General features: G+C 37.5%; 1 long non-coding RNA gene across 1 annotated transcript; it reads left to right on the top strand.

Moving 5' to 3' along the window:
• Nucleotides 1-17251: 17251 nt before the first annotated feature.
• On the top strand, nucleotides 17252-69662 carry LOC140511134 (uncharacterized). The gene is made up of 6 exons (XR_011969443.1): nucleotides 17252-17745; nucleotides 25183-25274; nucleotides 25891-25940; nucleotides 50334-50536; nucleotides 60524-60654; nucleotides 69483-69662. It is a non-coding gene; the product is annotated as an uncharacterized lncRNA (long non-coding RNA).
• Nucleotides 69663-125946: the final 56284 nt, after the last annotated feature.

The following is a 125946-nucleotide window of genomic DNA, read 5'->3' as shown; positions in this document are numbered from 1 at the left end:
ATCATTGTTATCATTAGCCCCTATAAAATGTAAAAGTTGTGCCCTTGCCCATAGTCACAGTGAGTCAGTCACAGTTGGAGTGAATGCTTATGACCTGCCTAAATTTTCATTTCTCTAGGCTAAACATCCTCTGTTCTTTTAATTAGTCCTTGTGTGGCTCTATCTAGTCCTTTCAATAGCCTGGTCCCCCTCCTTTGGATACTGTCCAGTTTGGCAGAGTCTTATAAAAGATGTAGCACTCAGTACTGAATCAATCCTCTGACCCAGGCATGGGTAGATGTGTTAGTGTAAATTTTCTTTATTCACAGATGAGCTAGAAGTGTTGATGAAGGTGATGCTTCCAGCGCAGATACGAGGCAAATAGGAGAAAGTGGTTCAATTTATTAAAATGTTTATTGAGTGTCTGCTCTATGGAATGAGAAGCAGGGTGGTATAATGGTTACAGAACTAGCCTCAGTGCCAGGAAGACCTGGTTTCAAGTCCTGCTTTTAATATATATGAGCCATGTGACCTTTGGCAAGTCACTTAATCTCTCAATGCTTGAGGCAGCTCTTTGAGAATAAATGAGAGGCAGAGAGTTTCCTATGCCAGGGAAATCATAAGTCCAGTCCCTATCATCTGTCCTTTTGTAAGAAATGGAGGAAATTTTGTTAAGGGCTATTTCCTTCTAATAAAATGTGAAGTTTGTGATTGTAACTAATTTTCTTCATTGAAGGAATGAAATCTGGAAATTTTAATATCTTATCTCCCAAATGAGGCTCCCCTTCCACAAATCCACTGAATGTCCATGGGAACAGTGAACTTGAACTTAGAGTACTATGGCAGTGATACATGAATGAAGGATTTTATGTGTGGAGAAGGCAGCTCATAACTCCTGCTCCTGCAGAGCCTGGGAGGCCTTCCTGCCTTCATAGAGTCAGTCTGTCCTCAGTCTGGGTTCCTGTGGTCTACTCCTCCCCATAATCTGACTTCCAGTTGTGAAAGGCCATAGGTCATGCACCTGAAAGCTACTTTCCACCTTGAGTGACTGTAACTTGTGACTATTTGAAGTCTGTGTCTCTGCTCCTCACTGGTCCCTTGCTAATCCCAGGAAGCTGGTCCTAGTAGCTCTGATGAGGGATGGTGGGAGGGGGAGGGGAAGAGACAGACCTCCCCTAACCCTCTCTTGTCCTTTAGTATAGGTAGAAAGGGTCTCCTCCACAGGTGACTCCAACTCTCCAGATTAAATTACCATATGACTTGGTTTTATTTTTTTACATAATAATAATAATAGCTGGCATTTACAGAGCACTCTAAGGTTTACAGAGGATTTCATGTGTATTATCTCATTTGATCTTCACAGTAACCTTGTGAGGTGGGTGCTACTTCTATCCTCATTTTACAAATGAACAAACTGAGGCAGAGAGAAGTTAAATGACTTGCCTTAGAGTCCCACAGTAAGAAAACATCTGAAGCAGAATTTGAACTCAGATTTTCCTGACTCTGAGATCAACACTATCCACTATTTCATATATAGCTATTGGCCTAAGAGATAGGGCGTGTGTGTGTGTGTGTGTGTGTGTGTGTGTGTGTACTATGTATAGTACACATATGTGTGTATATGTATACACACACACATATATAAACTTTTTTCTCAATTACATGTAAAAATTTTTAACATTTGATTTTTTAAAGATTTTTCATTCCAAATTCCCTCCCTTCTTCCTTTCCTCCCTCTTTGAGAAGGCAAACACTTTGATATAGATTATACATGTGCAGTCAAGCAAAACCTGCACCCCTATTAGCCATGTCACAAGAAAGAACATAGATCAAAATGAAAACAAGAACTGAGCAAAATAATAAAGTAAAACAAAAGTGTGCTTCAAGCTGCATTCAGACTTCGTTGGTTTTTTTCTCTGAAGATGGGTAGCATTTTTTATCATGTCCTTTGGAACTGGTGTGACTGATATCTTCAGCCAGTCAGTATTTCCAGTGTGGTCTTCTGTGCTTTTATCCAGTGGCCACGGGCTTATAATCAGCTCGTGCTGTATGAGGGACCTCTTCAAACATTGTTGTGAAGTTGTAGGAAACCTCCTGACATCTTCTTTATACTCCTTCATACCTTGGCATTTGTTTTTAAGCTTTCTGTGACCCTGGTAGTGAAGATACCTTCACCCCACTCTTTGACACAGAGTTATCACAATTAGATAAGCAAAGGAAATAGAGGGAAGGTGGATATATAGTGTACAGTATGGTAGAGTAGAAGAGAGCACGAGATTTGGAGATTCAACCATGGATCCAACATTGACTAATGGTGTGATAGAAGGGCAGCTATGTGTAGCAGTGGCTAAAATGCTGGGCCTGGAGTCAGGAGGACTTATCTTCTGAGTTCGAAATCCGGCCTCAGACACTTCCTAGCTGTATGACCACGGACAAGTCAATTAATCCTGTTTGCCTTATTTTAACCATCTGTAAAATGAACTGCAGAAGGAAATGGCAAACCACTTCAGTATCTTTGTCAAGAAAACCCCAAATAGGGTCACAAAGAATCAGACATGAATGAAAAATGACTGGCCAACAACAAAAAATGAGATTGGGCAAATAGGTTCTCCACTCTGAGCCTCAATTGCCCTCTCTATGAAATTAAGATCAAGACCTATTTTCTAACAGGATTATTGTAAGGAAAGCACTTTCTAACCCTTAAAGTTCTATAGACACATGGCTTTTCATAACTATTTCAGATGTTTTTTGGGATCTGAGCATGATCACTGTGTCTCTAGAGAAGCTCGATGGAGGTATAACTCAACCAAGATACAAGACATGGGCTTAAGCAACAACAAGAGGTATTTAGGTTAGACATAAGGAGTGGCTTCTTGGCAATAATAAAACCAGGAAATCTTTCTATAGAACTTGGAGATTTCCAAAGTGATTTTTCATAGCAGTCCTGTAAAGGAATTAGTTTAATATTGAGGCAGGTAGGTAGATCAGGTCTGGTATCAGGAAGATTCAAATCTGGTCTCAAACACTTACTAGCTGTGGGGCCCTGGACCAGTCATTTAATCTCTGTTTCCTCATCTGTAAAATGGGTATAATAATAGTGTCTATCTCTCAGGGTTGTTTTGAGGATAAAATAAGATAATACTTGTAAAGTCCTCAGTGCTGTGTCCAACACATAATATGTGCTATGTAAATGGTATCTATTATTAATATCAGCCTTTATTTAATAGAAAGGATGTGACCTTGACCGTGGTCTTATAGTGAATTAGTGACACTATAGAACTTGAACCTATGTGTCTGGACTCCAGGTGTAAGTTTCATTCTGCTAAGTTACTTCCGCCTCACTTTACCCATTGTGATTAGAAGCTAGGAAATATTTGAGAATCTAAATATCCAAGAAACCATTAAATTGCTTTAACTCATGTATGAGCCATTTTTTGTCCCTCAGGGATTTTGAAAGAGACTGACAATTTGGATACCCCTTGGTACATTGCGGAAAAGGAAAGGTATTAAAATGTATTCTAAATTAGATTGATAGGTCAGTCAGCCATATTGAAAAAGGAGAGATGATTCTGTTTTTTAGAGCAAGCATGTTATGTTTAGTTTAAAAGGGGGCAGGGTATTCTCAAAATCTTGACGTAGATGAAAAAGGTTCTCAGCAAGCAGCAGCTATGTGAGTGACCTGATGTTCCTCTGATGTTTCTGGAGCCAGAATGATTCTTGGACAAAATGGCTACTCAGCACTGATGCTTCTTCTAGCATGGCTACCACTCATCCAGAAAGATAAGAGGCTGGCTCCTTCATTATTCTGTTTATGTAATTTTTAGTTTCTACTTTCCCAAGGCCTAATTTTCCTCCTGGCTTTTTAGGAGACCACAGCTCAGTCCAGACTGAACTCTAAACTTTGTGCCAGTTCACTCCCACCTTGAGATTCCCTGAGGTTTTTGCATTTGATTATCTAAAAGCTTCTCATTCAGTCTTTCCATTATAGCAATTTCTACCCGTTCCCTTTCAGGGACATTCACTCCTGGGTGAACCAATAAGAGGGAAAGCGTGGGCTTCTGCACAGGCTCTCTCCTGACATTTACTGAAAATTGAATTCTAAGAATTGTTGCATTCAGCCCTTCTGTAGAGTATTTTCTTCAATTTCCCTATCGAAGCCCACAGCGGGGTTTAGAAAAAGAGGCATTTAGAAAACCTGCCACTGTGGTCAGTCCATTTGTAGCCTCCAGCTTAAAAGGAAAAATGAATTTAGGATCATCCAGCATCAGCCCCAACTTAGTTCTCACCTCCTCTGGGAAGCCTTTTCTGACTACAAGATGACAGCTTTTAGAACTGGAAAGGAGGAAGTAAGGATCTCAAACATCATTTAGTCTAATCACCTCATTTTTCATATGAGGAAACTGAGGTGCAGGGATGGGAAATGGCCAGGCCAAAGTCACCAAATATCTTAGTGTCAGGGTCACATTTTGAACCCAGGTCTCTTCTCTCTAAAGCTACAGCTCTGCCTTATTGTATATAGTACTACCCAGTTTTGCATTTAAGCATTGTTTTCTTTTTCTCATTTCACTGGAGTCCTCTTCTTATACTTCACTATGGCCTACAGATGACCTTGGATTACCGAACACCATGGTGGAGGGGCACAAGATCTGAATGGTTCTACCATGATGAAAAGGCCTAAACCACTCACTATGTGCCAGACCTTATACTAAATGCTAGAGATAAAAAGAAAAATCAAACAGTCCCTTCTCTCCAAGAGCTTACTTTCCACTGAGGAAAGAATGCTTATACAAAGTGTACATTTATACTATTATATGGTTATATATTTATACTTATACTTTCGTACTTATATTTTTATTATGCATATATAACATATATTTATATACATTATGTGTACATATGCATTGATACCATATATTTTTATATATAAGTATAAGTAAAGTAAATGTAAGGTTATTCTTGAAAGGAGGTACTAGCAGCTGTAGGCATCAACAAAGACCCCATATAGGAAATACCCCTCAAATTGAGCTTTAAAGAAAGCTAGGGATTCTAAGCAGTAGAGATGAGGAGGAAGTACATTCCTGGAATGGGGAACAGCCTCTATAATGTCAAAGAGTACCTGGAAATAAAGTGTCCTGCATGAAGAATAAAAAGGAGCTAATTATTGACTGAGCTGGAAAATGTGTGGAAGAGATTAGTGTATAATAAGCCTGCAAGGCAGGGTGGAGCCAGATGAGCAGAGCTTTTAAATGCCGAAAAGCTTGCAATTGATTGTATAGGTGCTTGGGTGCCACGGGAGCTTACTGAGCAGAGAATTGATGTAGATAGACTTATGCCTTGTTATCCCTATGAAGGATAGCTTCCAGAACTACTTGGAAAGATTTTGTCCCTTTGATTCACATTTGGGGACTAAAATTTAGCTTGAAGTCATGGCAGAGCCTGGCCGAAACCTGGTATCCAGACCTGGTTACTAAAATCCCCAAAGATGAAGTGATTTTATATTGGAAGGAATCTGATACATTGATGCTTGATAAAGTTTTAATGACATCCGTTATTCCCACTAAATGTTCTGTTACCCTTGCTGGGGAAATTTTGGAGAATGAATCCTGGTTCAGCTACTTACTAATTGTGTGATCCCAGGCAAGTCACCTAAGCTCTCCTGGCCTCAGTTTCCTGATCTCTAAAATGAGGGGATTGAACTTAGTGACTTCTGAAGTGCTTTCCAGTTTTAAATTTCTCTCTTATGAACTCAGATCTGATGAATCAATGTGTGTGTGTGTGTGTGTGTGTGTGTGTGTGTGTGTGTGTGTGTGTGTGAAGGGGGAGGAGGTTAACAAAGAGCCCTGGGGTCAGGTGGGGCTGGGAGTCAAAGACCTGTATTTTAGTCCCATTTCTGTCTCTTATTAGCAACAAAGTCTGAATCCATCCTAAGACACTATCTGCCAAAAAAAAAATAACAAAGAAGTTTCTGAATGAAAAATAAATCCATTCCTTCATCTGCATGGAGATGATTTCTATGAGAGGCAGGTTGGGGTTAGAGGAAAGGAGACTGAATTGAAAGTCAGAAGTCCTGGGTATAATTCCCATCTCTCTTAATTGTAAGTTCTGTGAGCATAGACACATCTCTTCTTTAAGCATCAGCTTACTCATTTGTAAATTGTGGGTAATAATACTCGTGTTCAGAATTCAGAAAAACCTGGAAAAACTTATATGAACTGATGCAAAGTGAAATGAGCAGAACCAGGAGAACATTGTACACAGTAGCAGCAACATTGTGAAATGATCAGCGATAACTGACTTTGATCTTCTTAGCAATGTAATGATCTTAGACAATTCCAAAAAACTCATGATGGAAAATGCTATCCACATCCAAAGACAGAACTGATGGAGGCTGAATGGGAATCAAAGCATACTATTTTCACTTTATTTTTTTCCTGATTTGTTTTCATTTTGCAAATTGTAATTGTTTTACAAACTGTTTCTTCTTTCATTACATGACTAATATGGAAATAGACTTTACATGATTGCATATCTAACCAGTATTAAATTGCATACTGTAGGGGGGAGGGGAGAATGGAGAAAAAAAATTCAAAATTGAAAATTTTATAAAAACAAATGTTAAAAATTGTCTTTATATGTAATTTGAGAAAATAAAATACTATTAAAAATAATACTTAATTTCCCTATCTCACAAGGCTACTGTCAGGATCAAATAGTACACTAGCAAACATTTGTTAAATGCTTACTCTGTGGTAAGTGTCCAGCTATGTGCTGAGCATATAAGTTCCACTCAGGAATTTACTTTCTTGTGAGGCAGTTAACATTAAAATGCATAACTGTATACAGAACATTTTTATGTGAAAGATATGAGGAAACACTAGAGTGAGGGGAGAAATACTGTCAACTTGGAAAAGGAAATAGCTAATGTGAGACTGGAGAGGAGTCAGTCAACAAACACTTACTACGTACCTACTATGTGCCAGGCATTATAAAAAAAAAAGAAACAAAAAAGAAAAGTTCCTGCTCTCAAGAGCTCACAGTCTAATGGGGGAGACACATGCAAACAGCTATGTACAAACAAGATATAGAGAGGATGTTGTTGCTCAGTTGTATCAGTCATATCCAACTCTTTATAACCCCTTTTGGGATTTTCTTGGTGGTTTGTCATTTCCTTTTCCAGGGTTAATGACTTGCCTAGGGTCACATGGCTAGTAGGTGTCTGAGGCCAGATTTGAGCTCAGGTCTTCCTGACTTCAGGTCTGGCTCTCTATGCATTGCACCACCTAACTGCCTGGGTTAAATTGTATAAGTTGAAGATAATCAGCAGTTGCTGGTATTACAGAAGATCAGGAAACAGTTCTTGTACCCAGTGGGATTTCAGCTGGAACTTGAAGGAAGCCAGGGAATTGAGGAGTCTCAAAGGAATCCAGGGTTTCCAAAAAGGGCATATCAGAAAGGAGGGAATTACAGGCATGGGGCACAAGCAAGGTGAAAGCAGAGAGATGGAAGATGGTGTATTAGACATTAGAAACAGCAAGGATATCAGAAAGGAGGGAATTACAGGCATGGGGCACAAGCAAGGTGAAAGCAGAGAGATGGAAGATAGCGTATTAGACATTAGAAACAGCAAGGAAGCCAAGTTTGGTTCAGTCATAAAGTGTGTGGACAAGAGTTACCTGCAATACAGCTTTAGATGCAGCATATCGTCAGGTTGTGAGGAACTTTCAGTGACAGACCCAGGAGTTATGCTTGAATCTGGGGGAAATAGGAACTATTAAAGATTATTGAATAAGCCTACGTGGTGATGAGAGTGAAAATAATTTGTAAAGTTAACTACACAGCAATAAAAAAATGTTACAGTGATCCAAATTGCTCATATTTTTAAAGTGCTTTATGGTTTGTAAAACATCTCCCTTGATGCAAGATGTTAACTATGCTGACTCGATCCATTTACGTTATCAAACACTAACTGGGACTTCAATGGAACAAGACGATACTTTTACTCCTTTTTTATTGATTCTTTATCTCGCTTACCTCCACTATTATAGTATTTGATCCTCACAACAGTCCCATGAGGCATATGAAAGCAAATGTTATGATGCCCATTTGAATGAGAAACCTAAGACCCAGAGAGGGAGAGGCAGAGCCAATTGGGCCCTTGGGACAGCTTTACAAACCAAGACTTCAAGTGAATTTTTAATGATAAATTTATTTAGTTGGAAGAAAGGAGAGATATAGAATACAAACCCCCATGGGTGCTCCTTCCAGGAGTAGGGGAGAAAAGGAAAGGGCAGGATGGAATTCATGTGGTGTGCAACTTCCAGGTGGGAGCTGTTATTTTTATTTGTCCTTTGTTTTCAAAGAGGACCAATGACATCATGAGTGATGTGAACTGGATTTAAGTGAGGCAAAGTTGACCAAACTCTTCTAGAGTCATCTGAGTCCTGTGGTGAGATGAAAATCAAGACAATGGCAACGATTCGGGCTGCAGTGGATGACCTCAGTGTCTTCGATGCCTGACCAAGCTCTGAGTGCTCCACAGCACCTGCTTCAGCCTCCATGACCACTGCAGCAAACTCTGCACTGTTCAGGAGCATGCTGCAGTGTGAGCATTTACACTTCAGAAATCAGCAGATGTTACAAATCAGAGATTGATTTAGTGTTTTGTTGGTTGTCTAGACTCAAACATGTGATAGAGAAAATGTCAGTAATGTAAATTAAACTTAAAAGTTTATTCTAAATATATTTCTCCCTCCCCCTTCACCCTGAAGAGAGTTCGTTGTTAAATATTTACTAGTATGGGACTGGTAGCTGCTTATGTTGACAAGTCACTTTTGGTATCTCGGAGCCAAGTTCAGTTGTTTCTATGGTAGCAAAGCAGAGTTAGTAGTGTTACTGTCCCCCACACCCCCTTCACCTGAGTTTTAGTGCCTTGGAGAAAAACCTTGCTGATTGTCCTGGTTACAGCTCTTATACAACTTATATGAAAATTCTTAGAAAGTCAGAGTCAGCAGGAGATCTGTTATTGGAACCCAGGAGTTTGGGCTCCTCATCCTAAAACACTTTGTTCACCAATGAAAGGCACAGCCTATGGTTTATATTACCAAATGGAAAGCTTTTAAAATAATCTATGAGAGCCTCCTTCAAATCTTACACCCTTGTCTTGAGCCTCTTCCACATTCCATCTGCTCTCCTTCACTCTTGGTTCCTTAAGCCTTGATAAGTGTTTATTTCTTGGTAAATGCTTTGTAATGTCTTGCTGAGAGGTAAAAATGCTCAATTTTGGGAAGACTTGGACATTATTCTCCACAGGGAGTTATCGAGGTACAATATCTGTGCCATCTGAGACAGGCTTGGCTGCACACATTTAGAGGATGCAGTGTTTTTCCCCAATGTAATCTACCACCTCCACTCTGAAAACCTCCTGGTGGTCTTATTTGTCCTTGAAATAAGCTGATCCTTCCCACCCCATAGAAATCATAGCTGTCTTTCACATTTCTGTAATGCCTTAAAATTTCCAAAGTACTTTCAAACCATTATCTCATTTGATTCCCTTGAATAATTTTGAGGTAGGTTGGGCAAGGATGAATCTGATACTTTGATGACTCTGCAGTCCCAGTAGTTTAGATACTTCTTCCAACAAGCATGAGTCATAACCCATACATGTATACCTTCACCTCTTTGTGAGACTCTTGTTTAACCATGTGGTCTCACAAATCCACCACAGGAGGTTCACCCAACTTGCTGTGGGATGGTCCATTCTTTAGATTTCTTGACATGCCATGTATCCCAATTGAATTGTCCATCACTTATCCCTCAATGAGCTAAAAGACTGGTCTACCTTCCTTTCCAGATATGCAGCTCTCTAATGAGGTCCTTGGATCCTTAACATTACCACCTACTACAATATTTTTTGTTGGTGATAGATCTCAATCTACTCTCATCAACTGTATACCTTTCTATTGCCCTTTGGACGGTCATCAGTGTTAATTCTTCAGAGACCAAGGTATTTTATTTCTTGTGACCATTCCACATTGCAGAAGTAGATTTTGGGGGGTATGAAACAAGGCACAAAATGGAGATGCCTAATCACCAGAGTGTATTCCACTACAATGGAAGAAGTCCACCACAGAGTTGAAATCAATGAGATATTCCTTAAAGTATCCCTAGGATACTTCAGAACCTCTTAAATCCATAATCCTCAAACATGTTTGGCTATATCTGTGCAGGAAAAGCCAAGTGAAAGAAGAATGTTTATTTGCCCAGATGATATGATATGCAGCTCTTAGAGCTGCTTCTTTAGTATAAATCTTGGACAGATGCTGCAGATGGATAATGAGCTGAGTTCAGAATTGAACAGAAGGAGGGAAACAGGCTAAACTGCATGTGAGAAATTGCAATGAACATGAGGGTCTCCCTAAAATAAAGATCTATCTTCTATTTTTATATATTTTTTAAAAATTTAGATTTCTTTTATTGTATCAAATTGTAATAGTTGTGCATATGGTGTATATTCATATATCACATACAAGAGCCAATGACCACTATTTAAGAGAGTACATTAAAAAGAAAGTTTATTCTTGGCTTTGTCAGTCTGATAACTGGATAAAGCCAATGACTTGTTTTTTTTATGAGGGAGTCTTTTGAACACTTATAAATGTACAGATTCTTCTTTAACAATATGTCTTAATAAAGTACTTTGTTCCAGCAACCACTTGAGTTTTAAATTCCAGCCTTGAAGATGAGAAACTTCTATTTTCTTTCCCTTCAATCTAATTCTTTATATTACCCATGATCTTCAGCTGTTGCCAGATTTGCTATCAGAGCTCTCCCACGTATCATCCTTGAAAATTCTCGGGTAGAAAGTGAGGAAGAACACTTAAAAAAAAACAAATGTTTTCTGGCCAATGATTTTTAGTCCTATTTTAGAGACAAAGAGGCCATGGAAGGGTGAAGTGCTTTATGCAAGTCTACGTAGCTAATCAATGTCAAAGTCAGGACAGGAACCCAAACCAATTGGCGTCCAAGTCTGAGGTCCTTAATGCTACACTATTTCCCCTTGAACAGTCAGATATAAACAGAAACATAAATTCAGCTGAAAGATGAAAATTCAAACTCTTTGATTTCCTTCCTTACCCTTTCCCATTACATTTCTATGATGTCAGTTGGAACTTAAAAACTGGGGTTTCCCTTTCTTTCAAAAGTATAATACTAACTTTGATATTATCATATTTCCCAAAGCTTTTTTTTTTTTTTTACAGTTCAAACCAGTAAATATTAATTAAATTCCTACTGTGTATGTGTGAGGTTCTTAGAGTGACAACTTGAACTAGAATCCAGCTTGCTTGCCTTATATCATACATTTCATGGGGCTGTCAAGGTAATTCTGGGAAACAGATAAGTCAACTATTATTTTCTCCAATATGATGGAATCATTTGTTCGTCCATCCATCCATCCATCCATCCATCCATCCATCCGTCTGTCCGTCTGTCTATCCATCCATCTATCCATCCATCCATTCAAATGATCAAATGAGATATTTATAAAGTGCTTAGCACAATGCCTGACACATAGTAGGTACTTCTACAAGTCCCTATCCATACAAAGATTAGTAATGAGATTTAAAGGGAGGATGAGAGTAACATAGAAGATCTGAACACAAGGTGGAATGTAAAGTGGGAATATGAGATGGACAGAGTATTATACATGATTGGAGGAGGGACAGATCACTTCTGACTGGAAAGGCAGAACCATTTAATAGACAGTTAAAACCATAAGTGTCCTTAAAACACAGAACAGAAAATGCTATAGTCAGGTGGGACTTGTAATAGTTGGATGGGGCTGGATCTATTTTCATTTTTGCCTTTGTATCACTATTGCCTTGCAAATAATATAGAAAGCACGTAATAAAAGTTTTTTGAATTTAAAAAAATAAATTAAAAATCAAATATTTGAATTTAAACATTTAAGTTTAAATTTAACTATTTAAATTTTTTAAAAAATTTAGAAAGCACTTAATAAATGTTTTTTGAATTAAATGAAATAAATATTAGAAGGACCTTACAACAAGGAAATATAACGTCCCAATCTCAGAGGTCGTCTAATCTCATTTCATAGATGAGGAAACTGAGATCCAGGGAAAGAAAGGTAATTAATTGCCCAACATGACACAGCTAGTAAGGAATTTGCACGTAGAACTCAGGACTTCTGACTCCAAGCTAGTGGCTTTTTCAGGAAACCCTGGCTACCATGTGTATCATGGGAATGAAATTAGAAAAAAGTGATTGAAACTCTCTGACAGAACATGTAAAGTGAACATAAACTTTTACTGTGTTAACTTCCTCTTTCTTGAACTCTGAACTTCCAATATCTAAAACAAATTAGTTTTTATTGATGTTTCTTGGATGGCTCTGGAGTAACACTTGTTATTTACAGATTTCAAATTATATCCATTACCATTGAGAGTGCTCAGTAAGTACGTGGTTGGAACTACTTATGGAAAGATGAATTTTTATTATCTGAATTTAACATTGACTAACATTTCCCTCTTTTGGCCACGGAAGATGTTGTTATGAGCTCTCTAGTGCAGAGATGAATGCTTTGCAAATGTGCACAGTGATATACATGTATCTCCTCTTCAGCCCGATTTATGCTGCACGTAGAGTCTTTCCTTCCATCTAGAAGCTTCACTAGTAATTTGAGTAGCCTAACTCAGCTACTTTGGGGTAGTCAGGGGCAGGGAGACAATTAGGAAAGAACTAAAGTATTAACATGGGTGGAAAGTGTGTCTCCTTAAGACTAGGGGAGACAGGCAAGCATTAGCTATTCAGTCTCCCATAAGCCTATATAGGATTGGAGACATGGACTCATTTGCATGATGCAAGAAGGAGGTGTTTCCATTCCTATTCGCTCTATCGTGGAGAAGCTTACCATAGGAGATTTTAGGCCATGGTGATAGAAAACGAAAGATTTAAGAATAACAGATATTTTTCTTTTTTTTTAATTTATGGAATGAAACAAGCATTTCCATAACAGAGAACAATAAAAAGATGAATTTACATGAAACTGCAAAACTTGGTATTTTCAAATATACAACAAAATTATCTTGTCATTTTTTTTTCATTTTTTTCCTTCCCTCCACCCCCTCCATGGCTACCATTAGACATATACATATATATATAAAATATACGTAAAATTATTTTATATATTTATATATATTTGTATATATTTATATATACATATATTCTATATTACTTCTATTTATCATTTCCTTCTTTGAATGTAGGTAGCATCTTTCTTCATACGTCCTTTATAGTCAATATGGATATTTATAACAGACAAAATTTAAAAGGTGTAAAACACACTTCTAACGATTTGTTCCCATAAAGGCTAGGTTAGAGAACTGGTTTCCTGAGAAATAGATAGCTGAATATTACAGTGCATAGAGCTTTGGGCCTAGAATCAGGAAGACCTGAGTTCAAATCTCCCCTCAGACACTCACTAACTGTCGAACCCTGCCCAAATCACTTGACCTCTGCCTCCTTCAGTTTCCCCAACTGTAAAGTGGGAATAATAATAGCACCTGCCTTGCAGGGTTGCTGTGACCATCAAATGTGAGAATATTGGTAAAAGACTTAGCACATAGTAGGTGCTTAATCAAGGCTTGTTCCCTTCCCCTGGAAAGGGAAAGAGTGCCACCTGATGATGCAGAGCCAAACGTTGTTTGAGAAGAGGAAAGTTACAGAAAAAAGAAGCTCGTGCCAAAGGAGGAAAGTAAAATTGGCAAATGATGGAGGACAGATGCCAGAACCAAGATCAAAGACAATTGACTGAAATGGCCCCAGTGGTGAGATTAGTGCCATGTCCTGGGAGCTACAAGCTAGAGTGGGGTGGTGGATTGGGGCATTGACCAGTGAGAACTGCTGAGCATGGTAGGAAATGAGGGCTGCTGGAGGCACAATGTAGAGGGGAGCCCCAAGGCAAGGGAAGGAGCCTGGTTCAGAGCAGTACTGTAAGTCAAAAGTACTATACAGGTTTCTGGGGGAAGGTAGTTCTCTGAGAGGTAGCTTTATTTTCTATGGACCCAAACGCAGATAGGTCCTAGCTATTTCATTTACATTATCTTTTTTGCTTTATTTTAAAAATACATTTCATTTCCATGTCTTTTGTTTTTATATCACAGTCATTTCTAGAGATATATTGATCCTCCCCAACCTCCAATGACTCCCCCCTCCTAACAAAGAAAAACCGTTAAACAAAACCAGACAATCCAATGAAGGCATCTGTCAGAATCACACAATCACAGAAATACAGACGGATGGGACCTCGGTGGCCATCTAGTGAGGCAGTCAGTCAATAAATATTTATGAAGCTCCTACTATGTGCTAGACACTGTGCCAAGTGCTGGCATCCAGGACATCCTCAAGAAGCTTACAATCTGATGGGGGGAGTCGTACTTAGTCCACCCCTTATACAAGAGCAATGCCTATGATACTGACAAGTGATTACTCAGTCTTCTTTTGAAGACCTCCAAGGTGGGGGAACCATTATTTCTTAAGGCAAGTCATTTCACTTTTGGATGGCCCTAATTGTTAAGATGCTGCCTCCTTCCTCTCCCAATATCAAGCCTAAATTTGCTTCTTTTGAAACTTCTACATCTTGTGACCCCATTTGGGGTTTCCTTGGCAAAGATACTGGAGTAGTTTGCCATTTCCTTCTCCAGCTCATTTTACAGATGAGGAAACTGAAGCAAACAGAGTTAAATGACTTACCCAGGCTCACATCACTAGTAAGCATCTGAGATGAGATTTGAACTCAGGAAGATTCATCTTCCTGACTTCGGGCCTGGCCCTCTATCCACTGTGCCACCTAGCTCCTTCATGGTAGACCTTCATGTACTGGAAGAAAGCTATGATGTTATCTCTGGATCTTCTTTTGTTCTGACTAAATATGCTTACTTCCTTCAAATGATTCTTATGTGGTAGGGACGTAAGACTTCTCCATATCGATTGCCTTCTTCTTGGTGTTCTCCAGGTTATCAATATTCTTCCTAAACTGTAGTGCCCACACTAAACACCATATTCTAGATGAGATCTGATGAGGGCACAATACAGTGAGATTATCACCTTCTTATTCCTGGAAACTAGAAAGCCCAAGATATCTTTATGTTTTTTTGCCTCATTATTCTACCGACTCTGAGTTTATAGTCCCCTAAAACTTTTAGATTTCTTTCAGGACATCTACTATCTATCCTTCCCCACCCTTCATCTTGTACTTGTGAAATTGTATTTTTTTTTATTCAAGTATAAGCCTTTACAATTATCTTCACTGAATTTCATCTTATTAAATTCATGCCAATTCTCTAGCCTGTCAAGATCCTTTTACAGTCTGACTCCTCATTCACTATGTAATCTATCCTTCTCAGCTTTGTGTCATCTGCAAAATCGATGAACATGCCATCTATGCTTTTATCCAAATCACTGATAAAAAAAATATTAGACAACATAGGCCAGACACAGATCCTTGGGGTGCTCTATTGGAGACCTCCTGCCACATTGACAATGAATCATTAGTAACTATTCTTAGTCCAACCATCCAACTGCTTCTGAAAACAATTACATTGTTGTCTATTTTCCATTTCTCCATCTTATCTGCAAGCATAATATGAGATACTTTATCTAAAGCTTTGCTAAAATTAAGACAAACTATCTACTCTGCTCTTCCTATCTATTAGTTTAATAATCCTGGTCAAAAAAAAAAAGAAAAAAGAAATGAATTGAATCTGATATGACCTGTTTTCTTTTTAATTTTTATGAAGCTGTACTGGTTCTTTGTAATCATCATTTGCCTTCCTGCCAACCACTTCTGTAATGATTCATTCTAGAATTTTTCCAGGAATTGAAGTCAAAGTCACTGGCCTATAGTCTGTGGGCTCTTCCCTTTTTTCTAAAATCAAGACATTTATCCTTCTCCAACCTTGTGGTACCTCTCTCATTTTCAATGATCTTTTAAAAATTCCTGACAGTGGCTCAGCAATCACATCTGCTATTTCTTTTAGTACTTGAAGATTTAATTCATTCATATCAAGAGAATTGAATTTACCAAGAGCAGGCAGGCATTCTCTTGCTATCTTTTTACTTATCTTGGGCATCACTTCCTTCTTGAACATTTTTCTTCTGCCATTTCTGGGGCAAAGGACATTCTCCTTAGTGAGAAAGCATAGTCTCCCACATCTCTGCTGAAAGGAGGAAGATGTTTACATATCTATCTATCTATCTCTATATCTATAAATCTTTTTTCTGCAGGCTCCAGACTTGTCCTTATAATTACTTAACATTCAGCTTCTTTCTTCCTTTCTTTCTTTCTTTCTTTCTTTCTTTCTTTCTTTCTTTCTTTCTTTCTTTCTTTCTTTCCTTCCTTCCTTCCTTCCTTCCTTCCTTCCTTCCTTCCTTCCTTCCTTCCTTCCATCCTTCCTTCCTACCTTCCTTTTTGTTCTTTTCATTGTAGTCATATATATTTTTCTCTTGACTCTTGCACTTGACACTGCATTAATACATACATGTCTTTCCAAGTTTCTCCAAATTCTTCATTTCTTTTTTTTAAAAAAAAATCTTATTTTCAATTCAGGGAACAAAATAAGCATTTCCATTTTTATCATTTCTTACAACATAATCCAGTTCCATTATATTTATACCATAAATTAGTCAACCATCCACCAATTAATAGGCACCAACTTGGCTTTTCAGTTTTTTTACTACTACAAAAACTGGTGTGAAAGCTACCATATTGCTATGAATATTTTAGCATACATAGGACCTTTATTTTTGTCTTTGACTTTCTTGGGGTACGTGCTCAGTAATGTGGGTGAAAAGGTAAAAGAAGTTTAGTGACTTTTCTTACTTAATTCTAAATTATTTTCCAGAAATCGTGGAGTCAATGCAGAGCTCTATCAACAGCGTATTAATGTACTTGTTTTTCCCAAAGTCCTTCCAACATTGACTACTTATGTCTTTTGTCATCATTGCCAATCACCTGGATATTTATTTGAAAACTGTTTATTTGCATTTTGAGCACATGAATTGAGAAGTGACTTGGTCATACATATTTATGTTAATTCTCTGATATTTCTTGCCTATTAAGATACAGAGTTTGAGCCATGAACCTGAAAACTTTTTCTTATATATTAAGAGAGGGCAAGAGGCAATCCTAGTGCTGGAGAGATAGTTGATGCAAAAATTATTTTTAAAATTCTATTCTCTTGTAAATTAAACTATACATGCTCTGAGCCTGGTAAGCCTATGTATGTGCTTATAAGGAGAGCTGGTGACATTGGATGGAATATTAGGTACTGACTTTCTTTGGGTAAGGACAATAAATAAATCAGAGAAGTAAGAGGTTCTCAAATTGTCAGGAGAAGCTTTTGATACCAGGATTACAGGGGTTTGAAGTATGCTAAAAGTATTCTCCTTTCAGTTGCAAGTATTGGAAATTATTTTCGAGGAGGGGAGAGGTAGAGAGAGAAGGAAAATAAGGACATAGATCCTGTAAGTCGCATTGCTCCATATGTAATGACTAAGCAGTCAGAATAAATATGATGCCAGTTCCTAGTGTGAAGTGGTACAAGTCTTCTCAACTCCCTGTGCTTCAGGTTACTCAGATGTGCCCTCAAAGTTTCTTTCTTCTATCTTTCATTAAAGGAAAAAGAATTAGCATCTGTAAAATCAGGGGAATTGGACTGATGCTCTCTACGGTGTCTTCCAGCTCTAAAGGTAGGTGATGCTATGATTCTACCTATGGGTTAGGGAGTTTATAATTTGACCAGCTTTGGAGATAGGTTCAGCAACAGAACAGTTTGTCTCCCAGTTTGGTATTTGATTGTTTATTATACTTCTTCCTGAGGTTCGTTTAAAAGTTTCTAATACAATTTTTAACCCCATGAGGGATAGACAGTGTGGCTTCGTGGTTTAGAATCAGTTAGAATGGTTAGTGGTTAGAAACCAGTCCTGTGTCCTTCATTAACTTGCCATCTGTCCCTACACAAGTCTCTTCAGTTTTCTTTGCCTTAGTTTCCCAGTTTATAAAATGTCGATGACAATAATCAAACTGTTTACCTCACAGTCTTGTTATGAAAAATGCTTAAAATAATTCCCAAAACAACAAAGATGACAACCACCATGGAATCACAGAATTTGAGAAGTACCACAACAGAAACACTACCCTTAGTTTTCCTTGATAGGTGGACCTTTTTGCCGTATGAGGCTGGGAACTGGGCCATCACACCATTTTCTGCAGTCTCATTACCATGGTCACCTCTCTCTCTTCCACCCTTCATTCCCCTTTCTGGGTATAATACACACACACACACACACACACACACACACACACATACACATGTATCTATGTATGTGTATGTATAGGTATTTGTATGTATATATGTGTATATGTGTATATACATATACATATGTGTGTATATGTATGTATGTTTATGTATATTGTCTCTCCCCACTAGAATATAAGCTTCCTGAGAGCAGTAGCCATCTTGTTTGCTTTTATATGTATTCCCAGAACTTAGAACAGTACCTGACACATAGAAAGCATTTGATAAATGCTCTGATTGTCTGCCTATCTGTCTCTCTGTCCTATAAATTCTCCAAAAGGGATTCTACTCCATATGCAGAGGAATTTCCTCTAAATTTCCTAATTTTGATTGATGGCAACAAACCAAAACTGAGACTGAAATAGAACAGATGAATGTAGTTGAAAAATATTGAAAAAAGGAAAGGGGAAGAATCATCTCCTCTTAGAGAGAAACTCTAGTCCCAAATGAACTTTCAGAAAATGTGAAACTCTCCCAGTAGGGATTAGGAACATGAGGCTGACTGAAAAATCACCCCTCTCACCTTTAGGTGAGAAATTGTACTGGCCTGGGTGAAAATTCTTCTGCATGTCCCTCTGATCCATAGGATAACTGCAACCCAGATGGAAGTCCTGACTAAATCTTTCTAGGTGTCAGAAGGTATATCAAACAAAGGTATTAATCCTCAGGATAATAGGACAAGAAGCATTAGCTCAAAATAAAGGAAAAAAACAAGATGAGCCCTGAACACAAGTGAGGAACCCAGAAAGGGACCCCAAGTACTTGGGGTTGATTGAATCATCCCCTTAAATTCCAAAGTCCCCAAGTGTAACAGTAGACCAGCATTGCAACAGGGAGTCATTTAAGTTTCTCAGTAGGTTATCTGACATGGGCAAAACAATATGACAGAATCTTTTTTTTTTCATTAAACATATGCTGGATGGATTAGAAAAGAGAAAAGAATGGCTAATTATTATCTTATTATATGTGAAGTGCCAGTTGAATGTTACCAGTGGTAAATTCTATAGGAACTCAAAGAAAGGAGAGATTGCTAAAGGCTGGAATGGGAGGGAAGGCTTTATGAATTAAATGTGGACCTTGAAGGAATTTAGAAAGAGAAGAATGGAGCGGACAGTCAAAAGTGATAGAATAGTAAAAACAAAGGTGAAGATGTGGATGTACGTGGTTGTCCAGAAACTTAGTAGATCACCCCGACCAGGACCATCATTATCAACATCACCACCACCACCATCATCACTGTGACCATCATCAGTATTTTTTCCATCAACCATCATCATAATTGTCACCATCACCATTCATCATTGTACCCTTTTATATCATGAACATTCCACTACTACCATTTTCCTCTCCACCACCATCAATATTGTTACCACCCCTCTCCCCACACCATCACTGTTATTTCCACCATCATCATAACTCTCACAATAATACAAAATGAGATTATTATCCTTATTTTACAGATGAGGAAACTGAAATCCAGTGGGGGAAGTAGAAGTGAACTGCCTAAGGTTACACAGAGAGCAGATATAGAACTAAAACCCAAGTCTTCAGGACTCTGTAGTTGGCCGCCTTTAGAGAAAGATGGTATCGATCAGGTTTTCGTTTGGAAGCTGGTTCAAGAGACTGTTAAATATCCTGTGCTGAATAAATAAACCTTTCTTTCTGTGAAAAGCAACAGTATTGACCCTTGTCTTCCCTCTTCCCACTGATGTCTTTGACAACCCCCTAAAGAGACAATCCCAAGGTTGGTCAGGTAATGGGAGATTGATGGGACTGAACTCACTCTAAGCAATAAAACACAGTAGGATGCCTAATGGACAAATTATGCCCCTGAGCCTTTGCACCACAGATTCAAGGAAACCCTGCAAAGAGAGCTTTGTTTTTCTTCAGATTAATGTCTCACCTGCTTGGATAATGGGTTTGATCATAGGGATTCTTCACTTGCTGAGTTTGCTCAGCCAAGATGGGTATAAAACAGCTTATTTTACCTTAGGAAGCTTTGGAAGTATGTGAGCACAAGTTCCCAGTATGAATCTATTCTGGGCCACTATCAGATGAAGATGATAATGATGAAGATGATGATGATGATGATGGTAATGGTGATGGTGATGGTGATAGAAAGTTCCCAACCCAAGAGAGATGTAACTTCTTTCATTGTTGATTTCTGACAAGCAGCTCACTGGACAAGAAAGAACACTAGTCAACTGATTTAGGCTCAAATCTTGACAATTTAACTTAACTGGCTGTGTGACTTTGGTTGATTCATGTCCCCTTGTTGAGTTTCAGTTTTCTCATCTGATAAATTAGTCACAATAATATCCCCATTATGATTAAAAGCCAATCATTCATTCATGTCAGGCGCCTCTTTGAAATCCACCTGCTGAACCTTCAATTCAATTCAATACACATTGGTTAAGTGTTTACTGTATGCCAGGCACTGGGCTGGGCACCTAGGGATACTGAGACAACAATGAAACCATCCCTACCCTCAAGAAGCTTACATTCTAAAAGCTTACATTCTAAAAAAAATCCAACATGGATTCAGATAGGTAAATACAAGATGTATAAAAATAAATACAAAGTAATTTCAGGGTGGGAGAATCCTGGAGAGAGATCAGCAAAGAACTCTTCCATAGGAGGTAACTCTTGAGCTGAACTCAAAAAGGATCTAGGGATTTCAAGAAGTAGAGGTGAGGAAGGAGAGTATTCCAGCAACAAGGGTACAGACCATGCAGAGCCTCCAAGGTAAGAAATGAAATATTGTTCATGAGGAGTAGCATGTAGACAGTTTGCTTAATACTGAATTTGTTAACTGGAGAACACAGCAGAGAGATTGTTAGAGCTGGGAGGGACCTTATTTTCCAGGTAAGAAAACCAAGGTAGACAGGCTTCATAGTTTGTTTGTAAAATAGTGTGGAAATGTTATACTTCTTTGGAAATCTCCAGCAAACATAGAAAATAGTAAGGATTGTTTCCTCTTTTCCTCAACCATTCTTTCTTATTTTTCTGTTGACCAGTTTGTTTCATGGAGTCTCCTACCTAGGCTGTCACATATTTCAGGAGACTGAGGGAATCTATGGACACAGTAGAATCAGAAAATGTCCTTAGATTAGTTTTCAGGTTGAAATCTCTTGGGCACTTTTCAAAAGCTCCTCAGCTCTCTCCCACAAACTATGGGGGCAGAAGTATTCCTAAGAAAAAGACTGAAACTTAGATGGCTGTATGTGTGTGTGTGTGTGTGTGTGTGTGTGTGTGTTTGTATACATATATGCCTAACAATAGGTGTATAATAAATGTTTGTTGACTAAGACTGACTGATCATAAGTGAACTGGATTGCCTTTCAGTAAGAGTAGGTTGCTTCTCACTAGAATATTTAAGCAAAGGTATTCGATACTTTTGGGAATGTGGTAGTAAGGATTCCTTTGGGGGAATGGATTGGACTAGGTGGATGCTGAGGTCCCTTATGACTCTGAAATTCTCTAAGTTTCCCACTCTATGAGAAAAATAACAACAGTTCCTGTTGAAATACCTCATAGAAGTTTACATAGCTCTTTCCCCTCAATGCAATGCGAACTTGAGAGAGGAAAAGGGGAAGGAAGATGACCTCCATGAAGAGGAGGGAGAGGGGAAAAAAGGAGGAAGAGGAAAAAGAAAAGGAGACAGGACTCCTTGTTAGTCAATAAACATTTATTAAGTACTTACTATGTGCCAGGCATTATATATGAGCTGGGAATCAAAGAAAGACAGTAGATAGTTCAGGCTCTCAAGAAGATTACAGTCTAATGGAGGAGATATCATGGAAACAACAATGTTCAAATAAGCTCTCTATGTCCAAAACTGGAGACAATCAGCACAGGGAAGGCAGGGGTACAATTCTGCTTCCAGTGACCGTTGATTTACAACTGAGGTTTTGGAGGGCTTAAGTCACTTGAGCAAGGTCATACATTCTGTTAGTATGCATCTGAAGGGGAACTTGAACCCGGGTGGCCCTCCAAGTCCAGTGACCTCTCCACTCTACCACATCCTTTACTATCCTGTGTGTCCTGGGTCAGATTCCTTTAAAATGGGCATAATAATTACAATACTTCACTCACAGGGTTATTATGAGGGAAATGCTTTTGTGAAATGTGAGCTATTGTTATTTCTAGCAGTCTCATGATTAATCTCCCTGCTTCTGTTTTTTGCCTTTTATAACACATCCCAGACACAGTTGCCAAAATCTTTCTAAGGCCTAGATTTGGCCATGTGATACCCCAACACTAAACCTTTGTTTGTCTTTTTGTCATTGTTCTTAATAGAAACATTTGGTAGTCAATTTTATATGTATATACATATATATACATATACACACACGTATAATATCCTATTATATACATATATATATATATAATGCCCTGGAATTTATATATGTCTGTTTACACATATAAATATCTCCTGTGTATGTGTTTGTCAGTTGCTGAAGATCATGCCATCAGAGAAATAATGACATGATTTGTACTTGACTTTGTTTTGAGTGAGGGAGGGCTACATATCTCGTAGTTCTTAGAGAAAAGCATAATCTTATTACTTTTCTCAAATGAAGTTGCTTTTCTCAAAGTGAAATTTACTATTCCATTAAATTTAAAACTTACATAAAATTCAAGACTTAAACTTTTGCATCTTTATTAATCACATCATATTTTTCTTTATCATATCACATCTTCATCCTTTCAATCCTTTGAGGATACACACATATATGTATACATGTGTGTATATATGTATATATATATATATATATATAATGTTTGTTATGTATACACAGACCTGATGTTACACATGAATACATAACCATTAGCAAGAGGATGAATGACAAGTGTAAGAACTCATTTCTGGTCGCTTAGGTTAGGAAGTTGAAACCAAGTGGCCACAAAATCAAATAGTAAAATTTAAAAGAATAAAGTTTCTCATATTTTCATCCCATTATAGCAACTCAGAGGTGTTTGCAACAACATGATTCATTATTAAAAGAAAAAAACTTTACAATTCACTTGCCATGCTTATAGAAATTTGCTATTAAAGGCAAAAGGAAAGCTATGGTTGGAACAAGATCAAGACTGTATCTTTAAGAGCACAGAATGACCTGAGGTAATAACAGCATAAAGCTTCTTGAGTGCTGTTTGATTCCAAGTAAGAGCTATAGTTAACATCTGGAACAGCCACTCATACTGAGAAGGTCCACATTATTCACAGGGTTTATTATTCATAGCCAGGTTCAGGATTAATCAGGTGGGAAATTTTCCTGTTTCTGTCACAAGAGCAATGCCCAGGCCTCCACTCTTTGTTGGCTCCACAGGAAGAGTATGCAGGATCAGTGTAGACCATAGTTATTTCTTTTCTTTCTCTCCATGGATTTCTGCATCTTAACTACAAGGCTTCCTGGCAGAAGCAAGTGATTTCCAAGATCAAATGTCTTGGAAACTTAGAGAACTCTAGGAAATGCTTGAGCACTAGTGTTCCTGCCCCCATCAAACCACTATGGCAGCATCCTTCAGGGGAACAAGTTAACATTGCTTATACGGGTCCTTCTAGTTTTTCTATTATATCATTCCTTTAGAGTTATTTGATTTCCAGAATGACCATTTTTTTGTCTTACATCTAAAGCTGGCTATGCCTTGAGTATTGTAGGTGGTCAGTCAATTTTTAGCAGAAGTCTTTGTGTATGATGTCCTACATCAGTCTGTCTTTATCTGTTGGTATGTTTATTTTTTAAAAGGAGTATCTGCAACTAAATGTAATCATTTAGTCCTATAACATCAGATCAACACTCAAAATGTATATTTTTTATATAATTATATAATTACCAATCATTTACTATCCACATTAGTGAGGTGGTAATATAGCTTTGAACACAATGACTCTTCTTTTTGATACCCAATCCTCATATCAAACCCCTAGGCTCTCTCCTAATGAGCTTTACCTGCAAAGTGGAAATTTTCCACTAGTTTCAAGAAAAGTCTTATGCCCCAGTGGATCACTTTCTGGTTTATTTAAATTTTTGCTTTCAATATGGTGCTATGGAAAGAGTACTGAGTCTGGAATCTGGGGGTAATTGTGGCTATAATCCTGTGTCTTCCACTTGCTACCGAAACTTTGAGCAAGTCATTCAACTTCTCTGGGCCTCAGTTTCCTCATTTTCAAAATAAGGGGATTGGGCTAGATAATCTTCCAACTAACTCATTCTCATAATGAGTTATATAATTCTAATAATTCATTTTCATATCTTTATTCCACAACATTATCTTGTTGTGTTACCATGGACAATTAGACTAGTTGATCTCTAAGCTCTCTTTCCAGTTAACACTCTATGTTCTATATTTCAAGTATATCTTCCAACTCTTAATATTCTATTAATCTTTGATCCTATGTTCTTCGTAGAGATAAAGTGGATAGAACCTTAGTTTCCACATCCATAAAAACAGATAATTGCATTTGTACCACCTACTAACAAGATTGTTGTGAGGAAAGTGTTCTACAATCTTTAATGAACTCAGTAAATGTCACTGACAATTCTGCTACTGCCAGCTCCGGCATTCTATACTCCATGTTCCTCAGCATTTGAGAGCAGCCACCCACCTCTCTGTAGGGAAGTCAACGTTTTATATAAAAATAAAGTATTTAGTAAAAGAACAAAGCACGCCAATTAATTCATCTCTAACTCATTAATTACAAAGGAATAATTTACAATTTTTATAGTTAGTTCTCAAAAATATAATTTGTTCTCAAAATTTTTTTATCTGCTATCTATTGCTATTTCATTTAACCCTGGTTCTGTTTCCTTGGTCTCTACAGATACCTACTTTTGGATCACCTTGAATTACCTTGAGTCAAGTGTCTCAGGATATGAGACCGAGAAGTTTAGCATTGAAAGCTACTGAGTAATTGTAAGGCAAATTTATCAAGTGCAGGAACTGTTTAATTAATTTAATTAATCCCCAACTTAACCCAGCGACTTGCCCACAGGAGGTGTTTAATATGGGTTTGTTCAATTAATTTGAACTCAGAGCTGCTGTATCACTTTATCAGTGCCCTTTCCATCACAACATACTAACATCTGTTCCAGTTTCTCAAGGAGAATTTAATCGCTAGTAATCAGACATATGAATAAAAAGTCCTGAAAGATTAAGGTACTTGCAAAACAAAAGTCTAGACCTTAAAGGTTTGAGAAACCTCAATTTGTGATGAAAGTAGCAATCAGTGACATGAACCAAGAAATGCCCTTAGTGAGAATGTGTTTTGAGACAGAAGCAGAGATTGTAAATAGCTGACATTTCTACAATCTTTGGCAAAAATGTTGTTCATGCATTATCTTCCTTGATTCATACAACAGCCCTTTTTAGTAAGGCAATACAGATTTTCTCCCCACCATTTTACAAATGAGGTTCACAGAGAGGAAGTTGTTGATCTATAGTCACAACTATTCACTTAAAAATTATTTTGTTTGGTTGTTTTTCAGTCATTTACAACTCTTTGTGATCTGATTTGGGTTTTTCTTTGCAGATTTACTGAACTGGTTTGCCGTTTCCTTTACCAGCTCGTTTATGGATGAGGTAAATAGGGTTATGTGACTTTTCCAGGGTCACACAGGTAGTAAGTATCTGAGGTCAGATTTGAACACAGAAATGTGAACCTTCCAGATTCCAAGCCTGGTACTCTATCTACTGTGCCCCCTGGTTGCCCTGATGAGTTATAGAACCAAGACTCAAACAGTGGTTTTCTAATCTCCAATCCAGTTCTATTATGTCATCTTGTGTCCTCCACTAGATCCCTTTAGGCATCTGTGTACCTGATGTGATTTGGAAGGCCTCCTTTGCCCTACATTCTTCTCGCATTAGCCTGTTAGAGGACCTAAAATTTCCTCCATTAGAACTGTATAATTACTGTGATGGCAGAGATTTTATCTTAGCTAAACTTTGTATCTTAATATAGGCCTTCAGACAGAGGTATTTAATTTTTTCTGTATGTTATTTCCATTTTATGGATAATGAAACTGGAGAGAGTGTTTGAATGACTTACCAATGCTTACAAGTGACAGCTAGAGGTGCCTTACATCAATTTTCTTTGGGCTTTCAGAAGGGCCCTGCCTTCAGATCTTTTCTAATACCACTTTTTATGCCCCAAACGTTTCCCTTCACTGCAAGTGTTGAATTCCCACCTACTTTTTTTTAAAGAAAACTTTTTGATGCCTTTTATCAAGGTCTCTCCTGCATCATTCATTTCTCACACCTCTGCTATTAGGGAAAAAGTATGTTTCCATGGGGTATCATTTAAAAATTATTATTATTATAAAATTATTATTCAATTTAACTTCCTTTTAATGACCTTTTCATTTACATTGTTGCAATCACTGAGTATATTGTGCTCTTGGTTCTAGTTATTCTACTCTGCATCAGTTCACATAGATCTTACCAAATTTCTCTGAATTCTTAAGTTATTTATTACACTATAATGAAGTTCTGTTGTGTTTGTCCATCACTGTTTTGTGAGCTGCTTCTCCTCCTCCTCCTCCTTCTTCTTCTTCTCCTTCTTCTTTGTCTTCTCCTTCTTCTTCTTCTTCTCCTTCTTCTTCTTCTTCTCCTCCTCCTTCTTCTTCTTCTCCTTCTTCTTCTCCTTCTTCTTCTTCTTCTTCTTCTTCTTCTTCTTCTCCTCCTTCTCCTTCTTCTTTGTCTTCTCCTTCTTCTTCTTCTCCTTCTTCTTCTTCTTCTTCTCCTCCTCCTTCTTCTTCTTCTCCTTCTTCTTCTTCTCCTTCTTCTTCTTCTTCTTCTTCTTCTTCTCCTCCTTCTCCTTCTTCTTTGTCTTCTCCTTCTTCTTCTTCTCCTTCTTCTTCTTCTTCTCCTCCTCCTTCTTCTTCTTCTCCTTCTTCTTCTTCTTCTTCTTCTTCTTCTCCTCCTTCTCCTTCTTCTTTGTCTTCTCCTTCTTCTTCTTCTCCTTCTTCTTCTTCTTCTCCTTCTCTTTCTTCTTCATCTTCTTCTTCTTCTCCTCCTTCATCTATTCAATTGATGGGCACCTGCCTGTTATGTTTCTCATTCTTTCTTTCTGCAAAGAGTGCTATTAGAAGTATTTTGGGAAAAGTTAGACCTTTCTAATTTCAAAGGGTCTGGTCTGTTTAGTCACATTCTTGGGGGTATAATTTGTATTGAAATCCAAAGCAGGTGAACCATTTCACAGCTCCATCAACAAGGCATCATTGTGCCCACCTTTCTGCATCCCCTCTGGCATTGATTATTCACATCTTCTGGCATTTTGGACATTTTTCATGGAGTGTGGCAATAACTCCTCATTGCTCTAATTTACATTACTCTTATATTTTCATGTTGTCATTTATTGTTGGCAAATCTTCTTTTGAAAACCACTCATCTCCTTTGACTGTTTTTCTCTTTGGGACAAATCTTCTCAGTTTTATATTTATTTGTGCCAATGGCTTACTTATTTTAGATATCAGATAGTTTTCAATACCTTTCAATTTTTTTCTGCCTCCCACTGTTAAAAGCTCAATTCATATGCCACCTGTAATCTCCTCTAGGAAATTCCCAGTTCATAATGACCTGCCTCCTTTTGACCTAACATTCCTTTGCTTGTGCCTGCCAAGTTTTGGTGTATTATTTTGTATTGTACTTCAGTGGTTTCTCTACTAGGTGGAGTTGCTTGAAAGCAAGAACTATGTCCTATTTAATATCCCTGCCTCTTCTATCACCTAGCACAATAGGTAGTCGCTGAATACATGCTTGTTGAATCAAATAGAATGATTCTTTCCACTCATGTTTTTGGGCCTTTCTGTTCTTTGTCTACCTAGAATGCTCCTTTTTTCCAGATATTCCCCTGTTGAAATCTCTTCCTTCAGGCACAGTTCAAATAGCACTTGCAACATAGTATAATGGAAAGACCACTGGATAGAGAGTCGGCAGATCTGAGTTTGAATTCTGGCTCTGCCATTTAATACTTCTGTGACTTTGGCCAACTCATAATCTCTCTGGGTCTCAATTTTTGATTGGTAAAACTGAGATATTGGATCACATCAGGTTTTAATCTTTTGTGCCATAAACCCCTTTGACAGTATGGTGAAACTTATAGACCCCTTCTCAGAATGTTTTTAAATGCATAAAATTACAAAGGAAATTAATTATATTGAAAATACTTATCAAAATTTAAAACAAAGAAGTTCCCGTGCTTCAGGTTAAGAATCTCTGCACCACATGATGTCCAAATTTCCTTCCTACCTTATATCTATGCTCCTTTGATCTTCCATGAAGCCATCCCTTATTTCCCACAACTAAAAGTGATTGTTCCTCACTGAAATCTCTCAGAGTGAGTGTTACAATGTCTTCTTTTGTATATGTCATGTTCATTTGTGTCCAGCCCTTGTCCCCCTTCTAGATTATAATCTCCAAAAAGACATGTCTCATCCAAATTTTGTATTTTGCTCAGTACCTAGCACACTGTGCTCTGAACATACTGGGTGAATGTTTAACCTGAGCTACTGGAAATGATGCTCTTTTCAAACATCTGCTGAATGGTTAGGCTAAAATGTAATATTTACCATTCTTGGTGGCCCACTTAAATAGAACCCAGCTTTCTGGGTTGCTCCCCAGAGGGGGGCATATGACTGAGTGTCAGAATGATGAATGTCACCCTGTTCTGCTATATGGCTTCAATTAGTCCCATCTTTCTCATGTAGAAAATTAGGAGCAAGGTAATTCTTTCCCAACGGGGACATTGAGAGAATCAAATAATTTTAAAAGGATGAAAGACTTCCTCATAGCTACATTGATACCTATGACTATTTTGTAAAAAACTATTTTAGAAATAATCTTTTTTTTTATTATATTAAGTGATTTTTTTTGCTTTTGTGAATTATTTTTAAACAGCATGACAACTTTTAAGATGATTAGAAACATCCCAAAGCACTAAAAAAGGGTAATTATGAATCACTATATTAAATCATCAACATGCCAAAGGATATACTGATTACAAAGCTTTTAACATATCTCCCTTTTCTTTTTTTTCTTTTCAACATTCACTTTTATAAGATTTTGTGTTCCAAATTTTTTTTCCTACCTCCCTTCCCCTCCTGGCTCCCTTCCCCACACCACACCACCAATCTGATATAGGATATAGATGTTCAATTATATTAAATATACTAGAAATAATTTTATTAATGTAGAACACTGATCCTGCATATTTTCCTTGCTCAAAAACCTTTAATAGTTCCTTTTCACCTGCCATCAAAGAAGGGAAACCCTTCAGTCTGGCATTCATTAGATGGGTACTGTGATGTGTTCTCATCCTATTGATGCGACCCGAGGTAAATCACTCAACTTCCTTCTATACTTTGGCCTGTAACATAGGAATAAAATAACTACACCCCCTGTCTCACAGCATTGTTGTGGGGTAAATGCTTTGAGGAAACATAACACATAGAGATGGGAACTCTTTACTCAAGACCCTATGAAGTTTGACTCCAAAGTATCTTTGCTATGCTAAGGATGGTTCCCCCTCTGACAGTCTATGTTCTATGTTCTTAGGTTCTTTCTGCCTCCGGTTTAATGTTCTATATTCTAGTGTTCCTCCCCTCTCTGTCATTCTGCATTCAGAGAGTACTTTCAGCTCTAATATTCTATTATTAAATTCTGGATTTTGTGAAAGCAAGAACTTGGTAAGTGTGTATTGAACTGAGCAAAGTGGAACCCATTTCCTCTTCCAAGGAGGTTCTCAAACGTTGAATGTGTGTGTGTACGTGTGTGCGTGTGTATGTGTGCGCGTGCATGTGTGCGTTTGTGTGTGTACGTGTGTGCGTTGTGTATGTGTGTGCGTGTGTGTGTATATACGTGCATGCATGCATGTGTATGATGGACTCCTTTGACAGTTTGTTGTACTACTAGAACTTTTGCAGCAATAGACCCCTTTCTCAGAACAATGTTTTGTTGCCTAAATTCATAATTGAAGGAAGGATTTCAGTTGTTAGAAGTTAGTTAGAAGTTAAAGTTAGAAGCTGTTAGAAGATAAAAAAATTCTTTTCCACCCAAGTTCATGGACTCCCTGAAATGTATCAATGGACCCCTAAGGACCACTGCTCTGAGGGAGAGTAGAGGCAACCAGGTTTTTCTAAAGTAGGTACAGTCTCCCCCTCAATCCCATTGAGCATTGGTTGAATATTACCCACACATATACCAGAAAAATAGGACTCTGGAATTGGGATGAGAGTGAGTACCTTTGTGGAAGGTTTGACCAGAGACCATGTGGAGCAACCTTATTCATCTGGGGATCAGGAGAGGCCCCAGCAAGGGAATAAAGGTCATTTCACAGTCTGGGGCAAGATCTTCAAAGATGGATTAAGAAACACCTGAGGCAAACACCAATAAGAAGTCAGAGTGAATTGTGTGGAGGTAGGTCAATTAGAAAATTGGAAGGAAATGAATTAGGGGGCTAAGAAACTGAGGAGGCCAAGAACTCAAATTTTCTTTGTTGTCAGGAAAATGAAAATTTTCACTGGCTTCTGAGATATAACTGTTTCTGTCACCTTAAAAATTCACAAAGTCACCCTTGTTTCTTTATGTCCCCAGATGGACCTCTTCCTAATTTCTTCATCCTTTTTCTTGCAACAGTCTTTGTCCCGGTTTTTAAAGATTGGAAGCTAATGAGTTCTCCATCCCTTTTTCATCTTGAGCTCTCATGCCCCTCCAAATCCCAAAGCCTGGTCACTTTTCCCTTTAAGATTTTCCCCAGCCCTCTCTTCTTCTCTATTTCTTCAGCTACCTTTACCACGCCTCCAACTTCATTCCAGAGCCTTAGCCATTCTCTCATGGATGATTACAGCCTAAACTTCTGGAAATGTTACTTTCATTGGATTACTCAGCTGTTTATGAATCAGTGAAGAAGGTTGCATGATGCAAGGAGAAGAAAAAGATGACTTGGGCTCCACTGCCAAGTTTATCCCTAACTTGACCTGTGAGGTTGGGAAAATATCACATTTCATATCTCTATAAAAAGAGAAGATTGGATAGATGATCTCCATTATTCCAACTCTAACATTTTCTATTCTATGTTCAAAGATCTCTTCTTTGGAACATTTTATCTTCCATATTCTAGGATCTCCTCTGCTCTTCTGGAGCTAAAATTCTACTTTTCAATATACTTTCTAGCTCTATGATCTTTATTTCATTAGATCAGGGAAATGAGGGAAACCCCTTCTAATTGGGTTCAGAAGACCTAGGTTCGAGTCCCGCCACTGCCACTTAGGCCACAGTTACATGTTAACCTCACATGAAAAGGGAGTTGATTGTACCACATGGTCTCTAAGATTCCTGTAGGTACAACATTTTATTAATTCAAAATTCTTCATTTTGGCATTCAAGGGCTTTTTTCTTATCTATTCAAGCTATGCTTTAGGAATATAATTTTGGCTTCTGTATAGAGGATGGCTAGGTGAAGGGAGAGACTTGAGACAGAAAGAACAGTTAGAAGGCTATTGCCATAGTCTAGGTGAGAGGTGACAGGGATCTAGGGCTATGACTGTGTGTGTAGAGAGAATGGGATGACCATGAAGGATTGTGGAAATAAAATGACCAGAATTGGCAATAGATTGGATACTGGGATGAGGCACACTGAGATTGTAAACCTGAGTGACTAGAAAGATGGCAGCACCATTGGCAGAAATAGGAACACTAGGATAAGGTTTAAGGGCTTAATTAATACTTGTTGATTGGATTTCTGGACCATAGTCAGTGAAGTTGAGCCAGGGGAAATGGAGCCAAGGAAGAGGGGACATATGAATAATCTCTGAAATAAAAGTGATTTGAATGGACTTTGTGGATCGACTAAAGCAGGTAAGCACATTTTGTATTTGCTAATGGAAGCAGGTATTAAATGGCCCTGGGGACCTTAGCAAAAATTTAAAAAAATGGGAACAAACATGATCTCTCACCCAGCAGCAGACTAAAATTACTTAGAGGACTGTGAGGTCTAGGTTACGCCATTTGATAATTAGTTTTGAATCTATAGTAATGATTTTTGTGTGTGTCCATAGCCTTCCTCCTCTTTTTTTCCATTCTCTCTTCCACCCCCAGGCCTTTTCTTTGCTGGCAGATTCAGAAGACAGGAAGCCAAGGCTCCTAGGGAAATCTGATTATGGCAGTATTATTGGACTAGCTGGACCTTAACTGTGAGAAGTGGTCAGTTAACTTTTCAGCGCCTGGAGGGTCACAAGAATGATGAATTCTATAGAAACATAGAGTCAGAGCATGTTAGCATTTGTCAAAATATAGAATGTTAGGGCTGGAAAGGACTTTAGAGCAAAGAATGTTTGAGCTTAAAGAGACCTTAGGATATACTGGAAGGGACCTTAGAGCATAGAATGTTACAGCTGCAAGGAACCTTGATTCATTTTAATTCAATTTAACAAACATTTATTAAGTACCTACTTTCTATGGAACAGCCATGCTCCATTTGGGGAAGGGGTGCAGGAAGGATAATAGAGAATTGAGATGACACAAAGTTCTTGTCCTAATGGAAATTATAGTTGGCTAGGGAGATGAGGCATATAAACAGATAACAGTAATACTCAACATGATAATGCATCAGAGAGGTGCAAAAACAAATTAAGTGAGGTTCATGGGAGAAGGTCATTACTGACTGATGGACCAGGGAAAGTTTAATGGAGGAGGTTCTGTTTGTTTGGAGCTTTGAAAGATGGCTAGATATTTCACAAATGAAGAGGAGGCTATTTGAGGCAAAGACAACAGTACAGAAGCAAGAGGGCATGTTTGGAGATAGATAGCATAGTCCCTTTGGCTATAGCACAGACCATGTGGGTGGAACAACAGGACGTAAGTCCGGAAGGGTAAAAGGGAATCCTACCCAAGCAGGTCAGGGGAGTTAGAATTTTATTCGTGTAGAGGCAGATGGCAGAGAGTGCAGGTTTTTGAGTGCAGGAGTGACCTGTTCTAAGTCTATCCATATAAAAAGTATTCTGACAGTGGTATAAAGAATGGATAAGAGAGAGAGACGGTGAAGGCTGGAAAGACCTACCACAACATCAATTGAGTAGCTCAGGCTGGTGATAATAACTACCTGTGAGGATAGAAAGGATGGAAAGAGTACGAGAAATGTTTTGGAGGGTTGACAGTATCTACCAATTAATTATATATGAAAGATGAGGGAGATGGGAGAGTCAGGATTGCCCCTCAGGCTTTGAGCATGGGTGATAGGAGGAATGTGTGTGTGTTCATCCTTCCTTGCTGAAGAAGACCATGCCATCAAGAGAAATAAAGACATGACTTGTACTTGACCATGTTTTGAATGAGGGAGGGCTGTGCAGGTGACCAGCCTCACTTCTCCTCCAGAGCCATCTGAATCTAGTGACTGGATAGTCATCAGGATGACTGGAGATGACCCAGGGTGAGGCAATTGGGGTTAAGTGACTTGCCCAAGGTCACATAGCTAGTGAGTGTCAAAGGTGAGATTTGAACTCAGGTCCTTCTGACTCCTGCACTGGTGCTCTATCCACTGCACCACCTTGCTGCCCCAATAGGAGAAATAGTAATGCCACAGACAGAAGTAGTGAAATGAGAACAGGAGCAGGTTTGGAGGAAAGGTGGATTGGGCCAGACCTGGCTCAGGCTGGGTTAGTAGCTCAGGTCTCATGTTAGAGTGAAAGGAGACATTCAAAGTTCATCTAACAATGAATAAGTCCTCCCTCACTCAAAAGTCAAGTGCAAGTCGTGTCATTATTTCTCTGATGGCATGGTCTTCTTTGCCAAAGAAGGACGAACACACACAGTGAACAAAAGGAGATTTACATAGCTACAGGAGGAAAAGGAGGTTGAGAGAAAAGAAATGATGATCTTCATCAAGGATGAGGCATTAATTCTGTGGAGCCATAATCAGGAGGGTGTAGGATACTATTCTCCCCTTCAGGCCTCAGCATTTAAATCACTCTCTGGACCCTGGACTCCTTTGACCTTTGTCTCTATATCCACCTGGAACGTAGTGAACTCTAATATTTGTGACCAGGAGAGAGGGCAACCCTTCCAGGTGGTCAAGATAACTTCAGCTCCACTTAAATGCAGCCTATGGCTCAGGTCAAAATTCCTCTTATTTTTACCTAGCTAGATGAGTCTGACAGGCAGATGATCTCAAGAAAACTCTACAAAGCTGCAACATGTGAAAAAGAGGAAAAGATACATATTTACAAAAGACCAATAACACAAATCTTTTGATTTGCTTCTAGGAAAAATATCAACTCCTTAGTCTGGCATTTGAACTGTACAGCACCTGGCTTCCTCCAACCTTTCCAGGCTTTCTTCATGTTATTCCACCCCACCTTGCACATTCTGTTGTCAAATTGGACTGCTGGATTTGCCTTCTGTCAGATAGCTCATCTCCCCCCCCTCTGTCTCTATACAAATTGACTCCACGTTGGACTGTACGCCCTCCTTACCTCTGCCTTGTAGAATACCTGTTTTCTTTCAAAGCACTGCTCAGGTACCACCCCAGTTACTGGTTGGTTGGTTGGTTGGTTGGTGGGTTGTTGTCCTTCATTCTCAAAGGAAACCAAAATGTCATTGCTATGTGGGGTTACAGTGCATCTGACTGTGGCTGAGCAGTTCATTATGAACTCAGAAAGTTCTACCACTGGTTGGGCACAAAGATGATTTAACTTGTACATAAATTAGATTTACAGGATCATAGATCATAAGAAAGGACATGAGGCCCTTACATTCAACTTGCTCATTTTGCCAGTGAGGAAACTGATTCATGAAGAAGTGAAGCGATTTGCCTAGGGTCATAAATTGTCTAAGACAGGATTTGAGCTCATCTTTCTGACTCCATGACCAGCAGTCTATACACTGTATTACCAGGTCTTTTGTTTCTTTTTTTTAAGAAAACATTTATTTCATTAAATACTTTCCAATTACATGTTAAAAATATTTAACAATCATTTTCTAAAATTTTGAGTTCTAAATTCTCTTCCTCTTCCTACCCATCCCCTTCTTTGAGAAGGCAAGCAATTTGGTATTGATTATGCATGTGATGTCATGCAAAACGTTATTTCCTGGTTAGATATTTTGCAGAAGAAAACACACACACACACACACACACACACACACACAAGAAAAATAAAGTTTAAAAAAAGTCAGCTTCAATATACACTCAGAATTCATCTGTTCACTCTCTCTCTGGAGGTGAATAGCATTTTTCATCATGGATCCTTTGGTGCTGTCTTGGATCTTTGTCTTGAATAGAGTAGCTAAGTCTTTCACAGCTGACTATCATTACAATATTGTTATTACTGTATATGATGTTCTCCTGGTTCTGCTTGCTTCAATTTCCATGAGTTCATACAAGTCTCCCCAGGTTTTTCTGAAAGCATCCTGCTTATCATTTCTTATAGAACAATAATATTTCATCACAATCATATACCACAACTTGTTCAGCCATTCCCCTGTGGATGGGCATCACCTCAGTTTCCAATTCTTTGTCACCACAAAAAGAGATACTAGAAATATTTTTGTGCAAATAGATCTTTTTCCTTTTCTTTGATCTCTTTGGGATACAGACCTCATAATGGTATTTCTTGGGGGAAAGGATGTGCAGAGTTTTATGGCCCTTTGTCCATAGTTCCAAATTGTTCTCCAGAATGGCTGGACAAGTTCACAACTCCACCAACAATGCATTAACATCCTTATTATTCCATATCCCCTCCAACATTTGTAATTTTTCTTTGCTGTCATATTAGCCAATCTGTTTACTGTGAGATGGTAAATCAGAGTTGTTTTAATTTGCATTTCTCCAATCATTAGTCATTTAGAGCATTTTTTGAAATGTGGCTATTGATAGCTTTGCTTTCTTCTTCTGGAAACATCGTACCTTTTATCGACTGAAGAATAACTTATTTTTATAAATTTGACTCAGTTCTCTATATATTTATGAAATAAGGCCTTTCATCAAAGAAACTTGCTATAAATGTTTTTCCAGTTTCTTGTTTTCCTTTTGGCTGCATTAGTTTTATTTGTGCAAAAACTTTTTAATTTCATGTAATTAAAGTGATCTATTTTACTTTCCATAATTCTATCTCTTATTTGGTCATGAATGTTTCCCTTATCCATAGATCTAACAGGCACATCTTTCCATTGTTCCTTAATTTACTTACTTAGATCTATTCCACTGATCCATCACCTTATTTCTTAGCTAGTACCAGATTATTTTGATTATGAGAGCTTTGTAATAGACTTTTAAATCTGAAACTTCTAGGCTGCCTTCTTTCACATTTCTTTTTTCATAGATTTCCTTGATATTGAATCTTCTGTTCTTCCAGATGAATTTTATTATTATTATTAATAATAATTTTATTATTATTTTCTAACTCTATAAAATAATTTTTGGTAGTTTTGGTTGGTATGGCACTAAGTAAATTAACTTAGGTAGAACTGTCATTTTTATTTTACTGGTTTGGCCTACATGTGAGCAATTAATTTTCTAATTGTTTAAATCTGTATTTATTTGTGTAAAAAGTGTTTTGTAATTATGTTCATATAATCCCTGACTTTGTCTTGGCAAGTAGACTCCCAAGTATGTTATATTGTCTGATGTTATTTTAAATGGAATTTCTCTTTCTATCTTTTCCTGCAGGGTTTTTTGGTAGTATACAGAAATGCTGATGATATGTATGAGTTTATTTTATATTCTGCAACTTTGCTAAAGTTGTTAATTATTTCAACTAGTTTTTTAATTCATTCTCTAGGGCTGTGTTTCACCTGCAAAGAGAGATAAATTTGATGACTCATTGGCTATTTTCATTCCTTCAATTTCATTTTCTTGTCTTACTGCTATAGCTAGCATTTCTAGTACAATATTGAGTAATAGTGGTGATACTAGACATCCTTGCTTCACTACTGAATTTATTGGAAAAAACTTCAAGTTTATCCCCACTACAGATAGTTTGTTTTTGGTTTTAGTGATACTATTTATCATTTTAATAAACTTTCATTGACTCCTGTATTTTCTAGTGTTTGTAATAGGAATGAGTATTGTATTTTGCCAGATTTTTTTCTGCATCTATTGATATAATCATAAGATTTTTGTTGTTTGGTAACTGATGTGGGAAATCATGCTGATAGTTTTCCTCATATTGAACAAGCACTGCCTTCCTGGTACAAATTTCACCTGGTTATAGTATACAATTTTTGTGATATATCACTGTAATCTCCTTTCTAATATTTATTTAAAAATTTTGTATCAATATTTATTAAGGAGATTGTCCTTTAGTTTTCTTTTTCTGTTTTCTTTTCCCTGGCTTAGGTATAAAAACCTTATTTGTTTCATAAAAATAATTTGTTAGAACTCCTTCTTTACCTATTTTAAAAAATAGTTTGTATGTTATTGAGATTAATTGTGGGGATATTTTTCTTAGGGGGTTCATTGATGGCTTGTTCAATTTCTTTTTTTCTGTTAGATTTAAATATTTGATTTCATTTTCTGTTAATCTGGGCAGTTTATATTTTTATAAATACTTATCCATTTCACTTAGATTGTCAGTTTTACTGATATATAATTAGGCAAAATAACTTCCAATAATTGCTTTAATTTCATCTTCATTGGTGGTTGATTCATGCTTTTCATTTTTGATACTAGAAATTTGTTTTTCTTCTTTTAAAAATCAAGTTAACCAATGGTTTATCTATTTTATTTTTCCCTTAAAACTAGCTCCTAGTTTTATTTATTAGTTTAATTTTTAAACTTATTAATCTTTCCATTAATTTTCAGGATTTCCATTTTAGTGTTTAATTGGGGATTTTTAATTTTTTCTAGTTTTTTTTTTTAAATTGCGTGCCTTTTTCTCAGTTGCATGCATCAATGCATTGATTTGATTTTTCTCTCTTTTATTGATGTACACCTCTAGTGTTATAAATTTCCCCTAAGTACTGCTTTGGCTGCATCTCACAAATTTTGGAATGTTGTCTCATTGTCATTCTCTTCAGTGAAATTATTGTTTCTATGATTTGCTCTTTGTCCCACTCATTCTTTAGGGTCAGATTATTTAGTTTCCAGTTAACTTTTAATCTATGCTTCCATGGCCCTTTATTAAATGTAATTTTTATTGCATTATGGTCTAAAAAGAGTGCATTTAATATTTTTGCTTTTCTGCATTTTTGTGAGATTTTTATGCCCTAATGCATGGTCACTTTTCATGAAGTTGCCATATACATCTGAGAAAAAGTTACATACTTTTCTATTGCCATTCACTTTCCCCCAGAGGTCTATCATATATAACTTTTCTAGGCTTCAATTCATCTTCTTAACTTCTTTCTTATTTATTTTATGGTTATATTTATCTAACTCTGAGATGAGAAAGTTGAGTTTCCCCCTACTAGCATAGTTTTACTCTCTGTCTCCTTCAGTAATTGATTTAACTTCTCCTTTAGGAATTTTGGTCCTATTCCATTTGGTACATATATGTTTAGTATTGATGCTACTTCATGGTCTAAGATACATTGTAGCAAGACATAGTTTCCCTGCTTATCTCTTTTAATTAGGCTTATTTTTGCATTTGCTTTGTCTGAGATCTTGATTGCTGCCCCTGCCTTTTTTACTTCAGCTGAAGAATGATGGATTTTACTCCAACCCTTTAACTCTCCCTGTGTCACTTTGTTTCAAAAGCATTCCTTGTAAACAACATATTATTGGATTCCAGTGTGTAATGCATTGTGCTATCAGCTCCTGTTTTATGACTGAGTTCATTCCATTCATATTCACCGTTTTGATTACTTACTATTTTTTGCCTCCATCTTACTTCTTTTTGTTCTTCTGTTTTCCCCTTTTAACTTGTCCCTCTTCTAAAGTTTGTTTTCCTTCAGACCACTGCCTTCTTTTGTCTGCTCTCCCTTTTTTCACATCTTCCTTTTCTCTTATCCCCTTCCCCTCCTACTTCCTCTTAGGTAATATAGATTTCTATTATAAATTGAGTATATACATATATATGTATACATATACATACATATTATAATATGTATGTATATGTATACATACATATTATAATATGTATGTATATGTATACACACACTTATATATTCTCTATTTGAACCAATTTAGATTTGAGTAAAATTCAAACATTGCTCACCCACCCCCCAACATTTCCCCTTCCACTGTAAAAGGTTTTCCCTATGTGTCTCTTTTATGTGAACTAATTTTCCCCATTCTTCTTTTCCTTCCTCCTTTTCCCAGGGCATCCCTTTTTCTCCCCTCTCCATTTTTAAAATATCATCTCAATATAATCAACTTACTCCCACATCCTCTTTCTATGTAGAATCCTTCTAATTGCCATAATAATGATGAAATTCTTAGAAAATATATGTATCATCTTCCTACATAGAAAAATAAACAGTTTAGCCTTATTGAGTCCCTTATGATTTCCTGAAATTACCTTTTTATGCTTCTCTTGAGTCTTGTATTTGAAAGTCAAATTTTTGGTTCAGCCTTGGTGTTTTCATCAGGAAGGCTTAAAAGCCCTAGGTTGCATTATAGGTACTTAAGAAGTACAAATGTAAAATCTTACGCTTGGGTTCAAAAGTTCAACTTCAGGTATAAAATGAGAGAGGTGTGGCTAGATGCCATTTCATCTGTGGAAAAAATGGGCAGTTTTAGTGGAGAGCAAGTACAATATGATTCAGTAGTGTGCTAGAGCAATCAAAAACATTCCTAATGCAATCTTAGATTGAATTAAGAGATTCAATGTCCAGTACTACTTTCTGACCTAATCAGACCATATTTGCAGATTGTAAATTCTAATTCTGAATACAAGGCATGCAGAGCAAGCAATAGGGATGAGGAGGTATCTAGACAACATACCATATAAGGATTGGTTGAGGAAATTGGGGGTGCATAGCCTCAAGAAAGGAAGACTTAGGGGGCATGTAAATTACATTTAAATTGGAAGGGTTGTCTATGGAAAAGATTTTAGATTTGTTCTGATTAGCCCCAGAAGGCAAAACTAGGAATGAGTTGAAGTTGAAGAGTGGTAGATCTAGACTCAATATAAACAAAAGTTATGAGAAGATTTTTAATTTGGGGAGAAAGAGGAGCATCCATCTTTAAATACCTACTATGTGCCAGGCACTGTGTTAAGTGCTTTTCAAATATCATCTCATTTGATCCTCTTTGTTTCCCTCATCAATAGTAGAATGGGATTCTTTGGAAGGTAATGAATTCACTATCATTGAAAAATCTTCAAATGCAGTCTCTATAAGACTCAAAACTGATGTTTTTATAGGACTTTTTGATTTGTAAAAGTGCCTTACAATCATTATCTCATCTGTTCTTTTAAAATTAAATTCTGTAACAAGGATGCTACACTTATCCCCATTTTTTAGATAAGGAAGTAGGCTCAGAGAGGCTATATCTATTATACGTCCACAATCATGCAGCTAATAAATTAATTCTATTCCAAGTTTCTATCACTTCTATCACACTACGTCAAATGTTTTATCCACTATGATGTTGCTTTTCAATGACCACTTGTTGAGAATATTGTAAACTGGTTTTTTGTTCAGATACAGACTTCTTTAGATAGTCTTTACAATCCAGCTCTGAGATACTAACGTAGAGATAAAGAGAAAGGAGAAAAGGAAAAGTAGGAAAAAAAGGATAAAGAAAGGAAGGGAAAGGAAAAGAAGAGAAAACAAATAAACAAAGAAGAATTCTTCTGGGTTTCAGCACAAGGTCTCTGACAAGGAAAGATCTGACAAAGGAGTGGCACCATCCTTTTAATACCAAGTCTCAGTTTTCTTATCTGTGAATGAAAAGGTTGGATGAGGTCTCTTCCAACTCTAAAATTTTGTCTTTTTAGATATGTTCCAACTCTTACATTTTATATTCAATATTCTAAGGTTTCTACTAGCTCTGTAAATCTCTGGGTTTATGAATAGAAAAGATCTGACTTCCTGGAATTCTTTTTACATTCTTCAGTTCCCTCAGAAATGTCTTTCTAATACATTAATTTTGGCTACCAGCCTTTATTGTAGGAATCAATGCCCCAGACATTACAGCTAGAAGTTGCTTTGTGTCTATGTCTCTTCTCAAGTCAGAAGAACTTTTGTAGTGAGTCAAACAAATCCATCAATTAGATTTCCTGGAACATCTCCTAGGCCATGTGACATGGACTACGGTTCAGTAAGTCCCAGTCCTACTACCTGAAATTCTCCCCATTAGGGAGTCTTTGGGTTTAATATGTATCCTTTTATAAAATCAAACACCTCTGGAAGAGTTGGGGCTATGAAAAATTTACCACTTTCTTCCTAACATCAAATGGGAACAGTGGTGACAGTATTCAGCTAAATATTATTAAACACCTACTGCATGCAGAACACTGTGCTCTATTCTAAGGGAAGCACAAATTTTAGATGAGACCCAGACCCTGCCCTCATGGAGGTCATGGTCTAGTAAGGGGATAAGACATCAGAACAGATAAGAAGAATACATAAACTAAACCTTACAGAAGCATGTGGAGTGGGGGAGAGGTTATTACCTATGGATAGGAGGGAACATTTGAACTGAGTTTTAAAAAGATAGATAGGAATCCAGTACAGAAGGACATTCTAGACAGAAGAAATAGAGAAAAGAAAATTATGAAGGTATGAGAATATATGACATATTTAAGGGCATAATCAATCAGCAAATATTTTTTTAATACCAATTCTATGTAAGGCATTATGCTAGGCTCTAGGGGGAAAAGGACAAAAAGGAAAATAATCCTCTACTCTCAAGGTGTTGATATTCCGTTGAGGAGATGGCATATCAAAGTCAAGAGGGAAGCCTCAGGAAAGCCTTCATATAGAATATGATGAGTCTTGAAGGAAGTTAGAAATTCTATGAGGTCATGGGGAGGAGGCTATACAGGATGGTCTATGCAAAGACTTCGAGATGGGATATAATATGCCATGTATGGGGAAGAGGGAAAAGCCCCGTTTGACTGCACCAAAGGGGAAGTCATGTAGAATGGAGCTGAGAAGATAGGTTGAGGAGAACAGGATTGTATTAAAAGAGGAATTGGATGGAGAGCAAGTGGGATCTGGAAATATGATCTAAAAGTTCAGGGGTAAGTGAGTTCCCCTTCATTGGAAGAATTTCAGGAGAGGCTGGATGACACTTTTCAGGGCTATTGTAGATAGGACTTCTGTTCAGGGAGAGATTAGGCTCAATATCCTTTGAGATCCATTCCATCTTTGAGATATGTGATGCTAGGCTGTCATCTCACCTTCATAGGATTTGCCAAGTCTCATGTTCACTCAGCAAGCCTGAGGAATGTCTGAGTGTCAATCAGTCAGGCCTGGGCTTTCCAGAGCATTGCCATGGAAACTAGAGTTTTCCCCAGAATACTGTCATAGGCCTCCTTTACCAATGGCATTCTGTCTGGGGTCCCCCCCCCAGCATAATAATATAACACCTACTATGTATGGAACACCGTGATAGATACTGAGGAAGGCACAGATTTAAAATAAGATGCAATATAGTTAGAAGATAAGACACATACTCAGATCATTTTAATTTATAGCATTATATGTATCAGAGAGGCACAAAGCAAAGTATTATGTGAGATCTGATGGCAGTAGTGATTATGAACTAGGTCCACTCCCTCTAATTTCAGAGAGACCATGTCTTTACTCAACTTTTAATTTCCTCCAGTGTCTAACAAAATACCATGTACACAACAAATGCCTTATAAATGTTTGCTGTTACTAATATTGATACTAATGATCCCCAAGTCTTTCAGCTACTATGTATGAATTAAATGGATTGAATTAAATGGAATGAATCAAAAGATTTATTAAATTCTTACAATGTCATGAGCTGTGCTAAGTGCTAGGATACAGACATCAAAGTTAAACCTAGTTCCTGCCCTAAAGGAACTCACATTTTCATAGTTCAGGGCTTCTTAACTTGGACTCTGTGAACTTATTTTTGTAACATTTTGATAATTGAATTTCAATTTAGTTGATTTCATTTGTATTGCTATGTGTTTTATTGTATGCATTCACAAATATTTTTTAGGAAAGAGTACTACCCTTTGACTTATCCTTTGTTTAATTTTCCCATTAGCCAATTTTGTGGTGTCCTTTCTAGTCCAAATATCATGTGCCTTAACGGAAAAAAGGGGGAAGTAAAATAGAAGTTGAGTGATTCTGCCCTCCTTCTATCACTCGTTACCAGTATACCTTCTGCTCTAAGAGACTGCAAACTCTTAGGCAAGCTAGCCAGGGAGTCAGAAAGACCCAAGTTCAAGTCTTCTCTCTGACTCACACTGTGTAACACTAAATCTGCTCATCTCTTAGTTCTCCAAGGCTACACCCAACTTAAGGGGTTCTTGACCTCTTGATACATCATGGACCCCTTTGGCATTCTAGTGCAGCCAACAGATGCCTTCTCAGAATCATGGTTTGTGGCCTACATTCATAATCGAAGAAAATACTAATTTTCAGTTAATGAAAAAAAAGAAATATATGCATATATATGTGCATAGATTTTTTTCTCATTCACATTTGCAAACCCCATGAAATCATCCATCCTTAAGTTAAGAACCCCTGCCTTAGACCAGTGGTGGGAAACCTGTGGCCCCAAGACCACATGTGGCCATCTGGATCCTTGGGTGCAATTTTTTGACTGAGTCCAAATTTTAGAGAACAAATCCTTTTATTAAGGGGATTTGTTCTGTGAAGCTTAGAGTCAGTCAAAGGGCCATACTTGAGGACCTAGAGGGTCAAATGTGGCCTCGAGGCCGCAGGCTCACCACCTGTGCCTTAAACTATAAATTGCCAAGTATATGCTGATATCCTTTGGTAGAGGAAGTCCTTTCTTGGAATCTCCTCTATGAATCGAATCCAAGCTCTGGTTTCAATGAACCAACAAATAAAAAATTCTGTAATAAGGCATCCCTCCTATCTTTAATCTTTCTCTTTTCCCTAAAATATACAGTGTCCTTAATATTTCTCACTAGCCTCATCTCATTTGGATGTCTTGCTATTCATACTATTCTACAAGTTTATGCTATTCATACTATTCATTACATACTATTCATACAAGTCTATGCCAAGATTTCTATTCATCTTCTGTCCCAGTCCTTGCATCTATTTTCCATGAGAGTTTATTGCATAGGTAGATTGGTCTATTTAGACAACACTCCCCTTTCTTATTTATTAGAATTGTTACTCTATGTCTTCAGAATTTTATTCTGGAGGGCTTTCTATTCTACTAAGCTGAGGCCTCCTGTGGAATTTTAGACCAGGAGATTTTATCTACAGTTTATTTGAACTCTTTAAAAGTCTGTCCTTTTAAATTTTATGATACATGTAAGACTTTGCCTAGCTTTCTTTTTCCTTCTCTGTGACAAATCCTTAAAAGACTGGTCATTTCTCATCAGTTCCACTGATGATGTACTTCCCACTTGTTGCTAAGAATTATATCCTGAATAAATATTTCCTTTGCTTTTTCCTCCACTTTTTGAAGGATGAAACAATCATTGCAGAAACTATTAACTGTTCTGCTCTTTGCAGAGAAGTGTGGGAGGTGCTGGATAATTGAAACCTCTTATCACTAATGTCTGGATTGTGATTTGTTTGGGGGAATTTTTCATCTTTTTCTTCTTTCTGTCTAGGTGATCAGTAGTACATTCATTCTGATGACCACCTTTTTTCTTAGTTCCTTTGACTTCTGGAATATCATATTCCACACCCTTCAATCCCTTAATGTAGAAGCTGCTAGATCTTGTGTTATCCTGATTGTATTTCCACAATACTCATATTGTTTCTAGTTGCTTGCAATATTTTCTCCTTGACCTGGGAACTCTGGAATTTGGCTACAATATTCCTAGGAGTTTCTCTTTTAGAATCTCTTTCAGGAGGTGATCTGTGGATTCTTTCAATATTTATTTTGCCCTCTGGTTCTAGGATATCAGGGCAGTTTTCCTTGATAATTTCATGAAAGATGATGTCTAGGCTCTTTTTTTGATCATGGCTTTCAGGTAGTCACATAATTTTTAAATAGTCTCTCCTGGACCTATTTTCCAGGTCAGTTGTTTTTCCAATGAGATATTTCACATTATCTTCCATTTTTTTATTCTTTTGTCTTTGTTTGGTAATTTCTTGGTTTCTCATAAAGTCATTAGCTTCCATCTTCTCCATTCTAATTTTTAAAGAACTCTTTTCTTCAGTAAACTTTTGAACCTCCTTTTCTATTAGGATAGTTCTGCCTTTTAAAGCATCCATCTCCTCATTGGCATTTTGGACCTCTTTTGCTAATTGAGTTAGCCTATTTTTAAAGGTTTTATTTTTCTTTAGCATGCTTTTGGGTCTCCTTTAGCAAGCTGTTGACTTGCTTTTCATGATTTTCTTGCATTTCTCTCATTTCTGTTCCCAATTTTTCCTCTACCTCTCTTACTGCATTTTTAAAATCGTTTTTCAGCTTTGCTATGACCTGGGATCATTGCATATTTATTTTGGAGGTTTTGGATGCAGAAGCCTTGACTTTTATGTCTTCCCCTAATGGTAAACATTGTTCTTCCTCATCCAAAAGGATGGGAAAGAATACCTGTTCACTAATAAAGTAACCTTCTATAGTCTTATTTTTTTTCCCCTTTTTTGGGCATTTTCCCAACCAGTTAGTTGACTTTTGGGTCCCTTGTCAAAAGTAGGATATACTCTGGGGACCTGTAAAATCTCAGTTTCTCCAAGGTGGCACAATCAAGAGAGAGGAGTTTACTCCCTGGCTGAGCCACTACCACTGCTTGGGGCCGGAGATAGAGGAGGACCCTGCTCCCTTGTCACAGAGGTGAAAAAGCCCTCTCACTGACTTTTGGCACCTATGAGTTGAGGGATCTTTGAACCTCCACTGCTGGAGATTCTGCCCTGCTACAGTCCTGCTCCTCCCAGTACCATGCTGGACTGAGCTGCACTCTGCATCCAGTGTGATAGACCTTTCCCATTGGCCTTCCAGGTCACCCTGGGCTGGAAATCTCCTCTACTCCCTTGTTCTGTGGCTTCTGCTGCTCTAGAATTTGTTGAGAGTCTTTCTTTACAGATATTTTATGGGCTATGGAGGAAGAGCTAGAGTATGTGCATCTTTCTACTCCACCATCCTGACTCTACCTCCATTTATCCTTTTTCACTTTTGAATAAGCCATACCCTTCCAGAGCTCAATTCTAGTCATGGGCCTCATCTCACCAAATATTAATGCTATCTGTTGACTTCAAATTGTTGAGTTTGTGTGCAGACTACTGAGGCCATGGATTTTGTGGCTAGCTCCTTTCTTGGATTTTGAAATTCTCTGACTTTCTGGGCCATCATACACTACAGCTACTCTCTATCATGTTTAACTTGGTGGAGATACTCAGGAACTTTTTTCCTCCTTCATTTCTTTTCCACTTAAAGCTGTTTTGATTATATTTGTATGACGCCTTACCAATACAGTCATTTTACCTTTAAATTTGTTTTTTTTACAATTCCAAAACAATTTGTTTTTGTTTTTCATTTTTATATAATCTTGATTACTGAATATATTCTTCTCCACTCCTTCAAGCAGAGCACCATCCTTTGTAAGAAAAAGTTTTTGAAAAAGAAAAAAAAAGCTTAATGTACAGGAAAATAAAAGGGGAAGAGGATAAGAGAAGGGGGGGTGATAGAAGGAGGGCACATTGGGGGAAGGGATCATCAAAATGCATGTTGTCATGGGGTGAGGGGAGGGGAGAGATGGGGAGAAAATTTGGAACTCAAAATCTTGTTCAAGCCAATGCTAAAAACTAAAATAAATAAATTGAATTATGAAAAAAATTTAAAAATTCCCCCCCAAAAAAGAAAAACAATAAAATAAAAAAGTAAAAATGGAATAAAAGCAATTTGGTAAATCTAACCAACAAACTGGTGGAATCTGAGAGTACGTACAATGTTACCCATCAATAGTTTCTCACTTCTGCAGGAGGGAAACAGAGGAGTTTTTTCATCTCTTCTCCTGGGCCACATTGGATCTTTAGTCTTTGTTTTTGCTGTTTCAGCTTACATGATTTTAGTCATCGGGTATGTTGCTTTCCTGGCTCTCTTTACTCTGAATTGGTTCATAGGTTTTCTTATGCTTCTTTGAAGTCCTCATATTCATATTTTCTTATCATTCAGTATTATTCCACTATGTCCATATACCACAATTTGTTTAGTCATTCCATGATTAATGGGCATCTGTTTTCATTTATTTTCTACCACCAAAAAGTATTGTCATGCATATTTTGGTACAGATTCTCTTTCAGTCTTTGATGTCCTTGAGATATATTCCTAGCAGTGGAATCACTGGGATCTAATGGTATGGACATCATAGCAACTTTTTAGCCTAATTCCAAATTGCTTTTCAGAATGGTTGTACCATCTTGAAGCTTTCCCGGCAGTAGTGTGTTAGTATCCTTGCTCTTCCCAGAGCCTGTAATATTGATTAGCAAATATATTCTTACCCAAGCTTTTTAGGTACATTCTTCCAAGTCTAGGACCTTGTGATTCCTATGTTTTTAAACTATGGTCTAAAATTCATAGTTTTAGCAGTTGTTTTCTTCTCAGCTCTGCTTTTCTTATGTGAAGGCTTTGATTTCCAACAACAGCAGTAGCGAATACACTATTTCTCTAAGGTCTTTAATGTTTTCCACAAGACTTCATAATTGTTAGTGAAAATTTCTAGATGTCTTCAAGCAGTGTCATTTTTACCCATGTAAATCGCAAGAAGTAAGTAATAGACATCTGGTTATTGGCACTACCAGAAGTGACTAGTAGTCATCAGATAGGTAACATAAGAATTAAAATTCTGACTTTACAGATGAGAAAAGCAGGACAGAGTATAAATGACTTCGCCAAGGTCACTCCACTTTTATGGGACAGAGCCAGGATTAAACCAAGAGATTTCTGGCTTCAAAATCCAATGTGCTCTTAATTTTGTCATCTTCTCACCAATAAATGGTGGATACCTTCTGGTTTTGGATGTTAATGAATTAGGTGTGCTTCATTGCCTTTACTAGTTAGGGTTTGTATACAAAAAAAGCCATGGAATTTTAAAAAATCAACTACTGATAAAGACTGTTTTATATTTGGTATAGTGGTAAAATCCCTAAATTTAGAATCAGAAGACTTGGGTTACAATTCTAGGTATATATCAGTTCTGTAGTTGGGGAATGTACCTTAACATTCCTGAACATCAGTTTTCCTTGTCTGTAAATTGGGAATAGTGATCTTTGCCTCACCTCCAAGGACTAGTGGAATGATGAAATGAAATCATGTATGTGAAAGTACCTGTGAAGCCTAAAGCACTTTATGAATGAATATGTGCTAATAATTTCGTGGAAAAAGAGCATTAATTATTCCAAGTAGAAATTCTATAGAATTATTATTATTGTTGCTAATAATAATATTCATATTTCACTTTTTAACATTGTTTTGTCATTTACAGAATGCTTTCCTTCCAATACTTGTAGCAGATAGACAGTATAGCTGCTGTTATCCCCATTGTATAGATCAGAAAACTGAGCCTCAGTTATATTGTCCAGGGGGAAATAGTAAATGGAAGATCTGGGGATTATTTCAGTTCCAAGGTATTTTTGCTATATCCTTAACCAAATGTTTTTTATCTGAGTAGAGAAAAGAAGCTAGCTAGTTAATATTCTAGAGTTAAAAAAGCAAATGTTCCAGATATTAAAGGCTTTAAAATAATATTGTCAAAAATAAAGTAATGACTAAATGACTAAACTTTATCACCTATGACTCAATCAGGGAAAAAGAACCACAAACAAGATTTAGATTAGATTCTTCATGCTGTTGCTTCAACAAAAACCTTCAAAGTGTTTTGGATGGTTATTGAAAATATGGGGGGAAAGGCTGATGTGAATTGTGTTGTTGTGTTATTGTGAATTGTGTCTTAATGCTGTGATTGAAAGTAATACCTTGTCTTTCAAAATGTATAAAGCAATACTTTGTAGCTACGTGAGGGTACCCTAATTAGAAGACTTTATTATATATAATATATATATATTCAATTCATGTATATGAATTGCAGTGTAATACCCTACATAATAACATTGCCTTTACCAACATCATTTTCATTATAATGCTTTCAACAGGTTCTAAACAAATGCAATCATAACCATGAAATCCAGCTTTAACATCCCAACCATTCAGCCAAATGCAAATCAGATGATCTAACTACAGAACTAAGTGAGCTGTATCATGTGGTTTCAACAGATGCCATGTGTTCAAAAAATCAATTAATGACTTTGGGTGGGGCACGTCTATTTAGAATGATAGGATCATAGAATGTTAGGCATAGAAGAGACTAGAATATTGTGTTATAGCTGAAAGAGTCCTTACTATAGATATTAGAACCAGAAGTTATCTTACAAGATTGAGTTTTATGGTTATAAATGCCTTTAGAACATAAAATGGTAGAGTCAGAAATAAATTGAAAACATGGCCCTATATGAGTCACACTGATGAATTCTGGTTTCTACTTCTGGTCAGGACTTCTTGATCATGGAATTCTTAGAGTCTAGAGAAATCCAACCATGGGAATCATATCACCTATGTCTCTAGAGGTCCCAAAGTCTTGAATTGAACCTTAGATGGAGGAAGGAGATTAATTGCTTCCATTTCTATACTGCTTTATATCCACCATCTTTGCTGATCCTTACAGGTGGGGAGGGAAGAGGGTGAAGGGGTATCACCCCTATTTTACAAAGAAGTTAAGTGAGCTTTAGAAGTCAGTCCTACTTCTGAATCTTTCATTCCAGAATAAGGAGAAGTCTTTCTTCAGCAAATCTCAGGGGTCCCTGGACATGTCTCAATGATCCCTAGATCTTTTGTCACATGTTCAGATTCTTGCCTGTTTAGCAAAACTTTAGATGAATTAATTTCTAACACTCGTTTCATTTGCTTTGAAGGTGCCATGCTGCTGACTCCCACTGGACAAAAGCAGTGCCATCCAGCAGCACAACATTACTCAACATTCTCAATCAATTCATTTACTTAATGTTTGCAAAAATGCTTAGGAAAGGAATTTTACTGTAACCTATACATCCAAAGCTCTTCTGAAGGCCTGATCAACGGGAACAATTTTCACCTCCGCCAAGGTTCAACAGAGCAGGTTAAGTCACAAATTGTATTGTATTTAGTCTCCACATATTGCAAGTTTGGCAGAGAATGATTGTATACTTCCATCCTTTATAACATGTACATTCACTAAATATTTGTTAATGAAAATCCAGGTGGTAGAATGGAATCAATCTTGGAATAAAAAGACATGAATTTATTACTAGGTTGTGTGATGTTGAACAAATCCATGAGCTTCAGCTGTCTTGACTGCAAAATGGGTCTAATAATACCTGTGCAATACCTACAGACCCTCCCCTTAATGTTGGGGGCCACCAGAAATGCTACTCTGGGTCTTCATCCACTCAAAATCACATCTCATAAATATCGATAATCATTTAATATCATTTGAACCTCAGTAAGGGCCAGAGCCAGAATTGATCAACCAAAAGAAAAGCCTGGACCTAAACTCAGAGAATACCTCTTCCAATGTCCACAAGGCCAGATGGGACTGATTTAAGAGCATTTTTTTTTCTATTTATGGCCATTAAGGATGAGACTCTTAACCCAAGATAGTATCTCAAATAATGGGAGTTTTTCTTATCTTAATACTTTTTGGACATATACTATGTTTTGGTATGTTAATGATAAAAAAAAAAAACCCACAGACATTCTGGGTCATCATTTCAATTGACCCTTTGTCAAGTCTCTTATCTTGTTGTATTTACCACCGAGTCAATGAAGAAAATTCCTTTCTCATAATATGGTTAAACATACATGGAAATCATAAATTTGAGTGAGACCCTGAGTTGGGATTGTTCTTAAACATACTTAAGGCTGATCATTCTTTTATCAGTCAGAATTCACATTTTGGCTCCTTGTAGATACGTGTTCACTAGCTTTGGCTAGCTTTAAGGCAATAAACAATATGAACTTATATGCTACCTAGGCTGCTTGTCTCCTTTAACCAAACTTTCAGGTCTACAGTTACTACCAATATATTTACTTTTACCATTCAGTAAGAGTATGTAACTAATTGAAAGCAAAGAATTTGATAAAAAGAGTATAGCAATTGAAATGAATAGACTAGAAGAATAGATAGAACCTTCCCCTCCATAATCTGGAATATGTTGTTTTTCATCTGTTTCAGTCATGTCTGACTCTTTGTGATTCCATTTGGGGTTTTCTTAGCAAAGACACTAGAATGGTTTGTAACATCATTCTCCAGCTCACTTTACAGATGAGGAAGCAGAGAAATAAGTTTAAGTGACTTGCCCAGGGTCACACAGGTTGTCAATGGCAGAGGCTCGATTTGAGCTCAGGTCTTTCTGATCCAGACCCCGATCCACTGTACCACCTAGCTGCCCTCTCTGGGGTATAGTCTCCCACAAATATATATACTCCCAATGGGAAGAGTACACATAGGCAAGGATCACATGTAAGAATTGTGTGGACCATAGGGCTTATGTGGAGAGACACATATGTAAAACACACATGTGGAAGGGGTGACTCCTGCCTTTGAAGCTGCAGGTTTGCTAAGGTCTTCAGTACATATTTCCCTTTCTCTGGGCCTGTTCCCCACTAGGCCCTATATCAGCACAATCCCCTGTGGATCTAATGGCGCCCAGCTTCTCTGAGCTACACCTTTCTCTATACCTTCTGGTCACTCCTGTCTGCAAAGGCACAGTGACCAGAAAGCTTCTCCCCGATGAAAGTGGGAGGACAGATTTTAGTCAAAGTAGAAATTCCACCTTCTACGAGAAGCCTTTCCACAAACCTTGAATACTAGAGACTTCCTTCTGTTAATTATCTCCAATTTGTCCTCTGTCTACTTGTTTGTATTTAGTTGTTTTTCTATTTTCTCCCCGTTAGATTGTGAGAATTCCTTGGGAGGATATACAAGTATCCTGTTTTGTTTTGTTTTTTGCTAGTGTTTAGCAAAGTGTCAGGCATATAGTAGGTGCATATAGTAGGTTGACTGAAAGATAGGAGCTACCATGTGCTTGGAGACAAACAACAGCCAGATTGTGTTCCCTGTATGTTCTTTTAGCTCACTTCTTACTTTCATCAGGATCAATTCTCTGTACCAGACCTTTGTCTAAGGGTTAGAAAATCCACTTTAACTCCAGCCATTTCTTAATTGCCAGCCTTCATTCCTCTTCAGGTCATTTCAGGGGCTTCCTTTCAACAAACACTAAAGGGCTCAGGAACAGGCAGATTCACTCAGCCCCCAAGATGCTCTGGGCTTTGCCATGCAAATGAACCTGAGAAAGCATAAAGGCTAATCGGAGAGGAGGAGGTCAGTACCTTCCTCCTGGCCCATATTCCTTCCTTTGTAATAAGTGTGTCACCATCATCAAATTTCATAGGCTTTTAGTAGTCCTATATCTGTAGTGCCTCTGCTTCTTAAGAGGGTCTCTGTGAAGAAAATGCTTCACAGACTATGAGACACAATAGAAGCTTGCATGAATTATCATGACTTCTAAATGCCTATTATATGCAAAGCCCTGAGCTAAGGGCTCTGGAAATAATAATAATATTATTATATGTTATGTTATAATAATTATGATATATTACATTAAAATAATTATAAATATTATTGTGTAATATATTACATATTAAACACATATTATACATTTTATTATTATATATTATATTATAATGTAATATTATAATTATAATGTAATAATAATAAAAAAATAATAAAATGTTAAACGAAAAAGGGTCTTTGCTAGACTTAGAGATGAAGGAGAAGTAATTACCAGCTAAGAGAATTGGGGAGGCTTCGCAGGGAAGGTGGCCTTCAAGAGAAACTTTGAAAGATAAGTAGGACCTTAAAGGCAGATAGGGAGGTGAGGGACCATTTCAGGTGTGTAGAGATTGACCTAAGGTAAGAGATGTGCAGCCTTGGAACTTGGGCCCTGCTGATCTCAACTGCCTTTCAGGGGTACACAGTCTTTCTTGAAATTGATCAAAGAGACCTTAACTTTGGTCCTGGGACTTTCTCCTTTATTAATTGCTAAAAAGATGAGGCAGAGAAGCTCTTTGACCTTCCTGGTCTTGAGCCTGCTTGGGTCACTGGTTTCAGGGGGTTTGTCATACTTGATCCCTAATTAACTTTCCCCCTTCTCCTGCTTTTGTAACTATATCTAGGTGTCTCATTTTCCTTAGCATATCTGAGCAAACTTGGTTTTAAGAAAGGTATTTCTTTATAATAAGGGGAAACATAATTTTCCACATCTGTGGAGCCATGCTTTCACTAATGAGGCACTCTACCAGTGCAGATCATAAACCACCCATACTTCTCATTTTTGTGATTCTTGCCAATCCATCAACAACCAACCAATATTTGTTAAGCACCCACTTTTTTTCCACGCACTGTGTCAGGCATTAGGGATACAAATAAAATAAGTGAAATAATCTTAATTGTCAAGCAGTGGGGGAGACAAGTGTGTCCTTTTCACATATTGAGGACTTAATAAATTATTATTCATTGATATAAGCATAAAGAAAATAATTATAAAGTGAATAAATGCAAATTTTTATGCAAAGTAGTTTGGGAGGAAGGGCACTCATAATTGGGGGAGCAGGAAAGACTTAATGTAGGTGATGCTTAAACTTCATTTTTAAGGAATAGAGGGATCTGCAAAATTCAGTGCCAGACCTGAAGTCAGGAAGACTCATTTTCCTAAGTTCAAATATGGCCTTACATACTTACTGGCTGTGTACCTGGGCAAGTCACTTGATCTTGTTTGTCTCAGTTTCTTCATCTGTAAAATGAGCTGGAAAAGAAAATAAAAAAATACACCAGTATCTCTGCCAAGAAAACCCCAAAGAGGTGACAGAGAGTTGAACATGACTAAACAAACAACAACAAAATGAAATTCATTGCATTTCAGCCATGGAGAATGCTCATTGCAAAGGCATGGATATGGGAGCAGTACGAATAGAGAGAAGGGGTAGAATATGAGAGATGCGCAGGGAGAAATGGCAAGCAAGAAGTGGCAACAGATGGGTTATGTGAGGTCAAAGTGTGTGGTGAGCAAAGGATAATACTCAGGCTGTGAATGGGGGAGACTGAAAGAATGGTGATGCCTTAGACATTTTGAAGAGTGGTGAATTTGGTGGTGAGTGATGGTGGTGGGGACATTGGTTCAATTTTGGATATGTTATGTTTGAGATGTCTTCAGGAAATCTGTTTTAAATATCCAATAAGGGATAGGTGATAGGGAAAATCTTTCCATAAATTCTCCATAAAGTATCTGTCAAACATGGTGAATGGATTCCTCTAGGTCTTTAAATATTTCTAGGATCCCAGGGCAACTTTGAATCTCTCTTCTGAATGATGTGTCTGTACTTAAGGTTTTATTGATAGAGTGAACTTACAGATAAGGAAACTTTCTATGATGTAGATTGTGTCCTTCTCCACAATTTAGTCTTAGAAAGCTGCCCAGGACCACTGAAAAATGAAGTGTCTTTCCTGGGGATGTAGTCAATAAGTTGCAAGACTTGAACCCAAGTCTTCCCAACTCCAAGACCATTTCTGTATCCACTAGGGCACTCTGCCTTTCACATTTCTGAATACAAATTCTTAATAATACACCAGGTTAAGAGAGTTAAAAGTGAACATAAAAGAATACTGAGAATCAGTATTATAAAGGGGAAAGAAAACTGGTCACAGGGCCAGGAAGCCCTGGGCTTAAGACCCATATCTGCTGTCTACTGCTTTGTGGTTCTGGGTAAACCACTTAACCTCTCTATAAAAATCTTTATCTATAAAAAAAATAAGGATAGTAACAGCCCCTTCCTTACATGGATTGATTAGGACTAACTGAGATAGTGTGTGTAAAGTGATATGTAAACCTTCAAGAGCTATGTAATTGTCAACTACATTTATTATAATAGAACATTTTAAAATTTATAGACTTCCAACAATAAGGTTGGAATAATGCTACAGGCATTATTATATTCATTTTACACATGAGAAAACCAAGACTCAGAGTATGTCTTTCTTAAGTGACATGCTTAGTCACATAGCTAATAAGTGTTCAAGGCAGAATATGAGCCCAGGTCTTCTTAAAAATCTGGCAGTTATGTGGTACAGAAGATATAGAGTGCCAGGCCCAAAGTCAGGAAGACCTGAATTCTAATTCAGCCTCTACCACTTGCTAGCTGTGTGAGCTGGGCAAGTCACTTAACCCCTTTTGCCTCAGTTCTCACATCTGCAAAATGAGCTGGAGAAGGAAATGTTAAACCACTCCAGTATCTTTGCCAAGAAAACCCCAAATGGGGTCACTGAACTACAAAGCTTCCTAACTCAATTTTACTTGAGTTTTCTGTTTACTTACATTGTGATATTGCCTTTTGCTAAGTCATTTAATTTCTATGAATCTCAATTTCCTTATCTCTAAATTGAAGGATTTAGAATAGATAATCTTTAAGGTACTTTCTTACCTTAAGTTTACGATCCTGTGTCATGTCCCTTTCCCAAATATATATATATATATATATATATATATATATATATATATATATATAATATGATTCTCTATATGTATATATAAATACACACATATAGTATACAGACATGTGTGCCATCACTTACTATGCTTTCATGATCTTTCTTGAATTATTAACATAAGGTTAATTAGTTTTATCATTATTTTAAATTTGTGTCACTTCCACCTTTGATATCTAATCTTTACATGAAGGGGGCCATGGGAGCACAGCTGGTGGTGACAAATCTTACTAAGCTGGAACAGTTTCCTATCTGGAACCACCCACAGCCTGGTTCACTGTCGTCCGAGGACCAGCCTTTAGCCAAATGTGGAGAGTCATCCCCAGAGACTTGGAGTCAGCAGATGAAGTTGGATATATTTTTTGGCTCCAGCCACTCATTTGCCCATCTCTTAAGGAATTAAGAAGTTGTGTTGCTTTGGCAGAGGAATAACCCCTACCTATGGAACTGAAGTAAATAATAATAATGGCTTATGTTTAAATGATGCTTTACAGCATTGTCTCATTTGATCCTCTGAACAATCCTATTATCCCTATTTTATAGATGAGGAAACTGAGGCCCAGATAGATTAGGTGGATTGCCTGTGGTCACACAGCTACTCAGGGTCCAAGGTGGGATTAATCCTGACTTCATCACTCTCTCTTCTGCTGCTTCTCTGTGAGGTGAAAGTCATAATGAATCCCTTATGGAAAAATATAAATCAAATAGTCAGTGCGGAATTCTGTTTAGCTAACCTCAATCAATGGCATGGTTTTTATTGAAACAGAAGGAAAAGGAAACCAGCAGATTGCCAGTAGGGCAGAGAATAAAGGGAAGTAGCTCCTTCGACCTGGGAAAATGTCAACTTCAAATGCTTTCCAGATGTCAGGGAGCAGCAGGGAAGAAGATGGCTAATACAGAAAGCAGAATAAGGGGCAGCTGAGAAGCCCCCTGGAGGTCCCAGGGCCAGACCAAATACATTAGACAAGTGCCACAGGGATGCTAGCCAGTGAGCTAGGGGAGGTCTAGTGTTAGCCCCTCAGAGGAGAATAGGAAGCAGTTAATCACTGTTCCATGGAGGAAAGGAAGTCATCTAACTGTGAATTCTGAACAGCAGAACCCTAAGGAAATAAGCTGCTTCTTTGCCTCAAATGTACCCAATAGATCATTTCTTAATGATGAAGAGAATCTCATTTATATGTATTAATAATGCTGGCATAATTATATGTAATATTGAAATGTCATCTGCACAGAACTTGGATTTCCTCAAAGTTTTCACAGCCATTACCTTATCTGATCCTTGAAACAACCCCAAGAGGGAGGTGGGGCAGGATTTGTATCCTCATTTGAGAAATGAGGAAACTGATGGTCAGAGAGATCAGTGACTTGTCAAAGACCATCTAGCTAGAAAGAGCCAAGACTAGAACCCAAGTATCCTGATTGTTTCTTTTTTACCTCTAGACTTAATTCACTCAGAGGAAGGAGGATTGGAATTCACACTGTTGGAGTATCTGAGTATGGAACCTGAGAGGTCATTTACTATGACTCAATTGAGTCCTAATCCTCTTCTCTAGAGAATGGTCATCCAATTCCAGTCTGAACTTCCTCTAGTAGTAGCCTGTTCTATGAGAAAACTCCCTCCAGGATGACAAAATTCATAAAGCTCTTTATAAATTTTTTTAAAAGAGATTTACAAATCTCTTTGGGATCTTATCATTCACTCAGATCAATATTTACTCAATGGTTGTTTTATCAAGATCAAGGTCTTCATTTTGTCCTCAAAGATGACAATGCTTAGCTAAATATTTTGCTGAAATCCAGGTGTAACCCATATGTGAAGTGAGCCCCAGCTTCCGACTTGATGTACTAGTGTATATATAGTTTTCTTTTAGTGGGATGGGTGTCTATTACAAAATCTTAATTGTTCTTGTCTCTAACCCGGAAAACCCTGAGAACTTCAGTATTGGCAACTTCAGTTTGACTATAGGTCTTGGAGTCATGAAGAGCTGGTTCAAATCTGCCTTTAGATACTTAAAACTGTCATGAACCTCAGTTTCCTCATTTGTAAAATGAGAGGGCTGAACTAGAAGACATCTAAGGTCCTTTCCAGCTCTAAATCTATAATTCTTTGATCCTGTGATTTTGATTGTTGAAGTTGTATGTTTTCAGGGTACCCTAGCACTGAAAGCAATGCATGGCTGACTTAAGTACTTAATGCAGTCATTTTGGGCATGGCTGGAGTCCTTGGCGCTCCCCTCCAGAGCATGACCCCAGCTAGGCTCCACTCACCCTGTGCTTGTTTCTAACAAAAATAACTTTTGCTTCATCCCCCCCAATATTCAATACAAATGATAATGTTATTCTATTTCTAAAGAATACATGGACAAAGAACCAAAATTTGAAGGAAAAAATAATCCTGGATTCAGCAAGATGACTGAGTTTAAATTCTAATACAAGTGAGTCTCCCTATCCCCATGTTGTCATAAATGTATGCTAACAAACGCCTACCCATTGTTGCATTCACCCAATAATTGAATTAGTGCCATTCTCCAAATGGTGGCTAGAAACCTAGGTGATCAAAAAGAAACTTAGGGAAAACAATCCACGAGTTTCTGGGTTCTTTAAAAGGGAAAGGGGGCTCAAGAGGAAAGGCAGAGAACAATTCATTAGCTTTGACCTTTGAGAATGGATCATGGTTTAAAAAGCAGGGATGATATGATCCCGGTGAGAGATAAAGAGGACCTAACAAATTTCAGTAGGAATGTGTCTGCTTGGAGTTTTGAAAATTTAATCAAAAGAGATTTAAGGTGAAAAGGAATGTGGGGGTTGGTGAAGAAAAAAAACTAAGTATATCCACCAAGCTAAAGAACATAAAGAGTAGGTATAATTCAGGAAAAATTACAGCAGTGGAGATGAGACAAAAGTCACAGGAGAAAAATAATCCAAGAAAGAAAGCTAGCAACAAAACTCTTAGCCTCAGGAATCTAGACACAAATGCCTAATGGACACGTATGGGGCAAGGTGAGTTAGGGAACTAGGGCAAGGAGGAAAATTTGAAGTTATAGTTATCAGTGAGATTTGATTATATGAGACCCACAAGTAGATATTGTCCCAGAAGTGTCTGCCCTATACAAAAAGAGCAGATTAGATAAAGGGATGGACAGTATAGTCTTGAATGTAGTGTATTCATAAGGAAATCCAGGAACCAGAATGGAGAGGAAGCATGGTGGATAGTATTTGGGTGAAGATCAGAGGCAGAGTGGAAAAAACAGAGAATTTGAGTTCAAATCCTGTCTTTAATGCTTACTATCTGTTTGAGCCTCATTTTCCTTATTTGTAAAATGAGAGGACAGAACTAGAAGACATCTAAGGTCCCTTCCAGTTCTAAATCTATAATTCTTTGATTGTTAAAGTTGTATGTTTTCAGGGGTACCCTGGTGCTGAATGCAATGCATGGCTCACCTAAGTACCTGGTGTAGTCATTTGGCCAAGTCACTTAATCTCCTTGGAACTCAGATTTCTCATCTATAAAATGAAGTGGTTGGAAGAGATAGCCTCAGATATTTTTTCCAAGTCTATATTATGTTCCACTTGGACAGAGAGAGGAAATAATTGTGGTATCTGCAAAAAGAGATCACAGGCTTAGTTTGTTGGTAAGGTACATTAGTGGGGAGAAAGCTCCCAGAGCTTTCTGCCCAAAGTACAGGAGCTAACATTGACTGACCTTAATGAAGGTGATAACTTCAAATAGCCAACATTCATAGGTTAATTTATTGTACTAAGGTACTCATAATAATTTACAAATATTACCTCATTTGATGATCACAACAACCTTGTGAGGTAAGTGCTATTATCCCCATTTTGCAGATGAAAAAACTGAAGCAGATCAAGGCAAAGGAACTTGCTCATGGTCACACAACTAATTAAGAGTCTAAGGTAGGATTTGAACCCTGGACTTTTGGGCTCCCAGGCTTGGGCTCTACCACAACACTCTGCCTTTCTAATAATAGCTTTATTTTCTAAGAGGTGGAGGAACCAACAGATGGAACCACTATTCTATATCTGATTCTTACCGAGAAGGAGGAACTGGTGGCTGGGTTGAGAATGATGAGAACCTTGAAAGGAAGTGAGCACTGTATCTTACAAATTAGGATAGAAGAATGAAAAACCAGGAATGATCTGGCATAGGGATAAAGCCTGTCATTTGATAATAGAGAACTCCTGAAAGAGGAAACTCCTCTTACCAATGCAGATAGGCACCTTTTCTGGAACTTAAAGATTGAGAGAGTTTTCTGCGACACTGAGAGGTTCAGTGCCTGGTTCAGGGACACCCAGCCAGCATGCATCAGAGCCAGTGTTAAAAGTCATGTCTTCCTGGACCCAAGGCCACCTCTTCACTTTGACAATCTAGTGGACCTCTGCAATTGACACCAAGTTTGACTGTTTCTCCATGCTAAATTTGTTTACATTTCATAGTTTGAAAATGGTGGTCATCAGTGATAACTAGCTGTTTTTTTTTCTTTCCTTTTTCTTCTTCTTACATAGACTTGGAGTCCAATGTCCTTTTCTACCACTAAGGAAGTAGTACTTTCCAACTTGGCATCCTTGGCCTGATGGTTTCTGGGAAGTGATTCTCTCAAAGTGATTGCTTTGCACACAATGAATTCAGAACAGAGGTAAGAAATCATCAGACTCTTGCCTCACCCCAGGCTAATTAAGGGCACACATTTTATTTTCTAATAATGAATCACAGAATGAGCTGAAAGAGATCCAGAGATCATTTATTCTAACCTTGCCATTTTATGTATGAGGAAAGTGAGGCCCTGAGAGGGAAAGGACTTTCCCAGGGTCATGCAATAAGTTGACTACTGAGCCATGATTAAAGCTAGGTCTCCTGGTTCCTAAGTCACTACTTTTCCTGTCTCTACTAAATGGTAATTGGTAGAACTGTGCATCTGAGGGCAAATCCCAGAATGCAAAAAGGCAATTTTCTAACCATAAAAAATGCAACCTATTTCTCTAGATTGTGCCAGAGTAATTGAAAAGAACTTCTTGGGTACAATTATGCAAGGTGGAAATGTAGAAGGACTAATTAGACCAATTTTCTCTAATCAGATATCAGGGAAGAGAATTTCTTTGCTAATCTTTTGCCTTTCAGTTTTTTAAAAGATTAGTACTTTCATCAGGATGGGCATTACATCCAGAGACATAAATGTCAAACCTTTCCTGAGTAGCTAGCTTCCTGATGATGACATCAGGCCCCAAATGAAAGACATATAGTTCATCTCCAAGCCTTCCCATCCAAGGTCCTTGAAAATAGAATTTTTTTTCTTCTTTCCTTCCTTCCTTCCTTCCTTCCTTCCTTCCTTCCTTCCTTCCTTCCTTCCTTCCTTCCTTCCTTCCTTCCTTCCTTCCCTTCTTCTTTCTTTCACTTTTCTTTCTTTTACTTTTGTTTCCTTAGGGCCTAGTCCAGTTCCTCACACAAAATGAGTGAGGAATCAATTAATCAATTGACTGAATTTGTAGGACTTATGCCATTTATGGTGTAGCCTTTGAAGGTCTAGAGAGGGACTAGAGCAAGGATATTAGTAGAGGCCTTCTTCAAAATGACTAGAAATTCCAAAATATTCAAGGGACTGGCTAAAATTTAAAATAAAAAGAGATATTCCTCAAGTGATTAATGGTCAAAAGATATAAAAAAATTTAAAGGAAAAAATCCAAGCTGTCAATAGCTATATGAAATAATGTTTCAAATAATAGAGATGTGCTAATTAAAATAATTCTGAGGAATCAAGAATCATCTATCCAGCAAAACTGAGTATAATACTTCAGGTGGAAAAATGGTCATTCAATGAAATAGAGGACTTTCAAGCATTCTTGATGAAAAGGCCAGAGCTGAAAAGAAAATTTGACTTTCCAACACAAGAATCAAGAGAAGCATGGAAAGGTAAACAGCAAAGAGAATCACAAGGGACTTACTAAAGTTGAACTGTTTACATTCCTACATGGAAAGACAATATTTGTAACTCTTGAAACTTTTCTCAATATCTAGGTAGTTGGAGGGATTACACACACATACACACACACACACACACACACACACACACATAGAGACAGAGCACAGGGTGAGTTGAATAGGAAGGGATCATATCTAAAAAGATAAAATTAAGGGGTGAAAGAGGAATATGTTAGGAGGAGAAAGGGAGAAATGGAATGTGGCAAATTATCTCTCATAGAAAAGTCAAGAAAAAGCTTTTCCAGTAGAGGATAAAAGAGGGGAGGTGAGAGGGGAAAAATGAAACTGACTCTCATCACATTTGGCTCAAGGAAGGAATAATATACACACTCAATTTGGTGTGAAAATCTATCTTATATTACAGGAAAGTAGGGGAAATGGGGATAAGCATGTTGGGTGGAGATGATGGTAGGGAGGGCAAATGGGAAGAGAAAGCAATTAGAAGTAAACACTCTTGGGGAGGGACAAGGTCAAAAGAGAGAATAGAAGAAATGGGGGGTAGGATAGGAAAGAGGGAAATGTAGTCAGTCTTACACAACATGACTATTATGGAAGCCATTTGCAAAACTACACATATATAACCTATATTGAATTGCTTGCCTTCTCAGTGGGGATGGGGAGGGAGGGAGGAAGGAAGAGAAGTTGGAACTCAAAGTTTTAGGAACAAATGTTGAGAATTATTCTTGCATACAACTGGGAAATAAGAAATACAGGTATTGGGGTATAGAAATTTATGTTGCCCTATAGGACAAGAGAGAAGATGAGGATAAGGGAAGGGAGGGGTGTTAGTAGGGAGGGCACATTGGTGGAAGGGGCAATCAGAATGCAAGGCATTTTGGGGTGGGGGAGGGGAAATATGGGGAGTAAATTTGGAACTCAAAATTTTGTGGAAGTGAATGTTGAAAACGAGAGAAAGAAAGAAAGAAAACATACAAGTATATGTATATACAATATAATAAGGTAATAAAATACTTGTATCTCTTGCACTTTAAATTTTCTCTTCAATACATTAGAATGTTAGCACTACATTATCATATTGCTCCTTCTAGTTGTTCAAATAAATTACCTTGGTATCTTTAAAAAAAATAATTCTGAGGTTTCACTTCATACCTATCAGATTGTCAAAGATGATAAAAAAGGAAAATGACAAATATTAAGGGACTTTGGGAAAACTGGCACATTGATGTACTATTGGTATAGCAGTGCCTTGGTGCAGCCATTCTGGAAAACAGTTTGAAAACTATGCCTTCAAAGTTACTGAATTGTGCATATCCTATCAACCAACAACACCTGTACTAGGCCTATACTCTCAAGGAAATCAAATAAAGATTAAAAAACCCATATGCACAAAACTTTATATAGCTTTTATTGTGGTGACAAAAAACTGAAACTAAGGGGAGGAGTATCCATCAATTGGGAAATGACTGAACAAAATAAAGTTTAGGAATGTGAAGGAACACTTTTATTTCAAAGAAGTGTGGGAAGACTTTTATGAACTGATTCAGAGTGAATTGAGCAGAACCAGGAGAATAATAACAACATTGCAAAGAAAAGCAACTTTGAGAAATTGAAGAACAACTAAATGACCAGCAATAATTACAGGGAACTGATAATGGAGCATGCGACCCTCGTGACAGAGAGGTGATGGATTCAAGATTAGACATACATTTTGGGACACAGCCAACATGAGAACTTGATTTCCTTGACTATACCAGTCATTTACAAAGGATTTCTCCCCGACCTTTCCTCTCCTAATTGAGAGAGCAAGGAAGTGATGGGGAAAAATAGTGCTTGTTAGTTGAAAAAATAAAATTTTTAAAAGACTGGAAATCATATTTTGACTCTAATGAACAAAACCAAGCATAAAAGAAAAATTGATAACAGAATAACTCCAGTGTTCTTTGTGAATGCAAACAGTGAAATAAATAATAATAACAATAATACTTCCTCCCATTTACATAAGCCCTAATGTTATGAAGCCATTTACCCCTATTTATTCATTTGATTTTCACCATATTCTTGTAAGATAGGCAGAGCAATGATTTGCATTCCCTAGAGATGGAAACTAAATCTCAAAGAAGTGAAATAGTCCAGAACATAGTAGATGCTTAATAAGTGTTTATTGAAGTGAATTGAAATAATTTGCCAAGGTCACACAGTTAGTAGGTGTCCTGGCCATCATTTGAATTTGGTTCTCTTTTTTTTGCAAATATATACTTCACAGTATAGAATGCATGAATTGTCTCTTATTTCTGGGTGTAAATGCCTTCCTCTTCTTCCTATAGGTTGTTCTGGTTGCTTTTGCTGCTGCTGCCAGGTGATGAATCTTTTCCTAAGAGCAGTATTTTAAGTAAACTAGTAATGTTAATCCTAGGGAAGAGAAGACTTAAAGAGGATACTATTTCTGTCTTCAAATATCTGAAGAAAAGGAAGACAGATAAGATTTATATTACTTGATCCTAGGCAGCATTGAGAACAATTGATAGAAGTCAGCAAACAGGCAGATTTCAGTCGAGCAAAAGAAAAAACTTAATAAGAATTGTCCAAAAAAATAGAATGATTTTTCTTTGGGAAGGAATGAGTTTTCCATTGTTGGAGGTCACTAAATGGATCAATTGAGTGATCAATAAGCATTTTTAAGGTCTTACTATGTGTCAAGCACATAGTAATATGATAATAATAGTGAAAATAGGCCCTGTTCTCAAGGAGTTTATCTTCTGATAGGAGAAAGAGCATATAAAAATTAGGTATGTACAAGATATATACAAACAGCAAGTGCTTGTTGGAAAGATTACTTATAATACTCTTTTAAAAAGTATTCCAGTCCTGGTACTAGTTAGACAGGTGGATCTGGGGAGTCCTTTCCAACTCTGAGATTCTGTGATCAAGTCGGTGAATACTCTGTCACTTGAAGTATTCATAGGCTGACTAATCCCTTTATCAGTGATTTTGTAGCCTGGGGGGTATTTATGATTCAGGAGGAGGAGACATAGAAAGTCCTTCAAATCTGTCCCAGCTCTGGGATTCTATGAGTGTGCTTGAATTTGACTTGGGAATCTGCAAAGATATCAAGCAGCAGACCCCAGGGTCACTGTCAGTAGAGAGGGTCGTCATATTCTCGCCTTGATGCCACTGGCCCAGCCTCATCAGGGGAACCTGGGGAAGAGTGATATCTCTTATTATGGAAGGTGGATGAGATGCTGAGTATTACCTTCCCAGGTGGGCTGCCCCATGTCATGGGAGATGCATCACCTGGGGTTGGGGAAACAGCAGTTGTTCACCAAGTGTTTTTCTTTAAGGCAAACAATTGATTTTTCCATCAGGGAATGAGTCATGCTGACAGGAATTAGTAAAATATGGTCTTCTCCTTGACTCAGAGTCCTCTGTGTGGTCAGAGTAAATAGCTGATATTAACTTTGAAGGCATTTGGTTTAGCTTTACAATGTCAGGAGGGGGAAGCAAGAACTTACTAGCCTGAAAACTTCAGAGGACAAAGTGGCTAAAAGAAAACAGATTATTCAACTGAATCTTTCCAACTTTTCTGCCTGACTTTTCCCACTGTGTATTGGGAAAGAATGCTAGATTTGAAATCAGTCAGGTTTCAATTCTTGTCCTTGCCTCGTGTACTTGGGAAGTCACTTCCCTCCTCCCAGGTTCAATTCTTTCACCTGTAAGATGAAAGGATTGGACTAAGTGGTTTCTGTTGTTCCTTTCAGTGATCTTATGAATCCCTACCCTCATAGAACTTATAGTCCAATAGGGAAGATAAGGCAGTGTCACATATAATTTGGGGACAAAGGACTAGACACATTCTCAGAACTTAACTGCTTTTTAAACCCAACTCATGGGCTTGTGCCCTTGGATCAATTCAGCAGTTCTCTTGCTGCTGCTGCAGTTTCTGTCAGCATCCCACTCCCTCATGCCTGGTTCCCACTCCTGTCCTTACTCTGTATTCTGAGGCAATAACCAACAGAACTCCTCCCTGTGAAAGCATTGAGCCAGACCTAAAGAACAGAGGAAATTGGGGTGGGGACTGAAGCTGATGAAAAGTGAATATGTCAATAGATGTAAAAAAAAAGGCTTTGACAAAACGCAACACCCATTCCTATTAAAAATGCTAGAAAGCACAGGAATAAATGGAGCTTTTCTTAAAATAAGTAGTATCTATCTAAAACCAAGAACAAACATTTTCTGCAATAGGGATAAGCTAGAAGCCTTCACAATGAGATTGAAAGTGAAGCAAGAGTGCCCATTGTCAGCACTATTATTCAATATTTTATGAGAAATGCCAACTCTAGCAATAAGACAAGAAAAAGAAATTGAAGGAATAAACAGGCAATGAGGGAACACAATTACTGCTTTTGTTCACAGAGAATATGCTATATTTAGAGAACCCAAGAAAATCAATTAAAAACCTATTCAAAGCAAGAATTTTAGCAAAATTACAGGATATAACATCACCCCCAACAAATCATCAACATTTCTATATATTACAGACAAAGTCCAAAAGGAAGAGACAGAAAGAGAAATTCCATTTTAAATGACTCTAGACACTATGAAATACTTGGGATTCTGCTTGCCAATATATACACAAGAAGTATGTGAACACAGTTATGAAACACTCTTCACACAAATGAAGACAGATTTAAATAATTTGAGAAATATTATTTGCTCATGAGTAAACTGAGCCAATATGATAAAAATGACAATGATATCTAAGTTAAATTACTTATTTAGTGTCAAACCACACTACCAAGGATTTACTTTATAGAGTTAGGAGAAAAAACCACTTGGGGGAACAAAAGGTCAAGAAGATCAAGGGAATTAGTGAAAAAAATGTGAAGGCAGGAGGCCTAGCAGTACCATAAAACTATATTATAAAAGTGGCAATCATCAAAACAATTTGACACTGGGCAAGAAAGAATGGTTCATCAATGGAATAGATTAGGTGCAAAATATACAGAAGCAAATGGACATAGGAGCCTAGAGTTTGATGAGCTCAAAGATCCCTGCTATTGGGGCAAGAACTATTATTTGAGAAAAACTTGGAAACCAGGAAGTAGTGTGACAGAAACTAGGCATAGACCAAGATTTCACATAGTATATCAATTTCAGCTGATAGTGAGTATATGCATTAAACACAACAGGTGCTATTATAATCAAATTAGGGGAATATGGAAGAAATTATCTGTCAAATCTATGGAAAGGGGAAGACCAAGCAAGATATAGAGCGGTTCATAGGAGGAGAAATGGATAATTTTGATTACATACAATTTAGAAACCTTTACACAAACAAAAACGAATGCAGCCAAAATTAGAAGAGAAGTAGGAAACTAAAAAAAAGTGCAGATGATTTTTCTGATAAATTTCTCAAATATCTAGCGAATGGAGCCAAATTCATAAAAATAGAAGCCATTCCCCAAATGATAAATGGTCAAATGATATGAACAGGAAGTTTTCAGAGGAAGAAATCACAGTAATAAAGTCATATGCAAAAAATGTTCTAACTCACTAATGATTAGAGAAATACAAATTGAAACAACTCTGAGGTGCAATCTCACACTTATCAGATTGGTTAACATGACAGAAAAGAGAAATGACAAATATTGAAGGGGATGTAAGAAAACAGGTAGCCTAACCCCTTCATTTTACAAATTGAGAAATACAGACTCAGAGAGGAGACGTGACTTGCCCGTGGTCACTCAGGTCACATAACTAGAATTCAAACCTGTATCCTTTGAATACAAATCCAGGTTATTTCCACTACTTGTGTTTTCATTAAGGAGCTTTGCACTTTGCTTTTCAATATCATGATCACACTGCATTACTAATCACTTGACTGTATGATCTAAGCTTACATTTGGGATTTTTATGCTTCAATGATTTCCCATCATCATTGATTTTTTTCAAAAATAGAATTTTATTGATAGCTTTTATGATTGCATTTTCTTCTTTTCCTCTTGTATCTCTTCTTCTTACCTCTAAGAACCATCTGTTATGGCACAGAATACTTTTGTTTAAAGAGGAGGAAGAGGAAAAACAAAACATGGAAAAAATCTGACATTATATGCAGTGTTCCATACCTATGGACTTCCATTTCTGAGAAAGAGTAGGAGGAGGTGTTTTCTCATTTCTCTTTGGAGCTAAGTTTGTCCTTTATAATTTCTCAGCCTCATTTTTGATTTAATCAGTGTGGATACTCCCTTTATAGACACTGTCTGCAACCATCCCGTGCTTTAACATTTATTTAGTTGAATGAGTCAACTTTCCTTTTTCTTCTAGCTTGTTCTCCAAACCCCTGAAATACTTGCTTACCACAATGAGGCCCTTGAGTAGTAGTACTTGGGTGGATAATTTCTTCATCATCACAAGTAACATGCTAATTGGTTAAAATATGCCAGTTCCAGAAAACCCTACAAAATAATTCTCCCACTCAGATACTTTTTGCCCACATGTCTAATTATCCAAGCAGCCAGCACACTATAACCCTGATCCTCTGCTCAGAGTTATCATTTAGATATTTCATTTTCCTCTAAAAATTCTAGTTAAGCATTTCCCTTGGAGTTGTGTTATCCAAATTTCTCTTCTTCCTTTTCTTTGAATGGAAAAGTCCTGTCTTAATATTGGGCTTGGTGTCCATTGGAAGGCTAGTGTTTTATCAGTAGGTAAAATCTGGAGTCCACTTTGAATTCATAGAGATTATTAGTATCTCATTAGAAGTATACAAGCAGGGCTGCATAACATACAAAGGCAGAAAGACAGAGTAATGTTCTATTTTTTTGTGTTCTATATACTTTTGCATGCATCACATATTAAAATTGGTAAGCCTTAAGTTGATTGATTGATCATTTGTAGAACTATATTCCCCATCCTTGTACAAGGTGCTATCACCAAATGCAACTTGTTGCCTAAATTCATAGGGTATGTCTGGCTTTTATATCTAAGATGAAGCCCATTTAATACATCTATATATCATCTTATATCTAATATGAGGGTCAATCTCATTTTACAAGTAGGACTCTTAGCTAAACTCTTGTCTCCAGAATTGTCCCTTAAATGGTAGATGTCTTTAAAAAGAAGGCCAGATATAGAAAGCAGTGAGAAGTTTATGGTACAAAGTGAAACAACTATTAGCATGGGTCTGGCCTGAGAGCCCCTACTCGACTTTCTGTGCACCTCTTTATTTTTCTGTCTTGTGGGACAATTGTGAAGATATAAAAGATGATGGGATCAAAGAAAAATGAAAAGGATTCACATGAGCAAAAATATTTGTAGTAGATTTATTTTTGGCAAAGAACTGCAAACTCAAGGAATGCCCATCATTTGGAGAATTGCTGAAAAAGTATAGTTTATGAATATAATACAGTGTCATCATGCCATAAGAAATGATTAAGTGGATAGTTTCAGGGAAACCTATGGGGATTTGTATGAACTGATGCAGAGGAAAGTGAGCAGAACCACTAGAACAATATGTTCTCTATTGTACAGAATTGTAAGGACAAATAACATTGAAAGACTCAATGCAATGACTAGCCATGATCGTAGAAGACTGATGATGAAGTATGCTACCCATCTCTTCAATGGCTTCAGGAAGCAGCAAGAGATTCATTTTTGGACATGCCCTATGTGGAAATTTGTTTTACCTGACTATACGTATTTGTTGTAAATATAGAATAAATAAAATGTGTTCCAATATGGAACTTCAAAAGAGAGTTTTGATTTTCTTTTCTTTCTTTCTCAATATGCATGTATTGTAGATAGATGGGAGGTAGATGGGAAGGAGAGAAAATGAATGCTTGTTAATTTTTAAAAAATAATAAAGGGAAGTGGTTCAGTGCTTCTGCTGCAGAGGTCATGCAAGTGACATTTCTGGATGCTTGCTTGATGTAGTAAGTCTCCACTGGAAATTCCCATGAATGATGAGCAAAGAACCCCTGCATGACTGCAAGTGTTGGCAACAAGTTTCACAGAAATACTGAAGCTGATACTCATTCTATTGTCGGGCAGCTCTAACTATAATTATACTCATATCAAACCAGAATCAAACTTCTTCCATTGCCTTCATTTCTGCCGTCGGAGGCCAAACTGAGCAAGACTAATCCTCTATTCCCCAGGCCAGCCTTTCATGTGCTTGAAGGAAGAGATTATGTCTACCCTAACATCTCCTCTTGTTCTGGCTAAGTACCCCAGGCAATTGAACTGCCCAAATAGAATTTGGCCTCCTGACTTGATTCCTTCCCCCCCATTTTTATTCTCCCATACCTCTATATGTTGATTACTTTGTGTGAACATCCACCCAAAGCTCTTCTTGGACTGTCTCCAATGCTTATGAGTTACTTGATCTGTTTGTCTTAACTCAGTCTTCTTGGCTGTCTACCATACATGACTTGGACTGGTCATCTACAGCCATTTATTTTACCTAAGTCCTGACCAGACAGTAAGTAGCTGGCTTACTTGTGCAATTGACTGACTGCATTTAACAATAACTTGAGGGGATATTAATTGCTGATTAGGGATTATTAATGACAGAGACCAGCAGGACTGGCCTGTAGCTAAGTTATCAATTAGGAGAAATCTGTCATGAAGGCCTCCTATCTCCCTTCTTGATTCTTTCTTCATCTCTAACCATGTACTCCTAGTAGCTCTGGCTCCCAAGGCAGAATTCATGAAAGAATAATGATATACCATGAGTCTAGAGGATTGAAAATGGCCAATATGAGAATTTGTTTTATTCACTGATGCATATTTGTTACTATGGTTTATTTTATTTGTTCAATTGGCGAGGGAGCTAGGAGGGAAAGATGACAAATACTTATAAAAATAAATAAATATTTTTTGAAATTAAAAATTCATGCTATAGCAAAGTTTTAGTTTGTTAAAGAGCTCAAAACAAGTGTCAGATGGTCAGGGAACAGAAAAACCATGCATCAGAGTTGGGTGTATTGAGTAGCAAACAGAAGGCAAATAGGGACCTGAAGGAGGATATTTGTCTCAAGACCAGAAAAGGAGTGCAGGATTCCCTAAGATCCAAAGCAAAAGTGGGAGGCATAGTCTGGGATCAGTGTAGAGATAAAAGAAACCAGGTTACAAGTGACGTCTTAGCTCTAGAATAGATTTTCTTCATAGTGAATGTATCTGCAGTTTTCTAAGCCTGAGCTTGAGTAATTTTCCTCCAAACTACCTTTAGCTGTGGACAGCTCCCTAACCTCTAATGCAAGGGGAAAAAGACATGTCCAAGGAATGACTGAAGAGGTTTTCTGGAGGTGATGCCCTAACCCAAAGATGTCCCTGAAAACTTAAGAATTTCAGGACTGGTGGCATACTGTTGGAGGAAATATATTAGCTGGTGAAACTTTTTGTACTTCTCCTATCATATCACATGTGTGAGAGTATACTTGTCTAAATTTGGGGACTAACTTTGGAAAGTAATAATAACAATGATGATAACTACTTTAAGGCTTACAAAGAAAACCCTATATGTGTTATTTCATTTAGTCCTCACAACAATTCCATGGGATAGGTGCTATAATTGTCACCACTTTACAGATAAGGAGACTGAATCTCAGAAAGGTTACATTACTTACCCAGGGTCACACAACTCTTAAATATCTGACACAGGATTTGAACTCAAATCTTCCTATCTTCAGGTCTAGTGCTCTATCCATTGTCCTCATCTGTCTTCCTACTCCTGTTTAGAATTCAACTGAATTCAATGTACATTTATTAAGGAATCTATGTGTGGGACTTCCAAAGAGGCAAGAGTATTGGACTTAAATTCAAAAGAGCCCTGAGCTCATAATCTACCTCCAGTATATACTAGTTATACAGTATTGGTGGATAACAAACCCCCATACCTCAAAAGTTTTCAAAAGAATTTTATTGTTCATTCAGCAAAGGAGAGAGTCAAAAAAAAGGTGTGGCTCTCTCCTGGTGTCTCTGTGAGTTTTACATTATAAAGAGTTTAAGCCAGGACACAAGAACAAATGCTTAGTTGTTCCCATGTAGGCAGTTAGGGAATTTCCAGAAAAGGGCAGTTTGAGATGTAGCTCAGCAGGTAAGTATAAACATTCAATGTAATTTGAGAAACTCCAAACACTAACTTGTAGGGAACTCAAAACACAAGCTTTGGGTGGACCCAAAATAAGATCTGGGTGAACAAGATACAAATGTTTTGGGTTGACCTCAAGACAGTCTCTGGTTTCCCTGGAGCATCACTGAGGTCAGCCTGACCTCTACTGTAAGCTTTAGGTTAGACAATTTCTAGCCACATGAAGTTAGGTTCAAATAATAGTAATAAATAATAAAGTATTTTTTACCCCAATAGCTATTGGAAGCTGATTAATATCTGTGAACCCATTTATTCATCTATAAATGGGAATAATATATAGATATTATTTGTAAGTAATATCTATATATTATACTACAGATATCTTATTTGTATTAGCTCACAAGGTCATGTGAGAATCAAAAGAGATAATGCCTGTGAAGCAATCAGTTAATCAACATGCATTTATTACATGCCTATCCTGTGCTAAGCAAGAATGTTGCAAAGAGAAAAACAGAAATAGTCCCTACCCTCAGAGGACTTATATTTGAATGGAGGAGACTACATATATGTTTATATAAAAATCAGAATAGACAAGATAAAGACTGAGTAGATGGAAGGGAACTTTATAAAAGAGTACTTTGCAAACTTTTAAGAGCTATATAAATACAGCTAACAATAATAAGAACATTACCACCCATAAAAAGTAATATGGATGGGGAAAGATATTTAAACAAATAACTATAATACAAGGGACGGTATGATACCAATAAAGGAGAGCTTCAGTCAAAGTGCTAGGAGAAATATGAGGAGAGAAAACACTTCTAGTTTGAGGTTCAGTGAAGGTTATTGGAACAAATGGAACATGAATTAACTCTGCAGAAATGGAAGTTCAATAGATGGAGATATGGGGGAAGATTATTTCCTAGAATGAAAGGGAAAGCAACAGGCCATTCTTCTTGATTTGAACCCAGATCTTTGGATTCATAGGGTGGGATTACTTCCCAGATTAAGATGGGGCTAGTATTATTTTTCACTTCTACTTTCCCAGCTAGATCTGGTAGACATGTGGTTGAAGGCTGAAACCAGGTCATGCGCTTTCTTCTGATATTAGGTCCCAGATGTCTGGGTGCTGATAAATGGACCATTACTTGATTGACCTCTTGAATCCTATCCAGTACCCTCTTCATCGTGACTCATTGATAGACTTTCTGGTTTTGCTCTAAATGCAGTCAGATTGTCTATCACTGGTAGATTTTTTCTCTGTAGGAGGGAAAACTTGCCCATAACAGTGGGGAAAATGGCATTCTCTTTCATTCCTTGGAGAATATTTGTCATTCGTCTCACTATTGTCATGTCTTTCCCTCTGCAACCATTTCCCCAAGATTATTGGTCTATTTTTTCATCTTATCATCTGGGTGTAATCTTGCCTCTTTCTTTGATGTTGTTATTCAGTCATTCCAGCTATGCTCAACTCTTCATGACTCCATTTGGGGTTTTCTTGGCAAAGATACTGGAGTGTCTTGCCATTTCCTTCTCCAGATCATTTTATGGTGAGGAAACTGAGGTAAACTGGATTAAGCCACTTGCCCAGGGTCCCAGCTAGTATGTGTCTGAGACTGGATTTGAGCTCAGGAAGATGAATGTCTTCCTGATTCCAAGTCCAGCACTCTATCCACTGTGTCCACTAGCTGCCTTTGATAGCTTGAACTTAATGAGCATTCCCTGGGGAGCCGCATCAACCATGTTAGAGGGAATCCTTTACAACTATAGAGAGTCACCACAGGGCAACAAAATAGCACCAGCCTTAGGATCTTAAAAAAACCCATTTTCTGGCCCTCACCTTAGGTAAGTCAATTGACTTCTCTGAACTCCCTGTAAAATATTACACCTTAATTACTTAGTGGCAATGAGGTCATACAATGGTTAGAGCACTAAGCATGGAATCAGGAAGACCTGAGTTCAAATCTAGCCTGAGACACTTCCTATTTGTTTGGACCTGGGCAAATCATTGAGCCCCCGTTTACCTCTGTTTCCTAATCTGTAAAATAGGAGTAATAACAGCACCTACCTCCTGGAGTTGTTGTGAACATTAAATGAGATGATAATTGTAAAATGCTTAGCATGGTGCCTGGCATGTAATAAGAGCTATATAAAAGTTAGCGATTGCTATTAATCGCTATTATTATCATGTGGGAGCCTCCTGAGAAAACAGCTATGTAAGTCATAAAACATTAGAGAAATGTTAATTGTCTCCTCAAGTATAGTTCTTAGGTCTCACTCTGGTATTATCATAATAGCTAATATTTATAGAGCCTTTTAAGGTTTAGAAGGTGCTTTATCTATGGTTTCTCATTTGTTTCCCCCAATAATTCTATGAGGTAGTTATTATTTACTCACTTTACAAATGAGGAAACTGAAACTAAAAGTGATTTGCCTATATTCATACAACTAGTAAGTGTCTGAGTTGGGATTCGAATTCAGATCACCTAAATTTCAAGTCCATTACTTGATTACCAAAGTGATTCTTAAGGTGACTTTGAATTCTAAAAAGATGTGTCAACAGAGCATGCTACCTGGCAGGTGCCACCGAGACAGAAATGTTTCAAGTAAACTCCCAGGCCTAGACTGTGGTTTTGTTCTCCTAGGATCAGCCTTGCTCAACCCAAAAAGCATCCACTCTATCTGTTGGTTAGCTCCCACATCCCACCATGGGCCATCTCATCTTTGCTTTCCATCATGCATTTTTTCTGTTGGAAACCTTTGTTCTGGTTCCTCATTGCTATATGTTGTAACCTATTCTCACCCACCATGTGTATTTCTATTGCCCCCCGAGTGGTTCTCAGTTTAAATTCTTTAGACATTGTAGTTATTTCATGACTAGATACTATATGATAACATGGGTAAAATATTGTTATCCAAAAAGTGGGCCTAGATTTCTGGGAGAACTTGTTGTCATTGAAGCAACTTCATAACTTATTTTTCCAGTTAGGGAAATGCATTGTTTACATAAGAAGGTCTAACAGAGAAACTAGACAGAACATAGATAAATTTAATATACCAGATTACACGCTAAGGGTACTGGTATTTGGAAGTTACAAAACTAAGTGCTATGGAAATTGTGGGAAATAAATGTAGAAAGGTAATCCCAGACATGTATGGTCTCACATACCTGTGATCCTTGCTACTAAGGAGGTTGAAGTAGGCAATATTTCTTAAGCTTGAGTATAGTCTGAGCTACAAAACTGACCAAGTATTCACACCAAGTTTGGCAACAACATGATAAACTCCTGGGATCAGGGGGCTACCAAGATGTCTAAAGTAGGGTGAAGTGATGCAGGAAGGAAAGAAAAGAAGAAAGAGAAAGGAAGGAAGGAAGGAAGGAAGGAAGGAAGGAAGGAAGGAAGGAAGGAAGGAAGGAAGGAAGGAAGGAAGACTCACATCTGAGGGGTGGAGGGCCCTTGACACCAAGGCCACTAAATCTTAGGACCCTGTTTCTTTCAAGGTCTCTGATTTACCAAAAGGATCTTCTGGTGTTTGGGTATAATTTTTTACTTTTCTCTCTCTTCTCCTTTCCTTAGATTAGTTTTCATGAGGCTGTAGGGGGCTCCTGGCCCCTGGATTTGCTAAGACAGTCTGTCCCTTTCAGTTTTAGCCTTTTTGTTTATTTGGGGTTTTTTTTTACATGGAATCTTTGAACAGCTTCTCAGGAAAGCCAGGAGTTTAGGAATTTATCCATTCCAATGAATACCAATCCTTCCTGCCTCTGCACTCCTGAATTCCATTTATAAGCCTGTGCTCAGGCTGTAATTGTTATTTTTAAGTGCAAAAATTTGATTTTAAATTTCTGTTCCAAAGCTTAAGTTGGGCTTTTAAAATACAAAGATATGTAAACAATTGAAATGAAATCAACAACTGCAAAGGACAGGACTGCTGAGAAGAGGCCAATCTATTACCCCTCTGATGCCTCTGTGGCATCTGCAGCCTCACCAAAGGTGGGGAATGGGATATATCAAGTTTGTGACTGTCTTTCTGTGCTCATTTTAGCATCTAAGCCCCTCTAATTTCATCTTCCACCTACTTTTTTTTTGTGCCACAGACCCCTTTGGCAGTCTGGTAGAGCCTATGCACCCCTTCTCAAATAATGCACAAAATAAAATACATAGGTTTACAAAGGAAAAAAATATTGAAATATCCTCCTCAAAATAGTATTTAAAAGTCTAAATTCAAGGGCTTCAGGTTAAGAATGCTTGCACTTATGTGACATTGTTGAGTAGTAGAGGGAACATGGAACCAAGAGTCAGAAGATCAGGTTCTTAATCTTAGTCACTGTATGACCTTGAGTGTAATATTTTCCTCTACAATCCTATTTTCCTATCTACAAAATAAAAAAGTTTTTTTCCTTCCTTCCTTCCTTCCTTCCTTCCTTCCTTCCTTCCTTCCTTCCTTCCTTCCTTCCTTCCTTCCTTCCTTCCTTCCTTCCTCCCTTCCTTCCTTCCTTCCTTCCTTCCTTCTTTCCATCCTTATGGACAGGATGGAGAAATTGGGTTGAATATAGTAGAATTATAGTAGGTGGATTTGGAGTTGATTGAATGATAGTACTCACAATATAGTGATGAATCAATTAATGTCAACTTAGAAGTCTCTAGGAGGATGTCATAGAGATCTATAGCTAGCTTAATCTTTTCAGTATATATTTTTTGATCATGGACTTGAACAAAGTCAGAGATGTCATTTTTTATCCAACTTGACAATGACATAAAACCTGGAGGAGGTTCTAACAAGGTAACATATTAGATTACATGATGAAATGATTGGGCTTAAAGTACCAAGACCAGGAACATTGATGATACACATATCTACCATTTTGCAGCTTCCTCCATCCCTTACTCCTGTTCGATGAGATCTAGAACACATCTCACAAGAAGCAGCCATTTCATCCCTCTAGGCTTGAGTGATTTGGATTTAATTTCTGAACTATTCAGAACCTTCATAAGTCTGATGAAAGTATTATGATTCCGAAAGTTAAGCAAAGGACTTGGTAAGACTCTTTTTCCAAGATCCAAGTTCCTAGAAGTCAAGAAGCCTGGGACAAATTATTTTCCACTTTTACTGAAGGGATTTTTGATACTAAGTCCAGTCTAGGCTTAAGAAAGGGATCTGAGAGTTATTGAGTCAAATCCCCTTCCCCTATAGAAGTCTACTGTACGACATCCCTAACTGGTAATGTGATGGGATGGAAAAAGGCTTGGTTTAGTCTAATCCTCCTATTAAAGATAAGGAAACTGAGGCCCAGTGAATCTAAATGATTTGCTAATGGTTACACATGTAATAAGTGCCATAAGCAATATTTGAACCAAGATTCCCTGGAGCCAGTCAGTGCCCTTTCTACTCTACCACAAAGATCTGGGTTTGAATACTAGATTTGCTACTTACTACCCATGGAACCTTAGATAAATTCCCTCCCTTCTCTGGACCCATTTATCTTTTGTAAAGGAGTTTGGACTAAATTCAAGATTCTTAACCTAGGATTTGTGAAATTATTTTTAAACTATTTTGATAGCTGTACTTTGATGCATTAGTTTTCTTTGTACTCCTCTGCATTTAATTTTATGTATTTAACTGCAATATTGTGAGGAGAGGCATATGGGCTTCATCAAAGGGCCCATGACATAAAAAAAGATTAGAAACTCCTGGAATAGATAGTATTGATGGGCTCTGCCAACTATAAATTCTTCGTGGTCATCTAGTCTTTGTTCAAATACCTCCTTTGAGGAGGGACTCAGAATCTTGTTAGACCATCCTGACTACGTGAGGCTATTTGTTGATTTGCTGGTGTTTTTTTTTTTTAATTTTCCCAACCCCACCATCCAGATTTCTCATGGAGAATGCTTTATCCTTGTCCCAAACTTTCAAATGACCCTTGGCATGCTTTGCATATTTGATAATGTTTCCTCTCTGAATCATCCAACTAGAATTGGGTCTGTAGCAGCAGCGGTGATGTAATTGAATTGAACAGAATTTCCCCAATGAGTTGGACAGGGGCTGACTCAGCCACACTTTGTCAGTCAGCTACATTTGGTTAGGTTTGGTTTCTATAATGAAGGCAGGTACAATCTTCCCAGTTTTGTTGTCTGTGTTTCCAGAAAGTAGGCCAGGTCCCTCCAGAAGCTGAAGAGCTTTCTAGAAAATGACCCTAAAGAGCTGGATCTGCAACAGAGAGAAGTCAGCAAAGATCCTCTCTGAAAAGGACTGCCCATTCCTAGGGAAGAGGCAAAGAATTCCGATAATCCAGATGCAGAGTGCCAAAAATCTTCCTAGTGCCTAGCCCTGACCTGGCACATTGTTGGTGCTTAAGAAATAGTTGATCAGTTAATTTTTTTAAAAACAGTCTGCAGTGAGATTCTCAACCCATTTTAGCTTGATTTTTCTTTGATAAAATACAGATTAACAAAGCATTATATCTCTAGGAAAAGTCTTTCTAACACATGCACTTAATCTAATCAATGTTACTCTTTTTTAAATTTTCTGTAATTGTGTAAAAATGTGACTATTAACTTTTGTGAGATGCAGAGTGGTGTAGAGGATGGAAAACTAACCTTAGCGTTAGGAATATCTGGAATTCAGAACCCACCTCTGATATATACTAGCTGTGCAAATCTGAACAAATCATGTAACCTCTCAGTTCCTTAAGCAACTCTGTAAGACTATTAACAATTATGATCTGCACTGAGGGAGGGAGCTTTTTGTACCAATGAAATCCCAAGTCCAATCCAAAATATTACTTTTCAAAAAATAATAATAAGGCACAGTGTTGCTTTAGAGAATTCTCCCCCCAAATTCAACAGCCACAAGGAACTGGAAGTAATCTGGGATTGCTTAAAAGAAATTCAGGAAAGGAGAAGAGGGGGAAAAGGGTCAAGAGGTGAGGGTTGGGGTTGTTCATCTTAAAACCATGTGGACCTCGTGGAGTTGCAGACTTGTTTCTTTACAAATGCTCTCGTAACTACTGCTTAGAGCCCCAAATGCAGCTGTCCCTGGAGCAGAGGATGCGGCACTGACCATACTGGTCCTCTGTAGGAGATTGAGTGATGATTGGCGGCCTGTGAATTGGGAGGGACCAGCCTCTGGTAACTGAGAAACTTCTCTGGGATCCACTAGCCCTTCTCCTTACAAGGCAGAAAGAGATTGAACAGCAGAAAGTGTCTTTGTTTTTGCAGTCAGAGGAATTTTGTTTTGTTGCTATTTCCAATGAAATAACCCTTTGGATCTCTCCTTTCTCTCTCTTCCTTACACTATCTATATATCCCTTTTCAGCAGCTTATTCTAATCTCCTAGATATTTCTAGGTTAAGGAACTACTCTCACTCCCTGACATACATCATTGTTAGGTATTCTGGATTACTCCTGGGTGCCTTTCTCAGGCAATTAGATGGACTAGATTTGATTTTGGCTTTCCCACTATGTGACTCTGGGTCAGTTGCTTTCCTTCTATGAGCCTCAGTAAAATGCCACATTAGGAATATTTTTAATTCAATTCAGTTCATTCAATTCAACAAAGTTTTTGTAAATACCTATTTTATACAAGGTACTGCGCTGAAAGCTAGGACTGAAAAGATAAGCAATGATTACTCTTGCTCTTAAGAAGCTTACAATCTGATAGACAATATGGCATACCTAATATCTTTGATACCAGGTTGTCTGTGATCAATGAACCTGTTTGAAGCACTGGAGCACTCACTTTCCTAGAATGTGCCTAAATGGCACAGAATGAGGTAGAGACATGGAAATAATTTCATGGTTAACTTGATCACTGTAGACAAAGTGGATTTTTATTTAGATTAATTATCAAGCTTAGTTATCTACAAATAATAAAAAGAACGGTTTTCTAGTTCAATCTCTTCATTTTTCAGATAGAAATAAAACCAACCCCAAAACAGAACAAGACCCAGAGATGTCAAATTTCTTGCCCACATCTTAGCAAGTTCATGCCAAAGCTAGTGCTAAAATCCAGTTCTCCTAACTCCTGCTCCTACCTTCCAATCTCTTTGATCTTCTCATACATACTTACCAGGTTCTGTTCTTTTCATTATGATATGTTGCATAGAGTCCACACTTTAAAGAAAGGAAACAGAATGCCTATGAGGAAAATGCTTTATTATTTATCATTTATGAATATTGTTTGAATCTAACCTTACGTGACTAGAAATAGTCTGACCCAAAAGTTTACTTCATTGGTCAGGCTGACCTCAGGTATGCTCCAGGGAAAGTGGATAACTGTCAAGAATGCTTAGATTCTACCCAGTGCTTGTTTTGGGTCCACCTAAAACTTGTGTTTTGGGTTCCCCAAATTAGATTGACATTTCAAACTGCCCGACTACCTTCAGCCAACTGGGCAAATGTCTTTATGTCCTTGTCTGAACTCTATATAATATAACCTCAAAAAGACTCAGGAAGGAATCACACCTTCTTCTGCTTCTCTCCTTTGCGACATGACTTGATTAAATTCTTTCTGAAATGTTTCAACTTTGGGGGTTTGTTCTCATGACACCAGTGATGTTAAGTTTCTTGCTTGTGGTCACATAGCCTATTAATGGCAGAGATAGCACTAGAACCCTGCTCTCTGGACAGGGCTCTCTCCATAGTGCCACATAAATTGTTTCTTGGTGTCCAAGAACCAAACTCATATATGGATGAGCTATGTGGCAACAATGTGATATTGCATTGAGTTCCAATATGGAATTTATTCCTAGGGATTATAGATACATAGGGATTGGAGAGAGTCTTTAAAATGTTTTTATCTTTAAAAGAGATTCAGATACTCACAAGAGATAATAACTTGGGATCTTCTGTGTGTAACATAACTTTCATTCTGCATTCTGAAGTCTTTGCCTACCATTATCACGTGCAATATTCTCTCCTTGCCCCCTCTGTTTACATATTCCTGTGAAAAGTGCAAGCCAGCATCTCTCTATGGACCTTTTCTGGGAGCCAACTTAAAGGCTTTCCAATTAAAGGAGTGAAACAAATATTGTGCTGGGTGCCAGATCCCCCAAAAAGTCGAGGTGGAATAACTACGAACCCTGTGAGGAGGACTTTATCATTGCCAGGTAAATTACTGATGTTCATGGTTCAATTCAAATGCTGTCTCCTCAAAGTATTCCCTTGTTCCTACCATACCTATCACATTGAACTTCTCTTATGTACTTACCACATTACATTTTGTATTAGGTTGTGTTGTTGGCATAGCTGAACTGCTAGACTATGAACTCCTTGAAGGCAGGGGCGATGTCTTATTTAGAAGTGTGGATTCATATGGAGATGAAACTGGATGGAGTCTAGATCAGAGGTGTCAAAAACAAGACTCATCCACAACCCTCCCAAGTGTGGCCTGAACCAGATTAAAATGTAGCCTCTGTATAATTTTAATATGTCAATATATTAATAAAATATTAATAAAAGAAGTATTAATAAAATATAAATAAATGTTAATGTTACTAAAAGAGGTATTAATAAAATATATGAGCAAATAAAAATATTAATAAAAAGCCATATTAACTTTAAAAAGAAGTGTGGCTTTCTAAGTCAATATTCTGCCCCCAGGGATTTTTATGTATCATTTAGTGGTGCTGTTTCTATTTGAATTTGACAGCAGTGTTTTAGTGGATAGAAGCTAGGAGAGACCTTACAACACACAAATAAAATAGCTCACATTTATAAAGTACTTTATGGTTTATAAAATATTTTACATTTTGTTGTTCAGTGTTTCAGTTGTGCCCAATTTTCTGTGACCCCATTTGGGGTTTTCTGTGCAAAGATACCCCAGCATCTTTCTCCAGTTCATTTTACAGATGAGGAAACTGAGGCAAACAGGATTAAGTGACTTGCCCAGGGTCACACATTTAGTATTTGAAGATGTTTGCATGACTCCAGGTCCAGGGCTCTGTGCACTATGGTGCCATCTAGCAGTCCACACATACTATCTCACAACAATCCTGGGAGGTAGCTGTTTATATACATATACATATACACACACACACATACACAATATGTATATGCGTATACATGTGTATGCATGTATATATACATATATGTACACACATATATGGACATGTATTTTTTTATGAGAAAACTGAGACTTATGGAGGTAAAATGACTTGTATACAACAAATTTGAGTCTGAGGCAGGATTCAGACTTGGATAATCCTGATGTCATCTAACATTCTAGTACTATCTCATCCTACCTCTCAACATAGACTGTCAGGGCCAATGGAATGTAGAACATAGAATGCCAGAAGGAATATTTGAACTTGGAGCTTCCCTTAAGACAGAGAAAGTCAGAGCTGGAAGGAAACTTGGGAATTGTTTATATAATCTCCTCATTTTATAAATGAGTAAACTGAGGCCTAAACTGGGAGAGTGACTTGTTTGAAGTAATCCAGGGATGTAGATAGGTTACTATGACATAATGCAGGCATCCTGACTCTCAACCCTTCCCGCTGCGCTGCATTTAATCTTTGTATCGTTAGTACCTTGTAAATATCAGGCATTTAAGAATCGTTGAATTACTGCATTTGTTTATTGTTATACTTCAGAGCTTAAATGTGAATATTTCAGCATCACTTTTGGCAAATGTCTTTTTAAGAAGAAAAACCTCAACATCAAACACAGGGACTTGGGCAAAGAAGATGCTTGATAAATGTTCGATTGCGCTGAGGATAACAGGCAATCCTGGATTACTGCTGCAATCAGATATTGAGTAAATCAATGGGAGTTGAATGGGTATTTTTCATTGAGTTTAGATAAAATGGAGCTGACAGGTCAGGGGAAAATCTCCTTTGTTTTTTTTAACACCTTTTGGCTTTGCCACAAGGTGAAGAAGTTGACAGAATCAAGGCCTGCGGATCAGAAGCTCATTAGAGCAGAACTGTATTAGGTGACCTGTGAATCAGCACCCTGGATTGCTTGAATGGCTTATAAAATGGAAAGAGGTTCATTTGTTCTCATAGGGGCATTGTGGAAAAATGGCTGAATTCACAGTGACAGGACCACTTGTCTACTGTGTTATCATGGGAATTCCTTTCAGGCATGGTGGCTGAAGTCCTTTCCAACTCCCAAGTTGTGGGACTGATCCTATGATATGTGTTCACTTCCCAACTCTATTGATTGCTAGCTGTGCAATTCTGGCAAAGTCACTTTTGTCTTTCAGTGTCTCAGTTTCCTCATCTGTAAAATGGTGGTGATCAGTGGTTGTATTATCTTCTCCATAGAGTTGCTGTGAGGAAGTGCCTCACAAACCTTAAAAAGCGATGTTAACACAAGGAATCATCATCATCATCACCACCACCACCACCACCATCATCGGCATCATCATCATCATCACCATCTTTACCCTATTCCTTATTCTCTGAACAAAAATGCTTTTATTTTAGAGGTGGACAAAGAGTAAGGGGCATCATAAAAAAGTGGAATGTATAATGGCCATGGAATTGAAAGGCTTGGATTGGACTGGAGTCTCAACTCTGCAACCAACTCACTGTGTGACCTCAACCATGTCCCCTCATTGAGGAGCAGTTTCCTCATTTATAAAATGGGTTCAGTGATCCCTGTCCAGCTTCCCTCACTGAGCTGTTTTGGGGATCTAATAAAGCCAGAAAGTGCTATGTATAATTAAGCTTTTATTACTATTGTGAGTCAATAATATTTATCAAGCCAAAAAGAATGAGGTACTTGGGGAAGAGCTCTTCTCCAGATATAGGAATCTAGAGGACAGGGGGACATTGATTCATTCATTGATTCATCATCCAATAAACATTTATCATGCATATTTGGCATAGTGGATGGAACTCTGGAATTGGAATCAGAAAGACATGGGTTCAAATTCTCTCCCAGTTGCTTAGCAGCTGTGTGATACTGTGCAAATGACTTAACCTCTTTGGTGCTCAGTTTCCTCATCTGTAAAGTGGAGATAATAGCACCAATCTCACAGAACTGTTGTGATTTATCTCAAAGAAGATAATATATCTAAAAACTTAAAGAATTCTATAAATGTCACCTATTGGTTTTCTGAATCTCTGCTCTCTCAGATCCTGTCCCAGCCCTTACTAGCTATGAGTATAGTTCCCTCAGGTTACTTTGGATTGACTTTGTATGTATCTTGTGTACATGAACAGATTTATTTCTCATTAAGATGTAAGTTCCTTGAGGGCAGGGACCGTTTTTACTTTTTTTCTTTATGTTCTCAATTCTTAGCACATTCCTTGGTACATGCCAACAGCTTAATAAGTGCTTTTTGACTGGTCGATTGTATGAAGTCATTCTTAATGTTCTCCTATGCTTCACTCAGGGACAAACAAGGGAAATGACAGTCCTGTTGTCCTCTGTCTGTCCAATCACGTTTGGAGGAGATGTTGTTGAGTTGTTTCAGCCGTATCCTGACCTTTGTGACCCCATTTTGGGGTTTTCTTGGCAAAGATACTGGAATGGTTTACCATTTCCTTCTTCAACTCATTTTACAGATGGGGAAACTAAAGCAAGCAGCGTATTATGTGCAATACTAGGTGTCACATTTTAGAAGGTATATAAGCTGGAGTAAGGTTCAAAGGAGGCGAAATGACTCAAATCCTTGTCATTGTAGTTTGGGGTTCATAGAGTTCACAGTTCAAGGGTTAGGTCAGGCACCAGCTCCTCCATGAAGCCTTCTTTGATTCCCTCCAATAGAATGTGTCATCCCCCTTCTCAAATATTCCTGCAGAACTTTGCACCTCCATTCTACTGTATGTGTATTTTTGTCACCCGCATACTCGTCTTTTCCCCCTTAGTTGAATATAAATTCCCTGAAGACAATATTGTGCTATTTATCTTTGAATTCTCAGAATTTACAATTCATACATAGTAGGAGTTTGATAAACATTTGTTGGATTATTATTATTGTTATCAATGAAGTGAATTGTCATTCATTCAATCGATAAATTATGTTCCTAGATGCAGATCTCTGGGCTAAGACTCGAAAAAATACAGATTGAATACAACATGTTTCTGCCTTCAGGTAGCTTGGAATTTGACGGATTAGACAAATACACAGACAATTGTTTTAAAAAGGTATATTTTAGAGAAGGTCAAAATTAAGTGCTATGAGGGAGATCAATTGTGGGGTTCATGGAAGGATTCCTGAAGGAGACGAAATTTGATTTAGGTCTTAAAGAATATGTAAGAATTCAACTAGGCAGAAAGGAGGGAAGATGTTATATTGTAGGTATTAAGAGAGCAGTGCAATTTTGTACAGAGCCAGATATTCTCATCTGTAGGGCAGAAATTATTAGGGCTTTGGGAGAAGAAGAGAGAACAAATTTCTCCAAAAATATTTTCATGGAGAAGATGGGGCATGAGCTGGTCAATGGAAGAAGGCTAGGGTTTGTATAGATCATGAACAAGGGGAAGAGAAGTTTCTAGAACTTCCCAACAAAACAAAGGAAATGGAAATGATACTGGTATATGGTGGGCACATAAGACACCTTAGGATCATAGATTCACAGTCAGATCATAGTCTTGTGATGCACTTTTCATTAATGTGTGCCTTCAGGGAATTTTGCTTACCTTTTAAAAGCAAACCTTTACTGAATTCATGAAGGACATTATTTTATTCTTCAAACTAAAACTTTAAAATTGGTTTTAAAAATTAACAGCTAGACTTTACTTAAAATAATAATTTTTGCAAAGGACTCATTTTAATCAAATTCTTACCTTTCCTGTGAAAAAGAACAACCTTTTCATCCTTAACATCTTGGTTAAAAAAAGCATCTTTCTAACTGAACTCTGTTCCCCTAGATCTACAATTTGCCACAAAAGGTTGGGAGTGGAAATTAAAAACTAATAACCAGAGGTGCATCCTTTTAAAATTTAGCTTCCTTTCTTCCCTTTTTCCTTCCTTCCATTTTCCTTCCTTCCTTCCTTCTTTCCTTCCCTCCTTCCTTCCTTCCTTCCTTCCTTCCTTCCTTCCTTCCTTCCTTCCTTCCTTCCTTCCTTCCTTCCTTCCTTCCTTCCTTCCTTCCTTCCTTCCTGCCAAGGCACTGTAGAAAAGAGGCCAGAAGAGTTGAAGGGGCAAAATGTGTAATTTATTTTCCCCTGATTCAGTTGCAGCTGGATAGAGTCCCTGACAGGAGCTAGGCCATCCAGTGGGTGGAAAGGATGAGAATAGACAGCTCATCTGACCCCAAAAGGCACTGGGCTTCACAAAGCAGAAAGGCCACTGAAGAAGTCACGACAGCAGCCAGGATTTTAGATAGACACTGTTTATTATAGTAAGAAAAGCTCCATTTTCCTAGACTTTCTACTGTTTTGAAAAGGAATGGAAATTAAATTTTGTTAAAAACTTTTTCAGAATTTATTGATATAAGCATATGCTTTTTATCATTTCTATCAAAAATTTCTAATGATTAAAGCTATCCTAAAATAGATAGTATTGCCTCAGAGATAATGAGATATCCTCATGGGAGGTCTCCAAACAAAGACTTGGTCACTTAATAATTATATTTTAGGAGATACTCATGGTTTAGACTAGGATTGTACTAGATTAATTCATTTAACAAGAATCTACTGAGCATGTATTATGTGCCAGGCACTGATAGCTAATAGCTAGTGTTTACATAATGCTTTAAAGTTTGTCAAGTACTTTACAAATATCTCATTTTATTCTCTCAACAACCACAAGAGGTAGGTGCCATTATTATCCCCATTTTACAGAAGAGGAAATTAAGGCAGATTGAATTGACGTGACTTGCCCAGGGTCATACATCAGTAAATATTAGAGACAGGATTTGAACTGAGGGCTTCCTGACTGCAAGTCTAGCTCTTTTCCCACTGTACCAACGAGTTGCTTCTAGTGAGGATACAAAGACAAAAATGAACTAGTATTTGACTTCAAGGAACCCAAGGAGATGAGTTCTTTTGGAGGGAAGCAACATTTATACCAATAAGTAAAAATAACATGTATACAAAGTATTTTTTTTGTAGGAAGGGGAAAGGCAACTGAGTTAATGAGGACGTGACTCTTTGATTGAATTGATCCTTGAAGGAACTTAAAGAAGAAAAAAGATAGAAGAAAACATAAAATATCTAATTAGAAAACAACTCTCCTGGAAAATAAATCCAGGAGAGGAAATCTAAGAATTATTGGTCTACCAGAAAGCCATGATGAAAAAAAAAAGCCTGGAAAGTATCTTCCAAGAAATCATCAAGGAAAACTACCCAGAACTCCTAGATCCAGGGGGCAAAATAGTCATCAAAAGAATCCACCATTCACCTCCTGAAAGGGATCCCAAACTAAAAACACCAAGGAATATCATTGCCGAATTCCAGAACTATCAAGTGAAGGAGAAAATACTGCAGGCAACCAGAAAGAAATAATTCAAATATCGCAGAGCTACAGGCAGGATCACAGAAGACCTTGAAGCTTCAACATTAAAAGATTGGAGAGACTGAAATATGATATTCTTAAAGGCAAAGGAGCTGGAACTACAATCAAGGATCCAATTACCCAGCAAAATTGAGTATACTATTTCAGGCAAGGAGATGGACATTCAGTGAAATAAGGGATTTCCAGACCTTCCTGATGGAAAGGTCAGAGCTCAATAGAAAATTCAATGTTCAAATACAAGTCTCAAGGGCACAAAAATATAGTAGAGGGAAAGAGGGGAAGGAGATGAACATTGTTTGAGAGGTACCCTCATCTGATTTGGTTCAAGGAAGGAACAACAGAGTCAGTTAAGTATAGAAATCTAACTGGCTTTATAGGTAGTAGGAGGGGAAAAGGGAAAGAAAAGGGAGGGGAGGCTAAAAGGGAGGGAAGAAGTAGTAAGGGAAAAGAGGAGTAAAAGGGAGGGGGGCTGAAAGAAGGGAAGGAAGACTGAGGGAGGCACTGGTGAAAAATTAAAATTCTATTGTGGAGAGAAGGGGAGAAGGAAGAACTAAAAGGATAAATGGGGAGAAAAATGATGGATGGAAAGACACAGATAGTAATCATAACTGTGAATGTGAGTGGGATGAACTCTCCCGTAAAACAGAGACAGATAGCAGAATGGATTAAAAACCATAATCCAACAATATGTTGTTTACAAGAAACACATTTGAAATAGGGGAATACACACCGGGTAAAGGTAAAAGTTTGGAGCAGAATATATTGTGCTTTAGCTGATATAAAAAAGCAGGGGTAGCAATGCCAATCTCAGACAAAGCAAAAGCAGAAATAGGTCTAATCAAAGGAGATAAGGAAGGAAATTATATCCTGCTAAAAGACACTGTAGACAATGAAACAATATCTTTACTAAACATATATGCCCCAAGTGGTATAGTATCCAGATTCTTAGAGGAGAAGTTAAAGGAGTTACAGGAAGAAATAGACAGCAAAACTATACTAGTGGGGGACCTGAACCTCCCTCTCTCTGAACTTGATAAATCTAGCCTCAAAATAAGAAAGAAGTTAAGGAGGTGAATGAAACTCTGGATAAGGTAGGTATGACAAATCTCTGGAGAAAACTGAATGTGGATAGAAAGGAATGTACCTTTTTCTCAGTGGGACATGGGACATATACAAAAATTAACCATGTACTAGGGTATAAACACTTCACAGTCCAGTACAGAAAGGCAGAGATAGTTGATGCATCTTTCCCAGATGATAATTCAATAAAAATTATATATAATAAAAAGCCATGGAAAGATAAACCAAAAATTAATTGGAAACTAAATAATCTAATCCTAAAGAATGAGTGGGTTAAACAAAAATCATGGAAACAATCAACAACTTCATTCAAGAAAGTGACAATAATGAGATAACCTATCACATCTTATGGAATATTGCAGAAAAAGTTGTTAGGGGAAGATTTATATCTTTGAATGCCTACATGAATACAATAGAGAAAGAGGAGATCAATGAATTGGGCATGCAGCTGAAAAAGCTAGAAAAAGAACAAATTGAAAATCCCCAAGTAAATACCAAATTAGAAATACTGAAAACCAAAGGAGAGGTTAATAAAACTGAAATTAAGAAAACTATTGAACTAATAAGTAAAACTGAGTTGGTTTTATGAAGAAACCAATAAAACTGATAAACCTTTGGTCAATTTGATTTAAAAAAAGAAAGAAGAAAACCAAATTACCAATATCAAAAATGAAAAGAGTGAACTTGCCTCCAATGAGGAGGAAATTAAACCAATAATAAGAAATTACTTTGCCCAAATGTATGCCCATAAATTCAACAACCTAAATGAGATGGATGAATATTTTAAAAAATATAAATTGCCCAGATTAACATAAGAGGAAGTTGAATACTTAAATAGCCCCACCTCAGAAAAAGAAATTGAACAAGCCACCAATGAACTCCCTAGGAAAAAATCTCCAGGGCCAGATGGATTTACAAGTGAATTCTATCAAATCTTTAAAGAACAGTTAATTCTAATACTATATGCAAATATGGTTCTGATACCTAAACCACGAAGAGCCAAAACAGAGAAGACCAATTGCTCTAATGAATATAGAGCTGCAAAATTTTTAAATACAATATTAGCAAAAACAACACAGGAACTTATCATGAGGATAACACATTATAATCAAGTAAGATTATACCAGGAGTGCAGGGCTGGTTCAATATTAGGAAAACTATAAGCATTGTTGATCATATCAACAACAAACTAATAGAAACCACATGATTATTTCAATAGATGCAGAAAAAGCTTTTGACAACACCCATTCCTATTGAAAACACTGGAGAGCATAGGAATAAGTGGAACTTTCCATAAAATAACAGCCAGTTATCTACCTAAAACCATCAGCAAGCATTACATGCAATACAGATAACCTAGAGGCATTTTCAGTAAGATCAGGGGTGAAATAAGGATGCCCATTGTCACCACTATTACGCAGTATGGGACTAGACATGTTTGCTTTAGCAATAAGAAAAGAAAAAGAAATTGAGGAAATTAGAATAGGCAAAGAAGAAACTAAGTTATCTCTCTTTGCAGATGATATGATGACATACTTAGAGAATCCCAGAGAATCAGATAAAAAAAACTACTTCAAATAATAAACAACTTTGGCAAAGTTGCAGGTTACAAAATAAACCCAGATAAATCATTTACATTTCTATATATTACTAACAAAGCCCAGCAAGAGATAGAAAGAAAAATCCTATTTAAAGCTATGGTAGGCACTATAAAATATCTGGGAGTCCACCTGCAAAACAAACCCAGGGACTATATGAACACAATTACAAAACAGTTTTTGCACAAATAAAGTCAGATCTAAGTAAATGGAAAAACATCAGTTGCTTGTGGGTAAGTTGAGCTAATATAATAAAAATGTCAATTCTACCTAAATTAATTTACTTATTCAATGCCATTCCAATCAAATTGCCAGATAATTATTTTCTAGAGCTAGAAAAAATAATATCAAAATTCATCTGGAAGAACAAAAGGTCCAGAATATCAAGGGAACTAATGAAAAGAAATGCTAGGGAAGGTGACCTAGTCCTACCAGATCTCAAATTGTATTATAAAGCAGCAATCATCAAAACCATTTGGGGCAGGCTAAGAAATAGAGGAGTAGACCAGTGGAATATGCTAGGTAATCAAGACACAGTACTCAATGAATATAGCATTCTACTGTTTGACAAACCCAAGGACCCCAGCTTCTGGGATAAGAACTCATTATTTGGCAAAAATTGCTGGGAAAACTGGATAACAGGGTGGCATAAACTGGACATAGATCAATGTCTGACACTGTACCCAAGAATAAAGTCCAAATGGATACATAATCTAGGTATAAAAACTGATACTATAAACAAATTAGGGGAGCTAAGAATAGTATATTTGTCAGATTTATGGAAAATAGAGAAATTTTTGACCAAATAAAAGATAGAGAACATTATGAAGTGCAAGATGGATAATTTTCTTTACATTAAATTGAAAAGTTTTTGCACAAACAAACCAAATGCAACCAAAATTAGGAGAGAAGTAGAAAACTGGGAAAGAACTTTTGCAAATAGCGTCTGTGATAAAGGTCTCATTTCCAAAATATATGGAGAACTGAGTCAAATTTACAAGAATACAAGTCATTCCTCAATTGATAAATGGTCAAAGGATATAAACAGGCAGTTTTCAGAGGAAGAAATTAAAGCTATCTGTAGTCATGAAAAAAATGCTCTAAATCACTACTGATTAGAGAGATGCAAATCAAAACAACTCTGAGGTACCACATCACACCTATCAGACTGGCTGATATGATAAAAGAGGAAGATGATAAATGTTGGAGAAGATGTGGGAGAGTGGGAACACTAATTCATTGTTGGTGGAGCTGTGAGCTGATCCACCCATTCTGGAGAGCAATTTGGAACTATGCCTAAAGGGCTACAAAAATGAGCATACCCTTTGACCTAGCAATCTCGCTTCTAGGACTGTATCCCAAAGAGATCACAAAAATTTGAAAGGGTCCCACATGTACAAAAATATTTATAGCAGCTCTCTCTGTGGTGGCCAAAAACTGGAAATCAAAGGGATTCCCATCAATTGGGGAATGGCTCAACAAGTTGCGGCATATGAATGTAATGGAATACTATTGTGTTATAAGAAATAATGAACAGGTAGACTTCAGAGAGGCCTGGAAGGACTTTTATAAACTGATGCTGAGTGAAAGGAGCAAAACCAGAAGAACTTTGTACACAGCAACAACCATAGTGTGTGAGGAATTTTTCTGGTAGACTTAGTTCTTCACAGCAATGCAAGGACCTAAAAAATTCCCAATTGATTCTTGATGCAAAACTCCTTCCACATCCAGAGAAAGAACAATGGAATTGGATCAGATTGAAGCAGACCATTTTTTTTCTTGTGTTATGTTTTGTTTTGTTTTATGGTTTCTCCCATTCATTTTAATTCTTCTATGCAACATGACTAAGGTGAAAATGTATTTAATAGGAATGTATGTGTAGAATCTATATAAAATTGCATGCCGTCTTGGGGAGGGAGTGGGGAGGGAGGGGGGAGAGAGAGGAAAATATCTAAGATATATGGAATGATAATATAAAACTAAAAACAAATAAAATAATTTAAAATTAAAAAAAAAGAATTGAAGATGCAAAATCAAAAGGAAATTTAGTACCTGTCAACACGGAACTTCTTCTTATTAAGTGGATGACTTTTAGCTCTCTCAGCCTTAGTTTTCCCAACTCTGAAATGGAGTTGATAGCACATCCTTCACTCATAAGGTTAATGTGACAAAAGTTCCTTGTAAGGCCTTAGAGGGCTACAGAAATATCATTATCCCAGTAAGATTCTCTCTCTCAGAACCTCCTTGAAGGTAGGATTCAGTCCTTGTGATTCCTTTGCCTTTTAGCCAGCTGGGAAGCCCCAGAGAGATGGATGAAAACTGTTCCCAGAGGGAATTCATCTCTCTGAAAAGTTCAGGAACAGGTTAGAGAAAATTAAAAAGTGAAGGCCATTAAGTAGGCAAAAGGGATGCCATCTACCATTGAACCTCAGGTAGACAGGAGAGTTTTCCATATGTTCTCAGCTGGTTGGAACAAAACCAAGTTAATAATGATTCCACTAGGAGTCTAAGGTCTATACAACAGAAAAAAAAACTGCCTTGGCTCTCTGGGCTTGTCTCTGAAAACTTGCTTCTGTTTTCTTCCCCAGAGGGAACTGATTTCAAGCGTTCTGAGGGACCATGAGCCAAATGTCTCCCACTGATGTGAGGTATTCAAGTAACAATTGCCATAACCCCCTTCCTACTGTAGTGATTAAAGGGGACAAGGCTTGAGAAACCTAATTATTTTCTTCCTAAGACTTTCACCTAGAATTACAGGATCTCAGGCTTCAGATAGAGTCAAAGAATTAGAGACTCAGGCAATCACAGAATCTATTAATGATAGATTCGCTGAAGGAATGAAGTATGCCCAAGGGAGAGAAGTCTTAGAAGAATGGGTACCGTGTTTGTCTTCAAAGACAAGCAGGGCAATATTGTTAAAAGGGTTCTAGGTCTAGAGTTAAAGGATGTGGCTATGATATAGCTGTTAACTGTGGACAGGTTTCCACATATTTTTTTTTGTTGTGTTTCAGATTCATTAGAGTCCCAAATCTATGACCTTATTATTCTAAGTATTTGAATCACTGTCATACAATATGGAAGGGAGATTAGACTTGATCTGCTTGAACACAGGAGTGGGAGCAATGGTGGAAATGGTGAATTTAGGGTTGATATAAGAAAAAAAATGTCCAATAACTTTCTAACAATTAATACTATTCCAGAGTGGAATGAGAGGCAGTCAGTTCCTCACTGGAATTACTAATGTAAAGGGAAAATAACTTCTGAGATTCATTTTAATTCTGACATTCTGTGATTCTATGATGGTGTGAGATAACTGTTTCTTAAATGCTCCCAATAATGAGGAACATGACATGAGACAAGCTGTTCATTTCTTAGACATCTTTAATTGTAGAAAGCTTTTCCTTATATTGAACTGAAATGTGAGATGTTAATTTCTTCCAAGAGATCTATAATGACTGAAAGGAGTTCAATCTGTCCAATTGCATGAGAAAGACCAAATGGATGAAAGATATCTATTGTTCAGATTTTAACATGCATCTGAATGTTCACTCAACAGAACTTATCTAACACTATGCATATCTGGGACAGATAGCACAAATGAACAGTGAGCTTCACTTGGAGTTGAAAAGGAGAGCAAGTTGGATTACTTTCAGGAAATTGCAAAGTACCTTTAGTGATGAAAAATTTTCATTCTTCAATAGAAACATTTTTACTGATGTTTCTATATCCATAGCAGGATCAGGACACCACTGTTTTTGAAGACTCTGAAGACAAGCATGCTTAACATAGAGGGCAATGAAAGGAGATATGATAGATGTGAGTAGATTGAAACATAACCAACAAAGAACTCCAAAGCACAGGAGTGAGGAATGTCATTAAGAAATTGTATTCCTGAAAGAGTGACTAGGATGGCTGTCCATGTGATGACAGTAAGAGATGACAGGTGTAGCCAGAATATCATGAGGAAGACCTGTCACATGTTGGGTGAGTTTCTGTGGTGAATTGTCAGGGAACCTTGGCAAGAGTCATATAGGATGAACAGGCATGAATGAATTGCAATCAACATCATTGGAGAGAACTCCTGAATTGATGAGATAATGTATCTACTTGAGTATTTGAAAGTTATATTTTCCTGACTTTGCCTTAATGATAATTTCATGTTTCAAAAGGTGGGAGCGCCAATGAGTGAACTGCATTCTGAACTTTTTTGCAGGGGTAGGGATGAGAGAAAGATTAAAGGGAAGCAATTGCTCCATTTTAGAATTTGTGATTTAGCAGAAGTAAACAAATTCTGGTATGCACTCTAGGTTTGAGGAGAGCAGATTTTAAAGAATCATTTGGATCTCTTGACCTAATGTCAAAGGAGTTTGACCTGTATACAAAGGAAAGATCACATGGATGAAGAATGTCTATTGCCCAGATTTCAACATGCATATGAAAGGATACCCAGTTTACTGGCTAGATATCCTTCCTTCCTTCCTTCCTTCCTTCCTTCCTTCCTTCCTTCCTTCCTTCCTTCCTTCCTTCCTTCCTTCCTTCCTTCCTTCCTTCCTTCCTTCTTCTCATTGCCAAAACCTTTAACCCAGTGCACTCTGAAGCCCATGGGCTGCACAACAATAGGTCCGTGCCCAAGCTCCATTTAATGACTGTCTAAGAGTGATTATCTCTAGTAACAGTTTCTGTTACTTTAGTTATTTTTCTTTTATTCATTAAGACTACTTCTTAAAGAGGCCTATTCACCCAATGGGCATTACCTCACTCTAAGTGAGTACCTGAAAAGGCCAGCCTATAAAGGCCATGGTCTCCCATTGCATCCTGGGACATCTCCAGTCATCCTTATGACTATCTGATCACTGGACCCAGATAGCTCAGAAGGAGAAAGTGAAGTTTGTGACCTTACGTAACCCTCCCTCATTCAAAACAAAGTCAAGTGCAAGTTATGTCATCATTTCTCTGATGGCATGGTCTTCTTTGAAAATGAAAGATGAATGCAGAATATAACAGTCTATGTATATATAAATCTGAATAATGAGCAATCCCCAGAGTGGAAAAAGAGGAAGAGAAGAAGGAGGTATTAGAGAAGAGATAAAAAAAATTAAACCTAGAGAATCAATTCTGATAGGAAAGAAAAGTGGGAGTTTTTAATGAGACCACTGTGGGTGCATTGGAGACTCATCAATCAACTTCAATTTTAAAATGACACATCTATAAGATGGAAGCAAAAAGAGGTAACATTGAATGAATGCAAAACTGTGACACAGTCCCTTAAGAATAGTGTCAGGAGTACAAAAGCTCAGATTGAGCTCATGCTGGCAAGGAAAGTTAAGAATAACAGAAAAAGATTTTAAAATGCAATGTTGAGAGAAATATAAAGGAAAATTAAAGAAGAGATTGGGACCACTGTTTTTATGGGTAGGTAGGATGATGAGAGAAATCAGAGCTACTAAATCTTATTTTTTCTATTTTTGCAGGAAAAATGAGTGATCTCTGGACTGTGAAGGACAAAATGATAATGGTCAATAAAGAGTAGAAATACAATTTGGCTAGAGAAATAAAGAAGAGAACACCTGGTGAGTTCAAAATGGCAGACCCAATGGCAGACTACATCCAAGGATGCTGAAAAGACTGGTGGATGTGACTAAAAAGCCCTTGTCTATGGGTTTTTTTTTTTTATAAAATCATGGCCAATGGAAGAGATGAGGCATGATTGAAGAAAGACATGTATGTCTTAACACTCAAATAAAGGTAGAGTAACATCAGCAAAGTATAAGCCAATGAACTTGATGTTTATTTTAGGCAGCGTTTTAGAATTCTGTTATTAAAAGGCAATTAGTAAATATCTTGAAAAGGAGAGATGATTACAATATGACGCCAATATGGCTTCATCAAGAATAACTATTAGGAGGCTAAATTCATTTTCCTTTGTGACAGGCTTATCAGGCTTATAATCCAGAGAAACTCTGTAAATAGTGTTTTCTTTGATTTTAGGAAAGCATTTGACTAAGGATTTCATGCTATTCTTGTAGATAAGGTGGAGATACCTAGACAGTAGTATAGTCAAGTCACTTTGGAATGACTTGAATGGCTTCAGTCAAAGAGTAGTCATTAATGATCTGCTGTCATCTTGGAAGGATCTAGTGGGGGATATTCCAGGGACCTGTACTTTACCTTGCAATATTCAACAATCAGTTACTAATTTCATATTATATGCCAGAAACTTCACTAGGTGCTGGAAATACAAAGAAAAAGCAAAAATAATCGCTGTCCTCATGGAACTCACATTCCAACTGGGAGAGATAACATATAAAAATAGGTACATACTAGATATCTTTAGAAGGCAACGAAGTAGTACAATGGATAGAGTACTTGGTCTGGAGACATGAAGACCCATTTTCCTAGGTTCAAATCTGACTTAAGAAACTTACTGTGACTGAGCAAGTCACTTAACCCTGTTTTCCTCAGTTTCCTCATCTGTAAAATGAGCTGGAAAAGGAAATGGCAAACTATTCCAGTGTTTTTGCCAAGAAAATCCAAGAGTTGAACATAACTGAAGCAACTGAACAACAACAAAATATATCTTTAGAAAAGAGGTTCTCAGCCTGGGGTCCATGAATTTTTTTAATTGATAAATTGTATTTCAGTTTAACTGGTTTCCTTTATAATCCCAGATATTTTTTATAAGTTTAAGAACATTCCTCTGAAAAGTGATCTATAAACTTCACCAGACTGCTAAAGAGATCCATGATCCAAAGAAAGTTAAGCAACCTAGTGTTAGGGAGAAATGCCTCTTCATAAGTGTTAATTGAATTGAGTGTGGAAAGGAGCAAGACATTCTAAGGAGAGATGTTGAAAAGAGAGAGATAATTCCAGGCATGGGAAACAACCAAGAGAAAGGCACAGAGTCCAGAGATGGATTGTTTGTGGGACTGCAAGGAGTGCAGTATGGCTGAACCCCAGAGTACTTAGTATTAGTGAAGGGAGTTTCCCATACCTATAAATTATAAGTCTTGAAGTTTATCTCTATATCTATCTATCTATCTATCTATCTATCTATCTATCTATCTATCTATCTAGTCTTGTGTTGGATGCCAGGAGAAAGACAAAGACAGAAAAGAGAAGTACATGATAGGGATAGGGCAGTGAATAAGTAAGTACAAGAGATTCTTTTAAGGCATCTCCAATATGGAGAGAGCATTGAAGATCTGAGTTTGAAACCTGTCTGACACCTACTGACTGCATTACCCAGGGCAGATTTCATTTTATCTTTCTTAGCCTGTTTCCTTATCTGTAAAATGAAATTAATAATAGGACCTGACTCACAATGTTGTTGTGTGAATCAGATAAAATAACCTATGTAAAGCGCTGTCTGCCAACCATAAGGTACAATATAAATATTGGTTATTTTTATTATTATGAGTAAAAGGGAAAGAAATCTGTAAAATGAAGGGATTAGTCTAGATAGTCTCTTCTTTGTTAAGTTATTTTTCAGTCCTGTCTGACTTTTCATGACCCCTTTTAGAATTTTCTTGGCAGAGATGCTAAAGTGACTTGCCATTTCCTTCTCCAGGTCACTTTACAGATGAAGAAACTGAGGCAAACAGGGCTAAGTGACTTGTCCAGAGTCACATAGCTAGTAAGTGTCTGAGATTGGATTTGAACTTACGGAGATGAGTCTTCCTGACTCCAGGCCCAGAGTTTTGTTCACTGGTGCCCCAAATGGTCTCTTAGGGCTCTTGTATCTCAAGATCTATAATTATGTAGAATTATATTTATAATTGTTATAATTGATAATTTATAATGATCAACTTATAGAATTTTAAGAGGAAAGATCCTTTTCACCTGGAGGAATCAGGGAAGGCTTCATGGAGGTCATGGCACCTGAGCTGAGTCTGGAAGGTAGAGAAGAATGGACAAGATAGAGAGAGAGAATAAGAAGGATTATGTCCCAGACATAGAGTATAGCCTAAATGGATGACATTCTAGGTAATTCTACCTCTCCCAAAGGAGTAAATCTCTAATTGTAGAGTTTTTCCTCGTGCTTCATTATGGCAAGCAGGCAGGGAGGCATTTTGTTTTAGAGAGCTATCCTCTATCCCTTACAAAGTACTGTTTTAGCAACCCTCTCTGCTCAACCAACATGGAATCCTTGACCTGCCCACTGTGCAGTGTCCTGCTTTGTCTTTGGAAACTGTGATTATTCAGCTGCACTTAAATCTTTTCTTCCCTAGCTGGAGTAGTCCCCATCCCTTTCTAGAGAAATTGTAAACTTCATTCTGTGTAAAATTAATTGTGTTCTCAACCTCCTGACATGATAATCCATCTTGTAAAGTAACTTCATTTTCAAAAGAGGAAATTCATTTTCCAGGCAGAAAATAGGTCTTTTGATCACATTAATCCATGGTTGCTATCAATACAGGATTCTATGTGATTCTAGGGACAGCAGGAGAGGTTGCAATGAATGAAATTTGCTGAGGGTCAAGTTCCCTCAATACTGTTACATAATAGTCTAAAATACCTCTCCTAAAATTGGAAATGGATATTCAAGGCAATAAAAATAAGTCAACTCAGAAAAGTCTTAGAACCCTGGCATCTTGGAGTTCAGATCTCAAGAGTCATTTAGTCCAAACTTTACCAGTATGAATCTCTTCCTGTAGTTTTTCTGATTCCCCCTGAGAGACCTCCAGGGATGGGAAATCATATTTCCTGAAGAAACCCATTCAGTTTTTAGATGTGTTTCAGTTCTAGTTTTTGGTCCCCTTGAATTTGATGCACAATCTCTGAATGTTGAAATGTCTAACTGTCTTGTAAAGGGACATAGACTCTCTTTTTGTAAAACATTAACACTGGCATAATCAGGTGAGCCAGGAAGACAGTAAAAGAATAGCTAAGAGATGACTCCACAGAAAATTATAGGTGATAATATTAGATTAAATATTCAGTTCTGCAATATTGATCTGAAGTGGTATAGAAATTAGTGGACGAGAGGTCAGACTGATGGATGATAGGATCATGAATAGACAGTTCTAATACAAAAATGTACATAGCTTGTGATAGCAGGAAGAGCCAAGGTCTCTCATATCATGAGAACCCTCATATGGTGGCTGAAGAATGAATCTGTTGAGGGGAGAGAGAACTTGAAAGCCAGGTGAGATCTCTGTGTTACAGAGTATCACAGATCTGAAGTGTCTGAGTACCTGATTGGCTTTTTCTATGTGTCTCTGTTTCCCTCTGTGTTTTCACTCAGGCAGTGAGATAGCACTGTGCCCCAAATTCAATGACCGCTAAGACCTGGGTGAAGTGGTTTGGATTTTGACCCTATGAGACCCATTTCTGGTTCTGCTACTTATGTGATATTGGGGAAATTATTATATCTCTTTAGTCCTTAGCTTGTTTCTATAAAATTAGGATGTCATACTAAATGATATCTATTATCTCTTCTGGGTCTGTGTTCTCGGATCCTATGATCCATTTTTTGACCTTTTGAGATGTTCCCTATTTTGTTGGTGGGGCTAGGTCGAAGGTGTCAAGATATGTTTGCTTTCGTTGAAGTATATAAAGAAAATCTAGCCTAATACAGGTATGTAGTTGCAAAGGAAGGAGTATTTTAACAGGCAAGTAACACCTTAGAATTATTATGTAAATATTTTTGACACTCTGGACCCCTTAAAAGAGTCTGGGGTCCTTTAAGGCAAAAATATCAAGATCTAATAGAAACTAAGCCCTCTGAGCTGATTATTGACTTAGAAAATCACAAATTAACATTATGTTGTATTGTAATTTTACTTATTTAGTTAAACATTCCCCAATTACATTTTAATCTGATTCTGACCTTACTCAGGAGATTTACAGGCTCTGTGCTATTAGGCCAGGAGTTTGACATCTCTGCTCTAGGGATATGTAGAATATCTGCTAGGGATACTTTGAGAACCACTGTTCTATTGTCACCCTCACAGTCCCGTAACAATAGACTGTCTGCTTCTGTCCAGGGCTTCTCTAGATCTAGAGGGGACATTCCGTGCCTCAGTTAGTAATCACACCTGTTTAAGTCATTAAGTTACAACAGCTCAGAAAAATGAATTCAATCAGATAAAAACTGCTGACTTGCTATGTGCCTTGTACCAACCTAGGTGGGAGACAGAAAAAGAAGACAAAGTCAATTGCTTTCAAATGTATATTGTCTATTGGGGGAGACCAGAATCATAGAACCACAGAAAATTACATGAGATAATATAATTTACATCAGATAATATAAGGTTAAGTGCCCAGATATGCTGTTTTAACCTTAAGTGGCATAGGGAAAGGAGATCAGAGAAGATGGCTGAATCACCAATGTTAGGGCTAGAGATAGTCTTAGAGGATGCTGCAGCTACAAGAGATATAATACTAATACTAATAATCAGTTCTCATTAGCTTTTCCCTTATCGTTAAGTTTTCAGAAGCTCAGCAGGTAAAGAACCTGACTTCTTTACGGGTAATGAGGATGATGGCAATGACATTAATAATCATACTTAGGGGAATGGAGCCATCTCAGAAATGAGACCGTGGACCCCTCATCATATTAATTAATAGCCCCAATAATAGCTATATCACATATATACCTATATATGTATGTATATGTATATATGTATGCATCATACTCCATTTCACATATGTATATGTGTGTATATGTACGTATATATGTGTGTATCAGCATATACATACGTACAAATACACACATATATGTTTAATTTACATTGATTCACATTTGGTTCACAGAGTACCTCTGTGAGAGACAAACCTGAGTGATCATTTTGCAGAAAAGAAGGTTCATTAAGAAGGAAAGCATCTGGTCACACTTCTGGTAAGTGGTAGAATTCAAATCAGAACCCGGGATTTGCACAAAGTAGGTGCTTAATTAATGCTTTTTGACTGACTACGTCTGATTTCTAGTCTCATATTCTTTCCATTACATGATATTGATAAGAAGCAGTGTGGTAAGCAGGAGATCCTCTATCCACTGTGCCACCTATCTACCAGGTCTAGCAGTGGTCTTTTCACTATTCCATACTGTTTGTTGTTGTTTTTGCTTGGAGAAACCTATGTGAACTGGAATCCATAAGATTTTATGATGGAGGGGAGGAGAGGAATCCAGGGCTCTAGAAAGAATGTTCTCTTGGGAGGGAGGGAGAGGAGGGAAAAGGGAGAGAAAAGGAAAGAAGAGAGGGGAGAGAGAGAGAAAGAGAGAGAGAGAGAGAGAGAGAGAGAGAGAGAGAGAGAGAGAGAGAGAGAGAGCACGTTGAAGGAAGAGGGTAAAGTGTATTAACTGTAGGTAGCTGTATACTGGTAAAGTGTATTACCAGAGGGTAAAGTGTATTAACTGTAGGCAGGTGTATACTGGTAAATGTTTAACAACTGTCTCTCCTTCTCTCCTTCCCTCCCCAATGTATACTCAACACATTTGTAATTCTGTTCTGCATCATCAGCCTTTTCTCCATCACTTTCTTAAGTCTATACAATCAAAAATAAATAAGACCCCAAATCTGGCCACTTGGCTGGTCACTTGGCATTTTAAGGCTGTGAAATTCACCCATAAAAGGTTGACTCCGAGGTTTTTTTTTTTTTTTGGTTGTTGTTGCTGGGTTTTGTTTTATTTTTTTGCCACAGCAACTAGGAAAGACAATTTGTTAGGACCTAGAGGTATCATTGTGATTTTCATTGGCAGAGGCCACTGACAAAATCATGAATCTTTGAAGTATTAAGAGAATTAAAAAAGGCAAAGTCTTACTGCTCTTATATTTGCCTCATTTCTGTCAGGGTCAATGACCATATCATATCTTTCTTTATCTTCCCCACATTACTGAGCAGAGGACTCCAAACAAAAGCCAGTCTGGTGGTGTAGAAAGAGCCTTGGGTCTATAGTCAGATCATCTGAGCACACAGTCTGGCTCTTGCCACCCAGTGTGCTGAGCCTTCGGGGGTGGGGAGAGGGAGTCTCTGTTTCCTCATTTATAAAATGAGAGAGTTAGATTTTAGAATCTCTAAGGTCCCTTCCAGTTCCAAATCCTATGAAATGTTAATGGAATTTGCTGGAAAAGGGTAAAATTCAACACACCATCTCCTTGCCCTCAAATGGGGACACACCTTTCCACTCTCCAGAGGTTGAGGATTTTATGTGTGCCCATCAGAGCCAAGCCTAGCAACTCAGTCACATAGTAAAATGTCATTACAGAAAGTGATCCTGCCTGGAGTCAAATGATCTAGCCATATGGTTCAATGATGAAGCTTTGTTCTAATTGAATCCAGCTGCCACAGGAACAGCCTGATGGCTCGGTCCCCCATCCTCTGTGCTTCAGCAGTTGGATGGTATTTTTTCTCATTGGGCAGATCTCTAAAGCTATGGCATTTTTATGGAGACAATGGAAGGAGCTCTTGTAGTTAGAGAACCTGGATTCCAATCATACCTCAGATACTGCCTGATCAGTAAGTGTCAGAGGCATTATTTGTAAGTAACCTTGAGTAAGCCACTTTTAAACCCTCTCTACACTTCAGTTTCTTTACCTGTAAAATGATAGTGCTGAATTAGACAGTCTTTTAAGTTGGCCCATCCATATCTGGATCAATGGTCCTAGCTTGTAATGTAAGTAACTACCAACTCTATACAGCTGCGACGTCCCTGAAAAGCATGGAATCTTTGACTCCTTCAAGCACTTTTGTGAGGGAGGCAGGCCAGGGATTATTATTCCCCTTTCATGGAGAAATAAGCTGAAATTCAGAGAGGACGTCATGCAATGAGTTAATGTCAAAAGTTAGAGTAGAACCCACGGAAGCTGAGGGAATCACAGAAGGAGGGTATATTGAAGGCAGGGAAGGAAAGATGGGCCAGGACACAACTTTAGGGAATATGCATAATTAGGAGATAGGGCATGGATTACTATCCAGGAAAGGACATTGGGAAGAAATGGTCAGAGAGGTGAGAGGAGAACCAGGGGAGAGAAATATCAGGAAAGTGAAGGAAGACAATATTCAGGAGTAGTAGCTGATCGGCAAGTGAGTGATATCTTCTGGGAGGATCAAAAGGAAAGAGCAACGATTAAAACCTTGTTAGTAACCTTGGAGAGAACAATTTTAGTGGAATGGTGCAATCAGAAGCTCAATCATAAGCTGATAAGATGTGAATCTGAGGTTATAAAGATGAGGTGATAATGAGATTTTTCTAGCCATTTGGCTGCAAGAGAGAAGGGAGACAGAAGACAGAAGTCTGAAGGGATGTGAGGCTAAGTGAAAGAAGGATGGGAGAGACAGACATGTTTGCAGGCAAGTAAGAAGGAGCCAAGAGTGAAGGAGAGATGGAAGATGGGAAAGAGAGAGAGGAGATTTAAGGGGCAAGCACCTGGAAGCAGGAGGGGATAAGGTCAAAGGCACAAATTAGGGAAACAGATTTTAAAAAGCACTTGAAGAGGTCTGGCTGCCCGTCCTCCTCATAACCTAGCAGATGGGAGGACAGAGGGTCAAAGTCTAGTGCCCAGAGCCACGTCTGCAACATGGCACTGGACTTGCCACCTCCCTATTCTCAGCTGGGTGTTCCAAGAGAATTCGGAAGCAGGTGTTTCCTGCATTAAAGCTGGCCTCTTCAGAGAGTTTCCAGCTTCTTTATAGCTGAAAGTGAGACACACAGACATGGCCAAGAGAGGAGAAATCTGTGCTTCACGAAAAGACAAAACAAGCCTCGCGCTGCCAGTCCCCAGACAGAGGGAGATTGCGGAGGATTTTATCAGCATGATCTGAACGCAGGGTGTACTTAGATAGCCTTCCCAGAGAGTCATCACTAACTGGCCCAGACAAGCTTTTCCATTTCCTTTGGAGGGTTACAAGGAAAGAAAAACTTGTATAGTGCATTAAGCATTTGTCTTTGGGGATGGTTTTTCATAGACTGCCAGAGCTGGAAAGTATTATAGACCACCAAATATCAGAGCCTCACAGAATCTTAGAGAAACAAACAAACAAACAATTAAATATATACACACATATATGCACACATATGTACATATATGTACACATAGGAGTATATATGCATATGTATATATGTGTATATAGATATATATATTCCTACTGCATATTAAATCTATCACCTCTAGTCCTGAAGTTAGGAGAATCTGAGTTCAAATTCATCCTTAGATGCTTGATACTTATTAGACTTATTAACTGTGTGAATCTGGGCAAGGCACTTAACTCTGATTGCCTCCAAAAATAAATAGATACTTTAAAAAACTGGAGGTGAGTGGCATATATTCAATACATGAATGTTTGTATGCACACATGTGCACATATACATACATGCATGTGCACACATATATGCATATATACAGACAGATAGATAGATAGATAGATAGATAGATAGATAGATAGATAGAGTCAGTGTGGAATATATATGGTCCATGCGGATTTGTTTCACCAGACTGCAGCTATGTATTGAAGATTCTTCATTTCTTAAAAAAAAATTCCTTATGGTGGGGTTGGGGTAAGGGGGATACAAGGAGGGATAAATCTGTCCCTTTACAGAAAAAGAAAAGAAAAGAAAAGAATTTTACACATAGATTTAGAATAAAAAAATTCTGGAGTTTAAAGGAATCTTGTAATATTAAATCTGGACTGTCTGAGCTGAAAGGGAGCAAAGACCTTAGAAGAGGAAATACTAGTGCTAGAAAAGAACATGGACCACAGAACTCATAAAGTGAGCAATGGAAGGAGCCTTAGAACACTGAAATTTAGAGCTGAAATGGACTTTAGAATGTATAATGTTAGAAACAAAAGGGATGTTGAACATTGACTGTTAGGTCTAAAAGGGAATTTACCGCTAAAACATGGGATGTTAGAGTTACAAAGGAACTTATAAAATAGGAAAACCTAGCCAAATTTTGAAGGGACTTTAGAATATACAGTGTTGGATCTGAAAAGGGAAAACAGAGAGTAGCATTGGTAAGGGGTTTACAAAAGGTCAGGTAGATATTAGAATGCAGAATATCACATCTTGCAGGTGCCATAGAACATAGAATTTTGGATCATAAAATCATGGATCCAGACATAGAAGTAGAAGAGGTCTTAGAACACAGAATATCAGAACAGGATGGAATCAGAAAGCAGAAAAAAAGTTACTGATATTAGAAAATATTCTTCCTATGAAAAAAATATGCATGGCAACATTTTTGTATGATCAAAGAATTAGAGGACAGTGATTGCCCATTAACTGGGGATTGACAGAATAATATATTGGAATATTGTTGCACCATAATCAATGACTAATATGAAGAATTCAGAAAAATTAAGCAAATTTGTGTGAACTGATGTAGATAGCAAATTAATCAGCATCAGGAGAAGAATTTACATAACGATCACCATAATGATTTTGAGGAAGAAGATTTCAAAGTGTTTAGAAGAGAGACAGGATCCAGTGAACTGAAATGCTACAGTGAGGAGCCAGTCCAGGAAGCATGAGATGCTCAACCATAAAATTCTGAAGAAAGAGTGGGAAGTAATAAGGAAGGAAAATGCAATTTGTCTGAAGACTGATGGGGAAACCCATCAACTCTGCAACCAACCTAGATTTTTCAAAAGAAACACACAAAGGATAGAAGTGAGGGTTAGGATGACTATACTGAGTGTGCTTGGTCCTTAAAAATAGTGTCAGGAATACTGAAGCTCTGAAGAAGCTGTTGAGGCAGGCTATGGAAAGAAAACAAAAAGGTGTGTTTTTTCCTTAGGGAGGAAAAAGATAAAATAAAGGAAAAGTTTTTTGCTTAGTCTGGATGGCAAAATGATAACTGACAATAGAGAGAAGTCAAAGTTCCTTTTCTCTGCAAAGGAGAATAACCTTTGCAGTGGAGATGATAGAACAAAAATGATCAAGGGAGAGATTTAATACCCAAATTAATTAAGGCTTTCTTAGGAGCACTTGGTTCTCATTGCTGAATTCAAGTTAGCTGACCTAAATGAATTACATCCTTTGGTCCTGAAAGAGTTGGCAGATGTAATTACCAAGGCATTGTTAGTAATATTGAAAAAGATTATGGAAAAAAGAAACCCTATAAGATCGGAAAAATGTTCCAAATTTTCAAAAACGAGAAGAGAACAGTTTGTAAAGTATAGGCCATTGGATTGCAATTCTAGCTATAAGTTTTAAATAGAAATATACATTTTCAATCATGGTCAATGATTTGTTTGTTTAACTGAACTTCTTTGTTATAAGGAAGAGTTTTATTGAGTGGTAGGGGCATAGGTGTCATTAGGAAGTGATAGCAATGTAAAATAAGAGCATCACTAAAATATTCTTAAGAGAAAGAAGAAAAGAACTTAGAACATAGAATTGAGACTCGGAAAGGACCTTTGGACACATAGCAGAATGACAAAACTGGGAGGAAACTTAGAATCTAAGAAATTGAATATTACAAGTAGAAAGAGCCTTGGGACACAGAACATAGAATGTTAGGGCTGAACCAGCATGTTTACACTGGAAAGGAACTTAGACCATCTTGTTTTACTTAAGAGGAAGCTGAAATTCAGAGAAGTGGTGACTCTCCCAGGATCACACAATTTGTCCATGGCATAGCTAGAACTTGATCACAATTGAATTGACTCCAAATGCAGTGTTCTATTGGATAATAACAAAAGGATCATGTGATCATAGATGCAGAAAGAAAGTAAATGAGTTCAGCTTCTTCATTACAGATGATGATATTTGGTGCTTTGCAAAAGGTATGTGTTTACTCAGTCATCTACAGGGTACCTTTCAGCTCTAAATCTACATTTTTATAGGCCCTATGCCAGTCAGTGCTGTGAGTCAACTGTGGGTCCTACAGTAGTGGAAAAAAATTTAAGAAGCCCTGCTCTAGGTCAAGGGTTATTAACCTGGAATTCAAGAACCCCCAATGAGTCAAATCAGGGGATTCATGAACTCCAGTTTAAAAATGGCATCTTTAGTTTCACCAACCTCCAGCTGAAATTTAGCACTTGTTTTCATTATTATTTTTCTTAAAAAATCATTCTGAGGAGGGGTCCTTAGTCTTCATAGATATAATTGCCAAAGAGGTCCATGGCATAAAAGGGTTTAAAGACCCATTTAAGATCTTATGATCCTAAGTACAAGTATAAAATCCTAAGTATAAGCTAAGTATAAGGACAGAGCTTTGGATATGAATTTAAGAAATATAAAAACTCAAGATGATGAGTCAAGGAGATGAATAAAAAAACTAGAAAAGCCAATAGCACAGCATAGAGGAGGGCATTAAGTGCTTTGCCCAAGTAGTAAGCATCAGAGGTGGAACTGGAATCAATATTTTCTGACTCCAGAATCAGTACTCCGTTCCCATTATACAATGGAATAAACTTATTCTTGCCCTTATGGATCTTGCAATTTCTTTAGATAAATATCTTTTTCTTTTCATTCTCATCAGAATTCTTTCTGTTTGTGCCTTTAGAATTTCTTTTTTAAGTGCTTCCTGTCTTTGTCCTGATTTCTCACATGGGATTTGAACTTATGGGACGCTACCTTCTTGAGAGCAGGGACTGTCTTTTGCCTCTTTTTCTATCTGCAGCAGTTAATGTAGTTCTTGACACATAGTGGGTACTTTTGTTGTTGTCCAAGTCTTTGTGACCCTATTTGGGGTTTTCTTGGCAAAAATACTGTAGTGGTTTGCCATTTCCTTCTTCACCTCATTTTACAGATGAGGAAACGGAGGTAAAAAGGGTAAAGTGACTTGCCCAGAGTCACACCGCTAGTAAGTGCCTGAGGCCAGATCTGAACTCATGAAGATGAGTCTTCCTTGATTCTAAGTCCAGCACTCTATCCCCTTTGCCACCCAGCTGCCCTTAGGTACTTAATAAATGTTTATTGATTGATTGATTGAACCCTGTGAAATTTGCTCCTCAAAAATCTAGGTTTAGTGTCATGTATGGCCAACTTTCCTCTCCTCTTTTACAACTTCTGAGATGGAGTGGCTACTCTCTCTAACTTTCCCTCATTTCTACCCCAGCATTCCTTGTTAATAAGAATAAGATCCAGAAGGATGAAATGATGAATAGGACAAGTAAACACATTATTAGCTTCTGTGCTTTTGGCAGAAAGAGAGCTCCTGCAGATATCCAAAAAACTGAAGCTCCCCGTTAATAGTATATCATGCCCCATGCCAGGTTGGTGTTCCATTTGCTGAATTCCTTTTTCTTATGTCCATGGTAGGTTCTTAATAAATATTTAGTGAACTGGGATTTGAATAAGCGCTTCTCACCTTTCTTCATGGCTCTTACTGAACCACATCTCTGTCAATTTTTCTTTAGATTTATGCCGATCCCTCCTCTGTTATTGGAGATGTGGTCTCTACCATTAACCCCCCTGTTCTCCAACAAGATGGTATTAACCAGGTTCAAATTCTCTTTTGTCAATTTTAGCCTGGAGCCTGGGAATTTCCAGATGAGCAGAAAGCAATTTTGTGTGAACATCTGGGGACAGGGGTGGTGGAGAATGGTCATAGACCTCACAAGGCTAGACTTGATGGATGTGGGGTCACCTGGTGAAGGGAATGTGATATCTAGTGCTTTGGTTAATGAAATGGTCCTGAGACTGTGCCTGGTGGCTATGGTGTGTGTGTGTGGGGAGGTGGGTGAAGCAGGGGAAGGGCAGGAAGAGGAGCTTCGGTTATTAGAATTCTCCTCCCAACATTTCAAGCATTAAAAGTCAGTGATTCACGTAGATTTCACTTGTTTTAATAATCCAGTCCATTCAATTTAATGGCAATTACATCTCCAGGTAATAAATGGGTCTGCAAGGCTAGTTGGGGAAGTTTTCCACTATACCTTTGAGCATCTTATCCTTCATTTTCAAGTAAACATTCTTTATCTGATGCTGGTCTATTAGTCACCAAGCATTTATCAAGCCCTCACAAGGGAGGCCTTGACTGACCCTCTCACTCCCAGTTGCTAGCCCATCCCCCTACCAAAAATTGCCTCATGCTTAGTTTGTATATATTCTTATGTGTACATGCTATCTCCCCCAATAAAATGAAAACTCCTTTAAGGCAGAGATAGTTTTGGTTTTCTTTTTGTACCCAAAATGCCTAGCATGGTACCAGCCGAATAGCAGGCACTTAATACATAAATGTTTACTGATTGACTGATTAATTTTACTTCATGAGAGAAAGTTAAGACCCACTGGGGATATATTGAATGCCTTGAGTGCTTGGGATAACAAATTAGGGATTTATTAAATAATAATAGAGATTAATTAAATTATGATTTAGTCACTTACAACTTCCTGTTGAGCTGTGAGACTCATAACTATATTGTTGTATTTCCAGAGATGTCCTCACATCTGGCTTCTTGGGCTATTATACCAGTATCATCTAAGATTCTTCCTGGGTGCCAACTACTAGAGAAAACAAAGGGCAATATACTTGCAGTCTCCCTAAATCCATCCTCTTATTTCTATCTTTAGGTCCTGAACTAACCAACAACGTGGGAACTCATTTGGCGATCTGTCCAGTGGGAGGAAGTACTGTTGCTCTTTCCATTGTCTAGTCATGTCCAATTCTTGGTGACCCAATGGATTTGTCCATGAGGTTTTGTTGGCAAAGATACTAGAATAGTTTGCCATTTATTTCTCCAGTGTGTCTCCATTTTACAGATGAGGAACTGAGGTACATAGGGGTTAAGTGACTTGCCCTGGGTCACATAGCTAGTAAGTTTCTAAGGTCATATTTGAACTCAGATGTTCCTCACTCCAGGTCCAGTACTCTATCCACTGCTCCACCTAGCTGGATACTCAAAGTCTAATGTTCTGTTTTCTGTGTTTAAGCTCTAACAGTCAATATTCTAGTTCTAATGCTTTCTGCCCTGAGGTTCTTTCCAGATCAGGCATTCTAAGTATCTAAGCAGAGAAATTTACTACCTAAATTACTCAAATGGGTAACTGTCTTTCAGTCATGGAGAATTAGAGCATAACCCCTCCTGAGCATATCTAACCACAGAACAGGGACAATTCTACTTAAGGACAATTCTTCTACTTTTGAGGTATCTGTTTTAAGATCTCCTTATTGCTGCTGCTTCCAATCTGCTATATTGTTTGCTTCCCTTGGTTTTTTATTTACCTCCTTTATTGATCATCTTGGGTCTTTATATTCCTTGAATTCAGATCTAGAACTCTGCTTGGATAACCAGCATTCTTATACTTAGGACCATAAGATCCTAAATGAGGTTTTAATCTTTTATATTCATGGGCCTCTTTGGCAATCTGATGAAGACTATGGACCCCTTTTCAGAATGAAATATTGTTTTTTTTAATAATAATTAAAGGAAATGCTAAATTTTGGTTTGGGGCTGGTGAAACTAAAGATGCCTTTTTTTTCACCTGAATTCATGAATGTCTATCCATGATGTCTATCCATGGACCCATTACGGGTCCTGAAATTCCAGGTTAAGGATCTTTGATCTAGAGTTTAGAGGGACCACAAAAATAGATATTTAAAGCCAGAAAGTGCCCTGTAGATGACTGAGTAAACACATACCTTTTACAGAGTAGGGAAATGGGCTTAAAGATGAGACATGACCAAAGATCTTGTTGTGACTGAGTATTCAAACCCAGATCTAGCTTCAAATCCAGTATCCTTAAACCCCTACATGATACTGCCTTTTTGTTTCAATCAATCAACCAGCATTTATTAGGCATCTACTATCTGCCAGGTACTGGGGTACAAAGATAAAAGAGAAATAATCCCTGACCTGGAGGAGCCCATTACTTCCCTATTGAGAAGAGACAACATGTCTTCTCTATTCATTCATCTGTCAATCAATCATTTTTTTCTATCATATGCATCATCTGTCTCTATCAATCAATTATATCATCTCTCTATTTATCTTTTATCTATCTGTCCTCCTGTCATCTATCTATCATATACATCTCTATCTTTCATCTATCAATCTGTATCTCTGTCATATATCATCTATCATCTACCTCTATTTATCAGGTCACCTATACTCTATACTCTATCATCTTTCTATCCACCTATTATTTCTATTTTCTATGTGTGTATGTGTGTATATGTATGTATATATGTATTAGTTACATAGACAATAAGCACAAAGCAATTTAATTGGAGTAGTGGGACGCATTAGTAGTGACAGAGATCAGAAAAGGCTTTATACGCATAGCAGCACTTGATTTGAGTCTTGAAGGAAACTAGGAATCCTAAGAGGTAGCAATGAGGAGAGAGTGCATTCTAGGTATGGGAGACATGAAGGTAGAATTAAGTGTGTGATCTGAGGTGTGTGATAAGGACCAGAAGAGAGGTACCAGTTAAAGTACTCTGGAAGTTCAGAGGAAATACTTTGATATCAGGAAAGGTTCAAGGAGCTAGGACTAAAAGAAGGGTAGAATTGTGGTTGGTGAATATTGAGATTAGGGTAAGGATATTTTTAGGAGGGGAGAACTGTTTGAGTGGAAAAATGGAAAGGTGAGAACAATGGGGCATATTCAAGAGAAAGAGGATAGTTACATTTGACTAGACTGTTGAGGGAGTAAGATGTGATACAGGTGGAAAACTAGGTGGGGACCAGATTGTGGAGGGTCACTATAACTGACTATGAACCCAAATTTCCTGACTCCATGTCTTGCAAATTTTACTTCTTCTGGTCACACAGTTATAAGTGTCAAGCATCTGAGGTCAGATTTGAATTCAGGTCCTCCCGACTCCAAGACTGATGCTCTATCCACTGAATGATCTAACTATTCCAGAATCCCTGTATTTCTAATCTTAGTTTGTTGTATGATGTTAGGCAGCTATTTTTCCTCTTTGACTTTAAGTTTCTTCATCTGTTAAAACGAAATCCAAATCATTTCCCTGCCCATTTCATAATTTGTAAGAATTATTAATACAAAGTGGATGGTATGTAGGGGGAAATCCCCACTGCATTTGGAGATAAAGGGTAGGTTCAAGGTCCTGCTTTGCTTCATTTCGTACTTTCTGTGTGACCTGAGGCAAGTTACCTTCTACTTCTGGACCTCCATTTTCTCATCTATAAAATGAGCGATTGGATTAGATAATCTCTAAAGTTCCTTTCAGCTCTAAGTCCAATGATCACATAAGATGATGTGCCAACTGCCAAGCCTAGAGGCCTGAGGGCTACCCGAGTCTTCCCTTACCTCTATCGGAGGTCTTCGGTTGGCCAAACCGGATGCTCGTATGAGAGAAAGGACGTTCCAGAGTCGAACAAGGGTTGAGCTTTATTTCAGGGTCTAGTTACAAGTGCAGGGGAATTCTTCCTTAGGAGGGAGCGAAGAATCTCCCAAGGAGGCAAAGATCTTACAATAAGAGATTGGAAGTAGAAGTATAAGTGGGGAGAGAGGGGGAGGGGAGAGAGGAGAGAGGAAAAGCAGAGCCTTGTTGTCCTCACACGTGGCCCCTCCGCCCAAGAGAGCTTTCAGGCTTTTCTGATCCTACTTAAGCTCTCCAGCCACATAGTTTGCATCTGAATACCGTGCTGTTAGGTGTGCCTAGATCTGGGACAATCTCGAGGGCGGCGAGAGCTCTCTCCCATCACGTTTCTCACGGGAAGAGGCGGAAATACACGAGATAGCTCAGTTCACCTCGATTCCCAGTCGTTTCCTGGGGGGGCCTCGTGAGAACTCTAAGATTTAGAAGTTCCCACCTTTACTCGCACAAGACTGTCCACATGGAATTGAGCTTCCATCCCCAGCAATGATGTATGTGAAAGTGACTTGGAAAATTAAAAGTACAATTGGAAGGTTTGGAGTCACACTGTTCTGTGGGGGATTTATTTCCCTACATGGGAAATAAATGTGTTTGGCTTATTCCTTCATTAGTGTAACACTGACATATGACCAGAAAGGGTAAGATTGAGCAACTCGAATGCCCCCTTCTTCATGAAGTATTCACTCATTTCCCTGAGACCTGAAATGACCTCAACCTCTCCTGAACTTCCATTGTACTAGGTCTGTCTTCTTCTGCTTGGAAAGAATTTAGCATAGAGCAGTAAGCAATGTGAATGAGCCAGTGAAGGCTTGCAATGGATTGTGGCCGTGTCGGTGCCAAAGGGGAGGCAGCCAACACAGACTGTCTGGCCTGGCTGCAAAGAAGAGGTAGGAATCCAAGGAGCCTTTTTTCCCCAAATGCAGCATTTTACAGCCGTTAGCAGGAAAATGTCAGAGCAAATGAAAGCAAGCTCAGAAGACTTGAGTTGAAATCTAAGCTCCATTGTGTGCTAGTTGCATGGCAGAGTGGTGGTAGGCAAGATGCCTCAGTTTCCCCTCCTGTCAAGCAGCTATCATTACATTTGAACTGCCACCTTTGTGGGATGGTTGTGAGGAAAGCACTTTGTAATCCCCTAAACTCTACAGATAGGTGAGCCGTTACTACTGCAACAGGAGTGATAGTAATCATTTTGTTTTCTGATGCAAAAATCTTTTTACTTCTCCTTCTTGGGTAACTGAAAAGCTGACCAAAGTTCATGTTCCTATAGTATTCTAAAGGCTGTAATATACCTTTCCCCACAATAACCTTGTGAGGTGGATCATGCAGTTTTAAGCTATTAAACATAAAATTGAATCAAGACTTTTCGGACACCTATTATGATGATTCGCATTTTACAAATGAGGAGACTGAGGGCCATAAAGGATAAGACTAGCCCAAGGTCAAAATGCCAATAAATGAGAGGAATCTGTGATATAATAATAGCTAATATGAATGTATCATATTAGGGTTTACAAATCACTGTACATATCTCATTTGATCTTCATAACAACCTTGTGATATAGGTGTTATATTTATTTCCTTTTTACAGATGAGAAGACTGAGGGAGGGTCTCTCACCAAATCCCAGTCAGTATTCCAACTCATGTATTCTTGACTCAAATGTAACAATTCCCTATTCACTATATTCAAGCTTCTCAGAGCACTGGACTTGGAGTCAGAAGACCTGAGCTAAATCCTGGCTCTGATATTTATTATCTTTAGTCTTGGGACAAAGAGTAATAGGATTATAGATATAGATTTGGATGGGATTTTAACAATTTCCTAGTCTTATGCCCTTATTTTACATATAAGGAAACTGAACGTAAAAGCCTTGCCCAATATCACACAGATTGTAAGTGGCAAAGCCTGGTTATTAACCTAAATTCTCTGATTTCAAATTCTGCACTATTTCTACTATGCCATGCTGCCTCCTCTTAACCCCTTGGAGTCTTGGTTTTCTCATCTATAAAATGGAAATCATACAATCGCAAATCCAGAAGGGATATCCATACCAGATTTGAGCAAAAAATTCATCCTACCATATACCTGACAAGTAATCACCCAAACCTGTCTTGATGACCTCTAGCATAGGTCACCTGAGGCAGTTCATTTCATTGTTTTTATGATTGCCATAGTTCAGAAGGTTTTCCTCACCACAAGTCTAAATACATCTCTGCAATTTCCACACATTGTTCCTAGTTGTTCCTTTGGGGCCAAACAGAGAATTTTTAATTCCCTCCTCAATATAGCATTCTTTCCAAATGCTTGAAGGCAACTATCATGTTCCTCCCAAATTTTCTCTTCCACAATATACTAACATCTCCAGTTCCTCCAACCAGTATTCACAAGCCATAGACTCACCATCCTGGATCCGTTCCTCTGGATGCTCTCTGGCTTATTAAAATTCTTCCAAAACTGGAGTGTCCAAAACTGAGCATAATACTACAGATGTGGTCTGACCCCCACAGAGAACAAATAGATCTCTAGACCTAGGCACTCTGCTTCTCTTAATGCAAGCTGATTTCATAGCTTTTGGGGCTACAATATCGCAAACTGGAAACTGATCTGTGTACTGCTGACCAATGGAGTAGAGCTGCTGTAAGGTTACAAATGGGAAAATATATCTAAAAGTCTTAAAAAAACTTTAAAGCACTATTTAAGTACAAACTATAATTGATAAAGTCAAAAATACCTGAGTTCAAATCTGCCCAGCTTTCCACTGCTGCCCTGTTTTCAACTCCACCCAACATGATGCACTTTCTAACATTAACTTCTAAACTCACAATCATGCTGCTAATTCTAGCCTTGTTTGACATTATTACTCTTGACCTCCTCTCTCCTTTCATTGGAAGACTGGAGGGTAGAGTGCCAAACTCCTCCCAATGCCTTCTTTTAGAGAGGGCAGAATCTGAACTCTCAGTTCATTCCACTTTGCATCTGCTGCTCTGGGTGTTTTCATCTCCAAAGAACAAGAACCCTCACTTTGTACCCCCTTGTGTCCCTTTCCAATCCCATTTCCTACCTCATTTACATTGTAAGCTCTTTGAGGGCAAGGACTGTCTTTGTTTTTATTAATTGTATCCCCAGAATTTAGCACAGTGTCTGGCACATAATAAGCTCTTAATACATATTTATTGGATATTAGAAGTTCTACCTCAGATGTTTGTTATCTGTATGATTCTGGGTAAGTCACTTAACTTCTGTATCCCTCAGTTTCCTCATTTGTAAAATGGAATTATTGTGAGGAGAAAGTGAAATATTTGTAGAGCACTTTGCAAAATCTTGCAGAGCTCTACACACACACACACACACACACACACACACACACACACACACCATTTTTATTGGTGTTGTTATTTTCAGAGCCAACATTTGAACCCAGGTCTTGCTCCAAATCTAGTGTTCTTTCTGCTCCACCATAGTTTTCCAGGGTCAAAAATGTCCTGAATAGTCTTTTGGCCCTATTTTTTATATTGTATACAAGGGTTTATCTAGTTTTAATTTTTTAAGAATAGTTTTCACAATTACATGTCAAGACAATTTTTAACATTCATTTTTACAAGATTTTGAGTTCCAAACTTTTCTCCATCCTTTTCATCTCTCTCCTCTTCCCAGAATAGTAGGCAATTTGATGTAGGTTATACATGTTCTATCATGTAAAATATATTTCCATATTAGTCACTGTTGTGAAAGAAAAATAGAGCAACAGGGAAAAAAAGGCCTGTGAAAAAGAATAATGTAAATGAAAAAAGTGTTCTTCAATCTGCATTCAGAGTCCATCAGTTCTTTATCTGGATATGGATAACATTTTCCTTCATGGGTCCTTTGTATTTATCTTGGATCATTGTGTTGCTAAAAAGAGCTGAGTCATTCATATCTGCTCATCCCACAACATTGTTGATACAATGTTTCCTGGTTCTGCTCATTTCACTTTGCATCAGCTCATACAAGGCTTTTCAGTTTTTTCTGAAATCTGCCTGTTTATCATTTCTTATTGCATAATAGTATTTCATTATATTCATATACCACAGCTTGTTCAGCCATTCCCTCCATTTCTAGCATTTTACTACCATGAAAAGGACTGCTATAAATATTTTTGTACATATGGGTCCTTTTCCCTTTTTTATGATCTCTTTGGGATACAGACCTAGTACTGGTATTACTGGATCAAAAGGTAGGCACAATTAGGTTGCATTTATTGGTCATATTCAGCATGTCAAGTTAGAATGAGAGGGGTTTTACAAGTCTCTGCCTGAACAAATATGTCGTTCACACCCCTGCCAGCCTGCTTGGTGTCTGAAATTCTATGCTTTGTCGTTTCTTCAAGGCACTGTGTGCCATAGCATATAGCGATATGGCCTCCAATACTAGAAGATCTGAGTTGAGTTTCCATCTCTGATATGTTCTGGTGTTATTTATCCTCCAAATACTTTACAACTCTCCGAGACTATAAATTGCAGAGAAAGTGCCAATCTGCAAAGATATAGAGAGTGAGAGTTTCCTATACTATTGAAATCCTATTCCTCTCCTAGTGACTTCTCTGGGTGAAGGCAATGCAGGTTTTTGTCAAATGCCATTAGAGCAGTTAGTTTTCTTTGTGCTGAACTCCCTCAAATCCTCTGACTTCCCAGCTCTTGAGTGTCTGCAGATCTTATAATTCATTCCTTCATTCCACTTCAGCTATTTACAGAAATGTTCAAACCTTGAATCTCACCATTACCCTGAAGCATTTTGTTTCCTTGATCAAAAACCTTGACATTCTCCTATGTGACCATAAGCTCCTATCATATGCCTCACTGCTCTTAAAACTAATTTTTTCTGACCTCCAAACCCTCCACCCTTTAGTATTTTTCAGGTCATTACTCATGTTCTAAGTTTTCCTTCCTTCCTAAACTTAACTCTAGAGCGGGAGTTCTTTACATGAAATCACTGAATTTAAGAAAGAAAGAAAACAGCCTTAAAAATAGAATTTCATTATAATTGACTTCCTTTGTAATCTTATACATTTTGTTTATTTTAAAAGATTTGGAGGAGTTCATTGGCCTCACCAAACTGCCATAGTGCTTGATGCAAAAATTGTTAGGAATTCCAATCTAAACCACAAGGGTAGTCTTGAATGGGGAGAATGTGGTTCTAACATAAAGATTAGCCAGAATCAGCAGCAAAGTGGTCTAGAACATCATGACTATGACCAGACATGGTCAAAAGACCAAGTATTGACAGTTCTTGGACCTTAGGCAAATCCCTTCAGTTTTCTGAACTTCCTGAGTTTCTTCTTCTGTAAAATGGGCATCTCATCCTACCTCTCTCATATGATAGCTCAAATGAGAGATGTATAAATTTTTTTCAGTACCTCAAAGACCTTTAATGTCATTGTAATGTCCCAGAACTCAACAGTCTTTTGTATTCTTGGGACCAGCATATTAATGTTTATAATCATCAGAAGAGTGATTGTCATAGAGAGAATAAGTTTTTGGCCACAGCAGCTCTCAAAAATGATCTAAAAGTTATAGAGAGAATGCAATCTATGCTGGTGGAAGGAATGCCCATACAGAGGAAATGCCAGATGTCTGAAATATTGAACTATTGCTACAGTTGCATCTTATGTACGTCAGCTACATAAACTGATGTGTATAAATTACAACTACAGCCACGATTCTGATAGTCCTGATCTCCAGCCCTACCAGCTGCTAGTGCCCTCCATTTCCAAACTACTTTGCATTTATTTTGTAGTTCTAGTTAGTATATACTTCTAGTATCACTTCCTCTAGTGAGACAGGAAGGCTTTTTTGGTTTTGTTCTCCATGACTATTATGGTACCTGAGATATAGTATGTGTTCTGTAAATACTTGTTCATTAATGGACATAGTATCTTTATATTTACAAAGGTCTTTCACCAAAATAACCCTATGAGGTAGATGGGACAAGGATTACCATCCCCATTTTACAGATAAACAAACTGAAGTTTAGAGAGGTTAAATATTTTGCCTATAATCACAAAGCTGAGAAGTGTCAAAGCCAGTATTCTAATCTAACCCAAAGTTAGGGCCCTTTTCATTGCCCCACGTTGTAGAAACCTATTCTAACACTACATTATTCCACACTGCAAGTCTACCACCATTGGTAATCACAGAATCATCATTCCCTATCTTTCCATCTTATGGTCTTCCTGCCTACCTGACAAGCAAAACAAAACCATCCTGGGATTGTGCTTAAGAACAGTGATACTTCTTTATGGGATCAGGATTTGTGGCTATGATATTTATTATAGAGCTCATGAGTCATCTGTCTCTACATTACAGAGCTCACTTAATTTGACTCATTCATTTAAGTCTTAGGCTTTAAATAATCCTCTGATTTTCTACCTGTCTTGCTGTTCACAGGTCACCTAAGGCAATTCCCATTAAATCTTCTTTCTTGAGAATGGATTCTTCTTTAACATTCCAGAAGAAATGATCACATCTGGTCTTTGATCAATTTTATTTTAAAGGAAGGATCAAATGGGACTGAAGTTGATAAAATATGGGACAGCCTAATGTCAGTATAAGATGTAAGAAATTGGAGTGATACTATAGCCACTCCTACTCAATGCAATTAATCAAAATGAACTGTAATTAATCCACATTTTTAGCACTTCACAGCTGACCATCTACTTATTCAATGCTACTGATTCATAAAGACCTTTGGGTTTCATTGCTAGGTCTTAGTAGTATTTCATAGCAGGACTAGACAAGCTAGTCATTGTTGAGAGCAGTAGGCCCTTTTATATGCCAAGTTTAAGGGAAAGCCACACAGTTTAACTAAATGTATCACTAAAGAGGAAGTAGAGACAACAACAGAAGGGCATTAAAGTAGCATCTAACATCCCTCCCTCTCCCCACCCCCCCACAAAGTGGGGCAGCCCATCAATCCTACATGATAGAGCTAGGACTGATACTTCCAAAACAAAGAAGACATTCACCCAGGAAGGTTGCCATACTTGTTCTGCAAGTATAATGGTCTTCATGAGGAGGAAATAGATGAGCTTTGAGAGAGTCTGCTCCCAAGATTTGATGAATCATTAAGCCAACCGTTCACTCAGTTTTCTGGGTGCATATTGGCACACATGAGGGCAACTCAGGCAGTAGGGAAGCTCAACTGTTTTACAGGAAGGAGTGGGGTTTTACTCAAAGTTTCCCACATATGAGGTCACAGGCAAGTAGGTCCCAATCATCTGGGAAATCCCATTCATCTGGAGGAAACAGATGGTTCCAGAGAAAGCATTATTTATTATCTAGACTATCTTTTCCAGCATTAAGCACTATACTCTGCATACAACTGGATCATAGGCTCCTAGATCTAAAGTATTCCAAATCTAGAGCCCTCAGAGTTCGTCGAGTTCAATGTTCTTATTTTATAAATGAGGAAACTGAGATTCAAGGAAGTTACATAACTTGCATGAGGTCACACAAGTACTAAGTGATAGGAACAGTATTTGAACCCAGGTCTTCTGACTCTAAATTCATCCCCCTTTCCAGTATAACACTGCTGCTGAACCCTAAACAAAACCTTAATGTAAACTAAGTTATGAACCAAAGTTTTTCTAGGGAAAACAAAAAAGGAGAATCTAGTGAAATGAAGCAGTAACTCTATTAACAATTGCAGAACATTTTCCCAGTGACTGAAGCAGAGAAAAACATGGGTGTTCCAATATTCTTTGATTCACTCTGAAATTATAGGACATTCAATTCCATCCCCTAGTTTTCATACAATCTTGTCTCCATTTATTGAAATCTACTCAGGTACAATAACTAAGACTATAGAGAGCTGTTTGGGGGCATTTTATAATGTCCTCACCTTTGCAGAAGCAATTACATCTTAAATTTGTTCCTTTGCAGCTTGAGATGACTCACATACGCAGCTCTCTGGTTAAGCTTGAGGAAGCAGAGAAGTCAACACGTTTACCTTTTCTTTTCTTAAGGACTGTGATCCTTAAGGGGATGCTTAGAAGAGAATTAACTGAGTATACTGAGAACAATGAACTAAGAAAAGAACTGAGTGACCTAGGTTCCAAGTCCAGTTCTATCTAATCTCACATTATTCACCTTAGCAGATCTCCTTTATACTCAAATTAGACTGCTAACTGTTCCCTGAACTCAGTATTCCATACCTCACATCTGCACATTTGTATGAGCTGTCTCATCTAGCCTTATGCCTTGAATGCATTAACTTCTCATCTCTGCCTCATATTATCCTATTTTATTTCAAGGTCCAGTTCAAATGCCATATCTGCTATGAAACTTTCACTGATATGTCTAGTAGTTAGCAATGATCAGTTAGCTACTTCAATTTGACTAGCATTTATTGTGAACTTAAAATGTGCAAGACACTGAGTTAGGTTAAGGAAATAGAAAGATAACAGTTAAGCATCCCCCTTCTCCCCTTAAAGAGTTTACCTTCTTCTAAGGGATACAAATGTATACAAATAAAAATGAGATAATCTCTAAACCTCCTTTCAACTTTAACATTCTATACTGTTCCTTCCTATTCTCACATTTTATGTTTCTTTTTGTTCTAATATCCTGTGATTCTATTTAAAAAAAACACAATACACCAAAAAACTCAAATTTTCCGTTAAATAGAATGCAAGGTCAGGTCTATTTATTTTCCAGTCTTTGAGCACACAGTGCTCTCTTCTCATATTATTGTCCAAAGCGTGGAGGAATATTTGAAGTATTAAGATATTTTTATCTGAGATTTAAATAGGTGCTTATCAATTCTGTAAAAAGCACTCAATGATTCTACCATATGACTCCTGAAAAAGAAGTCCATGTCAATAGTAAAACCATGCTACAAATAAACAGAATTTGTATACCGTGTTCTTGGGGATGCATGTCAAAGAAAGGTGCAGGTCCCAGCTGGGTGACTTGCAAATGAAAGTTATTTATGATAATAGTACTCTGAAAAGCTATCTTTAAATGTGATTCATGCTGTTCTATTAATCTCAGCACTTAGAATGTGATTTGCACCTAATTAGGTGGCACAGTGCATAATATGCTGAGCCTAAAGAAAGGAAGACTCATCTTCCTTAGTTCAAATCTGACCTTAGTTATTTACTAACTGTGACTTTGGATAAGTCACTTAACCCTGTTTGCCTCAGTTCTTTATCTGCAAAATGAGCTGGAGAAGGAAAAGGCAAACCACTCCAATATCTTTGCCAAGAAAATGCCAAATGGTGTCACATAGTCAGAAACAAATGAAATTACTGAACAACGACAACAACAAAATACTTCATAAATGAATTTTTAATCATTCTTTCAGGAAAAGATCTGTGGAGGTTTATGTCAATACCTCAGTAGACATGTAATACTGGTCTACTGATGTGGACCATAATCCCTTTGTGCCTGTTCAACCTGTGTAGTATTTGTCAAGGTCTTCCCATAAACCATCCGAAGGAGGTTTATTAGGGCTTTCTCTGACATTGTGTCTATACCACTGGAACATGTGACTCAGTAATCACTTACAATCACTAAGTAACTAGCCTATCTCTTTTTGTGTGGTCATACATCTCTCTGATGATATACTTTATGCCACAGGTGTCAAACACACTGCCAGTAGCCTGCATGCTACCACAATACTCCTGAGTATGGCTTGAAAAAATATTAAAATGTAATTGGGAACTATTAGCAAAATAAATAAAAATATATTAGAACATAAATAATATTAATGTGTTTATCCAAGTCAATTTGAAGCCCTCAGGGATACTCCTATATGGTATAATGGCCCCATTTCTATTTGAGTTTGACATCACTGTTTGATAATATATGTCTCACAGAATTTCTCCTTGATAATTTGTTGCTGCCAGCTTATACCTCACTTCTTCAAACCCTATGCCTTCCTATCAAGAAAGTTGTATACTCCATACCCTACTTTCTCTAAGGTTGAGTTATCCCCACTCTCAAGATTCCGTTCATCTTTAGAATACTCAGTCTTCCAGAATGGAATTGATATGACGGGCTAAGATGAGTCCATAAATTCTCTCCTTACAGACCACTTAGAAGTTTTTGCTGAGTTAGAAAGCATCAACCTAACTTTGGGTCACAGGGTGCACATCACATACTCCATAGTAGAATTGACTGCCCATTTGTTCTCAGGTTAACTTCATATAGAAAAGATCAGTGAATCCAGTTACAAAGAACGGAAAAGACAAAAGTTCTGGTATTTTCTATAAGAGCACTTTATTTGCAGTAAGGATTTTGAATCTTGGCTCTGTCATGAATAGTTGTTTAGCTTTGTTTCATTTAGGATCAAAGATTTAGAGCTGGAAAAGACAATTTGGTTCAATTCCCTCATTTGATAAATGAGAAACTGGGGCCCAGAGGAGTTAATCAATTTTCCAAAAGTTACAAAGGTAGTAAGTAGCAGAACCAGAATTTGAAGCAAGATATTTTTAACTCAAAGTCAGCATGTTTTCCACTCTACCATGGTAGCTTCAAGAAAGCTGATCCTCAGTTGTATCATAAGCCTATGATCCTAACTTTTAATTAGATGTTTATTTTATTTTTCTCAAATATATATATATGTATATATTTCAGAAATACACACACAGAGAAAAATATACATATAAGATAATATATTTCCAAAACATATGCCATATATACACATATGTAATACATATGTAGAGTATATACATATGTAATATGTGTGCCACATGTGTGATATACTCACACATGTAATATACATGTGCATGTGTGTGTAATATCTTTTGGATGTATAGCTTGTGGATTAAGAGTGGAAGAATGTTTATTGGATGATGACCAGTTGGATTGTTTACTATAGAAGGAAAAACAATATGATCCCAAGTTACATTTAGAGAGGCATGGTTTCCAGAAACATGGAAGTGATGGTATTGTTGTACTTTACTGTGGACATGCTCAGTTTGGAAAATTTTATTCAGTTTACATTTTTGCAATGAAAATTGAAAAGTAGGTGTGACCAGAGATGGGCCTTGAGTTTATACCACATGAGAAGTGGTTTGAGAACCTAGGGGTATTTAGCTCAGAGAAAAGGGGGAACATGGTAACTTCCTTTCATTTTTCTGAAATCTGAGGATAAATGAATACAAATAAGATTAACATTTCCTTATACAAAATAGATTAAAAGAGTGACCCTGAAACTGAAAATCTACATTTTGGACAGTTTGCTTTTGAAAACAAAAAGGATATATGTTATTTTCCTTTTGAAATTCAATTTTATTTTCAGTTCCAATTTTATTTTCAATTCCAGATTTTCTCCCTCTCCCCACCTGCTCTCCCACCCATTGAGAAGGCAAGAACTACAAATCTATTACAAATATGAAGTAATGCAAAACAAATTTCCCCATTAGCCATGTTCTGGGTGGAAAAAAGACAATAAAAAGAAAGAAATAGAAAAAACTCCCACTATGCTTTTATGTTCTCTCTAAGTCTGTCAGTTTCCTATCTGGAGTGGATAGTAGTTTTCATCATGAGTCTTTTGGAACTATAGTAGGTCACTGTGTTGATCAGTCATGTTTTTTACAGTTCATCATCTTTATGATATTGTTATTTCTTTGTAAATCATTCTCCTGGTTCTACTCATTTCGTTTTTGCATCAGTTGATATGTCTTACCAGGTTTTTCTGGAAGCATTTTCTTCATCATTTCTTATAACACAATAGTATTCCATGATACTCATATACTATAACTTGTTTAGCTATTCCTTAATTGGTGGGCATCTCCTCAGTTTCCAGTTCTTTGGCACCATGAAAAGAGCTGCTATAAACATTTAATCTCTTTGGGGTATAGACCTAATAGTAGCAATTCTGGGTCAAGGGTTATCCACAGTCTAATAGCTTTTGGGGCACAGTTCCAAATTGCTTTCCAGAGCATTTGGCCTAGTGCACAGCTCCACCAGCAGTACACTGGTGTATTTACTTTCCCATATCCCTCCTAGAATTTGTCATTTTCTTTTTCTGTCATCTTATCCAATCTGATGGGTATGAGGTGGTATCTCAGAGTTGTTTTAATTTGCATTCCTCTAATTATTAGTGATTTAGAGCACTTTATATGAATACTGATAGCTTTGATTTCTTCCTCTGAAAATCCCTTGAACATTTGTCAATTAGGGAATGGCTCTTGTTCTTATGAATTTGGATCAGTTCCCTATATATCAATATGTTAATTTCAAAACTGTCCTGCTTCTATGTGTTTTCTACAGACCTTTGTTCTTTTCTCTTCTAGGTATTTAAAAATATGCTTCAATGGCTTTCTTTTCTTACCTCTTTTTTCTCCAAATGTGAAATCCTCATTACTAATCCCCACAAATGAAAAAAAGAAAAAAGAAAACTTTTAAAAAGCAGATATCTATCATAAAACAAAGCCTTTCACCATCCTGTTTGCCTATATCTAGAAATAAAATTGTATATCTTATTCTACACCTTGAGTTCATCATCTTTTTGCCAGTCCTTTGTAATTACAGGTGGCCATTGCAGCCATGTATTTCTAAGTTATTTTTTATTCCTTTAGGGTTATTGTTATTGTATACATTGGTCCACATTGCTGTCTTCAAATATTTGAAAGGTTCTAGTTTAGAAGGATTAGATGTTCCACCTTTACCCTCCACTGGCAATGAAGGGAATTCTCACAAAGGCAAATTTAGATTTGGTAAAAGAGGAAAAAGCAACTTTGTGATAAGAGATTCCTTAAAGTGGGATGAGTTATCTCAAAGAGGGATCCCTTTCTTTGGATGTCTTCAAACAAAGAGTGGATGATCACTGGTCAGATATGTTGAATAGGAATTATTTTTCAGGTATCAGTTGGAATAGATGACTACTGAGGTCCCTTCCAATTCTGAAATTATGTGATTCTATGGTTTTGAAGGGTTTTAAATATAGATATCTATTCTCTTTTTCTTTCTCTCTCATTCTCTTCTCCCTTTTCCAAAACCTTTGCTTCTCTTTCTTCTTCTACCTCTCCCTCTTCTCCTGTCCCCTCCCTCTCCCTGTTCTAGAAGCAACCATAAAGATCATAGAGTTCAATGTTTTGATTTTTCAGAGGAGGAAGTGAATTGAATTAGATGCAGAGCTTATGCTAGATTCAGATCTTCCTGTTCTTTCTAATATCCTGTAATGTGTGCCTTCCCTATGTGTATATGGAATTATATATTTGGTGGGGAATAGTATTAATGACTAAGATTTAACTGAGATGTTAAAGACACAAACCTTACCCTCAAAGAACTTAGTATCTGACTTCAATAATAAGACAAGAAAACAAATAATTTTCAGTCAGAATGTGGTAATATTATAGTGAAGGTATAAGCAAAGAGCTATGGAGGTTCAGAAGAAGGAAAATTCACTTTTTTAGTGGTGGTTGTGGTGGTGGATCAGGAAGGTGAAAGGCATAGCTGATATTTCTACTTATTTTGTTATTTAATTTTGTCCCATAAAAACATGCAAATAAAAGTTTCCCCAGAGAGACAAGTTTAATCCTTTGGCATTTTTATTCTGGTTTGTCTTGCAAACTGGAAGCTTGAAATATCTAATGCTTTT

This window comes from Notamacropus eugenii, chromosome 6, assembly GCF_028372415.1.
Source record: "Notamacropus eugenii isolate mMacEug1 chromosome 6, mMacEug1.pri_v2, whole genome shotgun sequence".
Taxonomy (NCBI): domain Eukaryota; kingdom Metazoa; phylum Chordata; class Mammalia; order Diprotodontia; family Macropodidae; genus Notamacropus; species Notamacropus eugenii.
Note: the sequence above shows the minus strand (reverse complement) of the source record. Positions and strands in the feature narration are given on the sequence as shown.